At 37.9% G+C, this 121,896-nt stretch overlaps 4 protein-coding genes across 6 annotated transcripts; 1 reads left to right on the forward strand and 3 right to left on the reverse strand.

Annotated features, from left to right (window-relative positions):
• Nucleotides 1-1,352: 1,352 nt before the first annotated feature.
• On the reverse strand, nucleotides 1,353-47,572 carry grb14 (growth factor receptor-bound protein 14). Of its 2 annotated transcripts, XM_033987477.2 has the most exons (15): nucleotides 47,512-47,572; nucleotides 44,832-45,045; nucleotides 37,731-37,860; nucleotides 18,366-18,522; nucleotides 15,281-15,402; nucleotides 15,123-15,197; nucleotides 13,368-13,505; nucleotides 10,674-10,784; nucleotides 10,495-10,590; nucleotides 9,642-9,704; nucleotides 6,895-7,011; nucleotides 5,902-5,962; nucleotides 5,734-5,821; nucleotides 4,044-4,137; nucleotides 1,353-3,529 (listed from the first exon to the last, which is right to left on the reverse strand). In XM_033987477.2, exons 2-15 carry the CDS (start codon nucleotides 44,978-44,980, stop codon nucleotides 3,383-3,385), a joined length of 1,548 nt encoding a protein of 515 aa, XP_033843368.1. In that variant the 5' UTR covers nucleotides 44,981-45,045; nucleotides 47,512-47,572; the 3' UTR covers nucleotides 1,353-3,382. The 2 variants fall into 2 exon arrangements, with proteins under 2 accessions (XP_033843368.1, XP_055086460.1); XM_055230485.1 differs by lacking the exons at nucleotides 37,731-37,860; nucleotides 44,832-45,045; nucleotides 47,512-47,572 and adding an exon at nucleotides 19,528-19,693.
• Nucleotides 47,573-47,717: 145 nt separating this feature from the next.
• cobll1b (cordon-bleu WH2 repeat protein-like 1b) lies at nucleotides 47,718-88,144 on the reverse strand. 2 transcript variants are annotated; one of them, XM_033986893.2, is made up of 13 exons: nucleotides 87,712-88,144; nucleotides 87,432-87,512; nucleotides 60,266-60,457; nucleotides 58,058-58,262; nucleotides 56,881-57,106; nucleotides 55,605-55,646; nucleotides 55,420-55,517; nucleotides 53,718-53,948; nucleotides 52,746-52,872; nucleotides 50,842-51,040; nucleotides 50,654-50,748; nucleotides 48,493-49,877; nucleotides 47,718-48,331 (listed from the first exon to the last, which is right to left on the reverse strand). In XM_033986893.2, the coding sequence occupies exons 1-13, from the start codon at nucleotides 87,753-87,755 to the stop codon at nucleotides 48,221-48,223; spliced, it is 3,036 nt and encodes a 1,011-aa protein (XP_033842784.1). In that variant the 5' UTR covers nucleotides 87,756-88,144; the 3' UTR covers nucleotides 47,718-48,220. The 2 variants fall into 2 exon arrangements, with proteins under 2 accessions (XP_033842784.1, XP_055086459.1); XM_055230484.1 differs by lacking the exons at nucleotides 87,432-87,512; nucleotides 87,712-88,144 and adding an exon at nucleotides 71,498-71,646 and having other exon boundaries at nucleotides 47,773-48,331.
• Nucleotides 88,145-88,884: 740 nt separating this feature from the next.
• Nucleotides 88,885-93,498, reverse strand: slc38a11 (solute carrier family 38 member 11). Its single transcript, XM_033986424.2, has 12 exons — nucleotides 93,484-93,498; nucleotides 93,228-93,360; nucleotides 91,754-91,828; nucleotides 91,545-91,679; nucleotides 91,340-91,405; nucleotides 91,157-91,263; nucleotides 91,009-91,088; nucleotides 90,842-90,912; nucleotides 90,520-90,681; nucleotides 90,300-90,412; nucleotides 89,720-89,851; nucleotides 88,885-89,191 (listed from the first exon to the last, which is right to left on the reverse strand). The coding sequence occupies exons 1-12, from the start codon at nucleotides 93,496-93,498 to the stop codon at nucleotides 88,955-88,957; spliced, it is 1,326 nt and encodes a 441-aa protein (XP_033842315.2). The 3' UTR covers nucleotides 88,885-88,954.
• Nucleotides 93,499-94,825: 1,327 nt separating this feature from the next.
• Nucleotides 94,826-121,611, forward strand: scn1laa (sodium channel, voltage-gated, type I-like, alpha). The gene is made up of 28 exons (XM_055230437.1): nucleotides 94,826-94,919; nucleotides 98,616-98,932; nucleotides 99,780-99,898; nucleotides 99,996-100,085; nucleotides 100,635-100,763; nucleotides 101,299-101,390; nucleotides 101,467-101,673; nucleotides 102,292-102,355; nucleotides 102,424-102,565; nucleotides 104,986-105,192; nucleotides 105,521-105,784; nucleotides 106,192-106,563; nucleotides 107,567-107,690; nucleotides 108,510-108,748; nucleotides 108,832-108,993; nucleotides 109,778-110,134; nucleotides 110,703-111,173; nucleotides 114,721-114,853; nucleotides 114,964-115,118; nucleotides 115,203-115,376; nucleotides 115,519-115,641; nucleotides 116,708-116,977; nucleotides 118,182-118,238; nucleotides 118,572-118,709; nucleotides 118,788-118,892; nucleotides 119,322-119,592; nucleotides 120,103-121,246; nucleotides 121,506-121,611. Exons 2-28 carry the CDS (start codon nucleotides 98,669-98,671, stop codon nucleotides 121,579-121,581), a joined length of 5,949 nt encoding a protein of 1,982 aa, XP_055086412.1. The 5' UTR covers nucleotides 94,826-94,919; nucleotides 98,616-98,668; the 3' UTR covers nucleotides 121,582-121,611.
• Nucleotides 121,612-121,896: the final 285 nt, after the last annotated feature.

The raw sequence follows: 121,896 nt of genomic DNA on the forward strand, positions 1-121,896 counted from the left end.
TTATTTATTTACTTATTTTTACAGTATTTTCTTGTAAACGGGAGGATGAATTCATTACAGGAAGCGTAGACTCTCTCCCAGCTGCCATCTCCACCCCTGCAGCCAAACTTCGATCAATGGAGGGATTCAGGAACACATCCAAAACAACATTTAGCAGCGGACGCACCGGGGAGACAGGAGGAAGAGGAGGAAGAGGACGGAGAGGAGGAAGAGGAGGCTGGGCTGAAGAAACCAGGCTGGACATGTGAGGGAGGTGAAAAAAGTGATTGAAACGGCCCTACGAAGACTAAGCACTGTCCAGTTAAAGGTGTACGTTTTCCATCTTGCTGCAGGGTTGCCTCTCCATAGATCTGATCTGTAACTTGTCACCTGACCGACTCCATGGAAATAAATGGAAAATGTTAGGCAATATAATAACATCTCCATGAAAACAAGCACCAGAAGTTACACAGTGCACCTTAAATTATATGATCATATGTAGTTAGTTACGTCTGATAATCTATGTTATTGTGAATCTTCATTGTTAGTAACTTTTCTTAATTACTTTCTTATGACTTCTGTTATTCCAGCAGCAGAAAATACAGTGCTTATAGTATCATCTAGTGGAGAGTACTGGTAAAAGACACAGCTGGAGCAGACGGGAAACATTTTTATAGATCCAAACCCAGGTTATTGTAATCTGACGTCTGAAACCTGTAAATTGAGACGTAGTGATTTTCTTAATGGACAGAAATATATGAATTATTATGACAATCACAAATACATATACACAACCAATTACCCAATTTAATGTAACACAAAAATGCATTTTTTGGGGGGTAAATATTAAATGTTGCTCTCGCCTGTATGAGAGATGATGATTTTATTTAATTGACTGTAAAACAAATTATTATTTTGTTTCGATTTTCATATATTGTTTATAGAAATGGACTGGTATTAATACCGCAATTATAAGAAATTCAAATTGTTCTGTGAAAAACAATTGCTGTAAATTAATCACTTTGTGTGTTTTTTTCCTGCATTTTTTTTTTTGTCTTTTTTGTCTTTTTTTTTACAGTCCCACACTTGTCCACACACAATTGTTATTACAAAGTGTTACCGGTGAAGTCAGTACATCACAGCTGGCAGCTCAAGGATAGTGCGTCCTGTACATGTGTCTAAATTTAACTATGCACCACTTTTCTCATTAAAAACATATTGTACGCTCTTATAGACCCGTATTTGTGTACTTTTACATTTAGAGTGTCTTTAACGTCCTCCATTTGTAAACCGCACTCTGTTTACACACATGATAAGACTATTATGCTATTTATAAGCTGGGTTCATATTTCCTGGTAATAAATGATACAAGGTCACACATTAAAAACACATATTGTTTATAGAAAATTGCAGTCCATGACATTTTAGTTCAATGCACTCTTTGGATACAATAACCTCACAAAAGGCTATTTGTTTCAATGGAAGAATGCACTTACTGAACAGCATCTGTCACTGTATTGCTTTAAACATAACATTTTATACAGATAATGTTCACATGATACATTTAGTAATATACAGTGTATTCAGATATGGACAATCGCGTAGGATTTTACAACTGGGGCTGTAACGGTGGGCCTATGTTTATGTTTTTTGACGGTATATATAACAAGATAATTACAAAAAAATGTTATTCAGTATATTGATGATTCCTGAGGTTGTAACTGTTACCCAACAAACATGAATAAAATCACATGTAAAGTAAAAGAATTACGTGAATGCTAGATTTTGTCTGAAATTCCCAGCTGTAAAAACATTAGTGGTGTAAAGGTTGCTCTGAAGGAGGAGTCACGCAATGGTTAAAGGCACAGGAATTACGAAAAAAACGTGACCAAAAAGTTAAAAAGTAAAATACAATTGTAAAAATAACCCCCCCCCCCAAAAAAAAGCAATTAAAAGCACGCAAATTCAAGTAGCTGATTTATCATTTTTGCTAGCTTTATATGTGGACCCAGTTGAGTCTTGAAACAGCAAAAAGTTCACATGAAACCAGAAAAAGCGAAAAATTTTTTTTAAGAATTTCAAAAATGTATAGAAAAAGTTCTTTCATTCCTTTTTGTATTTTCTTTTTCTTTTGTAATTTTGTGTTTCATAATATGTGCTTTTTGACATTTCAAATTTTTTGCCTTCTATACCATTTTATTGCACTTTGAAATTTTTGGCCATTTTTACTTACTATTTATGCCCATTTCGTTTTCCTTCAGGGCCACCGTAGCTTTGCTCTTCTTGTTGGAAATCATTAGCTTGCACTGGCAACTGCAGTAGACAATGTTTTCCTCCATCTCTCCTCCGCCTCCAATACAACAACATACTAAAAACACTCTCGTCTTGTTTTTTCAGTGTCAAAGCTGCTGTTTTCAAGCCTACACATTAACCGCCATCGTCCTTGGACACTTCCAGCCAAATGAATAACATCCAACAGACAAAACTGCCCCCGCTGCTGTCTGCTTCACAGGCCTGTCATGGAAATTACTATATTAACGTATCCTTTAAAGGCTCTGTACCTGATTTTTTTCCATGTATTTGAGCAGTACAGATGTATAAGTAACTCTTGAGGTCAGATTTTATCCGCTGTGTGCTGTCAACATCTAATTATAAAGTGTTTTACTGCCAAGAAGTACACATTTGCATGCTAGTTATGGTTAGCTTTATTGCTATATAAACTAATCACCCTGTACCAAATTTGTCCCTATGTATTTGTCTTTCCCCAGTACCGATATATTGTATAAGTAATTTTTGAGGTTAAAATAAGTCTGTAGTGCACTGTCCGCATCAAATTTTAAAGTGTTTTACTGTCTGAGAATCAGGAAATGCACTGTTACCATGCTAATTGCTGTTAAGATTACTGTGGCCTCTGAAAGCTACATTACGTTATTTTAAAGTGCTTTATTGTCCGAGAATCAAGAAATGCACTGTTAGCATAGTTGTTGTTAGCTTTACCGTGGCTTCTGAAAGTTGTGAAAAGTGCTTAGAAACTCATCATGGTGAATAATCAGAATGCTCGGAATGCATAAGGTAAATGAGGAATAACTCTGCATCACTGCAAACTGTTTAAAATGAAACTGTTCTGACGTTACGTTTTTAAGACAGTGAAAATCAAGTACAGCGCCTTCAATATTATCGTTTATCCTAATGCTTCAAATATTATACTTCAAAATGTGTTATAGTGACAGGCCTGGCATTTCACCTCTGCAAAAAAAAATAAAAAAAATTGCAATTTACAAACTACAGTGGTTGGTAGGAGGAGTCTTGTGCATCCTGAAGGCACTCCAGTAGGGTTAGCCGTTAGCGGGTGGGTCTCTGTAAGGGGAGGGGGGTGGGCGTGTCAAGGGTCAGAGGTCAGAGTTCAGAGGGTCACACGGGCACAGTGGTGTTTGAGTTTGCAGGGCAGCACGCCGCGGTTGAGCTGGTAAAACTCCACCAGCTGGATCAGGTCGGAGAATTTGGTGTGGCCGTCATCCAGGCTGTAGAATAGGTCGCCCTCTTCGTCCACCTGTCCAAAATATATGTCAAATATTTAGGAATCAAGGGGAACAATTAAAAATATATACTAACAATCAAAATTTTGGACACACCTGCTAATATAGTGTTTTTTCTTTATTTTAGATACAAGGAAGACATGGAATATATGAAGTGTATGACATTATCTAGCAAAGGAAAAAAAGGGAGCTCGACTAAATTTTTAAAAATATTTTACATTCAAATTCCTCAGTGCTTTGTCAGCAGCACTGCAAACCTTTAGTCTTCTCTCAATGATCTTTATAATTAATTCACCTGAAATGGCTTTCACTTCAGTGACGTGGCTTGTCAGGGTCAAGAATTGCTAAGTGTCAAAAGTAGTGATCAAAAGCAAAGGCTGGATATTTTTAGTCATTCTGTATGTTATTTTGAGTTTATTTTTTGTTATGCTACATTGCATATGTGTTCATTCATAGTTTAGATGATCCTCAAAGTAGATAGTCATGAAAATAAACAAAAATATAAACGAAATGTGTGTCCAAACTCACAGGAAGGATCTGGAAGTGTTTGATTTTGAGCTGGTGGCACAGTGACAGGACAAACGTCTTTGGGTTGCTTTGGCTGTCTCGTAGAAGGAATACTCTGGAAAACAAAGAATATTTTTGTGTTATAATATGTTAAGAGTCCATTTGAAAAAAAATTGATTGGATTGTAAAGTTTTTAAGTTGACGAGAATAAAACAAGGTGGTTTAACTGGGAGCACACACACTAGACATTTCACTCATAATAAATACAGTGACGTTAGGGGATACACACAATATATTACTATTACTATTACTTAATACCTTCATTCACATTGTCTGATAAAAATACCTATGTAAAAATGATGTGCCAAAACAAACATTCAACATTTGTTTATCTTTTGTGTGACATAAAAGGCAATTTATCTAAAGATTTAACATTTTTGTAGCATAGATGGCAAATTAAAGATAATTCTGTTGCTTGTAAATAAAAACAAACAAAATATATATATAATACCACAGCATGTAAACTATCTTACAATTTGTCAGGTTTTACTATTTATCCATGAGCATTAGTAAAAGTGATGAACTCTGACATATCACATCCCAATGGTTTTTGGAGCATCTACTATTCCCAAAATTGTAAATAAAAGGACATTATAAAACGAGCTGTCTGTGGTTTCAGATTTACGTATTTGTGTCCACACCATGAACTTGTTTTTATTTTTATTTTTCATAAAAATAATAAAAAAAACAACTAGAATTCTATATCAACAATTACAATGCAGGTTATCACAGAAGGGTAAAAGCTAAAAGAATGAATATAAGAAAAGAAATACATTGAGCAAACATTCAGTACATGTGAATACTTTTCCTTGAGTTTTATTTCAGCCAATCACAGGAGGTGAAATGAGGAGTAACCCATGGCAACAGGGTCAGCCCTTCAGCCTTCTAAGGTGAGACACGTTTTCTGCTCTCTTCAGTTATTCTCAATTCTTTCAACCTAAGACTTTTCATTAGCAAAACTGACAAAGATACACCATATAAATCCAGGACTTTATGACATAATTTCAGTTTATTCTAACAATGTATTTATGTGTTACTTTTATATCTTTTCTAATGTTTTAGCTTTTACTATGTAGTTTACATGCTGTGGTACTATATATATATATATATATATATATATATATATATATATATATATATATTTTTTTTTAACCAAGGCTTTGCTATTGGCCGAGGTGGAATGTAACAAACTGTACTGTACTTATGTATACATTTTAGGTATCTGTACTACATTTGTGCTACATTTGAGAGAAGGTATCTGTACTTTCTACTCATACTCATTAAATTTTTGAACTAGACTGAAAAGTAAAACCACTACACTTGAAACTTTATTAGATCTCAAAACCTGCGCAAAATACTTTACTTTTTACTCTTTTAAGTTCATTTTTCAACGGGTACAGATACATAAGTACAGATACCGGAGTAAAAAAAAACCCTCAAGTAACAAAATTGAGTATTTCTTCCACCGATGGCTGTAGGTACTTTAGATTTTACTTGAAAAGGGATTTGCTCTGCTGTGAGATTAATCAATCTTGAAATGCCAAATATTTCAAACATTTAAACGTTTCTCAATATTATTAGGACTACTTCATTCACTTCAATAAATTAAAAAATGAAAGTGTGATCAGATCAAATATATTCTCTGTCTTACCCGTCGATGAGGCCCTGTTGTGTGACAAGTCTCTGAGCCTCTTCTCTGGACAGTTTACTGTAGAACCAGGGCTGGCTCATGTGGAGAGCTGCAGAGTAAAATATGCATGATTTTACTGTTTATTTACTTATTTTACTTAGTTCTTGATTAAAAGAATGTGTGACAAACCTAGACTGGAGACTGAGGAGGAGGGACTGCCGTGACCACTGAGACGGTGACAGGTTTTCTTCTAGACAAGACCAAAGTCACACACAAATATTTATTGTAAAGTAAAGCAGAAAATAACTGATAACTGATGATTAGTACACGTTTTCTATATTCTGATGCGAAAATAAAGAAGTTCTCTAATAACTTAATAACTTCTAGACGTGTATAATATATCTGTAGGATAGAAAAACATGTACAAAAAACTACTGCATGTATATATAATGTAACATTCTGGTGTAAGGAAACCAATTTCTTCTGGTTGTTTATTTTCTAAGCACAAGGGAAACTGTAGGCCCTAACCCACGCCAAAACAAGAACAAAACAACAGCAGACTCAACTCACTAGAGCCAGTCTTAAAACAGACCCGTTACTGACAAATAGAACTAGGCCTGTCACGATATGCTGCTAAAGTAAATATAGACGATAAACGATAATATTGAAACTAATTTATAACCTCAGAGCAGATGTAAACTACTAAAATCAGTATAAATCTACAATATTGTTAAAATTAAACCTTTTAGTTCTTAGTTTGCATCTGTAATGAGTCATAGAAGTTATTAATTCAACCTTTTATGGCTTAAATCTTATCATATAGCCAAAAAATAACCAAAAATGTCCCAGTAGTGCAAAGAAAATGTACACACAATAAATATTGACCCCAAAAAAAGTCAATATAGTAACTATTGTGATAGGCCTAAATACGACCTTTACATCAACCTGTCGGCATAGCAACCAAGTGTCACATACAAAAGCAGTCACATTAACAACAATAGCAAATAAACGTTACAAGAACAGTGTCAATTCTGAACTAAACACAAAGTATCAGATCATTACAATAATAACAAAGTATACATGACATTGTAGGACATGATTGAACTAGTCTAGTCTTCTATTAATAGTTCAAATCTATCAGCTACTATTATTTTCAATAGTACAAATGTGATTTTGTCTCACCCTCCAAGACAGTCCCTCCTCCACAGCCACAGACAGAGCCTCAGACGGGTTTTCAATCACGCGGCTCTTCTGTCCTGAGAAGTCCATGGCCACCAGCGAGCTCTCTGAGATGCTCCTCTGAAACACACAACAAAGTCAATACAAACCATAGTGTTCTCCTCTGTCAAATCCAGTCTATGCCACGCTCTTTTAAAGTCCAGACCGTACTTTTCTGATTCCTGGTAAAGCACTGCCCTCTAGTGTAAGAACAGGGAATGATGGTATCTATTTGTGAACTTCATAAAAAAAAATTACAGAAGCCAACGGCACTGCACAGAGTCATGTCATGATACTAAAATGTCAACCTTGATGAGGGAAAGGTTTGATATTTTATAACAATTTCAATATCACAATAATATATGTATTTTTTGTAGACAATAGAATGTGATTTTCAACTCAATATAATAGTAGTTTCAGCACATTTTTTTGCAATTCAATTTTACTTATATAGCACATGTTAATAGAGCGGCCCAAAGAACAAGAACAAATATACAGATAATATGATACATGGGCCAAGAACAATAAAAACAATAAAACACTTAAGATATCCAAGTTTCTTTAAGGTTACCATGTGGTCTTGTCTTATTCTAGTTGTGATATTTTATGCTATTTCTTTTCAGTGTAATCAATACATAAAAAGGTAGTTTACATTTTTTTTTTTTTGACAAGTCTCGTTTAAGTATTGATTAGTATCTGGGCATTGATACTTTTGACAACCCTACTACATACTGCCATAATATCTTTTTGCAAGACACTGAACATAACCACAGCTCTCACTATATAAAGAGTTGAAAGACATTAGGCATGAATTAATAATGGAAAAATTGTCTATTGTGGAATTTATAAATTGTACAAAAAAATCTTTAAAAAAAGCATTTGAGTACCTCGTGTTAGCTCTGCCACACAACATGGCAGTTTTATCTTTTTCTGTGTATTGCTGGAGGCTGCAGACTTGTGACCGGACAGTGAGAGGAGCAGCTGATCGCAGTAGTATTAAAATAGCAAAGGGGCTTCATTAGCATGTCTGCGTCTAAAAATACACCTGTGGACCGCACACAGCCCCCAGTGCAGTCTGGACTATTCTGGGACAGACACTGGCCTCTACCCATGATATAACCCCTCTGTGCATACTTACACAGCTCTAGGGACGTCCAGATTAATAGGTTAATCTAGTACTTCTCAAACTTTTGACTTTGTGTGACCCCCATTTTAACAATCAGTGGATTTTGTGGATTTTATTATCATGATGATATCGGAATCAGTATTGAGTATCGAGTCTATTCTTTAATAGGAAAAGAAAAACATGAAATCTGTCAACTTTATATTTTTGTTTTGTTATGGATCAGCCCTGGACGACTGAGGGATTACACAGATTATTTAGTATCGAAATCGAGTTTGAAATTTTAGTATCGTGACAACACTACAAGGAACTATTCACCCATTTGTACACCGGTGTATGTAGACACTGGGAGTGAGGCATGTTCAGGCATGTATGTTCATTTGTGGGAGCTGGAATCAAAGAACTAGCACTGTAACAACTAGGCTTAATTGTATGTTTAATGTTTAATTACATTTTTAATACATAGGCCTATATATTTTTGTATGCAATTGTACATTTACCATTTGAACTATTATGTAAATTCTTTCCCCCTAGTTTTTTTTGGTTACAAATGGTACACACGGTCACATCTTCATATAGTGCTTTTCGTCCTTCAAGGTACTCAATTCATTCACACGCATTCATATACCAATATACACAGAGATGGGTTAAGTGTCTTGCTCAAGGATACAATGACAGCAATCATCTGTGGGAGCTGGAATCACACCACCAACGTGTGGGGCAGTGGATGTGACCACTCAAACAGTGATGTTTAAGTTGAGAGAGGGACCCCGTGAAATCATATCATGTAAAGGCAAGAGTGCAATCACAAGAAATAAATAGTGTGAAGTGTTTTTATATCACAAGCTTACAATACTCGAGGGAAGGTTTAAAATCAATTAGACAGCGTGAATGAAAATAAATGAAGGATTACTGTGTTGTTTGGTCATATTATCAGTAATTGTGAATATTCGGAAAAAAATTATAATGCAACGTCTTACAATAATGTTAATACTAAAATTTGACATCGCCACATTCCTGTACACAGTCAGTCTGACAGAGTGGAGTTTAGAGTATATTGAATTCTATAAGCGTTCAGGAGAGAGTCAAACATCAAACTACTGTGTTATCTCTTATTTCAAGCACTGGTTGTAGCTTTTATCATGTGACCTCTTGTGTTCCAGACAGACACTTGAGGTCCTGACTCCAGACAAAGGGACCGTTCCACTGCTCTGACATCAGTGCTGTGGTAAGATGGTTCAACAGCATCCTCAGTTTGTTTCATCATTAAACAGGCTTGTATACGGTCTACTACACCCATTTACATCCACACCAAAATCTGATTAATAACTGATTTCTAGATTAGGGCAAGTAAACTGCACAATTTCATCGTGATGTTCATGATGTAATCAGAGGGACCATGATCAGAAAGAAATCAGATGATTTTGCTGTTTACATTTCAATTTAATAATCTCTTAGTTCCAAAAATCTGATAGTAATCTTATTTTGAGAGTATATGTAACCAAGGCACTAACATCTGATGTGAGTAATCTAATTTCTTTCTGATTGTTCACACCCACAATATTATGTACATCACAGGTGTACATACCATAGGTGAAGCTTTTTGTTTCTGGTGTGGCTGTAGAAAGTTCTGGTAGAGTTGCATCCCATACTGCAAGAAATGAAGACGAAACAAGATGTTTTATAATTTATATTTTATAATCACTTAAGTATCATGTGAAAACTATGCTTTGGTAAAAGGACTAAAGTATTTCAGACCAGACATTTTGAGAACTAATAACGATTCAAATGTAGTGATTTTGGCCAATATTTTTTGTTCAAGAGAAAGAATTGAAAACATACATTTTTTTCCAAGCCATTTTTATTTGTATACTTTTGTTGGCTCAAAATGCATTATTTATCCAGTTATGTAATACATTTTCTAAACAGTTACCATAATGTTTATTTTGACCTATTTTGACTGTGCAGTTAGCATGTTAGTTGTTGTTAGCATTACTGTGAGAGCAAAACTCCGCTCTGGCCTCCATAAAAGCGCTTATAAACACATCACCGTGAATAATTAGGATGATCAGAATGCATAAGGTAAGTGAGAAATAACTTTTGACTACTGCAAACCATTTAAAATGAACTAGTTCTGTTTTTCTTGTTTTTAGACAGTAAAAATAAGTTACAGCACCTTTAAGCCCCCTTATAAATTACTTTAAAAACATTAAAATGTGTCAGGTTTACTTTTCCGAGTATTCCGAGCACTCTGCCAACGCCATTGCTCATGTAAATCAAATCCACTCCGTAAACGCTCCATGAAATCACTCGGAAATGACTTTGTCTATATAAACTATGACAGATGAAGTCTCATGGGAATGCTAATCAAGCCTGCCTGCGCTATCCATCCCTTTAGCACACACGTGTTAGCGACGTTAGCGTTGTTAGCATGAGTAGACCTTTAGCAGCCTCATGGCAGTGATCCAGCATGTGCGCGTGGCCTCGTCGTCCGCACACAGCAGACGCAGCTCCCTCACACAGCTGGCCTTCGCAGACTGAGGAGAGGAAGATTATTATAGACTATTGAGATGAGTCCAAGTACGGCCTCAGGTATGGTTCAAAACTGCAGGAATGGCACCTTAACACAGAAGCCGTAGTCCGTGGGAGCACCATGCACCTTCTTGGCTGACAGCACGGTGTAAACATCACTGTCACTGAAGTCTACAATGAACTGGAGATGCCGAGGCTCCTGCAAAAATTACAGACATAAAAAAGGAAATAGTTTTTCTTTTTTTTTCTTTTAATACATTTCTACATTTTCTGTTAAAATCGCTGCTTCAACCACAACCAACCAAAGTAATCACACCTAGATTTAGACAGTATGATGGGGACGTCTATGGGTGATGAGACCTGCCAAAGGAACAGCAGCAGAATGCAATGTGCAGCTTTCAGGCCTCTTCTGCCTTTAACATTTCTTGGAACAGTCTAGGTTACTTCTACCATTGTGAATTATGGGTATTTTTGGGTATATGTGGACACAATATGTACCAGGTTTTTCTAAAATGAGGCCCACAAGCCAAATGTGGCCATAAAGAGTGGCTAATTTGGCCTGTAAAGTGTCGCTAAGATTGCTATTTTGATTCAGTTTTGCATTAAAAAGGGGGCAGTGAACAACATTAGAAGACAATTTTATCATAAAATCTTTTGCAGAAGATATTTTTACATGCACAGGTTTGGCCCTCTGCCTGCTGATACCTATTACTTTTGTCAGTAGTTAGTTTAAAAAGACACATCAGTTTAAAACTATTTTAAGTTTAAGATTTTATAGTCCCACGTAGGGAATTTTGTCCTTCCTTTTTGACCCTTTCTTCAATATCACTATGGCAACATGTCAGGAGCATTACATTCTTGGAGCAATACTGTAATAAAATAAAAATTGAAATTAGTCAAAAATTAAGGTTATATCATCACACCATAACTAAATATGTACCCAATCTTGGTGATTCAGTGGTCAAAAACATCTCAGATAGCCTTTTTCCAACTCCTTCATAAAAGATAACTTGACTATATTTAGCTATGTTGATAACACACTGTATCAACTGGCAGCTAAAAATAAATTTTACACGAAGTAGCACAAAGGCAGCTATTGTTTGGCCTTCGTGTGACACCACCAGACACTCCCTCGCCTCCTGTAAACTCCATAAACCCTTCTTGTTGATGACTGACTGCTGATGTGTCTAGCCTGGACCGCAGACGAACAAATTGTGTCAAAAAAAGGGTAAAATTTTAAAAAGAAAAAAAAGAGTAATAGTTCAACAAAAGCTGTAGTGTGTCTGTAGGAAATGAAAGCAGCTGGAGGAGGTGTTCTTGGCTGGCGGCGTCTTCAGAATAAGACCCACTTGTTAGCAGAGAGAGAGAGAGAGATTTGAGAGAGGAGAGAAAGGTATAGAGAGAGACAGAGAGGGAGGGGGCGAGAGAGAGGGAGAGAGAGGCGTAGAAAAAGGTATATATGAAAAGAGAAAGAACATATAGGGAGGGGTAGAGAGAGAGAGTGGAGAAAGAGGGGGTGGAAAGGGGGGTAGAGAGAGAGACAACAGAGAGGGCAAGACAGAGAGGGCAAGACAGAGCAGGGTAGAGAGAGAAAGTGGGAGAGAGGGAGGAGTAGAGAGGGGGAGGTAAAGAGGAGAGTGAGAGAAGGTGGTGAGTGAAGGGTGGTGAGAGAAAGAGGGATAGAGAGAAGGGGAGTGGGTAGAGAGTGAAAGGGAGAGACAAAGAGTGGGGGAAGAGAGAGAAGGAGAGAAGGGAAGAGAGAGTACCAGGACTGACATGCCAGCTGACCTAAGGAAAATCCAGCTCAACCTGCTCCTCGAGCCTTGGCAGAGAGCAGCACATATTACCCTGTGACCTCAGAGTGCTAAGCGACCGTGCAAATGAAGCTGTGGACAGGCGCTAAGAGGAGGCGGAGCAAGTTGCCATGGAGCTAGCAAGCCTGCTGTGGCATATTAACACTTTTTATGATACATAAAATGTGATTGGTCCTCTGTCCTGTTATTGTTGCCCTGCAATGAGGAATCTCGGGGGGTTTGTGGACTATGTTAAACTGGACGAGCACATTAGGCTGTGTCATAAAGTCCAGGCTCCTAGCTAAAATAAAGCCCTAGCTTCCACAGGCGGATTTTGAAAAAGCAATCCACGCATTTGTAACGCCGCCTCTGGATTATTGTAATTCTTTGTATGTGGGAATGGACCAAGGCTCCCTGCAGCGCCTGTGCTGTGCACCCTGCACTGGCCCCTATTTCAGGTGCAGTTCAAAATGATATTGATTGTGTGTAAATGTCTGCACTCTATGGGTCCTCTTTATACAGGGAGCTACTGCAGTCCTATACTCCACCCAGAGCCCTGAGGTCAACTGACCAGCTCCTGCCGGCTGTGTCCAAAGCCGGGTCCACGTTCAGAGGTGACCCGGCTTTTTCTGTGGTAGTGCTCAGACTATGGAACAGCGCCCTCTGCCTGTCAGGCCCTCTCAGTCTTTAACACAGTTTAAGACTAGACTGAAAGTAGTTCCTGTGTATAGTGTTATATGTGTATTTGTTTTTTCTTGACTTTTATGTGAAGCACTGTGGTCCGCTGAAGTTGTTTTAAACGTGCTATATAAATAAATAAACTTAAACTTGAATACATGTTGCAAAATCCAAATGCAGCAGTTTCAACCTTGTGGTAATAAATGGATTACTGAAGCATCACAGTAAATAATCCTACAAGATTACAAGACTTCTGATTTTCAGAATTACAGTTACAAACACTTACAAAATTTTCCCAGACTCTTACGTACCTTGGACGTGCCTTTATTAGAGAAGTACAGGCCCGACCTCCGGAGCACAAAATAAAACTTCTTCCAGGACTTGCGGCTCTGCTCTTTGGCGTGGAGGTATCCGTGGATCTCCGGACAGGTGCTGGAGTTTAAAAATGTCTAAAGAAAAAAAATAAAAGTACAAAAATACTCATGATTCATACAAACAAATTTGTATCAATGTACCGTAAATTTCGGACTACAGAGCGCACCTTGATATAAGCCGCACCAGCTAAATTTGAAGAGAAAATCAATTTTGTACATATATAAGCCGCACCTGAATAAAAGCCGCAGGTTTTCATATTGTAACATGAGACATTTACACAGAAAGACGGTGCACCGACACGCTTTTTTTTAAACTGTGCCTGAAAATTGGCACCAACACGGGATGAACACATCTGCAGGTTTAGAAAATAAAGCTGCACCAACACGGAAAATCTGCTTTTATTTCCTCTGAAAACTTTTGTCGTCTTTTTACATTGACCAAGTTGGATTCATTGATGTCGAGCTTACGTGCAGTGGCTCTATTTCAGGGGTCGGCAACTCGCGGCTCCGGAGCCGTATGCGCCTCTTTCCGCCTCATACTGCGGCTCTGCGTGGCTTGGGAACTAACACAGACACAGCTCACAGTCCTGCGTAAAGAGCCCTGATTTTCAGACGTTGTGCGCACAGGGGTCAGGAGCAACTTTGGCCCGTCCCTAATGACACACTAATAAGCTCGTCCGTAGATGTATCATGAAAATCCTGCTGGAAATCGCCACAGAAATCTATTTGATGTAGTAGCAAGTATATTATCTGCTCTTGTCTCCGCGGTGACGTTTCACGTATAACACATCAGACACGACGCACAAAAGTAGAGCCACAAGCGAGTGAAAATGAGCCAAAACAAAAGTCTTTGGAGATCTTTTTAACAAAGGGGAAAAGGACAACTGAGGAGCCAGAAGAAGAGACTACGACCTCCAAGAAAAAGAAAGATAAATTTAACAGACAATGCCTACTTAAAATCTGGGTTTGTCGCTACAGGTGACTCACGCGCACAGTCCGCTCTGCGTAACATACGGGAAAAGCAAATAAGGCAATGAAACCTTCAAAACTGCTTTGGCACATGGAGAATAAGCACCTGGGATTAAACGATACGCTACGAGTTTTTTTGTTGTTGTTTTTTTAAAGAAACTGCGGAGTAGAGTAGACATAATCACATAATCAGCGCGATGCATGATGCAGCGGTTTGGTGAGTTGTATTTTTTTAATGCACTTAAGTTGTTTTTGCCATATTTATCTGCCACGTGTAGAAGGCTTGTCCGTGAAAGTAAAACCTACATTATTCCGTTACATTATTGTTATTATACAGTGTTATCTTCATTTTAGATGTCAAAAAGTATTTGCGGCTCCCAGTGTTTTATTTTATGTGGAAAGTGGGTCCAAATGGCTCTTTGCGTGTTAAAGGCCGACCCCTGCTCTGTTTCCTTTCTGTTTCTTTATCTTAAAAACTGCATCATATCCATTTCATGATGCGCAAAATGATCGTTCAAAATCAAAACTAGTGAATTCTTCAGAGCAGAATCTTTCCCCACGTCTGTCTCACTTTTACGTTTACAGCTAGAGAGCGCCCCCCAGGGTCCGTTATCCAGTAAAATTCCATATATAAGCCGCACTGCTGTAAAAGCCGCAGGGTTCAAAGCGTGGAAAAAAAGTAGCGGCTTATAATCCGAAATTTACGGTAACTGTTTACCTTACCTCTATTAGCTGCGAGTGATCAACCAGGCCGTTCGTTTCACTGGATATCGAGACCATGTGACCGGGGAAAAAATCCTGCCAATAACAATATCAGATCAAGCCAAAATTTCTGCTTATGTGGTGTCAAAACAGTGCGTAGAATTGGGTTACTAACTTACCAGCGGTTTCCTGAAGAATTCATATTTTGCGTAATTCTTCCTAAAGTAAAGGCGACTGTCTGAATCCATGCCCCATCCTGATATAACGTCCATGACTAACTCGTGGTCCTCTATCGTTCGCTCTATCAACACATTCAAAAACTATGGTAACACTTTTTAATAACTACACCTTAATTACCATAATAAAGCATGAAGAAAGACTTAACTTATAATGAACAAATAGTTGATTAACAATGATTCAGGCTTAGTAAATTCATTAATAGCCTAACCCCTTAAAGATACAATATGTAACTTTCTGGTGGAGGCATGTCACCTGCATGAATTCATGGAAATACAAAGTTAAAACCATACTATGGAATATTGCCCATAGAGAAGGTAATAGCCAAAGAAACAAAGTGTCCATGGATACAAGTGGGAGGTTGCATTCTAAATAAGAGTGAGGTTTGTGGAGGCCCATTCACAGTAAGGACACAGCTTTTCAGAGCAATGAAAACATTGAAAAAGGAAAACATGATTTTTGTCAATGTTCTTAGATAAAAAGTTACAAGGTTGAGCTTTAAGAATGATCAATTATTATGTAATTATTACCAAAACCCTATTACCCCAACCCGGTGGTGTCAAACACATTTTCACCGAGGGCCACATCAGCACAATGGCTGCCGTCAAAGGGCCAGATGTAAAATAAATGTAACAACTTTTTAAACTTGTTAATTAACTGTTTCTGTATTTATTACTTATTCAAGTTACAAATATTGCATATGTATTTCTCTAGATGTAAAAATATGGCTGTGTAATGGCCCACGGACCTTGAGTTTGACACATGTGCCCTAACCCATTACTTAATTAGTTACTAAGTCTGAATCCCCAAAAAACTAAAAACTATTTGTTGAGTATCTCTTGCATGCTTTATTAAGGTAGTAATTTTACCACAACAATGTGAGCCACCCAGAGATCAAAAGACTGAGCCAAACTGTATATAAGAGATATTAGATTTTCTAGTACAATGATTTCACAACAGAGGCGGGTTATTAGATTTATGCACAGATTAATGGCAGAACTTCGAGGAACAAAGTTGATTATTAATCTCACAATGTATTAAAGAATAACTTTGGGGCCATTGGGGTGTTGCCTGAATGTCATTCATTATTGTGTACTTTTCCTAGAGGTTAAGCCTACTATTAAATAATGAAAATCTTGTGTTTGATCAGGTCTTAAAGGGCTTTGTATGTGAGTAAACAGTCAGGATTCAAGGACCACTAAAAGCTTTTTTAAAGAAGGAGACAAGTGCAGGAGGTAACGCTGTCAGACTTCAGAATGGAGATTGAGCACCTCTTTTTGAAGCTACTTCAAACCACACAATAAGATTTGTAGCGGAGTGTTGATATATGGCTAGTTTTTAAACATAGATGAAGGGTTGAAATGGCAAGCTGTCTAAGAATTATATATCCTAGTAATCTGGGTAAAATTTTAGGTGTGTTGATGAGATAGAACTACCACAAAACAAGGTGAGACAAAATGAGATTTTGACAGTTCACAATTTCGTTCAGTTCACTATTTTAAATTTATTTTATTTTATGTTTTTATGACTGTAGAACTGTTTTTTATAACTACAGCTTCATCATTAGGTGTAACTGACCGGTATTTAACCCTTCCTTTTGTCCAAGCTAAATGTAAATACATGGGAAAATAATGTTTTTTTCATGTGTACACAGTCTATCGGAATTATATCTCATGAAATCTTGTGGTATCCCTAGAAAATCCCTAGTGAATGATGAATAAAATCATTCATCATTCAAAAAAATACACTAGGGGCGTGGTATGGTGTTGGTAAAGGTTATAATGTGTTCCTAGACCAGGGGTGTCAAACACATTTTCACAGAGGGCCACATCAACAAAATGGCTACCCTCAAAGGGTCAGATGTAAAATAAATCTAACTACTTTTTAAATTTGTTAATTAAGTGTTTCTGTATTTAGTACTTATTCAAGTTACAAATATTACAAATGCATTTCCCTAGATGTTAAAATATGGCTGTGTAATTGCATGTCTCCTGATAAAATTACATTTTAAGACCATCATACCTTTTAACTTACCCTAAAGCGGGCCACATATAATGATCTGGAGGGCCACATTTGGCCCACGGGCCTTGAGTTTGACATATGTGTCTTAGACTGTTATTTGCTTAATACGAGCTATACCACCCACCTACAACCCATACTTGTACGCTCATATTGGACATCCTATTGGAGATGTGCCGACAGATCTACCACAAGAATCTAAAACATGAATGATGAGAAAAGTAGTACTTGGGCTGGCTACATCTTCACTGTCACCTCTGTATTGTCAGAACTTGAATGCCTTAAATGTAATCATGTATATTAGAGATTGTACACTGTATAAGGCAGGTCAGAGAAAACAAGAGAGGGAGACACAGTTTTTATCCCAGCTACTTTAGGGCTGAAGGCATGGCACATAATACCTCAACAAAAGCCACTTAATGCCAACACTTGGATACAGATTATGCCTGCTGATAATCCTATTTAAATTTCTTGCAACCAACAATCCAAAACAAGTGAAATACACTGTACATGCATGGCTTCAAGGTACAGTATGTAACTTTCTGGAGGTGGCATGTCACTCGCATGATTCCATGGAAATAGAAAGCTTAAAGCATACTTTGGAACATTCTCCATGGAGACAGATACATTTTATCACATACTGTGGAAGATTATAGCCAAAGTAACAATATTTTCATAAAAACAAGCAGGATAACATGCTTTTATTGTAGTCTATTTGCCAAAAAGTTACATACTGTGGCTTTAAATTTGGAGGTTGCCTCACTTGAAACTTGATACTAAGAAAAAGGCTTGCTGTTCTTTTTAAACATTAAAATGTCATTTTCAGCTCAATAAAATAGTAAATAAAATAGTATATAATAGTAGTTTAATTACATTTACAACCATATAGTTCACTGCACCAACTCCAGTGAATATAACCTGGCCCTCTGGTACTATCCTTGTAATAATATTTGCTCTCCTCTCTCTAATACATTGTGTTGAGGACAGGAGGAGAGGTGTAGAGCGTACCTATCCCCAGATGGGACAGGTGTTCAAACAGGGTCCAACTGTGGTCATCAATGCAGTGGTTCTTCAGGACAAAGAGCTGGCACACGTCCCGTGCTGTGATGTCACTGGGCACCTCCACGGCACGGCTGCTCTGGTCTTCATTGTACACTTTGATTACCTACAAGACAGAAAAGGCAAAAGGTTCATTTCAAGACAGCAATATGGCAACCTTGCCAAGATGGATTCTCGCATTTTTGTGGAATCTGCTGTTGTGACGCCATGACCAATCAATGTGAAGTATTTATTTGAACATTACGATAACTGGCTCTCATCTCTTTCAGCAAGAGCCATTCCAGGTTAATGTATAGAACTCAAAGAGCCAGGTTAACAATATGGAAAAATATTTTGGGGTGTTACCCACACTATAAAATGAATGGATTTGTGAACATTCCTTCCTGAAGCACATTTTGCATTTTTGTGTTTATTGTTTCATGTTTAGTTAAAAATGCAGTCTCTATCATCACATGTATCCTTTCCTGTTAACCACACAATGGTTATTCACAATATAGCATTAAACCAAAGTAAAATAGTGAAGTCAGATCTGTGGAGAGGTGACCCTGCTCACAGTACCAATGTTCTTTCCAAGATACATTTAAAAATAGACCAATTTAATACCATACAGTGAAACATTCAGAGTAACACAATAACATCTCCATGGAGACACGCAGGTGGGGTACTGTCCAGCAAAAAAGTTATATAGTGCACCTTTAAAAAAACACAACTACTAAGGTATTACTTAACAGCATTATTATTGCCACAACACATCATCAGTCGGGTGAACCTTACCGTCTGTGTGACAGGTTAGTTTTCATCGTATGACACAGTGTCACACGATGGTTTTTCATGTCCCACAGAATTCCATAACAACAACTCATACTCAAACACTGATAAGAAATCACCAGCTGTTATTTACAATACACTACTGTGCATGTATTTAAAGAACAACACAACATATATAGTTCAAACATCACTGTTATTCTTAGCTTATTATTGTGCCATCATAACTATGCTACTTATACTAAAACATATTACAAAAGTATGCAAATATTACCTACCAAACGTTTCATAATGGCTTATTCAGACTTCAAAGCTAATCAAATTAATCCATGTGAAATTGACTCACCCGCCACGTCTGCTCAGGGCACCGCTTTGAGGGTAGACAGGCGCTGAAACCTACATACGGCTGCGTACAAAGCATTATAAGGTAACAGTGCTAAACCAATTCAACTAAATGATACAATGCATTCTATAGGAAGATCTGGAGCAACTTTGGATCACCTGCTTTCTCAACCAGAGCAGAAGCAAAGTGAGGGAGCCCAAGGAGGAGGAGGAGGAGGAGGAGGAGAGAGAGGAGAGAGGGGAGAGAGAGTCACAAGGCTCTGTAACCAACCCCCCGTCTGGTATATTCACACACCCATGGTAAGCATAGAAACACCAAAGCCCACGAAGCAGCTACAAAAGTGCTGCAATAGACTAACATATGCGGGCGGGTGGGTACGCAAAGGAGGGAGAGAGAAAGAGAGGGAGAGAGAGATTTGCAAAGGAGCAAATTGGTCAAGCTTTCTCAAATGTGGTATGCAAAAGGGAGTTGATTACAATGTCAAAGTTGATGTCAAAGTTGATTAATTTGACACAAGGGAGGAAACTTTTGGGGACACAGGAAACTGCACAAGTGGTGTTACTAAACCAAATTTGTTCATAGTTTACCATTCAGTTGCTTTCTTTGTGTCACAGGTTGTCATAGCACACTGATATGGCAGATTTTTTTTTTATGATAGATGCCCCTCCTGTCACCACCGGTCATGTTACGGAGATGGCAGTGGTCAGTGGAGTTTCTTGCCAGGGGACACAACGTCAGAATGTCAGGGTACCTTTTTGCAACAAAGGAACATACTTAATAACTGCACCACAGTCACGATCGACACAGTAACTGACTTATAGAATTGCTGATTTATTCATGCACTTTATTTGGACCCTGTGAGTATTCTAATATAGCAGTATTACTTCAGTGAGAGTATATATAAGCACTTGTAAACCAAAAAAAAAAAACACATAACAGGCCTGCACCAGAAGCTATCCCACCATTTTCATGATCAGTCATGTAAATAAAGCATAACTTCTTGTTTCCATGGAGATGTTATTACTTTGCCTTGAATGGTCAACAGTATGACATTAAACTTTTGTTACAGGTCAGATCTGTGGAGACACGACCCACTCACAGTTATGGTTTTTTTTTTTTTTTTCATGGTAATTATGAGCAACCTGCAATTGAATAAAAGCAAAAGAGACAAGTTTAATGCTATACTGTGGAACATTCCACGCTGTACAAAACATCTCCCTTTGTCAGAAAAGTTCCATAGTGCAGCTTTTAAGTACAAATCACTACAAAAAATACCCCTCAACCTATGCATTTTGTACTGTAATCAGATATAAATTAAATAGATAGTAAACAAGTACGAGCCACTGCCTGGATAAGAATATAAATAAACTGCATACATGCCACACAATAAAACCCAAAAGTAAAAACTGACAACTGGACAAAGCGTTGTGAGAGTGAAGACATTTCGCTGCTCTTCCCAGCCACTTCTTCAGTTCTGGTCAGATTATTGGTGGACACTGCCTTATATCTGTCTGAAGGAAGGAGCTAACGACACTGAAATTGAAAACAGCTATTGTTTACAGTTTCTGTATGTAAGCTAGGTCTATTGAGCTACACTAAGTGTGCACTGTGCCTGAGTCATATTCAGCTCTTAATGGGTGCTTCCACACCTATTAGCATACTGGCCAAACTAAATGTAGGGTAAATGTGCACTTTACACTGCACTTTAGATCAACTTGAATTCAACTGTGATTGTTTTAAAGATTTTATCATTTATATTTCAATGGACCCAGGAAGACTTAGCTGACTGCACTGCTTTCCGCTAATGGGATCCAAATAAATAAACATGCCAAAGTAACTACCATTAAGAACTTCAAATACAGTTTAAAATCTCAGAGACATAGAAGCACTTGGCTGTGTGTTCTTGCATGCAGCCGTATGACTCGTATGATTTGGAGCTTAGAGGATGAGCCAGGCCCCTTCAGAGCGATCGGGAGGAGGTCAGAGAGCGGAGACACTGAGGAGCCATTAATAAATCCATACTGACGATGACATCAGACCCAGCGGACTGCTTCACTACCCACTGTCTGTGGACCACACCTCCGGCATGCACTGCCCACAAAACCAATCATCACTATGACAACAAATGTTAAGTCTTTTTTAGATTAGAGCCAAATCGTTGTTTTTTTTTTAGTTCAATCTAGTTACAGTCATCATCAAGCTATCATGCAAACTCACTCAACTTATTATGTTAATGGACTGTGTCATACTGAGTTTTTATAGTATAAATTATGGACTGAAAAGAGATTAAATTCCAGTCGTTAATCCTTGTTTTTGATCTTCAATTTATTTATTCATACTTGGGTGGAGCAATACATGGTGATAAAAATATGCTATCTTGGTAATATCGTGAATCTGAGAGAGTGACAGCTGGATTTAACCAGTTAACCAGTTAGTTAAAGCTACCATCTGTAAGCTTATTTGACTTCTTTTACCAGCAGATGGCAAATGTGAAAGCTGTTCCCCACCTGTGCTCTCTGGTCTTCTTCTGTCGGGTCAAAGCTGGCACACTATCAGACAGCAGTAACATAAACATCATCTAGTGGTGGGATGTGAGAATACAACAAGGGGCGGGTCGGCCAATCTAATTACAAATGGTAGCTTTAAAAGGCCCATATTACACTGTTTTCTGATCTGTTATAATGTTGTTTCCTCATCAAAAACAAGCCAGGAGTTGTGTTTTGTTTCTTTCACAAGTTTAACACACAAACCCTGCATATTTAGACTGTGTTCTTATCTCAGACAGGAAACACTCTGTTCCACCTTGTGATGTCATGTGACAATACAGATGCTCCGCTGTGTTTTCAAACTCTATACACCTTCACTAGAATTATTTTAATAATTTCAGCCAATTGCTGATCTCTACTGAACAAGAGGTTTAAGGTAATGTTAACTTGAAAACTACTACTTCATGACATCACAAGGTGGAACAGAGCATTTTAGAGCTTTGGAGATGTAAACAGATTAATAATAAAGTGTTACTCAAATGAAACAAAACACAACTCCAGGTCTGATTTCGAGAAGGTGATAATATTATAACATGGCTTAAAGCTCGCAAGAGTAAAGTTTGCATAATATGGGATCTTTAAGTCATACATAAATAAAAAAAACATATTGGTGAACAAAATTAACACTGCTGCCCTTAATCGCACTCCATAGTTCAAAAACCGCCAGCTCAGCAAAGCGAGCAAACTATGAAACAATGGTATTTACATTGCACTGCGGCTGATAAGTAGAGAGCTTAAGCAGCGTTGCCATAAGGAAGTGGCTGTCCTGGGACTTAGCCAAATCAAATCATGCCAGCATTGCGTTTCACCGGAGAGGAGGAGAGGAGGGCGGAGCCGCTGATGTATGGGCTAACGCAGATGTGAGGTGGCTGGGGCTGTGTTTGCATTGCAGAAAGCTCAAAATGAAGGTTCACTGTTATGAAATCGTAAGTTATATTTTACGAGCAAAGATAAGCAAGAGGTCTGTGAGATAAGAGTGACTGAACAGGCTTTGAAAGTTTTATTTGAGCAGTTTAAATAAATCAAATGTTGAAAATGTGGTTGAAATTATGAAGTGATTTTATGTAGTGAAAGCTTAGTAGTTAAGGCTGGAGATTGTATTTGAAAGATTATGAAATATTTATGAAACTTTGGGAATGATGTATTAGTGTTGATTCAATTTTGAGTCTTTGGTTAACAGTTCAATTCTGAATACATTCACAACCTTTAATAAACAATGGATATAGAGATAATTTGTTTGAAAGGGTTTGTGGTGTTGCCAAATAAAGAAAATAAATAAAATTAACTTGCATAACTTTCAATATTCAACGTGCTGAATTGCAAATAAATACAAGTCGATTCACAGATAATAATCTTTTTTCAACATTCCTGGAATCTATTATTTTATAGGCTCAAATAATTTCCATTTAAATTCTGGTAATATTCAACTTAATGCAATGCAAATTTAACATTTTATTGTATAGATAGAATGTATTGATTTACTTATTGACCTTTATTTAACCAATGTCCCACTTTTTAAGAAGCTTAATGTACCTGTTTTTAGTGGTAGGGGAAACCAAAGCACCTGGAGGAAAACTACACAGGAACAGGGAGAACATGTGCCCTGTGCCACCCTGGAGTCAAACCCAGGACCTTCTTGCCCAAAATATGGCCTGCAAAAAAAACGTGGGAACATCTGCTAACTTTTGCTAATTTTGCTAATGTTTCTAGTCAGGTTATGCAATGTTTGATCTATTATAGCACAGTATAATAATAAAATCCTAAGAATGCATCCGGTGCCGTTGATCGAAATTTGTTTAAGATTTATGATCCTTGTTCCTTGTGTTAGTGAAACAAACTTACACAATTACATTACATTGCATTATAAAACAGTGGCTCTGACAATAGGCCTTTTATGAGAAGTAACACAGCAATATCTGTTTGGGACCTCACTCTCAAATGACCTCAGGACGTGCACTAGCTACTCGCTTTATCGCTTAAATTCTGTTGTATTTGTGGGGATAGTATATTATTAACAGTTAATGACATACTTTTGGATTCAGTTGAAATGTGTACTTTATTTAAAATGTGCATACTATTGTGAATTCAACCAAGCCCTATGATCTACAATACTGTCACCTGACCTCTCTATCTGCAGGTTATTTTTATAAATAAACTCTCCCCCCTTCTTCCTGTCAGTTCAGTCATGTGCCGTAATCCACTCTATCTTCACCACATCAGCAAAACCATCCGCCTCCTCAGCCTCACAATCTTCACTTCACCACCACACACCACAAGGAGATGTTACTTCCTGACAGAGTTTAACCTTCAACTTTGTCCATTAAAAATCTATTCCTTACCACCTTACAAATTTCTGTAAAAAGTGTCTTCAAATGATTCACAATACACAAATTATCCCATTAGTAGAAAGTTTACAAAGGTACAATTCAAATATGGTTAATGATCACTTCCAGCGTGTCTAATAAATGGCCAGTCTAGGTTACACAGATGTACTTTTATCAGGGGATAAAGAGAAGCATTCATGTTACTGTACATTCAGCTTCTGAGCAACAGGTAAACAGAAGACACACAGTTCCAAAAGAGACTTTTTTGGAAAACACTCAGGATAAATATTGATAATAATTACTATTTTTACGTTTAAGGCACATTACGTTGCGTTCCACTGAGTGCAAAACACACATGGACAGACACAGAGGGCTTTAAGGGATCCACCCAAATAAGTATTTAGCCAAAACAAGGCAAAAAAAAAAAAAGTCCTCCACATTTGACCTGTGATTCAATGCCACTGGCCAACAGGAGTAGAGGGAGGCTGAGAGCAATGCTTGGTCAGGACTACCTTAGCTGGAGTTTTTTTTTTTCTTATTGTGCATCTTTTGGGTTGAAGGAGGAAACCTGAGCTCCACAGGTATACACAAAGTCTGCACAGAAAAAAACACGCATCAATTAGGAGTCAAACCTGAGACCTTCTTGTTGTGTGGCGAGAATGTTTGGTAACCCGTGGCATATGCAGTTTTGTGTACTAAGTCTAAACCTCAAGATGATGGTTATTTCTGACATTATCAATAATGTAAAACTGATTGCACAAACATAATTGATTAAAGTAGCTGTACTTGATTTTGTTTGTAAGCAAAATTAGTTCAACCCCAGTACAGATATATTGTCAAAGCAGATCTGCTGGGTAGAAATGGGACTACTGTGTGCTTCTAATTATAAAGTGTTTGATCCTCCACAAACCAGGAAGTGCGGCACTGTTAGTGATGTAATGTGATGGCAAAACTCTGCTCTGGCTTTTGAAAGTTGTGTTAACTGCTTATAAACGTATTGTGGTGAATAATTAGGGTGCTAGAAATGCATTTGGAAAGTGAGGAATAAATTCGACCACTGCAAATTGTTTAAAAAATTAATAAAAACTGTAAAAAATCATCCAGAGTAAAAGGATTCTGAATATCATACCATGATTAGTAATGCTTTGACAATACTTTGATATGGTCACATTCCCAATACTGTATACTGTATAATACTGTTAAAATCCACTACAACTACTACAGCAACAGACCAGCAATACTAAGAACACATTATATTATACGTGGTAAGTCAGGAGGGTCGAGGCAGCTCGGTGAGGGATGAGGAACATGAAGATCATGTGCTGTGGATAAAAGACAAGACGCTCCGGCTGGGGATTCTGCATGGAACTCTAAATATAGCCCTTGCCTTGTTGAACATAAAATCCCCCATTAGGACGCCTTATCTCAAGGACGGGACGGGACGAGCTTTTTCCCAATTAGACTACTCTGCTTTTGCCTTGAACTGAACTCCCAGCTGCATCTTTTACATTGGAGGGTGTACACAAAAGCTCCAAGCTAACAGTAATATCTACGCTATAGAAACACAGAAATGAATCTTTTCCTGAATAGCTTTAGAATGATCTTGAGCTCTATCAGAACAAGTATAAGAAAACAAAGACTACCGGTAATACACACCCATGGGCCAATGTGGAACCTGGACGACAGAGGGATTACACAGATATAAGACCGCAGGGTAATATAAAAGAAAGTACTACGATTTAACGTTGAAATTCATATTATATTGTCCAAAGAAACTATCATTGTAGTATCAGAATCAGTATCAAATATTGGGTTTATTCCTTAGTATCAAGCTCGAGTTTGAAATTTTTGTATAGGGACAACACTACTGCACTATAACTTGCCAAAGATACATTAGTAACATCTGGAAGGAATAAAGCTAGCTGGGATGATAAAATACTTTGCAGACAAATGTTATCAAACAGGAGTGATAAGCTTGCTCGAAAGCCAAGAACTACTTTGCAAAGTGAAAAGGAGCCAGGGGTTTTCTAGTAGCCAATATAGAAGTGGGTATAGATGCGTGCTTATGTAACTAAGCATGACAAGTAGGTGCTATATTTGTCAGACAGCTTGACACTACATTGTGTATTTGACCCTCTAGGATCGTTTACATTTGGCTTTGACAAGTTCTGTGACTGTCAGTGTGACAAACAAGGCGGCAAACCAGGGCCAAGTTAAACACAGGCCTGCAACTACTGTCAATTAGGATTTAGTTTAAGACTATACACCCTATACCTTCTTGTACCTCCTACCAGTGGTGGAAGGTAATGAAGTAAAAGTAGTAAAGTACTTAAGTAGAATTTTTAGGTATCTGTACTTTACTTAAGTCAATTTTACAGTGGACACATTACTTTCACGTCACTACATTTGAGAGCATATTATTCTTACCAAGTTTGTGGTAACATCCTGACTAAAGTTTTTCCAGGTTTGAGTAAACAAAAATAAATACACAAAAAACACAAGAAAAATTAAGAAATTGATTCGTATTGCAACTGTTGACCAAAATATTTATCATTTTTTATCAATATCATTACATTTAACACTTCAACAAATCAACAACAAATATTAAACATTTTACTCTTTAAGTGCATTTTGAAACGGGTACTTAAATACTTTTACTTAAGTAGATTTTTTTTTTCATATGAGTAACTTTTTACCTCTGTACTTTACTTTTACTTGAGTAACATAATTCAGTACTTCATCACGACTGCCGCCTATATAATACTGAGACTTACATTGGATAAAGTACAATTAAATGCATAGACCCTCACCAAGGCATTGCGTCCATCTTGCAATGCTACAGAATTCTAATGTTGTGACTTGGACTAAATTCAGGTTTCACGTTGCAAGATACTGATCACATTAATGATTTGTAATTCTTATACAAAAGCACTGTTCACTGCTTTTTTGTGCATAGACGCAGACTTTGCCCTTATCTCGCAATGCTACAAATAGGAATTTATACCCAGGGCAACTAATTTCTTAATAACATTTCTCAAAGTATAACCCAAACCAGTGATTATTCATGGTAAGTAATATTGCTAAAAGAACTGGATTGGGATGAAAAACATAGGACCAATCCAACAATCAAATATCTATAAATAAGCAAAGTTCCATTTTAAACTAGGATCCTACCCGTTTCTGGAGACAGAGTGGAGTGATGGCAGGCAGGGTGACTCTTCTTGCATGGAAATTCATGCTTCAACTTTTGGTACGTAAAAAAAATGCTTACATAATACCCAAAGATAGATTATCATAGGTCAAATCTTGCAGGTGAAATCAAATAACTTAACAACTAACTAACTTTCAACACTTCTATTAATAGCCATCAGAAAGTTGCTGTAGCGAGATCCTTCACAAGCTAAGTGTGAGAAACTCCCTTTCTACACTTCTAACTCCTCCTGTGTCCTTGAAAATGTAAAAGCTTTTTCCACTTTTCTCTCCGTTCAGATATGCAGCCCTGACAAACCAGAGCCCAGAGGATGTTCTCAGGGTGAGTCCATATGCATGTATGCAAAACATGTTACACGCTGTTATGATAGCGCAGCATGAGAGACCAACCCGGGGCTTTCCAGCTCACAGAAGGGCCAGCTGACAGTACAGTGGCCTGATTTAGACGCACTTGTGAAATGCATTTACCCATACAGACTAGGGTTGTCAAAAGTATTGAAAATCAGATACTAAAACTAGCATAGAAACTAGATACTCATTAAAGCAGGTATCAATACTAAAAAAGTCACAGAAATGAACCTTTCCTGAAAAGCTGTAGAATGACCTTGAGTTGTATCAGATCAAGTATAAGACACATAGACTAGTACACGCCCATGGACCACTACGGAACCTACCTGGACGACTGAGGGATTACACAGATATAAGCCACGTGGTAATTTAAAAGAATGCACTATTATTTAATGCTGAAAATCTCACTCTATTGTCCAAAAAAAGAGTGTTTTTATTATCATTGAAGTATTGGAATCAGTACTGAGGATCTATTCCTTAGTTTCAAAATCAAGTTTGAAATTTTACACTTATACAGACAATCAGTTCTGCGTTCATAGGCGTGTTACAGGTGGCATATGCAATATAAACTGTACTGTGGTATAAGTTTGGGGAGAAGGAAAAGCAATTTAAAGGGTCGATTTTGATACAAAGGAATAGCCCTGATACTTCATACCAATACAGATACTATTTATTCTAGTCAAGTTAAATACTCTTTACACCATGCATCGTAGAACTGCTAAATAAACTAATACAGTAGTTAATACGTTCCTGACAGAATCACCTTTTTTGTCCAATCAGGCACATTGTTACTAAAAATCATGGGAAACTACCTGACACTATCCCAGATACTTGATGTCATGGTGCATTATCAGTAGTGACAAAAACGCTTAAAGTAGGTGGAGATTGGAAAACTACAAGGAAACAAATGCATCACACTATCCCAGACAGTTCCCATTTAACTGAAACTTGTTTAGTGTGTATCCAGCTTAAGGCCCATAGTAACAGAGAAAGACAAATATTAAACAAATAAACAATGGTGACTGAACTCCCTGACAATGACTACTGCGTGTAATGACAAAAATGATTTATTTGATTACACAATGCTTCGCTTTGTAATGTGTTATTCATTCACTCCCCACACTTGGTGGTAAACTATTTTTGCAGTCGCCGCAACCCTCTGGTAGAATGCCAACCCGACCACTGCCAATCACTCATTAAGAACACATCCTATTTATGCTTAAACAAAATGGGTGAAATGTCTTACCCTACGATATAACAACAGTGAGGTCAAGGATCAAACCAGCAACCTTTGAGTTTCACAGCTAAGCCACACAATCCATAAACATATAATATTTATGGAACTAACACACTGGTGATATTGCAGGATTGTTCATTTCTACTCAGTAAAGTGATGAACTTAGCTACTACCATTAGAGTATATATAGCTGAGTACTCATTTATAGCTCCTCCCTTTTTTGGGTTGCCACCACAAACCACAGTAGACGGCCTTCTTACCATAACATTGCTAAAAGTACTGCTCAGGGACACAACAAGAGCATTTCTTTCTGCTAAAGGTTTACAATTTGCAAAAAAATAATAATATAATTTTGATTTTGTTAAGTTGGTGGTATACATCTGTTACTCTTTAGGGCGTTGCTAAGTCTGATCAGTAGGAGGTGTTGGTGTCTACATTTGAGCATAGAGTAGCAGAGAAAATTTGTGAATCACGATATGGAGATTTGATCAAAAGAGCATATAGTCACGTTGCCTGACATCCAAAATACACACATCTTAAATACTTTGTTTTCAAATGGGTGTGATTGGCAGGTGGATAATCCAACTGGGGACATGCAGTGTCTGTATTGGAAACAATAAAGGAGAAAAAAATATCCCAGGAGGCTGAAAAATATTGTGGGTTTCTGCTGAATCTATGAGCAAATCTGTTAATCTGAGGTGAGATGAATTTGATTTTATTTGTAAATCATAAGTGGCCAACGAGCTCCTTTGTTTTACATGTGTCACTGAAAGAAACGGACCTGATTATGTTTAACCGGGAACAGAGGACATAGGGACCGGACTGATTTCAATCTGTATAAAAAAACAGAGAGATATTATTCTGGATTTACCAGGCAATAATGTTACAGAATGAGGTCCCAATTAGATTTTTATCACCATCCTTTTTTTGATACAAGCTTGCTAGTAGAGCCGAGCGATTTGAGAAAAATATCAAATTGTAATTTTCCTGAAAAGCATTACGATTAGATTTGCAATTTATGGTTTAATAATGAGATTTTTTCAAAGTTCCAGAAGAATTGACAAAAAGACTGAAATGTGAAATGACAAACTAACACATTTCAGAACATTTGTATAGATCTAAACTACAGGGTTAGAAGTTTTTACGCAAAATGCAACAGGATATTTTGTTGTTTGTGGAGGAAATTATGGTACTGCAGACTTCACGATTCACTAATTGCATCCATTTAAATTGCGATTAATCTTGCAGCTCTACTTTGAAGTGAGGAGTGGTCTCTTCTGTCACTAGAACTATCCTTTCCGTCGCCTATGAGAACGCGCAGCACCCTCCCACAGCCTCTCTCTTTATCTGAAACACGGCTCGGTGATTTGTGAGACAGAGACAAGCAGACGCTAACACTTATCGCCGCGCAGCTAAAATCAAGTGGAATTAATGGAGCCACCATGATAACGCAGTCTCCAACGCTCCCATAACAAAGACACTAGCAGACATATTGTCCTTGACCGTGGTTTGTCCAATTGAGACCCCCTTTTACAGCCGTGCCAAAAGTAACAAGCCAAAGTAACTACTAGGGGATTTAACAGTGCATGGATGTCTTTATGATGTATATGCAATGGTAATTATGTTACAGTTTTATCTGTGCAGTGAATGGAGCGTTTATGTGCAGTTAAAAGACAAGCCTAAGTTTTGAGGACAGAAAGTTTGAATAGGAAAAATGTACAACTTAAAGAACACATATTAGGGAAAAGTTTTTTAACCATATTAAACTCTTGTGCCCTCATCGAAAACATACCTGGATTTTTTGTATTTTTGCTTCATTAATACTCGTTTCATTAATGCGTTAATCCAAAGTCGTCTTGTCTGAGCACTCAAAAATGCTACATTTGCATTTTGCCTGTTTAGGTGCGTCACAGATAAAACTCCAGACTTCCCCTACGCAGTTTCTGTTCACAACTAAGACATCACGAGACCTAATGTGTTTACTTTCCCGTGGTTCATTCCTGTTGCTGACAGCAGAGGGAGTGAAGTATATTTTCCAAATGACGACATTATTTTTATGTTATAAAATGTGAAATATTTATCCCAAAAGCATATTTTATCAAACACGAATGTGGCTTTAATAATGTGTTCTTAAGATGATAAAGATTACAGTCAAATCTTGTGTGAATTTTGAACATCACATTTGGTTTGAAATAACAGCATTTGACTTTAATATTAAATGGCAAACTGCCTTCACTAAGCAGCTAATCAACTATAATGCTAGCACCCATTGTTTTCCACTTGCTTCACAGTGTGCCATTTGATCTGATCTTGCGCTCTCCACAGTGAGGTAATTCGACTTACTATAATACAATATAATTTTCTTCATTCACATTTGTTTCATTAATCCTGTTTATGAGGCAGGTTTTCCACTGAGTGCTCAGAAATCATTCAGTTGTGAATTTCCCAAGATTATTACATAATAGATTTAAACCTGGAAGTGTCCTGTGTTCATAAACCATCACCGGACTCACCGTCGCCCCTGTTGCTAAATGACTGCTAAAAGGCTATTTTCATGGCTCAGATTGCTGTCTACAGAGGGAGCTCCAATGCAAATCTATTCAAACCTGAAGTGGGTTTTCCAAACATTATCATTGTAAGTTAAAACATAAAATACAAATGTTGAGGCCAAAACAATGTATGATATGTACACTTTAGTGCAATACTAATAGTACTAAAAGAACTTGGTTAGTCTAAATATTTCTGCAAGTTGTGATTTAAAACCAGTCATGGCTTTGTGTGTGTAACATTTAGTCCAGTGGGCAAGAATAACAGGGCATGATGCAGTCATCCTTTATAAATTATTCACGTCTGTCAATGGTGACCACATGGAGACTAGAACTCTGCACCGTGTACTCTGGAGGCTCACATACACAGATGTAATAGCATCAGTTATGAGTCATTTGACTGGAATAAATATGGCCTCAATGTGATTTTAGTTCTGGTAATGTGCGCTGCTCAGCAAGGAGACTGGACACACCCTCCTCTATGTCCTTCATCAATAAAAAATAAAGCAATATTAGTTTAAAAAGAATGTTTACATATTAAAAATATATGTGTATATACATGTGTGTATATATATGTGTGTATATATATGTGTATATACAGTGGTCACTCGTTTATCGCGGGGTTATATTCTAAAAATAACCTGCAATAGGCAAAATCCTTGAAGTAGTCAGCTTTATTTTTCACAATTATTATATATGTTTTAAAGCTGTAAAATCCCTCACCGCACACTTTATACACTTTTCTCAGACAGGTATTAACATTTTCTCACATTTCTCTCTTATTTAAACACTCTCAAGTTCAAACCTTCATATTTTATATCCCCCTTCCTTGATGATCCTTCCTTGGTTTGGCGGGTTACAGTTACATTTAATATGATGTATTTTCTTGCTGTCTTCTTTGCTTAAATAGATCAACACAGCAGGACAGTTACAGCTCGTCTTTATTCAACAACTTAACTCATCTCATCCGGTGCGCACCCTGTGCACGTTCACTTGTTATGTTTTTATCGATGCGCTCCTCAAATGGGCTGTACTGCAACAATAAGTAGGAACTAATATTATTATGAAGAAAGTAAATAATGTATCCAACATAATATAATAAATAATATTATTTGTTAATAAAATAAGTACAAAGTAATAAACAAAATACTAATGACCCAAATAAATGTTAATACATAAAATAATATATGTCAAATAAAACAAAGGTTACATAAATTTGGCTGAATGCATTCTGTACTGTACAGGAGACATGGCACGGAGGAGACTGATTGGACACAGAACACAATGCACCTTCATACACAGTAAAAAAAAAAAAAGCATGCAAAATTGTACAGAAAAAAAAATCCACGAAACAGCGAGGCCTCAACTGATTAACTGTTAATATCTTACGTAAACATACCAGACCTGTATTCTGGTATGTTATGTTGTCTATTTGTTAAGTTAGTGCACTGTACTGCTATTCAGCCTGTTGTTCTCTATTTTACTGTTATTATTATAACTTGCCTTTAAAGATAAAATATGTGTTCTTGGTCATGGATTTTGTAAAATAAATTTCCCCAAAAAATGCAATTTATAGTCCGGTACGACTTATATATGTTTTTTTTCTTCATTATTATACATTTTTTAAGCTATAGTATTCAGAATTGACAAAAAAGTACATGTTTCTCAGTGACTTCAAAAATGAAAAAAAGGAATCACAACCAAAATGTTATTTTTAAGATTCTTTTCTAGGAGACAAAATCTGAACAATCAATGAACAAATACACAATAAAACTAATCTGTATTGTTGCTAACTGTTGTTCACACTAATGGTTATACTGTAATATCTAAAGTATTACAATATAATCATGCGCAAGACAAAACTTGAAAATAGTATCACTATTTTTATTGTACATAAGCGCTATGCTGCAATAAAATATTTTACAGTCAAGTTAATGTGATAATACTATGTGATAATACTATACCATGACAGAGGGACTCTGTCCGTATGGCACAGAGATGGAAAGATTATTGGGCCATAAATGTAATTACAATGTTTGGAAGTATATTTTCTGGTCTCAGTGACTGTTGTGCTGACATCAGACGTTTACACTGACATAGTGTAGCTGTCATGACGCGGTGGTTTTCATGTGGAAATGGACCGTGACGCTGCAAACACAGGGCCAACAGCACACTCTGATAAGAACATTTCTCATGCCAGTTTAGCCTCAGTGCAAAACAAAGCCATGTCAACCAACAGCTCTCTCCAGCAACTGCGTGATGCATTCAAGGGAGCTGTGGTGAAATGAAAACTCACTCCGGTTCGCCGCAATGACAGACGATGCAGACATTTTCCTGGACTCTGCATTGTATAATCAAGTGCTGTCGAAGAGTGCAAGATCATTATTATCAGATAAGTGGAGATGGTTGAGAAAAGATGACACAATGTGAGCAAGGAGGAAAGGAGGTAGGAGGGGTGGGGGTGGGTCGGGCTGCTGGGACGGTGATGTCATTGGCTATGAGAGAAAGGTCGTGACCCCTGACATGAGCATTGTGACAGAAAACAGCTGTAGATTCGGACTTTGTGTCTTTTGTTTCTCGGGATTAAAGATGGTCTAAGGCAGGCTGCTGAACAGGACCACTGTGGAGAGGTTAGGCTGGAAGGAGCAATGAAAAATGTTTTATACAACATGTAAAATTTTTATAGTGCAGTGCAAGTCTATTTTTGTAGGGTGTACATTCACTTAGATTTTTTTTCCTTTAAAGGTGCACTATGTAATTTTTCTTGTGGAGGAAGTCTACTACTTATTCCCTGCTTGTTCCACAGTACTGCATTAAACCATCCATGTGTTTTATTGCTCAAATACACCTTCAAAAACATGCACGACTGTGAGTGCCCTCAGATGGTACACCATTTGTAAACGATTTTACTATTTCCATGTATGTTGTTCTTTTAAAAAAATAAGTATGGATCATTACATGAACTGTGACTATAGATTTAGTAATATACTTTACTGTGCATTTTTATGTGATGTGAGCCAAATATGTACCAGTAGTTACCAGTAAAGTATTTTTTTGTGTGCCAGTGACAGTTTTCCAACTACCCGAGCAGGCTGCAGCTAAGAAGGGGTTAATAACCAAGAGTCAGTTTGCCCCTCTTGTGGGAAACCTGAGGATTATTGGTGCACTTATCAAAGAAAGCAGCAAATCCGCACAAATCCCCCTCTCCTCCACCATGGACCCAGGAGAGAGAGAGGACAACAATCACTGTCATATCCTGAGGTGAAAGACATGCGCTCAATACTCAAATATGAAGTCATCCATTTCCTCCCCCTCAACAAGAAGTATCAAGATAAACGGCTAAAATCCATACTATTTAAATTTAATTCACAATAATCTAAAAGGCCCATAATTTAAAATTGAAGTAGGAACTGATAATTCAACAGTAGAATCAGCAATTTAAAGATTGAAAAAGCAGATGTGTATGGTTAAAGTTTTCTCGATATTATAATTTTAAGCAAAACTAAGTAACATTGTTACCCCATTAAATACATATTTAACCATCACAGGTACTTACAAAGGCCCTGTGATAAATATAAATAATAAATAAATAAATATGAATATTTATTTTCGGGATGTTTGAAATATTCGTTGTGTCCCTGTGCTGTCTCCGTGTAGAAGACCAGACTTGCATTATGGCGGACACAACTCAAAGAGAGTTCTCCTGGGAAACCCTGGCTCTTTTGTTCTTTATATTTGACAACATTATATGTTTTTTACATAGACTTTATAAAGAAGTGGACTAAGGGAGTGTGACGTCACCCATAGTGTTCGGCTCCAGCCAACTTAAGCTCATCGAGGCTAGCCGTTATATAGGGACGAATTAGGAGCCGAGTTCCATGTTTGGAATTCCGATCAGGAATATCATAACAACCAAAGAGCCAGTTTGGAGTGAGGCTGTTGAATGTAAGGTCCCTTCCCGCCCACACTGCTGGTTTAGCAGGGGGTGGAAGGTTTAGCAACACTGTCAATCAAACCTAGAATTTATGGACTAAATCACTGGAGGAGTCGGGCAAACTTCAGTGTTTGTGTAAAGTACAACAACAGCAGTACAATTTGTTTAAAAGTATCAACCATATGCAATGTAAATAAGAATAGGCACAACATAGGCATTGAAGCTAGTTGTTTAGCAAGAAAATTTAAATATACTTATCAAAGTGACCAGGTTCAACTTTTTTTTATTTTATTTGTAAATTAGGCAAGCTCCCCCCTCCAACTGAAATTTAGACATTATCAGATTCTACAGAGTCTACCGAATGTATCAGTGTTAGACAGTATGATGAGCAGATTTGTAAGTTGCTTTCCTATGAGTCACTGGCACCACAAATACTAAGATGTCAAATCAACTGCAGCAAAGATGGCCATCTAAAATGATCCGGTTCAAAACTAATGGAGCAGTGTAGGAAAATCTATACACCACTATTCATTTGAAAACCAGACCCTGACATGTAATTGGTAGGTTTGAGATATAATTACAATCATGTGATATCTTTTTAGGATGTGCATAAGCTCATGAACCACATGCCTCAACTAGTGAAATTAAATGCAGTAGTACTACTATGGAGTTATGTTGTTAAGATTTCACTTATGTTTGTGTTATGTTAATAAGCTAAATTATATTTTTTCAACAAGATACTGGGTGGTGAGTTGTTTGGAAGTGAGTCAACAATGTATGTATGTAAAGTGTGATCTGTGTTAAAAGCAAACAAATGAGAAAGGATTGAACAGACAATTCAAAACTAACCAAAAAAACCTAACCAATCAGAGACATCATTATCATGGCCTTTATCAAAACAAAGATGGAGCCGTGCATGTATATAGAATCTCAAATGGACATAGGTAAACTGCTAGCCGCGTTCGAAATAGGAAGTGAGCATGGACGTACTTCCAGCTCCATTAACTCTGGCTCCAATTCATTTTACATTTGAAAACTGTCACCCCTCTCTCTGTAACTTCCACTATCAGGCTTGTCGTTTTGGTCTTAAAATGTTCATTTTAATCCGAGCTACATGATCATGGTGTTTTTATTTGGTCTATTTGGTTTATTTTGTGCATAACTCAAGATATGAACATTAATAACAGACAAATCAGGCGCCTTCTTTCCCCGAGGTCGCTTCCACTAGCATTAGCAACAGGTTTGATTGACAGCGTTGCTAAGGGTACTCTCCCTGCTAAACCAGCGGTGCAGGAAGGGGTGTTACCTTCAATAGCCTCACTCCGGATTGGCTCTTTGATACTCACGGTTGGTTTTCCTAATATGCAACTTGGCTCCAAATCCAGCCCTAGTTTTTAAAGCAGATCTATGTCAAATCTTTACCATAATAAACCATAATCGAACTCATTCTGCACTTCACATTGCTCACAGCAGAGGGAGCTCTAATGCTAAACTAATTAGAAGGAGGAGTCGTTGAAGCGTTGTCTCCAAATGTAAACACCATTTTAAGTTAGAAAATGTTAACTATGTATCCCAAGGTGGCCAAAAGCATTTTAAAATTAATTTAAAGCCAAAAGAGTCCACTAGAACTGACTATACAAGCCTTAGATTCAACCACATTCTGCTTTATTACTGTCACTGTGTCTACTTGTACTCCACTAAAACATCTGTCTAACTGTAGAATCAGAAATGTTTATTTTTTTAAATTTCACATTACCCAACAGTGACATTTTAATGCAAACTTACCCTGTGGCAGGTCTGTTAACCAAGCCAGCAGAGTTCAAATTTGTCATCAGAACAAAGTGCCTTCCGTGTGTGTGGATTATTAGAGCGTGCTGACACGGCATTATCAGCTCACCACAGCCCGTCTCTGAACCTGCACAACTGGTTCTACCGTCACTTCAACGCTGCACAGTCAAACATGGTGTAACTATGCATTTCTCTACAATTAGACGTCTGACATGGCGACAAAGTACGGCAACGTTCATTTTTCAGCAATCACTTTGAATGAGTGCGTCGTACCTGAGTTGAACTGTTTTTGGTCCAGGGTAAAAGACATTCCTCCACTCGATTGGAGGAGAGGGCGGAGTGGAGGATCTCCGTAAAAGGGTTAGGGACGGCAGAGAAGGAGTCCTCTTCCTCTTCATTGGTTCTACAAGTAAAAGAGTAGAGGGGGTTAGAATAGAACGCACTTTGACTCGGTTTGATGTTATGATGTCAGATATTGCATTTCGACTTTTCTGGCTAACATTGTAATTACCATCAGATTTTAATAGTGTTTTTTTTTTTTTAAAGTTGACCTTTTTCACATATCCAGGAGCATTAATGTTTGATAGAAAACTGAAATATTAACTGCTAAAATATGAGGATCACATGGATGTTGCAGAGCATATTTATAGGGGTCTAAAACTGCAAAGTTAGCAGATTTTGTATATAACAAGATATTTTGCAAAGGAAATCATACTAAAAGAGATGAAGTTGAGCAAATTGTGTTCAAGTAAATGTAAATACAGTCCTTCAGGTAGAAATTAAGACCACTGTGTGCTGACTGCATCTAATTATCAAGTGTTTTATCCTTTGAGAATCAGGAAGTGCACTGTTGTTAGCATTACTATTTGTTAGCATTACATTGGCAGAAAAGCACTTATAAACCCATCATGGTAAATAATTAGAATGCTCAGAACACATAAGGTAAGTGAGGAATAGAGCTATGCATACAGAAATAAACTAGTTCTGTTTTTTACACTTTATAGACAGTAAAAATCAGATACAGCACTTTTAAGTAAGTGCATCCATCCATTTTCTCCCTCTTATCTGGGGCTGGGTCACGGGGGCAGCAGTCTAAGCAGGGACTCCCAGACTTCCCTCACCCTAGACATGTCCTCCAGTTCCTCCGGTGGGACCCCAAGGCGTTCCCAGGCCAGCCGAGAGACATAGTCCCTCCAGCGTGTCCTGGGTCTTCCCCGGGGCTCCTTTCGGTGTGCCTGGAACACCTCCCTAAGTAAATGCAGTCTACGCAATCACCAAATTTCAGTCATTTCTTTAATTATGATGAATCTTGCACTAGATACAGAGATAAAGAGGCTTGCTTAATGACACAATGGCAATGAAGGTACGTGAGGAACAAACAGACAACCCGTCCTCTTTGTGTGCACTGCTTAGCCCGCTGCACCACTCTCAATAGAAAATATGCAACACACGACTGGTTCATAACAACTTTTATGATTAAGTTATCAACAGTTACACCTACAGCCTGATAATATCTATGTATAATGTTACTTCACACTTGTACGCGCACAGACAATGACTCCCCTGTCTTGTCAAACAGCAGTAAAACCTGTAACAGTTTTATGAGCTATAATTAGTTGTTCTTAGGTGCAGGAATGACCAGTAAAATATATAAAGATGGTGATAAAGACAGAACATGGAGCCCTCCTGCTTTTGAGCACCAGACGACACACCCCATTCTGAAGATAAGACTTTAACTGCAACACAAGCAATGGAATATACTGGCTTTAGAAAGTTTATGTACCCTCTTAAATTCCTTAAATTTCATTATGGTGTTTAGATACCAAATGTGATCAAGTTCAATTTTATACAGAATAGTCAACACTTCTTATCATACAGTACACAATTTATAGCATTTTTTTTATGTTTTGCAAAGACACAACATTTTAAACAAGGGCTGCACAATATATTTCAACTGAATTAGAACTGCAACTTGATTTTGCACAATTATCAAATTGCAAATATCCTCTGCAAAGTACGTTTTATGTTTTTTACAGAAAAATCTTGCTGTACCTGTAGTTTAGACACCTCTACAAACACGTTCTGAAATGCATGGGATTCTTTGGTTTATTTATCAGTTCATTTTTCAGTCTCTCAAATGTTAATGTTTCTGGAGTTGCAGTGTGCACTCTGAAAAGAAACCTACATTTTAAACATACGTTGCAAATCTAATCAATCACAATTTAGGTAAAAAAAAACAAACACACACAAAAGAAAATACAATTAGATTTTTTGTGCAGCCCTTTTGTAAATGATCTACTACACATTCTAAGCATTAAAACACTGCATGCTAACTTATGCTAACTTATAACATATACAGTTTTAATTTTTAGATTTTTTTTTTCCCGATAAGATTTAAGCTGTGAAAGGTTGAATTAATAACATATATTTTTATTTATTGGAGCTCATGATTTTTTTAACAATATTGTACATTTAGTTTTTGTGGTTTAAATCTGCTCTTGGGTTTTTTGTGTCAGTGTCATAAATTAGCTTCAATATTATCGTTTATCTCTAATTTTACTACAGCAATATATCACACACGAATTTTTTTACCGTAACAGGCCTAAGAGTAATCATTGTAGAATTTTAAACATACAAAAAAATAGATATTCTGTCTATACCATAACAAAACTGGATGTTTTTAAAGGTCTGGCATCTTTATAAAGCCAAAGTTAATGGTTAATCATTGAATTACACATAAAACCAAAACTGTAAAATGCATGAGGAAATGTGTTGCGCAAAAAAGTGGCTGGTACTTTTTACTGCTGGGTAAACACAGCGGTTACTCAGTTACTCAGTCTAACAGGTGCTTGGTCCAATTCCAGCACTTTAACTGCCCTGGTGAAATAATACATTGCATCGCATTGACAGCTATGCACGGGTCGGGCCAATTGTATTTGCAGGTACAAAGTCTACGGCGCGGCTCAGACACAGACTGCACTGTCTGACTCCCAAATACAATAAGTACATTATTCTTGAGCAGGCAGTGGGCAGGGACGCAAACAGTGAGACATGCACTTTTAGGCTGAGGGAGAGCAGCGTCATTCAATGATTCAACAATACGCATGGACACAGGGTGAGGCTAGATGTAGGACTGTGCAATGTAGTGTTGTCAAAAGTATCAAAAATTATACTAAAACTATTATCGAAATAGACACTTATTTGAGCAAGTATTGATACTAAAAAGGCCACATTCATAAGACAGAAATGAACCTTTCCTGAATAACTTTAGAATGATCTTGAGCTGTATCAGAAAAAGTATAAGACATACAATCATAGAATACGCCCATGGACCACTATGGAAGATACCAGGACGCCTCAGGGATTACACAGATATAAGGCCACATAAAATAAAGTACTATTATAAAGTACTATTATTTAATGTTGAAAATTACATCCTTCTGTCTAAATAGTGATGTTATGTGTGTTTTTATTATCCCTGTGGTATCGGAATCATGCATAAGTATCAAGTCTATTCCTTAGTATTGAAATCGAGTTTGAAATTTTTGTATTGTGACAACACTTGCACAGTAGATTGCGAAAATATCAACATTCCTTGCAGGTTGAAGCTAACAGGAGGTTATGCTCTGTCTGGAGCTCTGTTACTCAAGTTACACTTTAGTCTGAGCTTTGTTTTATCACAATCGGACCATAAAGAACTGAGTTAGTTGGAACTACAACAGGTAAGCTGATTTGTGCATTTAAACAAGCCCCCCTTTCAAATAACATTATAGTCACAAGCTAGCAAGAACTCTCACCATTTTTATCGAAAATCAAACACCTAAATAGGACCATGAAGGCTTGTGTTGATCACAGCCCCCGAAAATGTGTTGTTTAAATGTGCTTTTTGTTCAGTTTTCAGACAAACTACAAATGTATTAGGCTGTGTTTGCTTGATCTGTGCATTGCGTCACCATGGTAACTGCTGAACATTTCACCATAGACATATATGCAGTACCCCAGCAGGATGTCCCTGCAAATTATCAACTGGCTAATGCAATAATAGATATCGCAAGAAATCAAATATATCACAACAACACAACATTTTACAAAACTTTTTTTGAAGTAAAATAAACAAAAAGATATTAAGTTCTATATTAGAATTGGGTCGTTAATTTTGACCCAGTTTTACGAGTAAATTAAGGCATATGTATCTTTTGCTTTAAATTAACAAAAATTATTGTGCGAAAAAGTATATTACAATGTCTCAATAATATTGTTATCACAATACAAAACAGTTATTGAATATTGTGTCTTTTACTCATATTGTGCAGCTCTACAAGATACAATGAATATGAGAGTAAGAATGTGATATTTGATAACTATGTTTTGTTTTATGACAACAATATTATATTAGTATATTATATTATATATGAATATATATTATATTATTGCAATATACTGCTGAACATTTCACCATAGACATACATGCAGTACCCCAGCATGATGTCCCTGCAAATTATCAACTGGCTTATGCAATAATAGATACCGCAAGAAAACAAATAAATCACAAGAACTTTTTGACAAAATAAGTCCAGTTAAATAAAAAAATATATATAATACCTTCAAACTGTGTCAAAATAAAAACTAAATAAAAGTCTACCTTTTTGTGCATTTTATATAAAAATAAATTTAACTGTAAAATTTTGAATTTTGTGTTGATATATTTATTTTCTTGTGATATTGATTACTGCATCACACAATTTTACAATATTAATATTTTTGTGATATATTGTGCAGCCCTACATTACATTTACACAGCTAATAACAATAAAATAACTATGATCTTACTAGATAATCCGCAATTTTGATCAGATTTTTGGTGTGTTTACATGCACAAAAGAAATCTAATCATGAAAAACACCTTTGGCATGTCTGTACTTTTAGAGTAACTGTTTGTTTTGAAAGACAAAGTAGAGTTACTTTTGAAATCATTCTTTTAATCTTTAATATTTTCTCTCTCTCTTTTTTTTTGTCTGTGCCGCATTAGTTAACAATTTTTGGCACAATATTCCTTGTCAACCTGCAGGCATGAACAATCAGAAAGAAACCAGATCACTCGTATCAGATGTAACTGTTTTTATGGCATTTCAATAATCTGATAACTCCAGAAATCAGATAATGTTAAGATTTTTGATGTGCATGTAAATGCAGCCAGTGTCACAGTTGCAAAGCACAAAAATATATGTTAATTTTACTATAGCAATCAATGTTTTTTATTATTATTATTATTTATTTTATTTTTTTATTGTGATATTAGCAATCAGTGATACATTACCTACTATGGCTATTATCAGCAAATCCCTAAGTTTACAAATGTCTGATTTACCTGGGGTCTTATTAACACATAAAAACTGCTAACTCTGTAATTTACACCTCCACACTCTTGTTCTGATATGAATTTTTGTTTTTTCACAGCTCATCTCTCAAATTTTGAAGCTCCTGGATGTGAAATCTGCACTGAGACAAAATTATGCTTTTAAATAATACATCTCAGAACATCTATCAACTTGAAAGCATTATAATTTTAGAAAATAAATCAGCAAATATTTGAAGAGGACGTTCTTTGTGTCCTACACTATAGCATGAAATAATCACAAATAGTGGTATTGTGTAACATGAGACTTGCATAGGGTTAGAAGTAGAACCATTATAGAGCCATTATGTTCTCCACACACTCACAGCACACACAAGGTCAGACTTTAACCATTTACTGCACGTCGCCATGTTAATGCAAATACTTAAGGTAAAGCTTTAAATCACAAGTTAGTAACTATTCATAAGGCATTAACAAGCACTAGAAGCACTTATATCTTGACTTCCATATGAAGCACTTTGGAGTTAGGCCTGTCACAATAATACATTTTGAAGGTTGATATATTGCTGTAGTAAATATAGACAATAAGCAATAATATTGAAACTAATTTATGTCACTGACACAATAACTCCAAGAGCAGATTTAAACCACAAAAACTATTCTAAATCTACAATACTGTTAAAAAATCATGAGCTGCAGTAAATAAATAGCAAAATGAAACACTTTAGTTGTTAGTTTGCATCTGTAATGAGTCATAGAAGTTATTAATTCAACCTTTCACAGCTTAAATCTCAGTGTATAGCCAAAAAACAATCAAAAATGTCCCAGTAGTACAAAGCTTTCATATACTGAACAAAAAATCGATACAGTAATTATCGTGATAGGCCTAGCTGGGGTCTAAATGTGCTATATAAATAAACTTGAATTTAATCAAAATATATAAAACATTTATTAATATATGTAAATACATTATAGCTGTTGATAAGCCATGTGTAATAGGTATCTCATAGGGGAATTAATAAGCTGCTGATACTAAATTATATGTTATATGGACAACAGCAGAAAGGAGAATGCATGAAGTGAGTTATCATGAGTTTTGGGAGTGATGTCTGAATATGTTAACGAGAACTTCTCTGTATACATACCTATTTTTGCACAAAATCCTAATGATTTTCAAAGCTTGGCAGTGCCACGCCCTCTTTTTAGTTGATGAATTAATACACAGAGCATGCCTTTAGTTTTAGGTTTCTTTTTTTTTTTTTTTTTTGTCAAGTACAGCCCTAAAAATATATTGCAATCATACAAACTACTAAAAATGCATGCATAACAAATCTGACTGTCTGTCTGTGTAATCCCTCAGTCGTCCAGATAGTATTCATAGCAAAAGAATTCTGTTAGCGGGACAAATCTCCCTGTATGTTTTCATTAAGAGGCCTGGAAAGATAAAATAGTGTATATATCTTCTTTTATATACAATCAAAGATACAGCAGATTCATGAATAGTTTTGCAAAAATATGGCATCAGAAAATACAACTTTTAAAAGGGAGGTAATCCAGACTAGGGCTGCAAGATTAATTGTAACCAAATCTAAATCGCAATTAGCAAATCACAAAGGCTGCAATTTTTGAAGTACAATATTTTCCTCCATAAACAACAACATATTCTTGTCTTGTCTTGTTTTGCATAAAAAACGTTGAACCCTGTAGTTTAGATCTGTACAAACATGTTATTAAATGTGTGTAAATTCGTATTTCAGTCTTCTTGTCAATTCTTCTAGATGCGTTTAAAATGTGAACTTTGAACAGAATTACAATGCTTATCAGAAAAATCACAATTAAATATTTTTTCTCAAATCATTCAGCCCTAATCCTGACCTACATACATTTTAATGCACCAATATGACCGCTTTATAATGAACTTCTGTGACAACTTTACACTCAGGCTTACCTCACCGACATCAACTCTTGTGTCATACATTCTCCGCATTCTAAACAAGTAAAAGATGCTCCGTTCATACCTCTTCCCCGCGGTCCTGTTCCTGGTCGCTAGCAGGGGGATGATGGCCGGGCTGCTCAGATTACCTCTCCCAAAGCTCTCCTCGCTCTCCACTTTCAGGCCTCTGGAAGTGCAGTGCAGTCCAGCCAGCGTGTCGCTCATATCAGTCATGTGGGCCAGCTAGCACCCAGGCATCATCTGCACTAGCGACGCAGGCAGAGGAGAGGAGAAGGGAGCTGGGGACGGAAAGAGAGAGAGAGAGTGAGAGAGAGAGAGGAAGGGCGGGTGGGTGGTTAGGGGGTAGACTGGTGGGGGTGGTGGTGGGGCCAAATGCTAACAGCCAACATTAAGATAATCCCTCCTACTCTCCTACTCGTCCTCCACACCCGTAATGATGATGATATTTATAGATCAGTCAAACATTAGTGGATCATATTTGTAAACTATTCTGTATTCTTGTTGTAAATGTATTAAAGTTCTGAAACTGCAAATTGTATCATTGAAGTTAGGAATACTGTTCCTACTAGTGGTTAAGTGGAACTAAACATAAGTAGCAAAAAAAGTGGATTTAAACTGTGTATATGGTGTTTTAATAGTATTGTCTAATGTGCCTAGTCATTTTTCACTATTTTAGTGCAAACTAGGTACATTTGCAGCTAAACTGAGCGCTTCCTCCAGTTGCCACTGAAATTTCAAGTACTATGTGACATCACACAGGACTGCCCTGATTTAAAGCCAGATGTTTTGGATTACACACACCTGGCTCTAGGGGTGGAGTTTGAAATATGGATATCTGTTAGGCCAATCACACTGTTCCTTATATCCCCAGAACCCACCCCTCCTTCCCCCTCACTCTTCCCTTTAGTCCTCCAGGTTCTGCCCAAGTTAGTAGCTCTATTTAAAATGTGGTTGTGGGTGGAGTTTAAGTGTTTAGTTCCACTTTGAGTCAAAGCCTAAATTCTACTAGAAAGCCGTTATTTCTCATTTTTCAAATAATGTATGACACAATTGTTCCTAAAGTGTTATGTAACTCATCCTTAAAGTAACTTAAGCACAGTTTTCCAAAAAGCTGAACTGATATCAATGAACCGAAAGACCCAATACTCGATACTAGTATTGTATTGGTGCATCCCTACCCTCAACCAGTCACATTTCAAGACATAAATACTAGGAATGCACTGCTATTTATGGTACTTGCAGCAATCTTCCTTTGATTCATCTCCACCGCAGCTGTAAAACCATCAGCCTCCTCAGCCTTTACATTTCCTCCTGTTCACCACCACTATCGTTGACTCAATCCTTTTCAAGCTTTATTGCATCATTTACATCTTACATCGCATCCTGTGCCGAAGTTTATGCTTAGATCTACGCTGTGTCGCTGCCATCAAACTCAAAACATGCTGTTAGCCAACGTCTCTACCCATTCACTGACACCACACGCACACATTTCCCTTGACTAAAGATAAATTAAACTTGTCAGTAGTAGTTAATATGAAATAGTAAGTAATACGTACTACATGGGCTGAGTTTTTCTTGGGGTAAAGATACTACAATGACAACATCTTTCTCAAACAGTACCGTGTAACAGAGTTTGACCACAAGAGAACAGGAGAACAGGAAAAATAAAGACAATCTCTTTTCCCAAGGGTCAATAAACCGAGTAAGAGAGTTATGAAAGATGAGGTCACAGGGCTGAACTAAAACAATGCAAACTTATCAGAGCAATAACTACGTCTTTGCATGTGTTGTGTTATTATTACATGTATGAGTGGATTTTTTTTTGGACTTAAATTGGCCTAAATCAGGACTAAACCAAGATGAAGACCAAATTAGAACAAAAAACAGTGCAACTAAATACCTGGACTTAAACTTTTAGCAGAGGACTGTATCATTTTATCTCACAGCTTGAGAACAACTAGTTTATAATAAGTTAATAGATCCTGTATGCATCTTTGTCTTTCATGATTTGCATATCTAACACCTCTGCACATTGGATTCAAATCAAGAACAGCTTCAACTACAATAGCCTAAAGTGAGAGGTTAGACTTGTACAAGGACATCAACAATCAACACAACCAAACTTATTAAATTATTATAAGATTATTATTATTATAAGAAATGTATGGTGCACAAAACTGAGCCAGGTCTAGCTTGGTTGTTTGCTAAATGTCATGTCCTCTATGTCCTGTTTTGCCTCCCCAGCTCCATTCTAACGTAATTAAAAGGTTAGCTTACCATACATTAGCACAGAGTTAGCCCAGAATAGCAGCTGTTCGGGGTTAGTGGGGATATTGTGTTGCTCTAGCATACAAAGGTAGCCCATACGGATAGGAAATAGGTCATCTTGATTGAGATTTTCTAAACTGCACAGTGGAGGTGTATCATGTGTAAAGAAAGTTAGGCTATAACTCCATAAAATTGCTGACGCTGCAGAATACGCTCTACATTCGTTGACAAGTTGACAAAAGATTGTGTCATGTGCAGTCTTTCAATACGTGAAAAGTTGAAGAGCATGTACCAAATGCCTTACGTAATACATTGTGCTCAACCTACAGATTCATGCACGGATCTGAGCTAAATAATAACTGTGGAGCCATCGTTTATTATGTTCCTTGTTCATTCTCCTGCACATACACGTCTCGCAGATCATTTCGCGCAGGTCAGTCCAGTATGATCCAGTCCTGTAGAGTATAGAGTCTTACCTGTGTGTGTCTCCTGTCAGAGCACCTCATGCTGCAGACCTCGCGCGCTCCTCTGGCTGTGCGCGGTTGCACGTGGAGCACAGGTGTCCTACTGGAGCGTCATGACGTCATGTCGCTGGGAGGCGTGAGTGACAACTGCATTCAGCATGCGCCGTCTGGAGTCATTTATGCAGTGGAATAGACTTTATGTAACAAACACGCACACTGCACAATGATGAAGTCTTTATTCACAGCAGTACAGTCAGACACACGCGCACTGCCACATCAGTGTATTTATCTGTAACTCAACTTCTCCATTTATTTACATTTAGCATTTAAGGCATAAAGAATAGATGTGCCTGTAGGCAAGACCAGGAAGGCACTGGACAGAAAAGTACATTTCCAGAATTAAGTTAAAAATAATTACAACTCTGTAAATCAGATGAATAATTTAAACAACTGTTTTGGGGTTACAGTTTAACATTATATGGAGATTTTAATGCATTAAATGCAAATAATCTAAAATACAATCAATAATAATTATAAAGATGCAGTTCAAATTAAGGTCACTTTATAAAGTGTGAGAAATACAGTAATTATACGCTATATACAGTGCATACTAGTACAGAAAAACAAACGTGTAGACAATATAATTATATTTTATAATACATTTTTCATTATTGTCTCTTGTATTACAGTAGCTGGCATACTGTCCGAAGATAAGGCATCTCTATAAATTGGTGACTCCTTCCACTTCAACAATGCCACTGATCAAAGGGGCATCAGACTGTGCCTGATCTGATGTGGAGACCTTCTCTATCTGCTCCTCAACTTCATCCACCTGGAATCACAAAGAAACACATTCATTACCGTGTGTACTTTAGTGTGAAGTTATAAATATGAAGTTATTATCTCCTAAAATGCAATTATAGCAAGCATCACCTATTACATTGTATTACATCCTGAAACACAACCAAGCTCAACATTTCTATCAAGCCTCACCTTTTCCTTTGACCTCAGGAGCGGAGGCTGCCTCTTGACCGGTGAAAATGGTGGGGTGCGGGTCGGGGAGTAGGATGGAGAGAGGGTGGGTGACCTGGGCGAGTGCGTTGTAATGGACAGGGACTGACTCCTCTTCACCGCTGAGGTCACTGCTTGCGCAAACTTGGATGGTGTAGACGGAGAGTAGGGCCTTGGTGCCGCAAAACTCCTCAACTTCTCTAAACTTAATCCCAAATTTGGCTGGACACTGCTTTGCCTTACTATTGCTGGTTCCTTATGCTCCTGTTTGGGACTTGTTGTGACGTTGCCTCCCTCTACTGGCTCCACTGGAGACTGCAAGGGAGAAAGAGGAGGGGATGGCAGAGCTTCTCTCTCTTTTTTTTCTTGCTTTTGGTTGGTAGAGCTCGCATTGAGTTGACTCTTCTCCGCAGCAGATGTTACATAATAGCCAGGTGTTTTTTTGTGCTGTTGCAAGCGGAAAGATCCTGGTTTTGGCTTGGTTGCGGGTGGAATTTTGATTTCTTTGACCTCTGTCGGTGAACCTACTTGCAAATCTGTAGTAGTAGTTGTCGTAGAAGTAGTAGCTGTAGGTGGTGCATGGTTTGTTGTTGCCGACTCCTGGATACTCCCATTTACAGTGTTTGGGGTAACGCTAGTAGTATTGCGTTTCTCATGATCTACCTTATGTGACTGTACAGTTTGTTGCGCAGTTTGCAAAGTAACGTTTTCTTGTGAATTTGGAGGTGGGGCTTCCAGTGTTAAGGCTACTTCAAAATACCTCAACTTTTCAAGTGATTTTTGAGGCACTATAGTGTAAGTTGTCATCCCTACTTTCGGGATATAGTCTCGCGTGAGTTCGTTAGATGGTTTGGGTTTTGATTCAAGTTCAGATGAAGGTACCTTAGATGGAGAAGGCGTTGCAGGTAGGTTTAAAGTCACTTCTAAGTCATCCGTCAATGTGGCCATGTCTTTTTTCCCTGATTCGGACAGACTGGGAGAAGATGGGGTATTTGATGGAACGTTATCTGGATGTTGCTGTAGAGGAACAGGATGTGAAGTCAAGTCTGTTTGAACTTGTGCATCCTCTCCAGTCATTTGCGTCGCGGTGCTGAGGGTCGGTTGGCTGGCTGCCTCAGTGACAGCGTGCTCTCCCGGGGGTGCAGAGTCCTCGCAGGGTGGAGGAGGAGGAGGAGGAGGAAGAGATGAAGGAAAAGAAGAAGGAGGAGGAGGAGAAGAAGATGGAGGAGGAGGAGAAGAAGTAGGAGGAGGAGGAGAAGGGGAGGAGGCCTGGGTCTCTGCATCTTGGAGCAGAGGAGGAGGCAGTAGGCGGGCAGGGCTGGGGAGCGTGTCACTGTTGACCTGGATGCTCTCACAAGACGGCTCACCTATAAAAAAATAGAGAAGATAAATTAATTTTAGCTAATAATATTTACAACTATGGGTGAGAGGAGGAAAAAAAAACACGTTTCAACATTTGCATTGACATATTTCTTTAATTATTTCTTGTAAAATTGCAACACATTGTTTTTTATATAAGGTTGTGCAATAAGTTTTAATCAAATCATGACTTGATCGTTCCAAATTGTCAATGGCATGCTTGTGTCTTTTTAATCAAGAATCAGTTCTCTCTCAGTAAAAGCAAGTGGTTCAGTAGTATTTCTAATTTGGGGTTAAGTGGCATTATTAGTTAACAATTATTAATCTGTCATGTTATGTTAATATTCAAAGCCATATTTTGCATGCAATAAGAAAAAGATACAGAGGAAAAAAATATAATGCATCTTGAGAGCTTGTCTTGTCCCATCCATATTTAAAACAAGTTGTGGGTTGGACTGAACAATTATTGAAAATAATAGCATTTATGTAGACTGATATTATAAATATTCTTAATTTTTTTTTGTCAATGCTGATTTCTGAGAGCATTTACATCACATTTACATGAAAGTCCAATAACAGCCTTGAAAGCTTAGTGGGTGAGGTGTATTGAACTGCTTCTTTAATTGGGTCACCTTGCAATAATAAATCATGAGCTAGTCTCATTAAATTTAAACAGTACTATTACATGAACAGTATTACCTATTCCTAGATGAGGTAATTTAATTTTATAATGTTGCTAATATATATTATTAAAATATATAATATACTTGAATTCACAGCTTACTTGTATCTGCCAGTTTAGTCACATCTTCAGAATCCACTTTTTCCAGCTCTGTAGCATTTTCAGAAGAGTTCATCTCGTTGTGCAGTTGGCTGTTACTGCGACAAATAAAAACAGTATTTGAAGTGTTGCTAATGCTTTTTACAAATTTTTGAAGAGTAAGTTGAACGCATCTTGACCATAGTTCGTACTTGCCATCTGAGGACAGGTCTCCCCCATTCTCTTCTATAGACGTCTCGATTGCAGTCTCGGTGGGCGGGGTTTGCAGTGTAATGTCTGGAGATGCATTCTGGGTAGTTTCGTCCTGGACAGTGCTGGTGGTTGTAGAGATGGGAGAAATTGTCTCCTCTTGCTCCCTTATTTCCTCCAGTGTGGTAACAGGTACGCTAGCTGTAAAAATATGGACACAAATAGAGAATATTAGGAGAGCAAGGGAATTTGGGATTTTTGATGCACAGATGCTAATACAGTTATTATATTAAAAACAACATGCAAGTTTATTTCATTATACTTTTCAATTTTGACTTTCTTTTATTTGAGGCATTTTATTGTCACATTTCCTGATATACTATAAAGCAGGTAAGGAGCTAGATGAATAAAGTTAGTGTCTTGCTCAAGGACACAATGGAAACATGCAGTGTCAGTGGCAGGTATTCAACTGCCAAACTTTGTGTTAGTGGGGGGCCATCTTTACAAACTGGGCGACCATATAAACAAAGTCAGACGTTTAATAATTCCACATGAATGAGCTATTGAGGCCAAAAATATTTATTATTTCATTAATGTTTGCGTAATCGTGTATTGTCCTGCATTTAAGATTTGACAACAAAATTTCCCCACCCACGTCCACTTGCAATTGTTTATAAAATTCAGACTCGTATATACAGGGTTATGCTATTTCTCTAACTATAGAAAAGTTATTTTAAGCACTGTAAATTTGCATGTATAGCACTTATATATGAATTATAACATATATTTATTAAACAAACAAAGTGAACATGCTTTTTCATTTTATTTAGTTAAGAATTTAGCTACGGTGGTTTTACAAATTAGTGTGAAAACTACATTCCTTTATTTTCCACTTCAAAGATGGACTACAAGCGAGTAGGAAGCCAGACCAAGTTTCAAGGCTACTGAAACTAAACTATGCATTCCTTACAGTCTGTGCCCTGAGAAAACACAGGAAGAGGATTCTTACTGTAGGCCTTCCCAGAAATACTGACTAATAACAGCAGTGGGTACAATTTAGCATCCAACTTTGCATGGGTCTTTCAATTGTCCTGAGGAGGTAACCAGGATATTATACACATACTAAATTATTTCCTTACTTTGAGAACCATAACAATGTTCTTTTAAGCCAACAGTGCAAACTTAATGATCTCAATAGGCCAAATGTTCCAATATGAATCAAATTACATCATTTTAATCACTACAAATCTAGGCTGTTGCGTTATTATTTCCAGAAAGTATTGGTTTATTTAAATACTTTTGTGCACAGAAGCAGGTGGAGTTTTCCTCTTAGGACAATACCATTAGAGGTGTTATGTATATTAGGACAAAGGCAGGAAAGTGTGTCAAAGGGAGATTTAAACTACAGAAAGAAAAGGAAAGGAAGGTGTAAGTAGATTTGTGAATAGCTCAAAGCATTTGAACTTAGACGCTAATATAATCAAATGGGTCACTGCAGGGGGTGGAAATAGCAAATAGCAAAGGAACAAATATTAAATAAAAACGGATGGAAAAAAAGGATGGAGTCAGACTGAAGTTGATTCAATGATTCAAAATATACAATCGCTTTGATAATTACAATGAATATCTCAGAACACCAATTATTCAGATTTATTTCAACTGGGGCAAAAATATGAATTCAAATGTACCTAGTTGGTTGGTTATATATGTTTTTAAATATATATTATAACACAATTCCCATCTTGTATTGATAGTATCATCAAAAAAATGTTTTCAATAATGGCCACTAGATGGCACTAAATTATAGTTTTACAGCCTTCAAGTGAATATGCAACTAAGCAACTTGACATAAATAAATAAATATCAAATGCACATTCATATTAATAAATGAGGTAAGACTCCGTACCTTGCAGATCGTCTGGAGAGAAAATTTCAGGTGCTACTACGCTCGGGGAGGAGGGGGGCGGAGGAGCTTTCCTCTTGGTCCTTTTCAGTGAAGAATCTGTCGAGGATTGACGACTTAGAACAGGAGTCTACACAACAGAGTAAGTAAGAAATAACAATATTACACATGTCATTCAAAATATAATCACACATAAGCATGGAGCATATGAGGCAATCATTTATAGCAGTGAATAGTTATACTGTTGAAACAATATCAGCGGTTGATATATAGAGATATGTACAGCAATGCCATTATAAATCCGAATCGTAGTGTTGTTTATGTTGACTGGAATGTTTACAAGTACTACTACTTTTTCACTAATTATTGTTTAGAAGGAGCTAGGCCTGTCACAATAATCACTATATCAACTTAATCTTCAATAACAGACAGGACAATACTATTTGGGACTCAGTAAATATTGTCTTTACCTTTTCATTCCACTGGTGGGTAATATTTTTACATTTTATAATACAATTGAGCTGTAAAATGTTGAAAAAAGATACTTCCATTACTTATATATTAGTGTGTACACTATATTAAACTGCTATAGTGTACGCTTGATTTTGCTTTAATGGCTTTTTCAATATTATCAGTTATCGTGTAGCAACATTTTATCAGTAAATTGTACTTGAAAATGTTTTATGGCGACAGGCCAAAAGTAGGAGCACGTATACAAGTACAAATGGTACACGTTCTATAAAAAGCCTTTAATGCGATCAGTTTCATCATATCTCAAGCAGTACTAGACTAAGAAAAAACAGCAAATGCTTAAACTGAAAAAGTAAGTAATGATAAAGTTCACTTGCTTTTTAACACCATCAGCCAGTTGCCTTCCATTGAAAATAAAACAACAATACGGTGAAACTTTTGATATTACACATATAAATATTACACATCCCTACAATGGTTAATTAGTAAGATATATTCACTCGCCTGATCAGTGCTCTCCAGCCTGGCACAAGGTTCAGAGTAGAGCCTGTGTCTGGGGCTGAAGTCGGAAGGGCAGCTCTGTTGGGACACCAGGATAGGGGGCTGGGGGGCGCGTCTCTTCTTGGGCATGTCAGATCCAAACGGAGAGGAGTTGGTGCTGGGTAAGGCCATGCTGAGAGGACGCGGTCGGCTCTGGGGCAGCACTGGGGAGGACGGGGCACTGGCAGTAGTAGCCTTTGGAGGACAAGAACAAACAACCACCAAAGGGACAGTGATAAGGGCTGGATTTCCAAATAGCGCAGGCGACCAATGGTAACAGTAAGTACACAGTCCTCCCTCTGCGGTATTCAATAGGTCACGTTTTAGAATGGGTTTCATGTCTAAATCTCAGATACAGAGCAAGGGTCACTATTGTTTAAGGACCAATTCTGCTCAACTTTGTTGAGCTTTTAGCAACTGTTTCAAGTATACATTTGTGTAATATTGCATATATAGGCCTTATGTTATGTGGTTGTCTCCTTCTTCTACAAATAAATATGCAGTTTTACCCTCCTTTTTTAATTTAGTTTTACCCTAATTTTTGTAAAAATTGTGGTCTTTTTAAAAATAACTTTTTAATTTAAAATTTGATTTTGATTTAAAATTTGATAAACTATCTCTGTCCCCAGATATGTTTGAATTTATTATTGATTTTACTGATAATAATTATGGCTTGATAATTATTACATTATTGCCAAGTTGTTTATGTTGTCACTTGCTGCCACTAGTTGGGTTGATGTAAAAGAGCATTTGCTGTGAGAGTGGTGTGCTTGGACCGCTGTCAATCCAACAGTTGCATTTTGGACCACAGTGAAGGACACTCCGAGAGCGCTTCAAACAGGAAGTCTCGGAGCGGCTCCTCTCTCACACTGGAGCAGTCCACAGTGACAGTAAAAGTGGTTAGAATTGGGTGAGAGGCGCTCGGATGACGCATATTTGTATGAATGGGCACTGAAGAGCTGCTGGTGGACTTGTTTGTCTGTCGAGGCCATTTGGATCAACTCAACATCAGAGACAGCCTCCTGCCTCTGTGTGGAGGTGAGCCTGGGTCTGTCCGTGTGTCGTTCACTTTTCGCTTTTTCTTTTCTGCCACCAACGCATACAGTCCTCAGGGTGTATTTGGCCACAGGTGATCAGCTGATGGACTCTCACATGTGTTTGTGAACAAGGCCGCCCCAAAAGTAAAGTAAACAGAATAAAATCTAATGCCCACTGGTGTCGGTCCACAGAGTGCAGTAGGATGTGCGTAACATGTCCAGAGTGCAGGTGGAGCCTCTCCGAGACCTCCTGCTTCAAGAGCTCTCGGACCGGCTGTTTACTGTGGTCCAGAGTGCAACTGCGGCTTTCGGCCCAAGTACACCACTCTTTGAGTGAATGCTCTTTTACATCGACCTAACTACTGGCAATGTGAAAATGACCTTAAATGCATCTGCGGTTAATATTCATAATTCTATTGCTATTTTTCCTTTATGTTAATAAACACAGGTGCCTTTTGAAACTTTTTCACTATGAACCACTGCTGAATGAATGAGGGATTACATCAACTAATACTCTTAAGATCTGCATGTATACAGCAAATTCTATCTTAGACTTTCTATCAGTCCTTCACCTTAGCCTGCGGATCGTTCTAATGAAGACAGGCAATAGAGTTAATATCCATCTTTACCTTCTCTGGTTTGCTCTTCTTGCTCCTCCTGAACATGCTGAAGAGGCCTTTATTTTCTTCTTCCTTCTGATTTTTATCTTTGCCTGGCGTGACCAATCCTGAAAAACAAAAACATTGAAAGATAATATCGGTGGGAATTATGGGATCATCCTGTCACATCATTTGTCAGCATCAAATACAAATACCTGAATGAGCGGGTGAGGCGGGACACACCGGAGAGGCAGGCACTGAAACAACACAATATTGCCAAAAATAATTAGCAGACAGGTGGAAACAAGTAGTATATTAACTTGATGTGACATTGTGTACTTTTTGTGTGCTTTTTATGGTTGTTTGTAAAATGTCAGGTTATTGGGAAGCTGCAAATAGCGGAAATATAGAGATTTTTTTATATTGTTTTTGAACAGAAAATGTGACAAAAAAATGGACAAGCACATCATAAAGTTACTGTTGCACTTTTGTAGATAAGCATCGTCTGATAAATGTTATCAGGGGAAAAAAAATTGTTTAACAAGTTTCCCAAGGTACATTAGAGTCCAATGTTTATTTAATCCTCAGTAACACAGTGATGATAATCAGTTTCTTTAGGCACAGATGACATAGGGCAGACTGGCATGGTAAAAGCCTCTCTGACCAACACAAAACTGACACAGTTTTTTACAAGAAACTGAAGTCTTTTGCCCATGGACACGACCACCATAGCCAAGTTGCACATATAGCAGAACTGTAAGGAAAGAAAAGATAATGAAGCTGTATGAAATAAACGTGAAGTTAAAATATGTATATGTATATATGTATAATTGGAGGACACTGTACTCCAGTAGGGCACTGCTTGGATCTGAAAAGTCCAGTAAAAAGAAAAAACTATAAAACAAAAATTCACTGCTACCAAAATACTTCATCACAACAAAAGTGCCGCTATAGCAGATCACGCTGTTGCCCCCCTCCTATGAATAGCTGCAGAATACACTGCGAGCAGGAGTTTGAGTGCCAAAATAGTTACGTGATGCTGTCGAATCCTATGTGTATCACTGACTCAGAAAATAAAATTGAAGCATACAGTAAGTAAAAAACAGTGGCCTGTTACCGGTGGCGCTGATAAAGGGCAGATCGGAGCAATGACGTCTTGAATGCAGGAGAATAAAAACTACTCAAACAAGCACAAATCACTCCAAATACAACTTTGAGAGGGTAAATGAGAAGGGAAAACAATTATATAAAATAAGGTTAGGAGCTCTGAAATGTCCAAACGGCACAATCCTTTTCCTTTAAACCAAAAAAAAAGACCTAAGCACATGATAGTTGATTGGAAACTATTTCATTATGCACTCTGCACAATTAGGGCTGTGTAATTAGCTGAATTTTAATTGAATCGAGTTCTAATAATCAGTCTCTTTATACCCAACACCAAATCCAGCCTCTAGTCTCAAAACCGTTCCATGGACCTGCTGTATCACTCACCTCGAGTGTCTCTTGCATAGACCTCTCTTATTGCATAATCATTAAGAGACGCCGACAGGTCCAGAGGGGCCAGTGATTTGACATCTTTCAGCAGAACGGTGCTCTCCACTTCAAATTCACATTTTTCACAGATGGCCGGTAGGAGCTGAGCCAGCGGGATGCGCGGGTTCACTCTCAGTATGGTCTTCTGTGTCTGCTTATAGTTTATCACCATGCGAACGGTTGCCTAAAAGAGAAATGTGCCGCTATTAAAATTATGCAGTTATATGAAGAGCAGCATCAGTACTGAAAATCTATATTCAAGTAAAAGTACAGCTACATGGCTAATAATGTACCCATTTATACATAAAAAGTTAAAGTTGGAAGAACAGTACAAAAATGCAGTGAGTTCTAAAACTGAATACCTCCACCTATGTGAGCAACATGGAAAATTTCACCCAAATACAAAGACAATTTATGCACAAGGAAGACATTTTTCTGGCAGGTAAAACCTTCACTTAAGAAATAAAGGTGTTTTCATTTATTTGTATTAGTCTAATCATAATCGACATCTAATCTTTTGTGCAGACAAGTTTTTACCCTTGTTTACATTGTGGTTGCTAAGTATCAGTTATGAAATTACCCCTTTGTATCTGCTGCCCTTGTCCAACCAGGAGGTAAAATGATAACATGGCTAATTGTAAAAAATAGAAAAAATGGGCAAAATTTTGGTAATATTTTAAATATAATGACATTAATGATGTTTTAGTGAAATAAATAGTCTAACCTGTCATAGGCACTTTAAGTAAAAAGTGTGCATGAACAACACTAGTTACAAGTTGCTTTTTAACGCAGTTTTAGAAGCGTTTTAGATCTCGCTTTATACAGAACTTGATCCATCAAAAAAGTATAAAACTGAATTCCATTAGCATAATCTGAGTTCTGGGCTATCAAAGTAGGCCATGCAGTGTTATTATGTGTATTGGTGAGTATAGAAAAGAGCAGAGGCAGGAGTGGATTGGGACGATTTGGTACTCTGCAATTTGTTATATTTTAAATCATAAAAGTTACTACACAGGTAAAACTATACTAAAAAAACACACACAATTACCCCAAAAATCTACATGTTACAGTAGCATGAATGTTTGTAATTAGTTAATTTCCACTCCTGAATAGCAAAGTATAAAATATTGTGTACCTCGGGCATCTGGGGGCCTGTCTTCTTGTTTTTGTCCTCTCCTTTGGGTTTGATGATCACCTTTTCAGCGTCCAAAGTCCCTATAAGTGCGCTGGGCTTCAGTTTGATGTTGTTCCGGTTGGTGGTGACTAGTTCCAGGGTATGCCCAGATGGATTCAGGTGGTATTTTGCACAAAGGGTCACTAATAGGTCCATGAGGGGTTTGCTGTGAAAGAAGAAAGAATATGTTATAGACATGTTATTCAAATTCACTTCGAAATGTGATATTGTTAATGGAACTTCAAGGCTACAGAGTTCCTACGCTCGGAAATAAATAATTTTGCAGTGAATTTCCAGATATTTCGTTCAACAATTCATGATCGCATTTTCACATGTACTCATGGAGATAAATGTTATGGTGCACACAACAGGCAATTTATTCATCTATATTTGAGAGGCCTCAATAATAAATTCCTGTAGCCAGATTCATAAAAACTTTACGATTTCAATAGATTTTCAGTATTCCAACTTCAATATCACTTTAGTGCATCGAACTAAAATGCACTAATGAAATATGCAGAGGTAACAATATCTACAATTCACAAAATACTACAACTACCTCAAAGGATTTATTCTTGATCTTGCGCATGCAGAGAACACATATAGGACCATATCTTGCCCCCAAACTTAACGGACCTGGATATTATCCAGGTCGGACTCCCGCTACCTATACAATGTTACCGCTGGAGTAAAGATACTGCACTTGGCAGCTGGTGACTGGAGTGGGACAGTATAAGTACATATATGGTGATGGTATTGGAACCAATCTGTGAATCAATCTGGCAGCAGATTATCTCACCAATGCTACTGCTACATCAACACCGGGGGTAAGATACGGCCCATAATTTGTCAATCTCAGTCAGTTTTTATGTGAAAACAAAAGGTTGTTTTGTTGTTAGTTTGTACTGTTGGTCCATGGGTGTAATTGTATGAAGCCAATCTGATCCTTTTGTCACATTGTCATACATTACCTAGAAACAGAATGATAATAAATTAAATTGAATAATAATTATTTGAGGGAAAAAATATCCGTGGGTTTCAGGATTATGAAAAATTAGGACCGTTGGCATAGTGATTAACAATTTAAAACAAACTATTATCTTTTCAATGGGGAAAAGTCCAAAAAAGGAAGCCCAAACCCAGGAATACTTTCTATCAATAACTTCTAGATACACTGCACAGTCACCACCAACAGGGCACTCCCATGAGCCATCAGGCATCAAAACTAGTTCAACTTTTCAGACTGTTTCAACTCTTTATAATAATGTCAATATGAAAAGGAAAATTAGAGATCTACAAATATATTGGTAGATGGAACATTCTTTTGACTATTATATTTTCAGGAATGTGTGAATGCAACTGAAAATGAAGCACTTTTGGAATGATTTGGGGAGAATTTGCTGCCTAATCTGCTCTTACGGGATTTTTGTCTATCGTTTCTCAAGAGACCAAAGTACATAAGAAAGCCAAGAAAGGGAGTGTAAACTGTACACACTGTGAGAAAGATAATGATATCTTAGGTAAACTCTGCAAGGAAAACCTAAGCCATCTGAGTAAGTCCTTGTTTGCAAAATGTGGACACACTGATTTAGAGAAGCTCAACTCAAGTCAAGCGGTTTTGATTGAATTCTTATGAGTAATATAACTACCAGATTTACATATATTTACAATTTCCTCACTTCCAATTTCTTATAAACCCTTTCGTGATTTGGAAATTTCTCCTTTTTATTTTGTTTTGTAGCAAAGCGGTCACACGATGATTTGGCAGGTTTTGGCCAGATCAGTAATACATATGGATCCTATTAGTATCAAAATAGAGTTTGAAATGTTATTATCATGAAAACACTAATGTGAAGTCATAAGTTGAAGAGTAATGTGACATGCAAAAACACCAGTCAGGAATATTTTTAAATGTAAGGCTTCGATCTATCTCGAATAATGGACAAAAAAAAATTAAACATCTGGATACTCCTATAACATCAACTTTGATTTTTACTCCTGATTGAAAACACTGACAGTCGGCTGTTGGCCACATAACTACTCTTCATGACTCAGTCCCATTACAATCCCATGATCCAGTCTTAAAACATGCCCTTAATGAGCTATCTCACTATAAACGTTAACGCGCAGCCATGGCTATATAATTCTATACCGTTTTCTTTTACGTACCTGCCGTGAACTGTTGTCATCTTTTCCACTCCTCCGGGCAGTACCACAGTGAGGGAGAGTTCTTGGTCCATCCGGTTTTCTTTGTGGTCCATGGTGAGGGTGGGTGGGGTTCCCGGGAACCACTGGGAAAGCTCTGTGGAATTCAACTTGTCCAGGCCAGGGGGAGATGGGGCCTTGCTTTTAGTGGACACCCTGCAAAGGAAGAAGAAAGATGGAAAGTCAATCATGTTTAGGTTTGGTACAGAGAAGGTTGAATGAGTGGGTATAAAGATGCACTCAGTTACGTCCTGGTTACGTCCTGGTTACGTCCTGGTTACGTCCTGGTTACGTCCTGGTTACGTCCTGGTTACGTCCTGGTTACGTCCTGGGTTCGTCCTGGGTTCGTCCTGGTTATGTCCTGGGTTCGTCCTGGGTTCGTCCTGGTTACGTCCTGGTTACGTCCTGGTTACGTCCTGGGTTCGTCCTGGTTACGTCCTGGTTACGTCCTGGTTACGTCCTGGGTTCGTCCTGGTTACGTCCTGGGTTCGTCCTGGTTACGTCCTGGTTACGTCCTGGTTACGTCCTGGTTACGTCCTGGTTACGTCCTGGTTACGTCCTGGGTTCGTCCTGGTTAGGTCCTGGTTAGGTCCTGGGTTCGTCCTGGGTTCGTCCTGGTTACGTCCTGGTTACGTCCTGGTTACGTCCTGGGTTCGTCCTGGTTACGTCCTGGTTACGTCCTGGTTACGTCCTGGTTACGTCCTGGGTTCGTCCTGGTTACGTCCTGGGTTCGTCCTGGTTACGTCCTGGTTACGTCCTGGTTACGTCCTGGGTTCGTCCTGGTTAGGTCCTGGTTAGGTCCTGGTTACGTCCTGGTTTCATCCTGGTTTCGTCCTGGTTACGTCCTGGGTTCGTCCTGGGTTCGTCCTGGGTTCGTCCTGGGTTCGTCCTGGTTACGTCCTGGTTACGTCCTGGTTACGTCCTGGTTACGTCCTGGTTACGTCCTGGTTACGTCCTGGTTACGTCCTGGTTACGTCCTGGTTTCAATAGTAAAATTTTGATGGTAAGTTTCAAAACCATGTCTCCCCATGAGGTAAACATGTTCAAATGAAAATGTAGCTTTTACTGGTAACAATTGTAATGCCGTTTCATAATTACAAAACACTGGACATGATGGGCATGTTTATGTTATAATTAGGTATTTTGGTTCTCAAAACTATAAACAGAAGCAGAATGAGAGAGTTAGATTTGTCAGTTGGCTGAAATATTGGGCGGATATATGCACTTTTGTCATATCAGCTATCTGCCTTCAATCTCCAGTCCAGGACAATTATTTGTATGGGTCCATTGTGTGATAAAAAAAGACATAAAAATTAATTTGAACACTCGCTTCAAAAAGGCATTGAACAAAATGCTTAAAAAAAGTTAAAAATGCCTGTGTGGATGTTAAAATATCATTGCCATAGATATCATTTGGCAGTATACATTTATTTTATAGTATAATAGTAGACAGTAATTGAATTTGTAGCTGTTTCAAATCATATATTTTTGGGGAAATCTAAATCGACCCCACATATCGGCCCAAAAATATCGGCAGAGCTTATCGTCCATCAGCTGCTCTAGATTCTTAAACAATCGTATCAGCATCCGTTATAAAAAACACGTATCAAGTTGCCAGTTTCAATGCTGAAATCCTGTTTTGAATGAATGAATGAATGAATGAATGAATGAATGAATATTGTTTATTTGAGCATAATAAAAACAAACAAAAACAAAACAGTGTACACCCAGATCCCAAGTTTGTGCTCAAAAGGAGTAAGCCGAAGTAAAATACTTGTGTGCGCTTACCCCCCATATTTAACTAAATAACACCATTTAGATTACATTGCAGTGGCAAACCTTCACCAAACCTTCACCATCTGTGCGTGTGTATGTGTGTGTGTATGTATGTAGTGTGTATGTGTACAACATCCATACACATGCCCACACACACCGGGTGTGCATGTGCATGTGTATGCAAGTAAAGTGTATGTGTGTATCATTCAAACACATGTTTTGACTCTTTAATCGGAATCATCACTACGATCCAGCACATACAGCAAATTATTATGAGTGCTAGTGCAGCCTCTACAGCTCAGTGAGTGAATTCTGGAGGTTTTGATGATCTTGTGGCATGAGATTTTGTCCCACATCTACTTAGCCATCATTGCAGGTTCATATTATTCTTGACATATCCATCAACATTAATGCCCACAATAACAAAACTAACTTAAGTTGCATATCAAAATGTAATAATTACAGCAAAAATCTAATTTATAACAAATACCCTTTGCTCCACTCAACTTGTATGTGAATAGCTCAGAGGCTATTAGATCAAAGCACCCAAGTCCATTTGCAACCCAGTCACAAGACAGGCTAGTGGTTCATTAGCCCCGAGCCGGCTGTGAATGAGTCCACATGTGAGAGACAGGGGAACACTGAAGACGACATAGGACAGAACTACTGCCTTTACAGCCAAATCAAGCACTCACAGTTGACCTGAGTCTGTGTGCACTCCTATGCAGCACTAATCTCAACGTTTTATTGCTTCCTGTGATGCAAGCAAATGTATTTCATATCTGAAAAGCAGTGAAAGAGTTTAAGTGTGTCAATAAACAGCATCTGACTGCATCATATGACTTGTATGATGCTAACAAACAAACAGCGATATTGTGATGATTAGATTAGATGTAGATTTATAGTCTGCACGACACATTCATGTAAAAGACATACATTTATATTACTCATCTAGGCATTGTGTGTTTAGTTCAATTAAAGATGCACTATGCAACTTTTCTGATGGAGTGTCTGTCACCTGCTCATCCCCATTACAATGATAATGCTTTGAAAATGAAATCCCTGAAATGTTACACAATGTAGCATACATCTCCATAGAAACAAGGTGACAACACAGGTCAGGTCTGTGAAGAGGAGACCCAGCTCACAGTTTAGATTTTTAGCAATAAAAGCAAATGTAATTGAATAAGCAAAATAGAGAAGTTAACATCAACATTTTAAGCAAGAAAATCATACCTTCATGGAGACAAGCAGGGTTTTAACCATCCTTTATAAAAGTTACATAGTGCAACTTTAATGCTCAACGGAGTTAGGCTGACTCTGCATTTCAAATCCAATATTACTAAATAATACAGACTAAAAGTAATATATTGTTTCTACCTTGACATTGTATATAAGACCATATTTTGAAGTTAGTGAAGACAGTACCAAGACAAGTTGCCAGATTGAAGTAAACATAACCAAAAAAGGAAAATGTTTATATAAAAAATTGTAATACTATAATAGTGTATCCTCCAAAAACAAAGAAATCATTATCAAATAGATAGCAAAAACAGGACAGAAATTATAATAAAGTTTAAAAATCAATGCTTGACCAACTTGACTCTTGACTAATCCCAAATAATCTTATTTACACAACTTTCTGAAACATTGATTGCACACATATTTGTTACGCTATAAATTACTCACCTGTAAACTCATACAGTCAAATGCACTTTTATATGCATTATTATACATTACCATAATACAATGTCATGACAAATGTAATTATGTAATATTTCTGTAAATCCTATGTAAATTCTTCACGTTTCAGGTTATGGTTGGCTCATGTTACATTGGAGTGTCCTTTCGCGGCAGTGTGGGCCTTAAGTTTAGCTCGTAAAGTCTCACGTGGGGCCGAGCTTATTCAAACAGAGGAATCTGAGCTATGCAAGGTCACAGTGTCTGCTCTGAGCGCGGCCAGCATCAGGTTATTAGCCCTGCATGCTCTGGAGGCAGCTGTCCTTAGGCTCCACACATCAGACACAAGCATTAAGTACACATACCACACACTCACGTCTATGCAATGGAAATAAGGTTTGTGTTAATGGGAAGGTAAGTGATTTTTTTCATGTAATCAAGTAAAGTTAGTCTTCCCCCAGTAAATATTAGGGTTGTCAAAAGTATCAAAACTAGATACTCATTTGAGCAAGTATTGATACTAAAAAAAAAAGGTTACAGGACAAAAATGAACCTGAATAGTTTTAGAATGATCTTGAGCTGTATCAGAAGTACAAAACCACACAGACTAGTATATAGCCATGGGACACTATGGAATATATCTGGATGTCTGAGGTGTGATGGAAATTTAAGTAAATTCATGTTGTGTTTTTAAAAGCATTTGATCTGTGTCAGTCTGTCAGACCCAGACCAGACATTAACATGTGTGAAGGCTCTGTCTCCATCCCACAGGAAACTCTGTGCTACATGTCTAAGTGTAAAAGTTCATTATCATATGGGTGTGAAATAAAAGTCACTCTGCTTTGAAATGTATGTAGCTTTGTCATTCTGGTATAAAATGGTCAGAGCTCAGATGCTCAGGGATGGAGACTGGGGGAAGTGCCAAAAGGCCAGCATGGCCAGGGCAGGCCTCGGCCCTGTCCTGTCCTTATCTGCTGTAACAAAGAATAAACCTTTTTTCTGTATTTCAAAACTCACTGAGCTCTGCAAATGGATTCATTTGGATTCAAATGGATTCATTGTCAATTGTATTTTTTCCACAACAGAGGGATTACAGAGATATAACACCACTTGATAATATAAAAGAAAGTACTATGATTTAATGTTGAAAATCACATTCTGCTGTTTAAAGAGTGTTTTTTATCATCATTGTGCCATCTGAGTCTATTCCTTGGCATCGAATTTGAAAATGTTCTATCATGAGATTCGTCACAACACTAACCATGCATCTCTTAGGACCAAAATGAGAGCTCTGTGTTCTGCCTGATGTAATTATAAAGACTTTTTTATTGTCCAGGAAGCAGGAAGTAAGGTTGATGCATTGTTAGCGTGCGAGTAGTTGTTAGCATTTCCGTGACAGAAAAAAAACAGGGTATTGCACTCATGATTGACTCACATTCTAGTATATTAAACTATACAGTGTTGTACATTACTACAAGTGGACGATATACACAGAGACTGCAATGTTTGTTTGTGCAATCTGATAAATAGCGCTATATAAGACAAATGTTCTTATTATTTATTATTATTATTATTTATCATTATCATCATCATGGTTAAAATAAAATGTATCTTTGTTCGTTGGTAGTGGTACAGTACATATTCATAAATGCTACAGTAATTAGATTAATTTCCATCCGTTTTCTGGTTTACAGTCACAATTGAGTGAAGTAGGTTGTGTGTCTTGCCTAAGGACACAGCAGCAGTCTGGACTGGTCAGACTGAAAAAGGGAAGGGTTCTGAAATACAATAGGCTTTTGATTTTATCACAATTTTAGGACATGCATAGACTCTACATACCATTTAAAACTGTATTATTATTATTGTTAAGCAATTTCTTAGCAGATTCCAGTCTGCTTAGGCAAAACCATAGTGATCTTGCATTTGCGTGGGACTAATTGAAGAATTAAACACAGAATTCCCAGCAGTATTACTGGTGATTATACTGATAAACAAAAAGCAATAAGATAAAGTACGCATCACTGCAAATCACTTGATAATGAAATGTGATTTAAAACTCACCGCAGACTGACGATAATTGGATTAGATGTGAGTAGATTAAATCTGTGAGAGACGCACGCAACAGGAAGGAACACAAACAAACATGGATTTTGGCAAGAAGACACAGGACATTAAAACAATATAGAATAATGAACAAAATGGTTTATGGCAATGGTTTATTGTAGTGTACCTGTAGGGATGGCGTCTATTGACAAGATTAGAAAAATACTAAAGAGTTTCAGCCCATATTAAATATATAGGTCTAATAGAAATACAACAAAAAAGTACTGTCACTTGATAATGGGCATATATTGTATGGTTAATAATGATTTAAACTCTCCATACTTAAATCTACACCACAAATATAAGGCTAGGAACATTTGGGTTCATCTCATATCCTGTTGTGTCCTCTGGTCTAACTTCTAACAAAGTGTTTAGCTCATTCATATTGGGCAATACAGCAGATTACATCATGTTAGCGGGGGTCTGGTATTCTGCTAAAGAAGATTTACTAGAATTTCTCACAAATTAATGAAAAGATGATGTCATGGTGTCTTACAGAATTTTGCAACTTTGGCTCAATCCTGTCACGCACGTTTAAAGAACATATTTATCACATTCTGAGGGATGAAAAAAGATGAAAAAAAAACAAATACAGAATCCAGTAATACAGGCCAAGAATAATACAAGAAAAAGTCCTGATGTTATTTTCAAGCTTTAGATATCAATAGTAGAGTTACATATACCGGTACTATACTCAAAGGTTAGACTCTCAACATTAAAACAAGAAGCCAACCCCAAAAAACATGAACAATAGGCCAGAATCCTCCAGCTTCAGTAGTCCTGACAAAGCCGAGGCTAAAGATTTAGAGGTGGGCCCCCATACTGTTGACAGGTTGACCCAGCAGTATTGAAGGAGTAGTCAAATGCAGACGACAAATTTCCCTACAGGGACAATAAAGTGGACTATAATTAATAAAGAACATCTAACAAGCTAACTCCCAATGCACATACTCCTACTCCTCCTTGCCTGACAAGCCGGTTCCTCCTTCTCTCTCCCGGAATGGAGTGCATCAGACAAACATCCCATTTTGCAGCATGTGTCTCACAAATGCAGAACAACAAAATATTATAGGCCCTACATTACACAACATTGACTCTTGTGAGTTTTGAGTCATGTTAGAATGTTATCTACTCAACAACATGTGTTTTTTGTGCTTTATTATTAGTCTGTTTACATCTCCAAAGCTCAAAATGCTCTGTTCCACCTTGTGATGTCATGAAGCGGTAGTTTTCAACTTAACAGCTGCTTTTTACCTAGAGATGGGTAATTCCAAGGCTGGAATTATCCAAATGATTATAGTGAAGGTGTTTGGAGTTTAAAAACACAGTGGAGCACTTCCTGTATTAGCACGTGACATCACAAGGTGGAACAGAGTGTTTGAGAGAAGTCAGCGTAAATATGCAGCATTTGGGTGTTAATGAAATAAAACACAACTCTGGGTATGTTTTTAATGAGGAAACAACATGGAGGATATAAAATAGATTAGAAAATAGCGTAATAGGAGCCTTTTAAATAGTTTAATGTTTCTGCAGAAATTTTTCATTTATTTATTTCTCTTTTTTTACTTGCAAGCCAACATGCGTTTCTCCAATTAGCTAATCCACCTGTCAATCATGCCCATTGGAAATTGGGGACATATTCTCACAAACTTTTGCAAAATCATGTGTTTTGGCTGGCCAGTCAAACTTGGTTGTAGTTCAAAATCTATAAAGTCTATGACCTAGAAGGATTTGTATGTTTTTCCAAATTCAAAGTCCAAGTTTCATGCAGTGAGCTGATTATTTGTCAATCCCAAAAATAGGGATGGGACAATAAACAATAATATCGTTTATCGTGATAAAAAGGGTTGACAATAATCGTTAGTGGGACATTTTATATAATCATGTATATAATCGCCAACAAAGATAATCACCATTATACCTCCAGAATGACTTATCTAGAGGGGAGTCAGCGGGGGGGGGGGGGGCAAAGGGGTCTGTTGTCCGGGGCCTAGAATTGGACCCTCATCCTATTAATTTGTATTACACGGGGGGGCCATGTGAAGCTTATTTCCCCGGGCCTCCAAATTTCAGTCGACGGTCCTGTTAATCCATAATATTCTCAGTTAAAGTTATAATTATTCATATCCATTCTCATTATCATCATATCCTTTAATCATTATCGTGACATAATTGTTAATCGCAATTATTTTGGCCATGATAATCGTCACACAAAAGTTCAATATCGTACCCTACCCAAAAATTAAACACATTTCCCCAATCCCAAATCTATTACGTAAACACACACTATGTATCGTCTGTTATACGTCAATGGAAAAAGATATCCACCCCCAAGCCCCCTCCCACCGCCCCACTGTCCAACCGTCCCCGCTCTCTGTCTCTTTGCCCAGCTGTGCCATCTTTCATGCAGGTGACAGCTTTGTACTGTCTGGGCCCCCAAGCCTGTTCCACTGGGAGGAGATGGAGACATGCCCCTGCTTGACTGTAGTTCCCTGGTTCACAAACATGTCCGCCCAGTGATCTAGCATACAGGAGCTGACAGACGCACTCACATGCTAGCGGGACAGAGCAAGCCTACTGTCATTCTGTCATGTAAAGGAAACAGGAGGATGAAGGGAGGGGGGTGTGGGCAGTGAGGAAAGATGGTGGTAAATCCCAGGGTGGAGGGGATGTGGTTTGTCAGTGTTGTAAAGTGATGATGTTTTGCTGGTTTTAAGTCTGGTAAAATAAGCTTCTAGGATAAAAACAAAACAAATAAATAACAAAATTAAAAAGGTGCAATATATAACTTTTCTGGAGGGGGGGGGGGGGGGGTCCGCACCTGCTTGTCTCCATGGAGATGCCATTGTTTTTCTTAGAATGTTACGCAGTATGCTTTCAGTGACACATCTTTATTGCTCAAAATGTATCAAAAGACGTCACGTGTTGTCTGCTTGAAGATAGATAAGTGTAATGCCATATTGGGGAACATTTCAGGCCATACAATGACATCTACGTGGAAAAGAGGCAGATGCCAGACCTCTCTAAGTTACATACTATACCTTTAAATAAAAATGGGATGTAACTCTTCTACAGAGAACTAAGATCTCCATTACCAGCTCCATATTATATTTTCTATTTTATTACTCTGTGTTGAAAATAACATTACAGTTTCTATAATTTCACCATGTGTTCAAACTACTGTCCATTATCCAGATATTCTCATTTGGGCAGGTATCAGTAAATTAGTTTAGATTTTTTTGACAACCACATTGCACACAAAAATGTATTAAAAAATATACGCATAATGTTCCTATTAAAGATCTTAAAGAGCACCGATGGACTTATGGTTAATAATTGTACAACTAAAATGACAAGTAACAAAACAATGTAAAAAAATTCGACAGCATAATAATGATATAAATATAAGATTAGTTCATGAATTCTATTGGTGCTCTGCATGTGCCAAAAAGATACAAGGCTGAAATCAAGATACAGCTGCAGTTTGATATTTGTTTTTCCCAGCCTTCATGACCATATCAGCCATTGGAGGGGAGTAGTAGTGAGTCCTGCATTATCGCTTTACAATAAATGCACAAAATGTAATTAAGTCTACCAATGCAATACATTTTAATATTAACTTTTGGTTGGCCCTTCGTGGTTGCCATAGCGAAAACATGTGCAACCAATAAATAAATAAAATAAATAAATAAATTCAACATTAATTAATAGTGCAGAGCAATATGACCAAAAATGTATTACCATTTTTTACATATTGATCAATCACAATTTTGATTAAAATTTGTCTGAAAATGTCTTTCAATATAAATATAACAATATATTCCTAAAAATAAAAAAATAAATAAAAAATAAAGTAATCATTGGCATTTATAATAAAAAATAGCCTACTTTCTTCCTCCAAAAGTCTGAAGTCTGCTCCATTCCAACCTCTTTTACTGAAAGAAGTTTAGCTGATCTGTTCATTAAAATACCCAATGATCACTGACAATTAATCTCAATCTCTATTAAAATGTGATTCATTGCAGAGCCCGATTTTACCGTGTTTACATACGACATTTTTGCTTTTCCTCTAGACGTCTTATCAGGGACTGGCCAAGGCTTGTCCTTATAATACACTTAACTATAATTTAGTCATATTTTCACAAGTATTGCAAAGTGCTATGGAAATCGCACTGGACCAAACATTTCAACTGATATAATGTTATCTTACTGCACTTTTGTCAGTTTGTAATAATTCTGCTTTTACACAAGTTTCCAAACCTACAAACACTATCAGCAGCTGCAACTAAATCAAAAACACATTCAAAAATCTGCACTTGTAAAAAGCAAGTGGACTTCATAATTTCTGTAGAGCAAGTCAAAAATGACATATACTATACACAGGGCCATCACATACAGTATAATGTCCAGATGGTATCTTTCAGGGAGAATACCACACATGCTTTAGTGTTGAAGGCATGAATAAGGAGACAGGGAGATGGAGGGAGAGGGAGGAGAAAGAGAGAGAGAGAGAGAGAGAGGAGGGGGGCTGGGGGAGTGGAAAGATAGAGCCATTCCAATCAGTCATACAAAATATGAGTTATGTCACATGGACGGAGGATATCCAAATTCCCAGCATTCCATGATTCCTCACTCCAGCTGGCATGACCTGACGACGCACTGTCATATCACTTAGCAGTATTTGAACAGTATTTTCAATTAGAGGCCTGTTACAGTACATTTACTTACCAAAAATAATATTAGTGAAGTCCTGATTATGATCTGAATAGTACTACAAGCAAACCAGTCAGTGATATACGGTAAAGGTGACAGTTTGTGCAAAGTTAATCAAAGAAGACATTTTAACCATGTGCCAATCGCTTGATAATTTGCTGCATGAATGACTTTGTGGTTTTGGGTTGAACTGAAACTTTGCTTTGTTAAACCACGCCTGGAAACTTAAAAAAAGATATAACATTTGGGTAACACTGATTGCTGTCATTTTTTATTTGAAGTTAAAATACATATTGTGTAATAGTTCTGGTTCTTTGTGTATCTACAATCATGGGACAGCCAATGTTGACAAATGGTGTCACTGTCAACCTTTCATTGGAAGTTTATTGACAGATGATGTCTATTTGAATTAATGGACAACTCCCAACTTATTACTAAATATAAGTGTCACAATACTAAAATTTCACACTCGACTTCCAAACTAAATAAGAGACTCGATACCGATTTTGATGTCATTTTCAACATTAAATCACACTACTTTCTTTTATAATACCATGTGGCCTTTATCTGTGTAATCCTACAGTCGTCCAGGTATGTTCCATAGTGCAAAAATGCCGTTCTTGCTACACCCAATTATTACAATCACCAAACCACACACAAATACTGTACACCACTGTCCTCTGCACCTACACAGGCTCTGACATGCCACAGTGAAGCAACACACACTCTCCCTCAAGCTCAAGTCAAAACATACTAGCCACCCAAATCCAATCTGCAGACAGGAGTATCCCAAGGTCTCCTCCCACACTACATTTAACACCATTCAACCAAACTGCCATGGACCAAAACGCTATGAAACTAACGTAAACACAGGTGTGGCAGACTTGCTTTTCTGCTTTTAACGCCAGGCTTCTCAGATCCTACCTTTCAGCCGTGGGGAACTCTCAAATGATTTCCATATTGAAGTCCATGAGTAGTAGGCACCTAGACTGAACTTGCTCCGGTTTGACTTGGAAGAGTGCACCTTGAAGCCCCGCCCTCCCTGGTGATGTCACAGCTCTGGGGTCGGAGTACCCGGGATCCTGTTTGGTGTGGGGTGAATATACAGTTGTAGCTACTGTGGGACGAAAGGTGCAGCTCTGCCCCTGTGAGGACACGAAGAGGGAGGGGCGAGGGAGGCAGTGTGTGAACAAGCAGAGGTAAAGAGGGAGGGACTGAAATTTATTTGAAAATTTAAAACTTGTCTAACTTTGTAGACGCAATAAAATAAAGAAAATTGTAAGATGATATTTGCAGGAAAGTTTCAAAGATGGGGCTTACCATAGTGATATGTTGATTATGAGTCAAAAGAATAGATCTGACATGTTAAATATATTGTTATTTAGGACAAAAATCTTTAATTATGTATAAAAATGCTCTTTTGATTTACATTGGTTAAATAGTTTGTGAGAGTTTATGCGTAAAATATATCGGTATGTACGTCAATATTGCAACTGACATTAACCCTCTGGTGCATAGCGTTCACTGCAGTGAACAACTATTAAAACATAATTTTCTCTTTAATGCATTGGTTTATATGGTGAAACTGCATATCAGCGTCTAGAGTGCTCTCTGCTGCCACACTCCATTGACGTCAATTCAGTGGTCAGTTGGTGTAACTGCAAGTAAATATCCTCTGGTTTTCTTATTCAGGCTTAAACATTGCACCTATACAGTGTTGAAATTTCCCAAAAATTGTTGAAATGTTTTTCAAAGCATAAAAAGAATAAGTTCATTCATTTTTACAGGTAGTTCACAATGTTGTTTCATGTCCTGAGAAGAATAAAAACACTTCAGAAAAAAATCTTGACCAAGGCTTTCATAATTCATGCATCAGAGGGTTAAGTAAGAAAAGTATTAATAAAAATAAATAAATAAATAATATACCTGTTTTCTAATTCCTAACATTAATTAATAAAATTTGTTCTTGTGAATGTATTAAAAAGTAATTATAGTTGTTTTATTGTAGCTCAGTGAATTTCATTGGGGTTTCAATTATCATATACCGGTTTGTCAAAGCTTGATTTTGTCACATCTTGGAAGCTAAGCAGGGCTGGGCAGCTTAAGTACTTGGATGGGAATACCAGGTGCACAATGAGGTGACAGTGGCAAAAACTGTTGTTGTGCCCTTTGGCAAGACACTTCACCCACAATGCCAAGTATGAATGTGGTGTATACGTGTACGCTACAATCATATCCAACCACCACAGAGTCGGGAGTGAATGAATGAAGCACTGGAAAGCACTTTGGGTATCTTGAAAGGTGCTTTATAAATCAAAAAGTTTCATTCATTTTTTTTAATTAAGGAAAACATAACCTGCACAACATGTAAAACACATATTTGCCTTCATTATAAAACCTTTAACTTGTCTCAACTCTGCCTCGCCCCCAGGATGAGTTCATGCCCTGCTCCCGCTGACACTGCACCTTTAGGATGAGATCAGAGAGACAAGTCTTTACCACAATGAGCTACCTGCTGTATATGGTAGGACTAATAAGTACCAGTGACCATTTCATATTAGTTACATACTTGTTTAATATGTTTTTGCACGCCACGTTTACACAATAATTTTTTTTCCAAGATTACGGCTGAACACAAACACAAAACCCTGACTTCTTATTAGGATTTCTACACTGGACAGTAGGGTTGCGATTCATTACAACTGAATTGAAATCACAATTTAAACGACATAATTAGTAAATCGCAAAGGCTACACGTTTTGAAGTACATTTACTCCACAAACTGCTGAATGTTTTGGAATGTGATTCTTGTATTTGTTTGTCCGTTCATATTTTAGTCTTTTTTCTTTATTTAACTGCAAATCTATTCACAATCGCAATGCTTATCACAAATATCACAATCCCATATTTTCCTAAATTGTTAAACCCTAAACCGATCCACTTTAGACAAAACACGTTTCAGTGAATTCATGAAAGTATCACATAGGTTTGCATGTTTACATGTCAGTGGCATAGTGCATTCCACTGATTCCACATATCAATAGAGTCAGGGGTTCAATTTCTGGTCTAGTACAAAACCACTGTTGCCAAAACATATGGTGGTAACAGTAGTATTTGTAGAAGTAGCCATTTCTCAGACTGCCACATATGCCCTGTATTTGTTAGCCTCTTTAGCCCACTCCTTCTCACTGTTACTTCTTCCATTGTTTGTTTAGTATCTGAGAGCACACTGCCAGCTCTCACAACCACACCTTAAGAACCCCTGCAAAACTGACTCACTGCTAAATCATGTTAGAAAACTCGTCGGTTAAGCACCACATGTGGAAATGACAAGGTTTTCTGGCAAACAATGGGGTTGGGAAACTATATGTCATGTCATTATGCACAAATGGACTAAGTCTAAGGTAATTTGACTGTGAAATGTGGCCATAAGCTAACATTAGGAGGGCATTTTACTGCTCGTGATATTTAACTCATAGTTGTTCTACTTCAGTCTTTGTTACCTTACCCTGCTTCATCAGAGGTATAATACTCCCTACTACGGAAGCAAAGCCAGACTGGACAATACCAGACTGGAATGGACAACACTATCATTAAGTCTTGAGGGTCTCTCGGTGCTGGTTCCCACACTGTTGGTAAATAAACTTTTTCAGTTATGCCTCTTTTCTTCAGCTCAAGGGTTAATACAATTTATTCTACAGCAACAGTAATGCAGTGATTTTCCCACTAATGACAACACAATATTCTGCCCCATTATTTTCAATCATTTAAATAGGATGTTGCAAGAAAAAACTGTATGTTATATTACAGGGGATATTGCTTTTACCTCACAGCAAGAAGGTCCCGGGTTTGATTCCTGGGTGGGGAGCAACTCTTCTGTGTGGACTGGAGTTTGCAAGTTCTCACTGTATCTGATTTCCTTCGAGCACACTGGTTTTCCCAATCAACTTTAAACATGCACAATAGTACAATAGTGTTACCTAACGCCCCAGTTAGGTAGTTCCAACCAAGCTTAGGCACAGACTGGGAGATGGGTTTCTTGCTCCAGACTGGTTGAAGGACGGGTCAAACGCAGAGGATGAATAAAATAGGCAAAATAGTGTATCCTATTTAAAATTATTAGGACCTTATTGAAGTAGGCAGCGTATTATAGCTTGGGAAACAGTGATGTATAACAAATCAAGACAGCAATGACTATATATAGTGCGTAGGATAATTACTCCATCAACTTATCATACATATTTTGGGGATTGTGTACAATTTCTTTGCAGTAGTGGGGAAACTTTGCCATTTTTCTCCAGTAACGGAAGATTTGAGCTGTAGAAGGTAGAATTACTTATATCAGTTATTGATTCATTCTGCCATTTATGTATTTGCTGCAGCTCATACCTTTAAATGATGCAGTTTATTTAAAAATAAGTTTAGTGGGATTATCTTGCATTATTGTTATTGTGTCAGTGGCATAAAGTAGTTTCAATATTATTGTTTACAGCAATATTTCTCTGTAGCGATGCCTCAAAATGTGTTACTGTGACAGAACTGCACTGCACTTATAGTAGATAATTCTATATCTACCTAAGACTTAAGTAATGTAATAGTAAGATGTTGAGATGCTGAGCCCTCAAAAGTAAGCCTAGGTCCATGATATAGGGCATGTGCTAGCAAATTCTCTTCCCTTTCTTCTTCTTTCAAAGTTCACATTTAAAGTTCATTCAAAAGGCCACTCGAGTCAATGTTGCAGTAAATATCAGTAGCTACTAACTGCCCGCATGATTCTGGCTGGGCCTATAAGCCTGTACAATCCATCAGGGAGCAGTAACCCTGAGAATGAGCTGGATCATGTCAAATGCACATTACACAGTGCATTAAAAAGCTAATAAAGGATTACATTTGAAACAGTTAGGCTAATGGTACTTGCGGTGTTAAATCCATGCCCGCTTCTGCTAGAGTGAGAAAAAACTGTTGTTGTTTTCGAGCAATCATAAAAGCAAAGGAAGTTCTCATAGGTTCTTTTTGTCCCTAATCTCTTTCCATCCCACACAGTTTATGTAGTAATGGCCTTTCCAGATTGCGCTTGTGTTTACTACTGCCGACCCCTCTCACCAAATTGCCAGCTGTGGCTCGGGGTCTTGTTTTATGTTTCCACCGGGACCACCTCTACTTCCCTTTTCTCAAAGCGTAACCCCTCCCACTTAAGCTTCATGACTCCGCCCACTCCGGCCCAACGTCGTCATTCAGCACCTTATCGCGGTATTTGAGCTAGTGCGTGCTTAAGTGCGAGTGTGCTGATAAAAAACGAGAACAGTCCAATCATTTCAGCATGGGAATTTGACAGTGTGCGTAAAATAACACAAAAATTCCTATGTCGGTGTTCCAAAAGGCTGTACCGTATCTAGGTAAGACATAGTGTTCAAATTTAAAGCAATTTTGAGAAAGATTCATTTCAACATGTGGGTGTTGTTGGCAGGATACCAGGGACTTGCTACATAATGTGTGTTTACAATTATCACATGACTTCAGGGAGAGGGAGCAGTGCAGAGGTAAGTATGGCAAAAATATGGCCTTATCAGTCTACATCGTTGAGCACTTTGCAATGGGACAGAGATGGCAGTAGGCAGGAAATGAAGAGGAGAGGGTTAATGACACAGAGTTAATGGGCCAGAACGGAGTTTTCAACCAATAAAAGTGCTGAGAAGTCCCCCAGATAAAATTAGATGCTGAATGTCACAGCGCTGTTGTACACTATTGTTACGCTTCTCCACATATTAGAACATCGAGCTTTCCACACAACTTTCCTGGCTACCAACGCAGTTAAGAATGAATAAAATAAGAAAATGTAGGGCATATTTAACTATGTAATGATGTATAATGGAAATAAAAGTCAGTAAACTCGCATCAGGTGTCTCAACAGACTTGTTTTCCATATATCAGTACTTTTTTCCTCCTACTTTTTCAATACTCTAGAACAAGGGAAGACAGTTTGCGTAGGGAAGCTCAGCAGAAACATTCTGTGTTGCAACAAAATCCAAAATTTCAAAACTTGTTTACCGATCTTTTTCCAATCTATTCAATCAACATGAGGTTCCTCTATTTAAAGACAACCACGCGGTTATGAGGTCATCTAAATTTTCTAAAACGAATGCCTGTCTCATTTCAACCAGTCATCTTGGGCAGATTATTTTTGGCACATCTTTAATTATATTGATTGCATATAGTTCTTTATTGCTCATTTGCTATAAAAAAAAAAACATGAAAGAACTTTAAGTTGTTTGTAGTTTCTCTGTAGTTGAGCAAAATATGTTTTACCCTGGTACAGATATATTGTATAAGCAGCTCTTAAGGTAGAAATGAGGCCGCTGTGTGCATATAAAGTTTTATCTTCAAATAATCAGGAAGTGCACTGTTAGCATGCTAGTTGTCATTAGCATTATTGCGAATGCAAAACTCCAATCTGGTAAGTTGTGAACCACACTTATAAACTCATCATGGTGAATATTTAGGATGCTCAGAATGCACAAGAGAAAATAAATCACTGCAAACTGTTGAACCTTGTTGCGTTTTTCAAGTTTTTTCAAGTCAGTAAAAATCAGGTACAGCACTTTTTGATGTTACGAGTTACATTTTTGTTTCTGAAAAATCCCTATAACAAGCTTGTTTCTTATGTTCCTAAATCCACTTTGCAGACTGCAGTTCATGTGACCGCACGGCTGCCCTGTGTGTCTCCGAGAGGTGGCCTGGAGCAGACAACGCCGCATTGTTTGTGAATGAAGAGACGCCGTGTGATGGCTATAATTATATGAGTCCGAGGCAGCGTGCTCATTCTCACCAGGTCGTTTTATCCAAATGTTGCTTCAGAAAGTATGTGTTGGGAGACTGATAATTCCCATGGAGCACACAAACATGTTTTGGGGAATGTGAGATAAGAGGGAGTAATGTACTGTGGAGGGCCTTGGATCACTGATCTAACCAAACCACAGTTTTTTACAGTGCGCAGAGATCAGGGATGATAGGATTACCCAACCACTCACTGTGTACAGAACTGAAGAAGAAATTTAGCCAAGTAAAAGTACTGATATATACTTTACTACACTGGTTAGAGTTTGTCCTAGCAACCATGGGCCTCACTTTGGATTGTATTAATCAGTTCAGAGAGACTGGGGTAGGGGTGGCAGAGTAGGTTCAGTGTTCACCCATCAACTAGAGAGTGGTCAGTTCAGTATTTATACATTGTGTCCTTGGGTAAGATACTTTACCTATAATTCCTAGTACTCCAGTCGGGTTGTTAAAAGTATTGAAAGTCAGATATTGATACTAAAACTAGTATCAAAACTGTTACTGATACTTAAAGAAAGCTCATATTTTGTACTATTTATGTAATTTTTTAACAGTTTTGAAATTATCATGAGCATTTTTAGAGTTAGTATGTCTACAAGATGACATGACACTAATATTAGGCCTATTTGTTGGTATCTAAATCAAGTCTGAAATTTTAGTTTTGTGCCAACAATGTACTCCATTATGTCCCTGTAAAGTTATACAAAATTAGGCCTCATTAAACAGCATGGGATATTACCAGTGCCTATTGACATCTGCCTAGCGTTCAAATATGCCTTGAGCAGTGTTAGCTAAACTCTCCACATTGTAATATTAAAAGTCATTTATTTTATGGAGTGTAATGCAGTCATAAAGATAATGGGAGGGGTATGGGCACGTGGTCAAATTTGAACCGTAACCAAATTTGTTATAAGGTGACTATAACCCTAACATTAACAGGGTTACTGTGTGTCTTTGCACGTGGCATTCACAGTTTGTCCTCAGTTGAGATCGAACCGATATTGTTTGTTTTTTTTAAGCTCAATGCCGATACCAACTGCGTAGAATACAGAGCAACCGATAAGTTCTGTTGATATTTTTGGGCCAATATTCGGGGTGATTTTGATTTCCCCCAATTATGTAATTTAAATTTACTTCAAACTCTTCCCAAGCCCTTTTTAAAAACTTTAGGAGAGCAGTGTAGTCACATTTTATCTCTCCATATTAAAATATTAATATAAAGTTTTGTATGTATTTTTAAGCAACTGACTGACTGACAAAAATCAAAATATCAGCCTATGTAAGAGGCAGCTAGCCGATACGCTAAAAGTCGGACCAATATATCAGTTACCGGTCTCTCTCTAGTCCTCAGTGCATCAGATGTGTCTTTTTAAACACACTTGAGGTGTGTGATGTCACTGCAAAGCCTGAAATGTTTCACTTTATGGCATTAAAAGCATCTCCATGTAAACAAGCAGGAGATGCCTGGAAGCCAAGTTTCAGGTCACATCTGTGGAGAGGCCACTCACAGCATGAATGCATAATGCCATACTGTGGAACATTTCAAACAAAGCAACATCTCCATGGAGAAAAACTGATGACACACCCCAACCAAAAACGTGCACATTGTGCACCTTTAATATTTATCACCTTTAAATTGTAGTACTTGCTTTTACCAGGGCCCGACCTATGTATTGTTTTTCCAGTATTATTGGCCGATATGGGCGTTTGGTGAAATATCTGCTATTGGTCAAAATGCACCCAATATGGTCAATATTCCATGTGGGCTTGTCATAAAGCTTAGACTCTCTAGAATACAACCATTTAATCCGATTTAAGGCATAAATGTCCCAGTGTGTGGCGCCACATCAATATTTATCTGCAGAGTAGTTTATCTGTGTCTGACGCCGTAGTGCACCTGAATATAGCCCCATAGTCACGTGTTCCTGTTTACAATGGTGCATTCTGCTGCTCTGACCACTGCTGGAGGAAGTGCTCAGTCTAAATGATCTCAACTAGCTAACAACTCTAAATAACTTCAGCGCAGATCACACCATCAACAAAATAAGCCTTTGGCTTTATTAGATTTTCAGTTGAGTTTATTTACTGTTTTAACACAAACAGTTTTATAATCAGCTGAAGATTGACCGTGAATTCTTACATCGGTAAGAATGTATCGGCATCAGCCCCAAAAGTCCTTATTGGTCTGACACTGGCTTTTACCATTCAATTACCAGCTTGATTTTTCTCAAAAAACAGATGTATTCTAAGTGTAGGATTTGCACTTTTGCATAAACAATTTCTTGCAAAGCTATTTGTCCGTATTAACCTCTCTAAATACTTACCAAGTGTTTTGCTAAAGCATATTCCCAGCCAGTTACATAACGCAACATCAGGCGTAAACATATGGCTCTTGGCCACACTCACAACCAGCTACTGTAATATCTAATCTGACCCAGACAAACACAGATTATCGGGGTCAGATACAAGGAGAAATAGTGTGACATCAAATGTCGGAACGCTGCAAAAGATAAGTGGGACATTCCTATTGGCCACGGAACAAAGGCTGATTCATGTGAGGTGGCTGTGAATGCTGCAGAGGCCGGGTGTGGGAGGCATGCAACTGTTATGGCCTGGAAGAGCGCGCTGCAGAGACAAAGAGAGGCCGCAACAAGAGCAGGGGAGGACTGCTACTGTATCAATGCGACAGGCAGGCCACCATGCATCACTGAGGAGAGAGAGACAGTGAAGAAATGTAAGCAATGTGAAGATATGCAATGGCTGTAGTAAAAGATAAATAGGTTTAAGCACCGTAAAATTAGACAAGCAAAGTCCAGTCATCAAGTATTGTTACTCCAATATAGGTTTGTCAAAAGTATCAAAAATCAGATGGTAATAGATGCTAAAACTAGTATCAAAAGTACATAGTCATTTCTGCAAGTATTAATATTTAAAACATCACATTACCAGGATAGAAATTACGAATAATCTTGAGCTGTATCAGAACAAGTATAAGACCATATAGTAAAGGCCCATTGACCAGTATGCCACGTAAGCGACTGAGGAGTGACACAGTGACATCACATTTTTTTAATGTATGAGTTTTTAATTATTGTGGTGTCAGAAATGGTATCGAGTATCAAGTCTATTCCTTAGTATCAAAAAACATTTAGTTTGAAATGACAACACTACCAGTACTGTTAAGTGCAAAATACATACAAGTTTTAGGACAGTAAAATAAGCAGTTCAAGTCAATGAAAGGTTACTCAAATATAATGATGAATTTACAATTACAAATACTCTGACTACTGAAACATCTGCACTACAACTGGCACATCAGGTATAACCCATTACTTGGTTATCCTACATGAGGCATCAGTGAAATATTGTAGTAAGTAAATAAACGTTATCTGTATTTTCTCATCTGCGAAAAGCGCTATATAAACAAACAGATAAAACAATAAAACCATGAATAATCTTTTCCAGGTCAGACTGACAAACCATTTTTGCGCACCTCAGATGATAAAAGCAGTTTTTGACCAACTGTTTTGAGTGGGCTTCCAATGACATAGCCCTGTGACTTAACTAGTGAGTTGAGTGCTCCACCACAAACCCTCATCTGAGCACAAACTGCTGTTGTGTCCCAAGACAAGACACTTCGCCCACTCCAGGTATTCAAGTAACAGAAAGGGCTCTGAGTACAAAACATGCCAAATCAGACTGGTTCGCCTGTGGCATATTTTCAACTGTACATTTGCCACAAAAGAAAGAACTCAGAGTACCTCTTCTAAAACTTAATATAGAATGAATGTTATCTTCCATGCTTAGTGCATTATACACATGTCATGTGAACATAAAACAAGACACAACACGGTATAAAAGCATTTACCCTGAGGGTCTTTCCACAGCTTCCCTCTATAAAGGGCCCCACCTGCCCATGTGGTAGACAGGCAAGTGCAGGCCCTGACTTAATATGCCTTCCTCTTATTTTGTGATAATAGTGAATGTTATCAATTCATCTTCTATTTAACTAGTTGCTTGATCAAAAGCAAATTTGTGGATTTAAAATTACCTACTTAAAATGTGTGCTTTGACTTAACTTGAAATATTTACATAATTAGATAAGAGATAACGATATATAAATGCATTATTTCTTATCTTATCTAAGTCAATGTCTCATTTTTGACTAAAGAAAAGAAGCAGAATGAGTCTAACACAGTGTCTGAAAGTTGAATAACGTGACCTTTTTGTTGCTACAATTGATGATTTAACTGAAATATGAACAAAGTGTCCTGTCCTCTTGTGTCTTTGCCTGGTATTTACGGTCAGTGCGTTGGCTCCTCCGGTCACAAAGGCTGCCCATTCTCCCTGTCCTCTGGATCATAGCCACTGTCTCTGTTTGCAGCCTGCTCCTCACACGGTTTAGACCCAGGGCGCTGCGGACTAGACTCACTGCTTAATGCAACTTTAACTTTACTGCATCTTGTGGGTGTGTGGATATGAATGGACACCTTTGTCTGTCAAAGCAGAGAGAATCTTGGTAGGCTTTCTGAGGGCAGAAAATTTTAAATATGTAATTCCGTAAGATAAAAATGCAGTACTCTATGACCAAGTTCAATCGTTACGTTCATTTAAAACTAAAGTGGTTACTGGTAAAACTGTATCAATATGTGAAAAAATATACTAAAACTATGCAAAATTTAACTTTATTGATAGATTATAAGATGATTAAGTCACAGTATATTTACATTTTAAGCTTTAAAACAGATGTCTGTGAAATTAAAAATCAGCTTAAGTATAGGCAATACTGACAAATGCTTCTTATTTTCTATTCTCCCTGCAACAATAGTGACATCCTTATCTCTTTCCATTGCAAATGTCTTAGATGAGGTTCAAGTATCGCTTGTAAAAGGACAGTAAAATTAAAACACATAACAAATATAACTTCAAATCCTTATTATAAAAATAACTTCAAGATTTGTATTTAAAATTCCATAAACATGACCTAACTGTGCTCCCAGAAACAAAGCAGACACGTTCAAGTCAAACATAGCTTTTACTGATGACAATTGTACTGCTGCTTTATTCTTAGTTATAAAAACATTGGACATGATGGACAAGTTCTTTATGTTGCAATTTGGTGTTTTGGTTCTAAAGTCAATTATCAGAAAGCAGAATGAGCCTCACGTGAGTCTCTCATTCGGGTTGCCAGTTTCAATGCTGAAATCCACTTTGTTTAAACCTAAAAGGACTCTCTCCGATATGAATCTTCACTACCTAAACCCCGGCACCTCCAGCAAAGGCATGGTATCTCCACACACTGAAAATGTGTTCTCTATATGCAGGCAGCCCTGAGTTGTGAACAGTAGGTGCACAGGCTCCTTGGATGTTCTTTTTTTGTTCTGTGGATATTGCTTTTGCATTAATTATTGCTATGTATTGTAGAACCCTTGTGTAAAACTCCATTCTCCATAAGGAATAACTTGTTGTGTCTTGGAACAGGAAGAAAAACTGCTTGCAATGCCTTGGAGCTCGGGTCACGTGCGGTACAGTCACTTAAAAAACATGCGGCTGTCAGTGTGTTTCGACTCACCACTTAGCTAAAGCACTGGTATCAAAGTAAAGGGGCCTGTAATTCTTTCTTACCCATAATTCTCTGCACTGGATTTGGCGGAGCAGCTGTACCCTTGGACTGGCTGCATGGGGGGAAACAGCTGTGGGGATCCTCAATACCTTTAACCAATTCCACATTGAGTTAGAGCAGAGCCAGTCGCTGAGATCATGGTTTAAGGTGTGTCTAATTAGCCCGGGCCAGATCCGAGTGAGCACAGCCAAGAGAGGCTTATCCACTTTGAAAGGAGTATAGGAAAATTACAACTACTGATATCAGGTTAATACAGCGTAGGTGTGTCCTAATATATTTTCAAAGCAATGAGCAAAATATTTGAATATGGATTTTTGTAGATTATCAAGGTACAGGACAGAACTACTCCACATCAGAAAAAGTTACAAACTAAGGACTTAGGAGGTAAATGAGAGGCTGTGGGTCATTGAGAGGTTGGTTTGGGTATTGGGTTGAAAGCAAACAGTAGTTGTGAGGAAAACATTTATCCCTTATTATTCATGCCAGTGCATCTCTAGTTGCAACATGAAAAACATCTGCTGTATAAATCTGACAATTAGTGCCCATAAGCAGCTCTTGAGGTCAAAATAAATCAGCTGTGTACTATCTGAATCTACTCATAAAGTGTTGTATTTGACAGATAATCAGGACGTGCGCTGTTAGCATGTTTGTTTTTGTTATCATAATTGCTCTAGCCTCTGACAGTTGTGAAAAAAAGTTTATAAACTCATCTCGGCAAATAATTAGGGTACTCAGAATGCTGAAGGTAAGTGAGGAATCACTTTGGACCACTATAAACCAGTTCTCTTATTCTCATTTTCAAGACGAGAAAAATCCGGTAGAGTGCCTTTAATTAAATAGTGGAGTTTCACTGTTGGAATATAGTGTACTCTAATCCAACTGTGTGGCTTGTTTACTATCACAACATCAAATAAAGAGAGAGAGAAAAGAACACCAGTAATAGCCCTTATATAACTCATTGTCACTAGAATTGCTCTTAATAGTCTATATACTATTACTACCATTATGAATAGTACAGCTATCATTGCCACCATTACTACACAATTATCTACTATAATAATTGTAATGTATTAATACTGTACTTATTTCTGTATTCAAGCCATCTTATATTACGCATCAATATTAGTTTTGTCAGTAAAGGAGTTGGGAGAGAAGAAATTGGAAAACAACCCTATTGGTCGCTGTAAGGGTCACGTTGCACTGTCACGTCCATGTGACACCATGTGAAAAGATCTTTACCAGAAGTGCTTTGTTGGCCCCCGAATTTAAAAGCCACAAGAAGGGCCAAAACATGTGCACTGCCCCCACATCCTTGCAGCTTATGAAGGGTGGCGGTTTGACTTTTCCAAATAATAGTGCGACCACAGAAACATTTAGGTAGACGTCTAGTCACACCAAAAGAGTGTTGTAATTCTATATGATGTTAGAAAGTATGCTATTTTTGTAAAGGGGGAAAAATACAAATGGAAATTTTGCATGGGTTTTATGGAACACTTTGTTGGAAAGTGCTGGATACAGTTAGAAGTCCAAGATCACAGACTCAGTTCTAATTTATGTCACTAAACTTGTATAAAAGTAAGAGTTGGAGCAGATTTTTCCCTTTGCAGTTTTGACAAGTGCAATAGAATGAGCTGACATCATCATCTCTTTGCCTGAAGCGAAGCTGGTGGGAAAGTCCACACAGTCATGCAGTCTGTTCAAGTGCGGGTCCCTGAAGGCTTACATACAAAAAAATTTATGGAAGGCCACCAATGGTAAATGGTCACATTTTTATACAGCTTTTCCACCTTCAAAGCGCTTTACATCAAAGAAATCAGTCACCCATTCATACACCGATGTATGCAGACAAAAGGGGCAAGTGTCTTGCCCAAGAACACAACAACAGCAGTCATCTGTGGGAGCTGGAATCGCACCACCAACCTGTGGATGAGTGGATCTGACTGCTCAACCAATGTATTGAGAGCAGGACTCGAACCGCCAACAGTTTTTTCATGGTCCCTGGCAATTTCTAGAAACCTTAGCAATCAATAGCCATAAAATTTGGCACTTATTTTGAGGCTAAAATGGAAGATAAATCTTGAGAATTTACCCAGATTATATGATATGAAATTACTATAAATCCTCCAGAATATACACTTTTTCATGTGACAGGTGAATTAGCCAATCAGGGACACGCTTTGTAAATCTGTCAACAAATACGGATGTTACGAGGAAAAAAAAAGAGACAGAAAAACATTGTGGATTTCTGCAGAATCAATAAGAGAAGCACTAAAGTCTGTTAATCTGAGGTGAGAGAAATGTAATTCTGTTCAAAATGTTTGGTGACGAATGAGCTCCTTTGTTTCACATGCGTCACTGAACAAATCTGATTGCATGAGCATGTTTGGTTCTGCTTTGAGGAGCGATGGAGAAACTGGGGCCAGACTTATCCTGTATCCACAACTACTCCAATACAAACCTAAAAAAAACAAAAAACTTTGTAGTTCATAATTTATGTCAACCAGATACATAATTAAAGAGCTTTTTGTAAGAGAAGATTGTTTATGCAATCATGATAAAGATTCCTGGAATCTGACCCTGGCCGGGCTATGACTTGTACGTGTGGGAGGAAGACAAGTTAATCTGCATATGGACTGCAACCTAAGCCTTAAGTTGTTGTCTGGTGTTTCATATACAGTATATTTAACAAAAGTATACATATATTTTTATGCATTTCATTTTTTTTTTCCAACAGCAATGCATAGTGACTCAGACATTTCCTGTACCCATATCTAATCTAAAAATACAACATTGTAACATACTGAAGTGAAAAAAATACTTCAAGTAGGACATGTGCTGCCAGCCTTGAAAACATAAACCAGAACTGATAAACACAAACCATATTACAAAACTGGTATCTACACTAGTTTGTCCATTTGCCAAGTCAAACCAACTTATCTCTGACCACACTTTCTGCACTGCTATGTTTTTATCCTTGGTTGTTGTACGGCTAACTTCTGCATTTCTAGCCCATCTGCCCGCACTGCCATTGCCTTGAGAGAAGCGGACATGACAAATTATCATTTTACACAGTGCTGCCCTCAGATACAGTGAGTCAATGGCTTCCACGAGGTCCACCAATCAGCAGCCCATCGCAGAAACACAGAGGAGGCCCAAATGTTTGCCTTACAAAATACTTCCCATGACCCCAACATGTGGTCAAGGCAATTTCTCAGTGTAAGCCCCGTGAGCAGGAAATGAGTGCTGTTCAGAGGTCGGAGCGTCCTCAACAAGTGGCAAAGACGTAATGAGTGAATGGAATTTGCTTTGAGGGTTTAATATAGAGACAATGAAAAGACAGGCTCATAAAAATTGGTCTAGGATTGAACTTAAAGGTGCACGAAGTAACTTTTCTGGTGGAAGGGTCCCCTGCCTGCTTGTTTCCATGGAGATGTTATTGGTTTCCCGGTATTTTCCACATTATGGTTTTAAATGAATCTATCTTCATGAAGTTGACCAGTTAACGCAAGAAGGACAAGTTACAGGTCAGATCTGTGGAGACGTGACCTGCTACAGTAAGAATGTACATCTGTATGAACCAATGCTATACAGAGAAATCAAATGGCATACTGTGGAACATTCCAGGAAAAACAGTAACAGGAAGGGGCTGAAAAGTTACATCATCCATCTTTAAGCTATAGCTATGAATTTTATAGAAATTGACAGGAGCTGTGAAGGGTCATAATTCTTGCAAGTACTGGGAACTCAAAGCATGTTATATATTAAGACAATAATTTATTCACATGGCAAAAATGGTGAAGTGTTTTGCCAAAATACACAGTGGCAATGTCTAGAGCAAGGGATCGTACCACAAACCTTTGGCATAATGGCCTCTCACACATTTCACTCCAAGTAATCACATCTATACCAGGTCTAAAAGTGGACAACAGAATTGCAAAGGTATAGTTCTAACCAGAAGATTGCAAGGAAGAAAAAAATGTAGATAAAATTGACTCCACCAGTACCACACAACATCATAAAACTACAGTATATTTGTTAATTAATCTAAAAATATTATTCTTCAACACCTCGTCAAAGCAAGATGTCACAATATGGAAACATAAACATCTGTAAATCCCCCAAAATACTATAATCCATAAATTGTTTTGCAGAGCTTGTCTTTTTTAACTAATGAGCTGACAACTACATTTGGAATGGTCAAAAAGCCTATCCCCAAGTATCTAACAAACTTGCAAACTTAAAAATCTGTTATTTGGAGCACTCTTGCATGATTTGGCTTTTGAAATATTGGTATTTAAGATCTCAAAAACTTACAGCAGCCCAGTAATTCTTCTCTATGTCATGCGTTGCGAATCTGTAGAGTACTTGAACTTCCATTTGACAGCTCGTGGCACACCTTACCTCGTAGCAGACTGCCTGGGATGCGTCTGGGATCCATGCTCGTCCATGACAAAACTCATCTGCTTGACAAAATCCCTTGGACTGGTTAAAAACACACAAAAATTACAATTCATTTTCCTCTTATGCGCAAGTCTTTCAGCTCTGCAAAGAAACCGGCAAATAAATAGTGCAAATCTGGGCGAATCCCACATGAGGTCATCCAAAATATTCGGGAATCTGATCATATTTTCCGATTATTTTTTTTTTTTATAGAAGAACTGTGCGCTGGGTCCAAACTTACCATGCGTGCACGTTTCCAAAGCTGTCGTCAACTTCAACTTCCATCAGATTTCAAAAAGTCCAGTGCTACATTTGTGTTAAAGTTAAACCGCGGACTAACAATGCGCGTTTCCTATCCCAAACCGTTCCAGTGTGGCATGTTCGCTCTTGTTCCTCCGGTTTTGTCGCTACATATCTGGCTGAATCGCTCCCCTCTTGACACCGTGGACAACTCTGCCAACTTTTGACTGCATCTCCAAAGCCAGGACCACGGCGCGTTGGAAGAAGTGGGGCGTCTCTCCTATTTACTCGCACAATGGTGAGGAGTTTGGCACAGGCGCACAGTTTCCAAGTGTGCGTAATGGCAAAAGTGACTGAAAAGCGACATAAGTATGAATGCTCTGTAAGAAATTATGGAGCTACATTGTTATGAAAGGGATTTGTGTGTAATAAAATGTAGCAGCAAGGCGTGTTTGCAAGTCGTTGGACTTCCTTTTGCTTTGCTTGTCTACAGTGACATCTTGTGGTTTATTTGAATAACCAGGGGAGACTGCAGTACATTAAAAATAAATAAATAAATCTAAAACTTGTGCATATTATTATAAGACATCATATTTGTACAACAGATCTGAAATGAACTTCATGTCAATACAGTAAATATAGGGTTTTGGTTAAAGTGTTCTCTGTAATTTGGGGAGAGCTACACCAGAAAATCTGTCTCTCAGAAGATTGTGTTACTTCACCTGAATTGTCCAAAACTGTGGAAATAAACTTGTCTATCTCCATGGACACAAACAAGTGATGCCTCCAGGCCAAGTTGCAGGTCAGATGGACCTGTGAAGACTAGACCTCACTCACTGTAAGAATGTGTTTTTCAATGCATTTTTGAGCAATAAAAACACCCGAGATTGATTGAATGAATATTGGATCAGGTTAATGCCATACTCTGGAACATTCTAGGCAAAGCAATCTCTGTGTTAGCTCATACCCCTTAGAAAAGTTACATAGTACACCTTTAAAGATAATCAATATTTACCTGTAATATATTTGGAACTTTTACAAAATGTTTATTTATGATTGTTTTTCAGTTTATTTCAAAAGCTCAATGTGACACAGTCTTTACATAGTGACAATGTAATTAATCATAGATAAAATAAAATTTGTGCATATTTTACTGCATGGCTTTTTTCTTCTTAAAATGTTAAAACCTTACACTCAATTTACCATTAAAAACAGCACAATTTGTCTTTGTATACACTTAAGCCTTATGGAGCCAGAGTGCTGGAGACATTGGTATCTGTACAATAAAACATCTCCACTCCATGTGAACAGTCCTGCTGGAAGACCCCCGTCAGGGTGAGTCCGGTGATCATGAAGAACAGCCCCAATCCTATCAGAACACATGGCCCCAGGTTGTGGGAGTGGAACCAGCGCCCGGGCGACAGCTTGAGGTAGCAGGCAGAGGGGAGGATGAACATCAGCGGGATGGCGCTCAGAGCACCCTGGGAGTGTGGAGAATATGTTTAGAATGTTTTGCATTGGTGAATTTCAGATTATAGAAAGTGAAGATTCTTAAATGGGGGACAAGAGCCAGTTTTTCCTATCGATTACATTGTACTTTGCCATAAAAGGTAAATACACAAATGTTTAACCTGATGATTTCTATTAGTCACTAGACCAATTAACTTCTTGTATTACAACAAAAAATGCGTATTAACAATATTAATTTTAGTCAAAAATTGTACCCACAAAATACTAATGTAGAGCTTCTGAAATGACTAGAATATAAAACTCAATGTAAATGTATGTTAATGAGCCTACATATATTAAATGGAAAAATGGAAAACAAGTTAGTTTCAGGAAGCATAAAGCCATTGACTAAAATAGCATTATAAAAGCATCAAATAGCACTGATTCCACGCTGTAGTAGGGAGAGATTGGTACAATTTTGTGGTATAAGCATTATCATATTTTAAGATATCTATGACTGCAACATTGGCAAAATAAAATGATAACAGGATTTGACTTACATTTAACTCCATAACCAATGCAAGACAATCAAGAGATACAGAAATGGCTGTGCAAACTGCTACAATGAGAAACGTTATGGCCCCATGCTTGACTCTGGACAGCTCTCTGTAGCACATTACATTGGAGAGCACCTGTAAACAACATACACACAAAGCAGAGATCAGTGGGTCGTAATAATAACACTGTATTGGTTTTGCGTGGTGCTTTTCTGGTCATGTGACAGTTTTGTGCATTATTCATTCAGACTCTACTCGATGGTGATAAAGTACTGTTGTGGCCACAGCTGCTTTGGGATAGACAGCTGGAAGCGAGGCTGTCAATCTGCGCCACCTGCCACTCCCACCACCATCACTCACTCACACACCACATTCGTACAAGGCAAGCTGGGTGAAGTGTCTTGTCTGAGGACACAAAGGTATGTACTAGAGCCTCTGCTGCCCCACAGTGGCACCTGGTCTCACATCCCTGAACTAACCAAGCAAAAAATGACAGAGCTTCCAAAATTAGAAGAAATCTGATATTATCATTCTCGTCATCATTTGGCTAATCATTAAACATTCTTTTTAATTTTCTTCTTACCTCACGGGTGACAAAACACTCCAGTGGAAAAGTGGTGATAATGCTGAGGCCAAAGCAGAAGCGGCCAAACGTGGCCAGATTATCATCCCTGCAGTAGTTCTCAAATATGTCTCCTGAAAGTGGACAGAGGCGCAATATAATAATAAATCATAACTAGAAATATCAATGACAACTTGTGCGGGCCTATATATTATCAGTGCATGAGGTTTGTGATACCTACCTTGAGTATAGCCTGTAAAAGTGGCATACCCAGCCACAGCAAAAACAGCACTGATGACAAGAGCAGAGCCCACAGACACATGAGTGACTATGGTCCAGCGAGACAGAGTAGGATTCTGCAGAGACCCATAGATGAGGAAGCTGTTGTGATGGCATATGAATGCTGTAATAAACAAAATATGCATCAAATTTACATTACTTATGAGCAATCTGGAGAATAATAATATCTCCTTTATTGTGTTGTTAATCTGAATTATGTTCCTTAAACAATCAGAAGAAAAGAAAACTTTGTTTTCTTCCAACAAATATTCATATAATCTCACCAAAAGACATGACGCCAACAGCCTGAATTGCATTAATTTTTGCAAATGCCCAGGCACTGTCAGTAGGAGGGCTAAGGAGGACAATAGTAAAGATTTTGATGGCTAAATTTATGTTAAATTGTACCAACAAATATTGGACGTTTGAGGAAAAATATATTATACATTACATTTCTGGTCCCAAAGTGGCTGATCGAATGATGACAATGATGAGCACAGTTAAAGTCAGCACCATTGACAAGAATGAGACCTAAAAGAAGTTTTTATTGGTGTCAATAAATATCTGGTAAAACCGATATACTGTTCCATGACACTTACCTTTCCCAGTCGCTCTATGTTGCGATAAAGTGAAAGAGGCAGAGTGAATAAAACAGTTATCACCAAAATGACAAAGTGACGATTGGCGAGTATATGACTGGGACCCACTGCAAACAGGACATTATCAAATGTACAAACCATTTGACAGTTCTGTTATGTTTATCACACTGAATCTTGTCATACCTCCTGGTATCCGTAGAAATACTTTTGTGAGTGTGTCTCCTGTTGTGATATTGTAACTAATCATAGCTAAGAGAGAAAAGAGAAAAGAGCTACATTTAAAGTAGATTTAATTCAGTACAAAGGCGGCAATCAATTAACAGCATGTTGCCAATAGAGCAGCACAGGTGACAACATTATTAATTATCAAAATGTAAATAAAACATACCTATAAAAGGATAGAGAAACTGCAGCACAGAGAGAATCAAAAACCCGGGGAACCCAAAAGTGCTCTGGACCAGTGCCTGGTAACTGTTTGTCCCGGACAGATTGCCTCCCTTGATCAATAGAATAATGGTGTAGTCTAAAATGAAAATCAACTATAAGGTCAATGGTCTGTATAATTTACATTTAAATTGAATAGTTACAAGATCTCACCTGTGATAAAACCAACTACTATCAATAGCAAAAGACCAAATGGGAGCCCTGCTTGGTTCAGTGCATATGGTAAACCTACCAAAAGAGAGGATAAAATATACATAATGCATTTATTACATAGTAACATGCTGTATGTCCATGTCAGTGCTTTCTTAATGCATATTAGCCCACAGAGTCAATTATATTAAGTGCATAGAATGATTGCTGCTGATTCTTCGAACATTCATTGCATATTGTAAACTGTAAAGAAGTCATTATGGATCTAAAGTTGTATTATGTTGATATTCAAAACAACCAATGACAATTTACTTTAGAGAAAATATAATGTAATGTAGTATCAGCGTAGCCATGACTACAGTCTTGTTATTTAGCCTATGGTAGGATATAGTCCTACCATAGACTGTAGGTTTGTCTCACTGAGCTCAGAAAAAAACTACTCGAGCCACTAGGGCAACCTCTAAAGAAGAGCGCAGCATTCCAAAATATAGGACCTCTTTCGCTAAATCAGCTTTCTCTATTGTTGCTATGAGTCAGTGGGATAGTTAAAGCCAAATGACATTATAACGTGCGCAAGTTTTCAAAAGTCTGCACATGTGACAAAGAAATGGCTAATACCAAAGCAAGTTTACACCCATTATTGAAGTTTACACCCATTATTGAATGTGTATAAAAGAAAGAGTGTTTGTATATCTGAGTGTGTGTGTGTGTGTGTGTGTGTGGGTGTGTGTGTGTGTGTGCGTGTGTGGGTGTGTGGGTGTGTGTGTGTGGGGGGGGGGGGGGGGCGTGTGTGAACTGAATGTTTTTAGAAATGTCATATTTGAGGGGCGAGATGTGTTGTACTAGGTGTATGTACAATATGTTTACAGGTATTTCATCCATCTATACCAAAATGTTACTTTTAAACATCAGCATGTCCAGGTACTACAGGTGGAAATTAGTACTTTTATTACAATTTTTGCCATAACCTGGCACCATACATCTTTCCTGTTTTTTTAAGGTCAGTGTAATGTTGTGCACTGTCCCTGTTCAAATAAAAGCATACCATACCATATATGCAAATGGTACTTTTACTCTAATATTTCTAAGATATTAATCAATGAGTTTAGCAGCAGAAAAAGTGTGGCGTTATTTAACCAGCCCTACATAGTCTCTAATCCCTCTGTCACTCTTTGCGCCTCAAGACCATCCAAACGCTCCACTGCACAGCGCTACTTTTGAGAAGATGAAAGGGTTAAAGGAAAAAAAGGGATCAACAGGCGCTGGTCATATGACATGAAGCATTGACCCCTCGAGTGTTTCTGTGTATAAGATATCTTTTCCCAGTGCTGCCAGGAAGAATGTCCCAAAACAATCACGTTGCAACCTGAATAAACAAGTGCGCAAATAGCCTATATGAAGATCAAAGTGTAAATTATAGTGTAATGTACTTAAATGATAAGTAGACAAGGTAAATACATTATAAGCGTGGCATTACCTATTATTCCAGATCCAATAATAGAGTTGATGAAGTTAAAAGACGAAGAAATCATGGAACTTCTCAAATTTCCCGCTGTGGATCCCTGCGCTTTGATGGATTGCAATAAAATAGTCCCTTCTTCACTGCTTATCTGCAAAATAATAATACAGATCCAAATGCTAAAATGTAGCTGGGACCTCCACATGGCAACAGTAGCAGTTCAAAATGTTTAGAGTTCATTTTTATCAACGTAACATCCGTGCGTAAAACTCACCTGCTCCTGCGCCATCCTGAGCAGCCCGTGTCCTCCTCCTCTCCTCCCTGAACCTGTCACATCTCAGTCAGAGTTTAATGAGAACTTTGGGAGACCGCTGTCAATTTATGTTGGCTCAAAATGAACCACAGCGCCCCTGAGTCCAGACTGGGGAGGACGGAATTAGGTTGAGTGCGCGAGCCACTAGCCTCCCTTTATATTTTTATTAAGCTAGGTTGAGCACGTGGAGGCTGTTCACGCGCATAGATTGAACGGAAAAAGTTGTATTTTTGTTAGAGATTTCTCTTATTCTCAGAGTTCAAAGCTTAAATTTATCTTCGGATATTATTTTTTGTTTTAGCGATTTTTTAAATTATTTTATTATTTATTTTTTTAAGACAAGGGTTGGTGGTAAGTAACATATATTCTTTAACCATCTAGGCTTACACTCTATATTTAAAAGTGAATCAACATAAACTTGAAGTAATTACTAAACTAAAAAAGCTGGTCAGTTCCAAATGTATCCATGCGGTTTTTTTTTTTTTTTTTTTTGTTTTTTTTTGTTTTTTAGCCACTAGAGGGCGCCAAAGTTCAGCTATGATACGTTGTGTAAAAAAGGCCTTCAGTTTTGTTTTGCTGCGCCACAATCATGGAATAAAGTGCACATTGAACTTTGACTGAGCGATCTGGCCTCCGTAAATATGTATAAGAGACTTTTACACGTTTGATTGTAGTTTGTTTATATGAGATGTCTAATTTTTATAATATCTTAATGATTTTATTGGATGATTTTCCCATGGTTTCTCTCTGTCTTTGTGATTGCGCCACCTCTTGGCCAGGGAACTCTTGGAAAATCAAGATCCTGGTTAAATAAAGGTTAAATAAAATGTAAAGCACAGGCCTATTGTAAATTAGTTTCAGTCAGTCAGTGCTTCCTGTACGGCGTGATGATTTGGACAGTAATGATGATTTATTCTACTGAGAAAACATTTTGTCTGTATAATTGTTTTTTGTTTTTTTAATGAAGTTTATGAGGCCATAGTTGCTAATTATTTCCCGCTATACTCTCTCAGTTCAGTTATTAGCACGCATTAATCCAGAACGTAATTCACATTTGTGGTTAAAGCTTTTAGTTTCGACGACTGTGCAACTTTACTTGTTTTTCCTGACAATTACGCACAGGGCATGTCCAGCAGCACCACCGCACAGCCGCTCCATCCATCCACCCTGCCCTCATTGGTACCTCGGAGCATCCGGAAGCTCTGGGTTAGTGCTTTCACTGGCGCACACACACCACGGGCGGATCAAACTGTTGAAGTGCTGGGAAATACCGGACAAGCAAGAAACACTGCCTGGGGACGCTACTTTTTGTTCTTTGAAGTATTTGTATTCAACTTTAAGATACTTTGAGGCGTTTTGGCTGTGAGGCTGCGCATGGCAAAGATGGCAAACTAGTGGTAAGTTACATAATACCAAGTAGTCTACATATAACCTACTGCAAATGTGAAAAATATATATAGTATCTTTTGGATATTTTAAAAAGGTAAAAAGTAAAAGTATGTGTAGTAAAAAACAACATGATTTTCTTTTTAAAAATTCTATTTATCCTTTATTCATCATAGTATTATTTTGCTTTATATTCCTGCAGTATTTATTGTGGGTAGGTATTTTTATAAAGCCTGCACACAATAGAGTACAAATGTAGTAAACAATAGACAAAATGCAACTATATTCCTGTGGTTAATTGACATGCCTGTAATTATTAGCCCACACCAGTTCAGATGACTTCCTGCTTACATGACTGTCAACAGCACTATTAGATTGTCAATTAGACTTTACTGTGCTCTGTTTGCTCTCAGCACTCAGCCAGCCTGGCATGTGTACCCTTGTCATTTTGTGCGTTCCCATCATAAATCTTCCTTTATGGAGACCTGTTTTAATGGTACCACGTCCTCTGCTATTTTGCCAACGCCCAAATGAGGCAGATGCCAGCATTTAGTGAACATTTAGAGCACAAGAGGCGGTGGTAAGAGTTACATGTGCGCACTTAAGAGCTGTGAGTGAGCTGGTCCCTAAGGAGACATGGGGTAATGACCGGCACATCATCCTGTACTGTCATGTCAAATGCACACGGGAAGTTGACAGTGTTGTATCATTTGGAATTTTGAGAAATATTAATTTTATTTTATTTATTTATTTTATTTTAGACATTTTTGATTAGTCACTTGCCAATAAAATAAATAGGTCTAGACTAACATACAGAAGAACTAAAATTATCTGATTTGAAGTAGGAGTGAGTGATGTTGACAAAACGAAATATCTCAATGTACTTTTGGATTATCTCAATGACAATATTCAGACAATATCGTTCATTCAAATACACATTTATATATTTACATAATCTATGACATGTACTTTAAACAACTAAAATAATGGGGCCTCTCTCACTGCTTGAGGCACAGACTGAGTTTCAGTGACGTGAGGCTGTGAAGGAAAACGTAGTCTGCAGGTGCCATGTTACTAATTTTTCATCAGATCGCTCACCTATACCTTGCCATGACATTCACTCACTGAGGACCTCTTGTAAGATTGGTCAAAGCATGCGTATTACAAATTTATCAGTTATCTTCCATCACCTGATCACAATTGTATATACAAAACATTTGCGAAAATTGTTTCCAAACAAATTCAATTTCAACAAGCTGAAAAAATAAAATACACTGACTTTCAATCAATGATCCAGACTAATTTTATTACTGCGGAACACTTACATCTGCCACTAGTGCATCTGGTCTACTCAGTGACGTCTGAAAGCAATAAGGCAATTCTGAAATCAATACAATTTGGTTTTTAAATGAGTAACTCTCATTAAATATTGACGTTGCCTTCATCTTTGACAAGCTGTAAGTGAGATTATACTTATAGGTGATACAGGTGGCATGACTCCAAGGCTTGTCCTCATTCAGGGCCGTAGATGGACATGTACTCAGACACTTGATGATGATGAATGGCAAATATTAAACTGCTCGGTCCAATTCAGAGCAGAGGAAATGTATTTGCTCTATGCGTAGACGGGGTCATGATGTAGAGAGGTTGGAGATATGGTCAAGTGGATCTGTTTGAAGCCTTTAAGGTGGCTCATATCAGGAGTTGTTGGTCCTAAGTGGGTGAGGGTGGATGGATGGGGGCATATCTTTGTGAAGGAGGAGGTGGAGGTTTCATCTAGAGTAAGTCTGCACTGATGATTGTGATGTTAATGACAGGTGACAGGAGAGTCTGGCTGTGTTTTCAATTGCTCAGTCTGACAATATTATATTCAGTGACAAATGTGTTTTAATGCATGCAGTGTCCACTACTTCAGCCGCTACTGATGGTTATGCCTAAACTCACTGAAGTATGGTTGGTTATTGTGTAGAAAATTGAGAAATTAAAAGCATCAGGCATAGTAATTATATGTGGTTTTGATTTTTTTGTATAAATATGTTTCTATAAATATTCTTCATCACGATTACCTTTTCAAGAGACATTACTTTAGCTTAATCTGGGTTAAATTCTGTAAAAAATGTAACAGTATATATATTTTTGAAGTATCTTATTATTATCAACTAACTGTTTGGTCAGTTTCCTCATTCTGTCACACCTGTGCTTTGGTTAGTGATCACAGTTAATGCCACATCATAATTCCAATAACTATATTAATTGTCCTACACTGGATTATAAAACGGCACTTGTAAGAGCACTTTAGACATGTCTTTCTAATAATAATTTTAGAACAAACATCTATTTAAAGAAAGACCACCCCATTGTATGATGACATTACCCCCTCTTCCATTCAGTTATACCAGGCTGTGTGAATGCCAGTGCCGCGGGGTGTTGACAAGCACGTTCCCCATTGATTTCTTATACGTCACCGCTCACAATGTGGAAGTCCAGTCACAGTATTCCGCTGTTATACTTTGTGCATATTAGTAATTATGAAATCACAGCGATAAAAAAACACTCTTTCTTTAGACGACAGAATGTGATTTTCAACATTAAACCATAGTACTTCCTTTTATATTACCACGTGGCCTTATATCTGTGTAATCCCTCAGTGTCCAGGGATAATGGTCCATGGGCATGTACTTGTCTGTGTGATTTTATACTTGTTCTGACACAGCCCAAGCTCATTCTAAAGCAATTCAGAAAAGGTTAATTTCTGTCCTGTGAATGTGACGCTTTTAGTATTGATACCTGCTCAAAAGAGTGTGTTTCAATGCTAGTTTTAATATTGATTAGTGTCCGATTGTCGATACTTTTGACAACCCGAGTGCATGTCCAAGGAGAGCGCAGTGCAGTCTGTAGTCCATTCATATTTAATAGGCCATAGTTCAGCCTAACACATCATCATAGCAGTCAGGCCTATTAGCAGGATAGATCTGTTCCACCCACTACGGCTCTGGCTCCGAGGGAAAAATCACCCCTGGGTTTTGAAGGATGAACCAATTGGAAGAGGATTTTTACCTGGAATACATCATTGTCATGTCAGTTTTTAATTTTATCTAAAGAAAGGGACCGTAATTGGATCTAATTTTACCAGAGCTGTCTGAAATTTATGTGCACGGCAGTCATGGAAGCTGGTTTCATTATCGCACGCCACTTCCGGAGGCTTCACCACACCCTCCTCTGGCCTCTCTGTTTGAATTAGCTCATTTGACAGTGAACAAGTCTTCTCACATTACAATGCTCTGTGTTTGATAATAGAGAATGGAATGTATAGATTCATGGAAATTGGAAATAATCTTAGAAAACTCCTCCAATTATTACTCAACAGTGAACAAATATTTTATTTATTTATTTAGGTATGTTTGCTGTATCCATTATAGTGATAGTAATTATAGTTATTATTATTTTTATGGTTTTCGATACCACTCAGAGCTGTTATATATTGTCATGTCTTCTCAAACCCAGCAGAGCAATGCTGAGGTGTGACTGAAATAGGTTAAATTTGTTAATTATAATCAAAACAAAATTGCAATTTAAATTATTGTAATTAACAAATCACAGACTGATTTATTTAGGTGTTCTGATACCACTAAACATATCTAACATATCTCGTCGTTTTATGAATCCAGATATTTGACTGTCCCTTTTGTGATGTTGCTGTTCCACAGGGGTTTCTCATGCTGAAGGTCAGCTGTCCACTCTGAAGGTGCAGGATGAAAAGATGGAGCAGCTGCTTGTGCCACCAGGACCAGATAGCTTCCGCCCATTCACCCGGGAGTCTCTCAAAGCCATCGAGAATCGGATCGCTGAAGAGAAAGCAAAGAGGCCTAAGGGTGAGAAGAGGAAGAACAATGACGAGAACCGCCTGGAGCCCAACAGTGACCTGGAGGCGGGGAAGCCCCTGCCTCTGCTGTACGGGGACACGCCTAGGGGCTTGGTGTCCACACCGCTAGAGGACCTGGACCCATATTACAGCAATCAGAAAGTATGCATACTCTACAATAACCTATTTTCTATTATTTATTTTTTTTGCTCTGTGTTGCAGAAACTAACCAGAACTAGACTTTTTTAAACACTTATTTAAGCATAGTATATCTAAATGTAAATGCCTTCCTTTTGCCAGCCTAGAAATGCTATTACTCCTTTTTTATGTTACACCATATGTGACCTACCATTTAGAGGAACACAAAACCAGATTTGAACATATGCAACATTAGACTATTGAGTATACTTTAGATAATTAAAACAATACATCAAATAATAAGGAAAAAGCATTATATATAAATATAGCCACATACGGCAGTGATTGGTCCTCACTCACAGCTGTGTCTTCTCTTCCTCTTTGCTACAGAAATAAGGGCATTACAAATTTCAGAATTTTGGGCAAAGTGTGCGGCTACACCACACAAAGACCATAGTACCTGTATAAAAAAACCTCACTCCTCTAGATCATTTTCACCAAATTTGAGCTCATTCTGGCAAATGCTCAAGGAGGAGTTTGTAAAAGTGTGTTAAAAACCTGACTGAATTTGTGAGTTAGTGATTTTACCATTGGAATAACATATGAAGTTTTTGTCATCACTACAGCAGAACTATAAGAAAAAGTCCATGGGTGTCATTGACTTGAATTTGTACAGACAGCACACTGTGTATAGATCAAGCTTTTACAATACTATACTAAGTCCCGGCGAACAAGATAAAAACAGTTACCATCCTTTTAAATTTGCATTGTTCTTAAAATTTCAATATTACACCATTCTTCTTTGTGTGTCTTTTGTGTGTTGTCTATCTAACAAGTGATTCAAAGCACTGACATTGTACTTTCCTTTCAGACCTTTATGGTGTTAAACAAAGGAAAGGTCATTTTCCGCTTCAATGCCACTCCTGCCTTGTACCTGCTGAGCCCCTTTAACCCCCTCAGAAGAATGTCAATCTGGATTTTAGTTCATTCATATCCTTTTTACAAGATGAATACATTATTTTGGGGTATAAAATTTTTGCTGAACAGTGCTCTGCTATGTGTTTTGCTTCCTTAAGACAAACTGCACATTGTTCAGCATCGTAATCATGTGCACTATTATCACCAACTGTGTATTCATGACCTTCAGTAATGTGCCGGACTGGGCCAAAAATGTAGAGTAAGTATTGAATTAATATGAAAAAAAAGGATATGTTGACTTTAAAGGTTCACTATGTATTTTCTTTGCCAGGAATCTTCCTCAGTATGGCATTAATTAATATATCTTGTATTTCGGTGCTTTTATTGCTCTAAAAATACATTGATAAACATGCGTGAGTATTGTGGGTCACCTGTCTACAGACCTGACCTGTAATTTGGTGTACTGGCGTTATCCACTTGTCCCATGGAGACAGATCAAGTCAATGCCGTAGTGTGAAACATGTCAGGCAAAGCAATAATGTTTCCATGGAGACAAGTATTATGTGCACCTTTAAATGACTGTATGATGTCACATGTTTCTATCCAAGTATTTCATGTTGAGCGAAAGGAAAATAATAACTTTTTTTTTTGATAATGAGCTTGAAATATGCACATTAATTTAACCTAAAATATTTAAGTGGAAAAAGCTTATATAATATCTTTAAAGTCAGCATACATTTTGTACTTTTGAGTGTTTATATTAGTGTACTTTTTCATTATAAGTGACTAATGCCCCTTGTGTTAACAGGTATACATTTACTGCAATCTACACTTTTGAATCTCTAGTGAAGATTCTAGCACGAGGATTCTGTATAGGGAAGTTTACATTCCTACGAGATCCATGGAACTGGCTGGACTTCTGTGTTATTGTCATGGCGTAAGTACATCTTTACAATGACTTTTGTACAACAGCTTTTAAAATGTTCAGAAACCTTAGAATTCTAAAGGAATGACTTGTTACATTAAAATAAGTTTAATTGAGCCCTAAATCAAGTGGTGTGATGTCAAAATCCCCATTAGATTAATAATAGTTCCTAACGTAGCTCTCGACAGAGTAATATGTGTAGCCCTCTGACATGAGCTCTACACGTCAGTCTGGGATGGCTCTCACTGAAAACTATCAGAATCAGTGAGCAGAATGTTCAAACAATGACTTCATGTTGATCGGTGGAAGCACGACAACACTGGAACAAGGCGAAAAATCAAACTTTACTTAAATCCACCCATCCACAAATGCACAAAGCACTTTCCTCTACATGTTTTTCACAAATAAAACAGTCTATTTCTGTCCCTTCTTGCTGGCAAGACAAGGTTATTTCAGCATTAGTGACAACGCAATCCTGATCTCCATAACAAATACATTTTCATGTTTTCTTTTGCATAGTATATGTAATAAAACTAGCTTTCTTCAGTTATGTTACAGAGTTCGCAAATCTAGGGAATTTCTCAGCACTTCGCACATTCAGGGTGTTGAGAGCTTTCAAAGCAATTTCAGTCATTCCAGGTAAACCTTTTTTTATTTATATATGTATGTTGTACAACATTTCTTTTTTATTAAATGTTTTATTTCTGATTCCCAGGACTAAAAACCATAGTAGGTGCCTTGTTCCAGTCCGTAAAGCGGCTGTCAGATGTGATGATCCTTACTGTCTTCTGCCTCAGTGTCTTTGCATTGATCGGCTTACAGCTGTTTAAAGGAAACCTAAGTCACAAGTGTCTCATCACTCCACCCAATGGAAGTTTCACCTCCCAAACTTTCAACTGGACTGAGTACTCACTTAACAAAAGTGAGTTGAACTCCAGAGAAAAATATCTAATTGCAATTTTTGTCTGACAAGCACCGCATTGCGATTAGATTTACGATTTATGTTTTAATATTAGGATTCTGTTCAAAGTACAGATGATACAGAATTGACAATAAAGAATGAAATATGAACTGACAACTACAACAATCACAATTTAGAACATGTTTGTGCAGATCTAAACTACCAGTACAGGATTAGCTGTTTTTATGCAGAATAAATTATGGTGAATCTAAAATTTCAGCCTTTGTGATTTGCTAATTGAATCTTACAACCCTACTTACTGCATTTACACTTCCTGATTTGGTGCTTGTTTGATACCGCTTTAGTCCTTATGTACATTTGGTTTTGTTCTGGTTTTTAATCCCAATTTGCATGTGTTGTGGGTGCTAGAGCTTGACTTTAGTGATTTAGTAGGTAAGGAAGCTCAAAAAAGCAATACTGACCAAACCTCAAATAGCATAATTATTAGTAAAAATGTAGTAGTGAATCTTTATACAGACTTCTACACGCTCAAGTACAATGTACAAATACTAAGATGCAGTAAGAAGATACAGTGCCAATGTCTAAAAAAATAAAATGATAATGTCCTATATCCTCCAGGTAATTATTACTATCTCCCAGATAAGCGAGACCCATTGCTTTGCGGAAATGGCAGTGATGCAGGGTAAGTAATAGCTACATCATAGGCAGGTTTAATGTTACCAGATTGAATGTCTTCTCTGTGTGATGCAGGCACTGTCCAGAGGGCTACTCCTGCTTCCCCGCGGGCCCCAACCCCGACTTTGGCTACACTAGCTTTGACTCCTTTGGATGGGCCTTCCTTGCCCTGTTCAGGCTCATGACACAAGATTACTGGGAGAACCTTTACCAACAGGTAGGGAGCTGAAGTTATTTAGTAAATGTGACTTTTATTTACTTATCATTTAAGCTAAGTTAAGAATGGGCAGAATGGCAACCATATCTTGTTCTTTTAAGTGCTTTCTTTTTAGATTTTTATTCTGTCACAATTTTAATATATTTAGCAGCTTTATGTTGAATTTAAGAAGGAAATAAAGCTATCTGCCTCCTGTCAGTCATTCACTCTGAACATAACAGAGGCTGAAAGAACCGGTGGGCATGGAAAAGTAAACACTGTGTGAGTAATATAGAGCTGCATTAAACAGAAAAAGTATCACATAACTGTCTCTCCAAACTGGCAGCCCCTCACAGGGTCAGACCATAATTTGATGTAATAATGATATAATACCCACTATTATTTACTCAATGGACAACATATGGTTTTAACCTTTTCATGCTGTTCTTTGAGACTTATAATGACAGAAATGCATCTTGAAGTTGTTGCTGTAGAAGCTGTTGAATGTCTACTGTTCCATTGCTGGTCTGGGCTTATAATATTATGGCAGTACTGGGTGGTTGTGGTTTGACCAGTAGGCCTATGTGAATGAATATCCTTTGATTCAGGGAGGCCTAGTGTCCACTGCACTTTTTTTTCTTTGATGAGATTTATGGATGTCATTACATAATCAGTTAGGCCTGAGACTAAGTTTGTTTGAGGGAATGTCAGGCTCTAGTTTCCGTATGGGAAAGTTACCATAGTTGTAATGGTGAGCTGGGGCTAGAGTTACGTCCTATGTTTTTGTGTTTGTAAAAATCAATGAATGAAAAGGAAATAGGGAGATGGTTCAGGTTCAATCTCTTTTGTTACTTTGACGAAGCGCTTGTGTTTACTATTGGTCACATGTTTAACAGAGATAGATTGTGGATGGAGTAAGAGGGTGGCTCACTCTGTGACTAAGATTTCAAAATATTAGACACACTTGATCAACCACAATATAAGTCGTCTTTTCCCCATTAAGTAATCTTCTATTGCACTCGGTCAAAATCGTGCAGTGCTCTACAGGCAAATTGTAGGTAAACATACTGTCGCCTCGCTGTAGTTGGTCGGCAGGAGAGCACTTTACAGGAGCTGTATACTTTGTCTACTATATTATAGAGCTCTAATCCTAAATATAGGATATTGTCATTTTTTGTTGATAATAACCACATACAGTTGTCACTTACAACTGTTAGCAAATTAAAAGCTAATCAAACATTTATTGTGGCTGCCTCAGATGACAACTTGCCATTTATCAAACTTAATTAATTGCTTTTCATTATAAAGTGACATTTTTGTTTGTCAGCTCAAAAATATTTATGAAGGATACTTCTCGGGTTGGTCATGGAGCAGGATGTATTCTTGCTTGAATAAATAAAGAGGCTGTGATGGCTGCTTCAGGGTGGGGCTGCACCATCCTCCCTCACAGGAGAGAGAGCAACAATGAAAAGTTAGGACATCGTGTTCAAACAGGCCTGTGCGCAAACAGCAGATCCTATATTTCCATGTGGGACAAAGATGATATGAGTAAACACTCTATGAATAGGCCTACAGGTCTGTGAATGAGTGTTTAATAAAAAGAGCAGGCTGGATCATTATGTGTTGAGCAAACAAGGCAATACTGAGGTAAGGGGAAAACAGGAATTAAAAATCTCATTGCTGATTACATTTAAACAGATTGATGAGTGATCAATGTGGCCCTACCTTTTTCACTTTTTATTATAGAAAGTATAAACAATTTTTAAAATGTATTTAATTTAAATGTGCTTTTTGGCATTAGTATTTGAGTTCAAGTTATTACAAAAAATACATACAGACTTAAAATAAGTTTAATAAACAACTGATCTATTTGCTATGTGTTTTATTGGTTTGGGGGGTTAAATAAACAAAGAATTTTATATTCTTTTATAATTGTAATTTTAATTTGTTTTTTATTATTATAAAGCTCTTGGCTGTCATAATTTTCCCTACATTCATTTATTAGATTACTTTATAGTCTGCCATATTGTAACACAGTCCAGTGGACCTAATTATCTGTGACTAGGGAGGGGACAATAAACTCGGGATGGTGCAAATAACGATTTAATTGATTACTGCGATAAAACAAAACAATAATTGCTTGTGGTACATTTTGTAAAATCATGAAAATTGCCAACAAAAACAATGGGCATTTTATCGCCAGAAAAAATGTTATCTTGTAGATCATTATTCTTTTCAATTTTAACAAAGTACATTTCTATATTAGTTGTTTTAGCACGGAAATTATTGATAATATTAAAATACAAAGTATTAATATCCATAATGTTAACATTAAATATTTAGAGATTTTACTGTGTTTACTGTTTGTAGTGCCAAATGGTTTACAGAAAATTAAAATTGAAAAAAATTAAAATGACCTTTAGGTATTTTTCTTTTTGCAGACATTAAGAGCTGCAGGAAAAACCTACATGATATTCTTTGTGCTGGTCATCTTCCTCGGCTCTTTCTATTTGATCAACCTGATTCTGGCTGTAGTAGCCATGGCCTATGAGGAGCAGAGCCAGGCCACCATAAACGAGGCCAAGGAGAAAGAGGAGAAGTTCCAGGCCATGCTGGAGCAGGTGAAAAAACAACAAGAAGACAGTCAGGTATCAAATCTTTGAACGTTTATAAATATACTTACATGCAATTCTCAATAACTAGGAGTCATATTATGCACTTTTACCCAGCTATAATGGTTATAATGGTTTCATACTCAGTGTTTGTTCTTCATTCAAGGTTATTTTAGTTTGTGACTTTCCCGTACTTAAACATTTTGGCTCAGGTTCATATCTGAAGAGTTCAAAAATATTGTAAAGCCATTTTCCAAAAAAATGAATCCATTCTCTTTTCTTGTAAGCTTCCATGTTTGTTGCACAGCCCAAATGAATGATAGGCAATGCAATGAACATCACCGTTTGTGAATGCATGTCCTAGGCAGCTGCAGCTGCAGCAGAGACTGGAGAGAGCAGTGAGAAGTTCAGTGGCACAGAGAGCTCCTCCGATGCCTCCAAACTCAGCTCCAAAAGTGCCAAAGAGCGACGCAACAGGAGGTGGAAGAAGAAGGAGGAGGAGGGCAAAGGGACGGACGAGAAGATTCCCAAGTCTGAGTCCCAGAACAGTCTGAGGAAGATGTGCTGTCACTTCTCTGAAGGAGACAACCTGCTCAGCTACGAGCGCAAGTGCTCCTCTGCTCACCAGGTACAACACTGGTCATGAGGCAAACCCGGTTAATGCATGTTTTTTGGAACAAAAAAAAAAACACTTATTGTTGAATAAAAGCAAGATAGATAAATTTAATGCCATGATGTGTGTTATGACTTTCTTTTTAACAAATTGCAATTTGGAAAGGCTAGCCTTGTGGCCATCGGCATGCAAATGTTTCAGAAGTGACACATGACATGTGGAACATTTAAAGCAAACCAATAACATCTCTATGGAGGAAAGTATGTGGCAGACCATCCAACCACAAAAGTTACATAGTGCACTTTTAACCACTCTAACTATCACTGTCACACTTTCTTCCCTAATGTCCATCTTTCTCTGTTGTCTTGTGTCTATGTGTATATCTGTTTGTCCATCCACTCAAGCCTATCTCTCTCTCTCAGTCTTTTCTGAGTTTTCGCGGACCGCTCTTCTCATCGCGTCATAACAGCAGAAATAGCATGTACAGCGTGCGGAGCCATGTGCTGGACAATGGCTCTGAGAACGAGTTTGCTGATGATGAGCACAGCATATTTGAGGACGCCCTGAGTATGAGGGGCTCTGTGTTTCTTCCACAAAGACGAGAGCGTCAGAGTAGCAGTGTCAGCCAGTGCAGCTACTGTCCACATATCTTTCTCCCGCCCAACGACATCAAGCTCAACTCAATGGGCTGCAACGGTCTAGTAACTCATGTGGGTGGAGACTCCCTCCCACCCTCGCCATTGGACTTACTCATGTCTTCGCTGACAGCGTACAACGCTTCCCCTGGTGGCAACGTAAGGAAGTGTTGTCCGGCCAAGCCATACTGGGTGTTCTGTGTACATCATCGCTTTTTTCTTTTGCTGGATTTCACCTAGTTGTGCAGTGTCCAATGTCTTGTGAGGTTTTATTGAGTTCGTAGATACAACCATCATCTGGCCAGTCACACTCATTGTTTTGTTAATTTGTTTGTTTGTTTGGCTATTTATTTGGCCAGGACAGTGCATGTTAATGAACATACATGAGACACATTCTCTAAATGCACCAGATTGTAGATATGATCTCATTTCCATCCGATGTGTTGTATCGTAACACACTCCTATTCGTGTACCAGTGTACATAGACACCGGAAGCAAGGTAGATGAAGTGTCTTGAGTCACAATGACAGTGTGCACTGTGGCCAAACCCACCTGACATTTCCAGTAGTTCTAAGCAGACCCAACTCTGCTTGGATTCAGACAAGATCAGACGAGATCTGGCATTCTCAAGTGGTCTGAGATTTATGTGAAATAATAGTCTGAAACTATAATTTCACAAATATCTCTCAGTAATTTCAGTATTTTCTCATAGAAAAATACATTCCCACAAATACTTAATTTAAACAGTAGGCCCTGCCTTTGTTCATTTTATTGTAAACCTCATGGTGACTTAAGTTTGTTCACAAACATGCTGCTATTAATTGAATGTTTACAAGGTTAAAATGGCTGGCCAGACCAACACATTGTCATCATTTGCCATAAATCTTGGTTTTCCATTGCAGCTCACCATTGTCCTTGCTTTGTGCACTGTATGTACTGCACTGTATGTCTGCTATTTGTTGTTGTTTGTGCCAAATTTATAATACTATATAAGTTATGTCAGGTAGAAGTAAATGACATATACCTCAATATAACATAAAACCATGCATTACCATTTGGGGTTTAATTGCTTTTATGCTAAAAGGCTGATTGGACACTTTCTCATCACTCTATATTACTGTACAATATATTACAACTCTAATGGAATCTTCTTTTCCTCTAGCCTGACACAGCTGACACAGACGTGGCAGGAGAACAATGTCCACATGCCATGGACCTCCTTAACGGTGTACAGACCAGAGACAGGACCTGCAGTGTGGCCAGCGCTATCACAAGCACAATGGAAGGTATGTACCCAAAATGATATTATAGGCTGCGTTCACGTGATGGAATTATTGTTTTTGGAATAATAGCAATCTACAATTGTTGAACTCTATTATTGTTTGTCAGGGATTGGATCCACAAATTTGTGGATACATATTAAAGGACCCCTACCTGGTTTTTTCCCCCATGTGTCTGAGCAAAATCTGAATTGTCTTTCCCCAGTACAGATACATTGCATCAGCAGCACCTGAAATCAAAATGTGTCTGTCTGCATCTAATTAGAACGCATTTTATTGTCTGATAATTATAGTCTAGTGTCTGTTAGCATGCAAGTTGTTAGCATCACCTTCACGGTACTGGTCTCTGAGAGTTGTGAACACATTTATAAACTCATCGCAGTGAATAATTAGGGTGCTCAGAATGCATAAGGTAAGTGAGGAATAACTTTAGACCACTGCCGTTTAAAATGAACTTGTTTTTAAGGCAGTAAAAATCAGGAACACATCTTTAATCATAAATCTTAAAAAGCCCTTTCAACTGACAACAATCACATCTTTGGGATTGAATAATGGCACTACTTTCTGAAGCTATAGTGAAGAAATAATTTCATGTTTTTCTTAATCTATGCTGACAGAGGAGACATTTGTGACAGTTTTTGTTTCATGCAGATAGGCCCAGTAATTTCACAGATAGTAACAGCATCTTTCACCATAGAAATCTGACCCATCCTCCTGCTTAAACTATAGGAATTGTAGAATGTTGTAGTGTTATGTGAACGCAACATATTATCCAGAAAATCTTGTACACTATGAAGTATACTTATTCATGTATTTTTTCTTCAGAACTGGAAGAATCTAGGCAGAAGTGTCCTCCTTGCTGGTCCCATTTTGCCCAGACCTTTCTCATCTGGGAGTGTTGCCCAGTTTGGCTAAAGGTCAAGAAGGTGGTTCATCTAATAGTTATGGATCCATTCACAGACCTGGCCATCACAGTCTGCATTGTACTCAACACTCTGTTTATGGCTATGGAGCATTACCCCATGAGTGGCAGATTCACCTCTGTCTTGAATGTGGGAAATTATGTGAGTAGATTTAATAGTGTGTATTTAATTGTCATTGGTTAGTTTTTTTTATTCATAACGAATAATAATACTATATGTTCTAGGTGTTCACTAGCATCTTCACAGCAGAGATGGTCCTCAAAATTATCGCCCTGGACCCGTACTTCTATTTTCAACAAGGATGGAATATCTTTGATGGGGTTATTGTCACCTTGAGTTTGTTGGAGCTTGTACTTGGGATAAGTATTCTGAGAGCTTTCCGACTGGTAAGGATTTTGTCAAAGTTTATATTTATTTGTTTCTTTTATCTGTTTTTTTATTATTTATTGCTGAAAAGTGAAACTGAAACAAAAAAATACATTTCAATAACTTTCCAGATTTTAGTTATGTGTTTTAATCTTTAAGTAAGCAATGAGAGGCATTACGGTATTTCACAGATATTAATGGTCCCATATTAACGCACTATTTCAGTAGTAACCAGCTGTGGATGCCTAGGATTTGATATTTTGTAATATTTAGCATCAAATAATGTATATGTATCAAACAAAAAGTGCTTAAGTTATTCAGCCTTAATTTTGTAGCATACAAAATGTCACAAAGACCAGTAGTGGGCGCAAGGATTTAAGTCCTTAAAACTTGGCTACAAACAATAGCTTCCAGTTTCAGATCTGAATGCAATTTGTGATTGGAATTTGAGCGCTGAAAATATGATGATTAACTTAACTCATATTTGCTTATTAAAAACATTGAAAAGTACTTCCTGGGTTGGTAACTAATGACATCACAAGGTGAAGGCAAGTATTTTAAGCTCTCGACAGGGAGACAGATAAAATACTCTGGGTTATTACATGTGTGAATGCGGGTACAACATTATAGCAAAAGTTCCAAGCATAGATTTTCCAGAATCTTTTAGGAATCCCAAACTATACACTTCTCTTCACACACACGTGAAGGACCCCAGCTTTCCAATTTAGTGTGTTTCCCTTTCTTGTACAAGGTATATCAAGATGTATGTGCATTTTAACACTTATCTCTTCCATCTTTTCCCAGCTGCGAGTTTTTAAACTGGCTAAATCGTGGCCCACTCTCAACACTCTCATCAAAATCATTGCAAACTCATTTGGAGCCTTGGGCAACCTGACTCTGGTGCTGGCCATTATCGTGTTTATCTTTGCGGTAGTGGGGATGCAATTGTTTGGGAAGAGTTATAAAGATTGTGTGTGTAAGATCTCCAGCGACTGCACTCTTCCACGCTGGCACATGAACGACTTCTTCCACTCCTTCCTCATCGTGTTCCGGGTGCTGTGTGGGGAGTGGATTGAGACCATGTGGGACTGCATGGAGGTGGCAGGGCAGGCCAAGTGCATCATCGTCTACATGATGGTGATGGTCATCGGAAACCTTGTGGTAACACATTCAGCTAAAATTATGAAATTGTTTTGTGAAAACGTGTGAATTATGAAAGAGTCTACAGAAACTAGTGTTGCCAATGCAGAGGTGGCTAGGAATTGATTACAAATTTTGCATTTAAGTTTACTTGAGCTGGCTTGATGTTTTGCTTTGGCTGGAATGGTTTACAATATGGCATTAAACATATAATTACACATCACTTAGGTGTTAATCCTCTGACCTGTAATTTAGTATTGTTTACTGTATTTGTTCCCATGGAGATAGATACATTAAATTGACATACTTTGGAACAAACAAATACTCAGATAAAATATGTGATTACTCTTCCCTAGCCTTTTAAGTGACCAAAGCTGTTAGCAGGCATTTTACCTTTTTAGACACTTAAATTAATTATTTAACTGTAGTCTTTTTGGCTGCTCTATCCATCTCTGCTCGATTGTCAAGTCAATGGCTGTGCATATTGTACAATCGCACACTAACTTCCTAATGATCCAAACTAGCTACAAGTATTTTTGACCCTAACAGCCTGTATATTTGTCATAGAGTTTCACTGTTGTTCCCATAGGTCCTAAACCTGTTCTTGGCCCTGCTGCTGAGCTCCTTCAGTGCTGATAACCTGGCCGCCACAGAGGACGACACTGACAACAACCTCCAGATCGCCCTCGCACGCATCCACCGAGCCGTCACCTACATGAAGTCACTGCTGCAGAACATGTGCAGTACCTGCCAGGGAAATGAGAAGAAAAAAGAGGAGGAAAAGTCTCTGGAAGATCTCCACAAAAGTCTGGGGCCAAATGGGGTCCCGAACCACACCATCAAAGAGTTCTCCAAGAGCGGGAACGGAGAGGTGACCGGTGTGGACAAGGAGGGGGACAAGTATATTGTGTGCAGCAGAAGTGACGACTCTATTATGTCCTTTATAAATAACCCCAGTCTGACAGTGAGCGTGCCCATCGCAGCAGGAGAGTCCGACTTTGACAACCAAAATACAGATGAGTTCACCAGCTCTTCCACGGACTTAGCAGCCTTTCATATGGTGAGAAAGCACATATGTTGTATAGAAACTTATTACGGCATGTTTAAGATGCACGGCATGTTTATAGATACAATAGGTAGAATGCCAGTGGAATTGGAGTGGCAGTAGCTACTAACTTGGTAGAATGCTTGTCTGCTGATAAAAAGGTTGACAGTTCGAATCCCACTCCCGAAATAAACAGCAATGGTAGAGCGGTCAGATCTACAGACTCAGGTTAGGCTCCTGCTCCCATAGATGAATACTGTTGTTGTGTCTTTGGGGAAGACTCTTCACCTGTGAATGTGTGTGGATACAGACTGTTGCAAAATGAATAGTTACAAAGGCAAACAAAATTGTGATAATGACTCTCTAATACTCCAATACATGTTTACAGTACAGTAACTGAAATACATGGTTCTTGTTGACAATGAGCATTGTACAAATGGCACAATGTGAAATTGGCACCAGAACCATGGCTCTATCATTTCTTTTGTCCTTATGTTTATAATTTAATTAGATTGCAATTCCTACATTATGCATCAAACCAAACTGTGAGCTTGCTATAGTATTGCACTACAATGTTTTAGATCATAGTTTATCTCAGTTTCTTCCATTTTAGCCTTAGATAATGTTTTAATGTGCAATAGATCGGGACGATTTTGAGTGCTGGTCACTGCTATTCATGGTACAAGTTGTCAGATTAAAGCACTTAGTCCACAGTTCAGGCCAATATGTTTTTTGTGTTATACCCAACAATCTGTTCATGAGAAGCCATATAAACAGGAAAACTATCAATGTGCAGATTGCATTATGTGCCTTCTCAGTCTGAGTGCTGCTACTGCTGCTGTATCCTTTTAAGTGGCTTACACAGACCTGACAAAGAAGCACTAATTCCCTCATTGGATAAATGTTTGAATAAATGTAACCTTTTCTTTTGTAGGCCTAGATTTTCAGTTTGCATTTTCAGCCCATTAGAAATGTGAAAAGAAGGGCTCATTCTTAGTTAGAGGAGGGTGAAATTGTAAGTGTTTGGCAGTAACATGCTTCCATCATTGTGAGCACTGCATTAGTGGCTCCCAGGACAGTCAAGTGCTCTCACATTCTCCAGGAAAGACATTCAGGCTGTGCTCATCCTGTGGCTATTAGGAGACACACCCTGCAGAAAGCTCCACAACAACTTGAACTAATGCAGCGCTTTGTGGACGAGAAATTTTACAAATTGTTTATTTACTTTGTTCACAATGTCAATAAAATATACAGTAAACATTTGTATATAACAAGGTCTAGGTCCTCTGTAGCCCTGACTATAGTCAACTTTAAAAAATAATAAATAAATAACTACATTTATGGCCCTAGTTTAGACTTGTTATAGTCCTGTTATAGGCTTGAGAAAGCTATTAGTAAGTGGTGATCAGAAAGCCCAAAATGATTGCAAACCAGAGGAGTAGATTGCCAGACGCTGCTGGTGTTTCTTTTATTTTACCTAATTTAGAAAATTTTCTGACATAGACATTGCAAAATGTTTTGGATTTTTGATGTAATGTTGCACTGTTAGGAGAGCAAACTTGCTCAAAACCTCAGTGTTGAATTGAGCTGGATTATCTATCGCAGTGGTCCCCAACCTTTTTATCACCGTGGACCGGCCAACGCTTGAAAATTTTACCGTAATTTGTGGGTTAAAAACCCCTTAGCATTCCGGGTCATTTTGGTGAAATTGCCTTTGTTCTGACCTCTCCAAATTAAAATAATCACCATTATTGAACCCTCAGTAGTAAATACACAAGTTTGGGGTCTTAGTAAAGGTAACACCCTATAGTTTTACCCACAGGCGTCAGAATCACTGTAAGTTTGTCTGCTGAGCATTTATACACTTTGGAACACACATAAAAAAAAAAAGTTCTCATCCTCGCCAAAAACTTTTTGTGACAATGAAGGTGTAGAAAGCTGCAGTAGGAGCTGGGGCCAAAAATACACTATATCTCAACTGACAAGATTGTTGACCACTTACATTTCAAATTTGAGGTCAATACCTATAAAAATGAGAGTTTTACAATCATTTTATCATGAGTAAGTCCAGGCCTCTCCAAACTGATCCGAATGAAGACATTTGGAGAACGTTTGGAAAAAGTGCAATAACTTTTGAATGTTTCAACCCACAGACATCAGTGAGGCTCTACTGAAAACTCACACTGAGAGGAATCTGTATCTGCACACCCAGCTGCTCTATTACTGTACATTTATATATCATATCAAAACACAATATAAAATATATATTTGTATATAAAATACAGTCAAAACAAGTGATATGGGTCCAAATAAATATATATTTACAAACCACACACTGCAAACAGTGAACAAACACACACACTTCAAAATGTAAACAAACACACACTGGAAACTAAGAACACACTGACAGTCATTCTGTGACAGTGGCTCAGTGGTTAGAGCTTTTAGGCAAGACACTTCACCCAAGTGGTGTGTGCGTGATGATTGGTGGTGGTCGGGGGGCGCAGATTGGCATTAGCTAATGCTAATGATTACACATGATACACATTTGAAGCACAATTACGTTAATAGCAATAGTTCTGGACTCAGTACAAAAAAGCCAGTCTACAGAGGCTGCAGGTGGCTTATAATGACGCGTTGCGGGTGCTCTTGAGGAGGCCACGATGGACCAGTGCGACTGAATTGTTTGTCACCGCACGTGTGAATACATTGCAAGCTGTACTGAGAACTTTAATGTACAGGTTTATCTGCAGACTGAACAAGTCAGAAAATGAAATTCTACTGTCACTCACAAGCATAAGATGCAGTGCAATTCGCTACCAATCCAGAATGTGGAGACATTGGTATGGTTGTCTTTTTAAAACATAGATGTCTATTGTTTTGTATTGTTACTGTCTGTCTGTTTTTTGAATGGACCACGAGTCCGAAATAAAGATGAATTGAATTGAAATAGCAGAATAAACCACGCTTACCGATCAGGAACAGCATCCAGTCCATCAGCACATCAGGTCCTCTGATCTTCACTCGGTTCCACGAACCGCTCCAGGTCCGAGATGCCTCTAGTTTAACTTGTACAATCATCCACAGTGTCCTCGGTCGCGTACTTCCTTTGTTTTGTCCGTTTCGTCATGTTTAAAACGCAAAACTGCTTCGTAAAATTACGCAATACGCGCCCGCGGGCCGTCGGAACGCTAAGTGGTTAAGTTGTCGGCGCTCAAGTGACGGAAATGTAACCGAGAGAATCCGGTCATTTTTCAAAATAAAAGATTTTTCAAAATAAAAGATTTTTCAAAATAAACGATTGTTCAGACTCAGATAATAAATACAACGGAAATAATTAATTATTTCTTGGACGGCCGGTGGCCCGGTACCAATTGATCCACGGACCGGTACCGGTCCACGGCCCGGTGGTTGGGGACCACTGATCTATCGCGTCTCATTTTACATATCCCCCTCTTGCACCTTTGCATCTGTTGTTCATTTTTGTTTTTCTTTTTTTGTGGCAGGAAAACCTTTATTATAAAATATTCTAACTGTCTAACTTTTCTTGATTGTTTCTCAGAATGTGGACGACGATGGTCAGCTCAGCTCTTCTGAGGGGAGCACAGTGGACTTTGGCTCAGCTGGAGACAGAGGAGAGTCTATTGACTTTGAACTGGACGAGTTTATGGATCCAGACCCATGCTTCGCCGCATGTAATTACACATGATGCTCACACAATGAACTGTGTACAGTGATAGAGGACCAGCTCAAGGTCATGAAAATACATAAGTAATAATTAAGTGCTTTGTTTGTGTTTGGGCAGGCTTGGTTCAGAAGTTCAAGTGCTGCCAGGTGAATGTGGAGCTGGGCGTGTGTAAGATGTGGTGGAATTTACGGAAAACCTGTTTTCGAATCGTGGAGCACACCTGGTTTGAGAGCTTCATCATCCTAATGATCCTGCTCAGCAGCGGAGCCCTGGTATATAGAACATCTTTTATCTATAGTTTTCAGTGGTAGGTTGTTCTGTTATATGTTTAAGTTACTATTTATATTTTTTTCCAGGCTTTTGAGGATGTTTACATTGAGAAGAGAAAGACCATCAAAGTAATTCTGGAGTTCACAGACAAAATCTTCACATACATCTTTATCCTGGAGATGCTGTTGAAGTGGACTGCATATGGGTTTGCCAAGTACTTCACAAACGCCTGGTGCTGGCTGGACTTCCTTATAGTGGATGTGAGAAGACTTACATAGATTTGGGTGATCAGAAGTAAATGACAGAAAAAAATTAGGGGGGGTGGGGGACTTCTTTCTTCTTTCTTTTTTACCACAAGTAAAACTGCATTAAAAATAATAATTTGTCTGGTGTTTGCTGTAGGTGTCTCTGGTCAGTATGGTGGCCAATGCCATGGGTTATTCTGAGCTGGGTGCCATTAAGTCTCTACGGACCCTGCGAGCTCTGAGGCCCCTGAGGGCCCTGTCGCGCTTTGAGGGCATGCGGGTAAGAGACACTTTACTTCCTCACTCCATTCCCACTCTAATGCTCTCACACAACACAAACCCATCTAATCTGGGCACACAGCAATAAGAACACCACTCTGTTGCATGTAGGAGGCATTCCTTCTTTTCCCTCTTCCTCTCTGTCCAGCTCTTTTGTTTCCATGTGCTACACATAAGCAGACAAAGGGGATTTACCATAGTAGTCAGTCACATGTCTGGTAATTGATCTTTAATATATCGTCTGCAGAGGTTAGAGGTTGCTATTGCTGATATGTCTTACAGTTTGTTGGTACCTTATTCTGTTAGGCAGGCTCAGCACTTTTCAATTTAAAGATAGAAGCATTGCTTTGTTATCTCATTCCAAACTTACAACATCAAATGTTATACCATCTATATGCTTTAGTTATTATTGATTTTAATGTACCCATCCTATGACACATTTTGCAACAATGTAAAATTATCAGATAAGTTGTTCAGATTTGTACATTTATAAAAGTGACAGAAATTTTGGCCTACACTTATGTAAGCATTAGAGATCTGTCTGCAGATTAAATCAATGCAGCATTTATTGATTCGCTTTTTCATACTGTGTTGGTCTACATTCATGGCACTAATATAATGGTGGGTTATTCTCATTCTAAAGAAACAGTGAGGTGCATCTTATACATACTATGTATGTATAGAAGAACACTACACTGTACATAAACTATATTTTGTTCTGTTTGGATTTCTTCTACGTTCTTTAACATGATTTATTTATGTTTTTGTTTACAGTAAGCACATTTTGTTGAGTCCTCCTACCTCTACAAGGTGTTTTATGATTTCTGTTTTTACATATAATATAGATGTCTTAATACAGCACCCATAACGTAGTGAATTATGTCGAAGTCTTTTCCCAGTCCCCATTCATTCCTCATTTTTTACCACACAGCCGTCAATGTCCTTTAATCATTTGTATGTCAGTTTGCTGAACATTCATTTCTGTGTTTTCCTGATTTTTACCATTATGTTAGCATTTTTGGTGTTAGCTTCTTTCATAGAGTAAAAGAAGATCACTGTGTGTGCAGGTGGTGGTCAATGCCTTGCTGGGGGCCATTCCTTCCATCTTCAACGTGCTGCTGGTGTGTCTAATCTTCTGGCTCATCTTCAGCATCATGGGGGTGAACCTTTTGGCAGGGAAGTACTATTACTGCGTGAACAAAACCTCGGGGGTTGTCTTCACCCCATCTGAAGTCAGGAACAAAACGGAATGTTTAAGTCAGGCGGATGGACACTGGAAGCTTTGGAAAATTAACTTTGACAATGTTGGGTTGGGATACCTAGCACTGTTGCAAGTGGTAAGTAAGTGAGGAGGGCCCTTGGAATTTTTCTTGCTTTATTCCTTTGTGTCTACTGATCTGATAAAACGGAACTGTGAAGCTACTGGGCATGTCAGACATAAAGGGAAAGCTGTAACCCATTTATTTTCAGTCAAATCATAAGAATGATATATTTTTTCAAGTGGGTGCTCAGTGCATGCGCACACACTCACGCATGCATACTCCCGGATGCACATGTACACACACATATATTTCACTTTTTACTGCGAGTTTTTACTTTTACTTATGCTAGAGTTTGCTAATGTGTTTTCTGTTTGGACTTCCTTGTATCCTCATCTAACTTTTTCTGGTGTTCTTGTTCTTAGGCTGTAATAAATTGAGTTTTAGTGAATAGTGTTTATTTAGGCCTTTAGGCTATTATGTTAAATTTTGTTTGTGGTCGCTGCTTTGTGCCCAGTCAAGGAGGTAAATATCACACGAGGGAAACACAGGTACCCCAGTCCTCAGATCAGACCCGCAGAAATCACTGAGATGACAGTGCAAGGAGGGGAGGGGTGAAAGACATTACGTTATATTGTAAACGCACTCGCAAAACTAGATTGAGAATAAGATCGGGGGAAATTCACATGGGCGCTGTAAGAGATGCGTGGGTGCTCTCCCTCTCAGCACCCACAGGATTGACGCCTATGACTTTTTAATTTTAAAAGTGGTCCCTAAATCTTATATTTACTTATTTGAGCTTCAGCTCTGACAAGGGAATCGTCAACCCCTCAACAATTATTCAGTCTATTGTCTATCAGATCACCGCAGCAGTTTTACATCTCCTTATATTTGCCCCCAAAAATGTAGGCAGGATTTGAAATCTGATTTTCCTCTGTGTACTTATTACTCAGACAGCAGAGGTCAAAACAACAGACCTTCAGCTTCACAGCCCAATTGCTTGTACTAAAATGGTTTCAGAAACAGATTCACTTTGAATTTTCAGTTATATTATACAATGTAACTGATAATTGTTAATAAAATGGTCTTTAAGATAGCAGTTCTAGATTGATACTATTCATATTTAATCTGTAAAATAAGAAAATAAATATACCCATTGTAGTTTATGTGCTCACTGACCTTAGACAGAAATGACTCATTTGTGAACAAAAAGTACAGTGTAAAATGACAGAATGTATATTATATTTGGTTTAATAAATTAGGATTTGCTTGTGTGTTACAGGCTACATTTAAGGGTTGGATGAACATAATGTATCCTGCTGTTGATTCTCAGAGCAAGGTATTTCACACAACTACACAGTATGAATAAAATTAATCTATGTGTCTTAATCTAGTGTGTGTGTGGGTGGGGGTGTGTGTGCGCGTGTGTGGGGGTGTGTGGGTGTGTGTGTGGGTGAATGTTGGTGATGTTCGGAGAGCATCGTCTCACTTCTGTCAGTCTGCCCTAAAGCCCCAGCTGCCGTCAGTGGTGCTAGTAGCTTACCACCACCGAGTGCGGTGTGAATGAATAATGAATAAAGCTTCTTTGTGTGTCCAAAAAAGCACTATATAAATCCGATGCATTATAATCTAGTCCATATTTTGTATAACATTGTGTTGTTCTTTTCTTTAGCAAGAGGAACAACCAGACTATGAGATCAACCTGAAGATGTACTTGTATTTTGTTGTCTTCATCATATGCGGGGCCTTCTTCACCCTCAACCTGTTTATCGGTGTGATCATAGACAATTTTAACCAACAGAAGAAAAAGATAAGTACCCACTGCATCAAATTTGAAATCAATCTTTTAAAAATAACACAATTAATGTAAAGTGTTATTTGTCTGCACTTTGGAGGTCAGGATATTTTTATGACTGAAGAGCAAAAAAAATATTACAACGCTATGAAAAAGCTGGGCTCAAAGAAACCACAAAAACCCATTCCAAGACCATCGGTAAGCCAACAAACTAAGGATTTTACGAACTTGGTGGTGAAGGTGCACTATGTACCTTGCCTGATTCAAGGTTCGTCACCTGCTTGTCTCCATGGAAATGATATTGCTTTGCTTTAGCTTTAGAATGTTCCACAGTATGCCAATTAGACTAATATATCTTGCATTTATTTAATTATTAGATGGTCAAAAATACCTTGAGAAACATGCAAACAATTACTGTATGTGGAGTCACCTCGCCAGAGATCTGACCTGCTGGTGTCACATGCTTGTCTCAATGGGTTTAATATGTTTAATGCCATACTGTTTAACATTTCAGGCAGAGCAGTAACATCTCACTGGAAACAAGCAAATGGCAGACCCTCCACTAGAAACGTTACACAGTGCACCTTTAAGTAGCTTACTATATAATTGTTTTCTTGTGTTTCCCAGAACGAACTCCAGGGATACATCTTTGACGTGGCGACAAACCAAGCTTTTGATATTACCGTCATGGTTCTGATCTGGCTCAATATGGTGGCCATGATGGTGGAGACAGCCGAGCAGTCTGAGGAGAAGACCAACGTTCTCTATGTGATCAACAACATCTTCATCTGTATTTTCACTGGAGAGTGTCTGCTCAAGATGATCGCCCTGCGCCAGTACTACTTCACCAATGGATGGAATATCTTTGACTTCGTCGTGGTTATTCTGTCCATCATTGGTAAGTCATTATTTTCTTTTGCTAAGGTGTAGTGTATTAAAACAGAGAAGATAGGAAGCTCAAGGTTCTGTGCTGGTCAGGTGCTCCTAAAAATGCTTGAATGTATAATAATAATGCAATTTTTGGTTTTTATTTTCAATCTTTTAATTAAAATACAATACAGTTTTTGGTCTTAATTTAGTCAAATAAATGTAATGAAGATTTAGTACAGTAAAAAATATTATCAACTAAAACTTTATATTCAAATCATCATATTGCATTGTTTCATTACCCTCATTCCCAATGTGTACAGGATTTTTTTTTTTCTTTGTAAATTGTGTTTGTATAAATATCAAAAGCTTATATTTTGTTTTAAACCACACAATAATTAGTTAACAACTTATCACCCATGTGTTCAAAGGACATATGATCGAATGTCATAGAGTTTGTATTTGCATTTTGCCACTACATCTACCAACTAAAATGTAAAGTTAACATTTGACTGGTACTAAAGATTGCATTTTCATTTAGGGATGTTCCTGTCGGAGCTGATTCAGAAATACTTTGTGTCACCCACGTTATTCCGAGTCATCCGTCTGGCTAGGATTGGCCGCATCCTGCGTCTCATCAAGAGTGCTAAGGGAATCCGCACGCTTCTCTTTGCCTTGATGATGTCACTTCCTGCCTTGTTCAATATTGGCCTCCTGCTCTTCTTAGTCATGTTTATCTACGCCATCTTTGGCATGTCCAGCTTTGCATACGTCAAAAAAGAATCTGGGATTGATGATCTTTTTAACTTTGAGACATTTGGCAACAGCATGCTTTGCTTATTTCAGATCACCACATCTGCCGGCTGGGACGGCTTACTAGATCCAATCCTGAACAAAAACCCAGAGGATTGTGATTCACAAGCAGAGAATCCTGGAAGTACAGTGAAAGGAAACTGTGGAACTCCTTCTGTGGGAATTGCCTTCTTTGTCAGCTACATTATCATCTGCTTCCTGATTGTGGTGAACATGTACATAGCTGTGATCCTGGAGAACTTTGGCGTGGCCACAGAGGAGAGCGCAGAACCATTGAATGAGGATGACTTCGAGATGTTTTATGAAGTTTGGGAGAAGTTTGATCCTAACGCAACCCAGTTTATGGAATACAACAAACTGTCAGACTTTGCCGATGCCTTGGCCTCCCCTTTGCGCATAGCCAAACCCAATAAAATGGAGTTGATGTCAATGGATTTACCAATGGTGAGTGGTGAGCGCATCCACTGCTTAGACATCCTCTTTGCGTTCACTAAAAGAGTTTTGGGAGAAGGGGGAGAGATGGACATTTTAAGGGGGCAGATGGAAGAACGTTTTATGGCTTCTAACCCCTCCAAAGTGTCCTACGAGCCAATCACAACAACACTGCGACGCAAATTAGAAGACACCTCTGCAGCGGTAATTCAGAGAGCCTACAGACATTATATAGACAGACAGGTGGAGGATTCGCCAAATGAGGACATTGGACAAGAGGAAACTGTTGTGGATACTGACAATAATCACGATATGGACAAAATGACAGCAAATCCCGAGAAAAATGGCATTGCGCCAACCTCTGCTTCTCCAACGCCCGGGAACTGTGCGAACATAGACGGGAATAAGTACGATAAAGACAATACTGAGAAGGAGGTGATGTCCAAAGAGGATGACACTTAAACGAATGCAACTTAAAAACTTTGGCAAAAATGTTTACAGCCTTGAAAAGCAACATATAGGACTCCTTTTGCCAAATGGATGCTTAAACCAAAACAAGGAACTGACAAACTGATTTGGTTTTTGCAAGACCATGGAGAGCCTCTGTTATATCAATGATTAATGTATTATTTAATTCTTTTTTTTTTTATATTTTTTTACACTGAAGGTTCCTCTGGTTGTTTTTGTTGAGCTGGTGAGCACTGCTGATATGGAGGCACAAAGCACAGTACAGGACCTGCATGAACCTCACTATGCATGTTCGACTGATTTCTAGGGGTCCATAACACTACAGTAAATTAGAATGGAAGGAGATACTGTCCAATCAGATTATCCATTCATTTATGTTGGCTATCTTTGTATCAGTTTAACCTTACATACAGCTTTAGACATTGGCCCTGAAGTTAAAGCTACTGTACCTGATTTTTCATGTCTTTAAAAACAGAACAAGTTCATTTTAAATGGTTTGATGACATCAGAGCATCCTAATTATTCACCGCAATGGGTTTATAAGTGAAGTTTTGCCATCACAGTAAAGAAGCTAACCATGCATTTCCTGATTGTCGGACTATAAAATGTTTTATAATTAGAT

Source organism: Periophthalmus magnuspinnatus, chromosome 21, assembly GCF_009829125.3.
Source record: "Periophthalmus magnuspinnatus isolate fPerMag1 chromosome 21, fPerMag1.2.pri, whole genome shotgun sequence".
In the NCBI taxonomy this organism is placed as follows: domain Eukaryota; kingdom Metazoa; phylum Chordata; class Actinopteri; order Gobiiformes; family Gobiidae; genus Periophthalmus; species Periophthalmus magnuspinnatus.

What these genes read in the sequence shown, in the direction of transcription:
- grb14 (XM_033987477.2), bottom strand. Translation starts at nt 44,980, where the DNA reads ATGACTGATATGAGCGACACGCTGGCTGGACTGCACTGCACTTCCAGA. An exon ending in ACTACGGCTTCTGTGTTAAG is followed by an intron (nt 10,591 to 10,673) that starts GTGCCATTCCTG and finishes TCCTCTCCTCAG; the next exon opens with TCTGCGAAGGCCAGCTGTGT. An exon ending in AGGAGGGACTGTCTTGGAGG is followed by an intron (nt 5,963 to 6,894) that starts GTGAGACAAAAT and finishes GGTCTTGTCTAG; the next exon opens with AAGAAAACCTGTCACCGTCT.
- cobll1b (XM_033986893.2), bottom strand. Translation starts at nt 87,755, where the DNA reads ATGGAAGTTGAAGTTGACGACAGCTTTGGAAACGTGCACGCATG. An exon ending in CCCAGGCAGTCTGCTACGAG is followed by an intron (nt 60,458 to 87,431) that starts GTAAGGTGTGCC and finishes CTTCCTTTGCAG; the next exon opens with GGTGTCCACTAAAAGCAAGG. An exon ending in ATGACAACAGTTCACGGCAG is followed by an intron (nt 58,263 to 60,265) that starts GTACGTAAAAGA and finishes CTTCTTTCACAG; the next exon opens with CAAACCCCTCATGGACCTAT.
- slc38a11 (XM_033986424.2), bottom strand. An exon ending in AGTAGTTGGTTTTATCACAG is followed by an intron (nt 91,680 to 91,753) that starts GTGAGATCTTGT and finishes TTTTCATTTTAG; the next exon opens with ACTACACCATTATTCTATTG. An exon ending in ATTTCTACGGATACCAGGAG is followed by an intron (nt 91,264 to 91,339) that starts GTATGACAAGAT and finishes TCCTGTTTGCAG; the next exon opens with TGGGTCCCAGTCATATACTC.
- scn1laa (XM_055230437.1), top strand. Translation starts at nt 98,669, where the DNA reads ATGGAGCAGCTGCTTGTGCCACCAGGACCAGATAGCTTCCGCCCATTC. An exon ending in ATCTGGATTTTAGTTCATTC is followed by an intron (nt 99,899 to 99,995) that starts ATATCCTTTTTA and finishes GACAAACTGCAC; the next exon opens with ATTGTTCAGCATCGTAATCA. An exon ending in AGCAATTTCAGTCATTCCAG is followed by an intron (nt 101,391 to 101,466) that starts GTAAACCTTTTT and finishes TCTGATTCCCAG; the next exon opens with GACTAAAAACCATAGTAGGT.